The sequence below is a fragment of the Nycticebus coucang genome, chromosome 6, assembly GCF_027406575.1.
Source record: "Nycticebus coucang isolate mNycCou1 chromosome 6, mNycCou1.pri, whole genome shotgun sequence".
Taxonomy (NCBI): domain Eukaryota; kingdom Metazoa; phylum Chordata; class Mammalia; order Primates; family Lorisidae; genus Nycticebus; species Nycticebus coucang.
This window is the reverse complement of record NC_069785.1, coordinates 128,539,748-128,682,564: the sequence shown is the minus strand read 5'-3', so window position 1 is coordinate 128,682,564 and position 142,817 is coordinate 128,539,748. Positions and strand designations below refer to the sequence as shown.

The 142,817-nt window shown below is 41.2% G+C and overlaps 4 protein-coding genes and 2 non-coding genes across 14 annotated transcripts; 3 read left to right on the top strand and 3 right to left on the bottom strand.

The window, feature by feature from the left end:
• Positions 1-24,830: 24,830 nt before the first annotated feature.
• On the top strand, positions 24,831-47,339 carry EI24 (EI24 autophagy associated transmembrane protein). Of its 5 annotated transcripts, XM_053593147.1 has the most exons (12): positions 24,831-25,005; positions 29,751-29,863; positions 33,733-33,878; positions 34,290-34,350; positions 35,424-35,490; positions 35,995-36,119; positions 36,696-36,815; positions 37,719-37,830; positions 38,802-38,913; positions 39,641-39,715; positions 41,821-42,004; positions 45,736-47,323. In XM_053593147.1, exons 2-11 carry the CDS (start codon positions 29,822-29,824, stop codon positions 41,981-41,983), a joined length of 1,023 nt encoding a protein of 340 aa, XP_053449122.1. In that variant the 5' UTR covers positions 24,831-25,005; positions 29,751-29,821; the 3' UTR covers positions 41,984-42,004; positions 45,736-47,323. The 5 variants fall into 5 exon arrangements, with proteins under 5 accessions (XP_053449122.1, XP_053449121.1, XP_053449124.1 ...); XM_053593146.1 differs by having other exon boundaries at positions 41,821-47,334; XM_053593149.1 differs by lacking the exon at positions 41,821-42,004.
• Positions 32,151-32,255, bottom strand: LOC128589347 (U6 spliceosomal RNA). Its single transcript, XR_008380940.1, has one exon. It is a non-coding gene; the product is annotated as a U6 spliceosomal RNA (small nuclear RNA).
• A 286-nt stretch (positions 47,340-47,625) lies between the features above and the next one.
• STT3A (STT3 oligosaccharyltransferase complex catalytic subunit A) lies at positions 47,626-77,973 on the top strand. Of its 2 annotated transcripts, none has more exons than XM_053593142.1 (19): positions 47,626-47,690; positions 49,228-49,308; positions 50,682-50,808; positions 51,503-51,563; positions 56,104-56,225; positions 56,552-56,697; positions 58,328-58,418; positions 59,731-59,837; positions 60,345-60,509; positions 62,851-63,031; positions 64,101-64,256; positions 66,277-66,368; positions 67,605-67,760; positions 67,963-68,151; positions 69,879-69,995; positions 70,112-70,214; positions 75,712-75,900; positions 76,675-76,790; positions 77,411-77,973. In XM_053593142.1, exons 3-19 carry the CDS (start codon positions 50,721-50,723, stop codon positions 77,447-77,449), a joined length of 2,118 nt encoding a protein of 705 aa, XP_053449117.1. In that variant the 5' UTR covers positions 47,626-47,690; positions 49,228-49,308; positions 50,682-50,720; the 3' UTR covers positions 77,450-77,973. The 2 variants fall into 2 exon arrangements, with proteins under 2 accessions (XP_053449117.1, XP_053449118.1); XM_053593143.1 differs by lacking the exon at positions 47,626-47,690 and adding an exon at positions 48,200-48,219.
• Positions 65,979-66,085, bottom strand: LOC128589307 (U6 spliceosomal RNA). Its single transcript, XR_008380902.1, has one exon. It is a non-coding gene; the product is annotated as a U6 spliceosomal RNA (small nuclear RNA).
• Positions 77,974-84,064: 6,091 nt separating the features above from the next.
• Positions 84,065-105,709, top strand: CHEK1 (checkpoint kinase 1). Its single transcript, XM_053593144.1, has 12 exons — positions 84,065-84,673; positions 85,542-85,765; positions 87,135-87,199; positions 87,294-87,363; positions 93,383-93,571; positions 94,777-94,881; positions 96,527-96,622; positions 98,696-98,801; positions 98,982-99,159; positions 99,414-99,545; positions 103,089-103,190; positions 104,807-105,709. Exons 1-12 carry the CDS (start codon positions 84,540-84,542, stop codon positions 104,900-104,902), a joined length of 1,497 nt encoding a protein of 498 aa, XP_053449119.1. The 5' UTR covers positions 84,065-84,539; the 3' UTR covers positions 104,903-105,709.
• Positions 105,710-121,985: 16,276 nt separating this feature from the next.
• On the bottom strand, positions 121,986-127,554 carry ACRV1 (acrosomal vesicle protein 1). 4 transcript variants are annotated; one of them, XM_053593138.1, is made up of 7 exons: positions 127,503-127,554; positions 125,032-125,277; positions 124,906-124,950; positions 124,582-124,773; positions 124,513-124,539; positions 123,063-123,182; positions 121,986-122,110 (listed from the first exon to the last, which is right to left on the bottom strand). In XM_053593138.1, exons 1-7 carry the CDS (start codon positions 127,552-127,554, stop codon positions 121,986-121,988), a joined length of 807 nt encoding a protein of 268 aa, XP_053449113.1. The 4 variants fall into 4 exon arrangements, with proteins under 4 accessions (XP_053449113.1, XP_053449115.1, XP_053449116.1 ...); XM_053593140.1 differs by having other exon boundaries at positions 124,876-124,935; positions 125,209-125,277; XM_053593141.1 differs by lacking the exon at positions 124,906-124,950 and having other exon boundaries at positions 124,582-124,800; positions 125,209-125,277.
• Positions 127,555-142,817: the final 15,263 nt, after the last annotated feature.

Genomic DNA, 142,817 nt, shown 5'->3' with positions numbered 1-142,817 from the left:
ACCTCATATAAGTGGAATTATACGATATTCGTTCTTTGGTATCTGACTTATTTCAGATACTGGGGATAATGCATAGTGCCTTCAAGGTTTATCCCCATGGTGATAGCATCAGAATTTCCCTCCTTTTTAAGGTTGAATATTATTCCATTGTATGCATATAATACATTTTATTTATCTATTCACCTGTCAATGGACATTTGGATTGTTTTTACCTTTTGGCTATTGTGGGAAATGCTGTTATAAACGTTAATGTACAAATTCCGGCAAACATTGATTGCGTTCTATGACTAGTGCTAGAAGCTGGGGAGGTAAAAATGAAGGCATGTCTTCAAAAGGTACAGTGTTTCGTGTACTGAGTTCCAAACTCTGCTGCTCAGGGTAGTGGGTTGAATAGTATTACCCCAAAATTCATGTTCACTCAAAACCTCAGAATGGGCTTGGCGCCCATAGCTCAGTGGATAGGGCACCAACCATGTGCACCGAGGGTGGTAGGTTTGAACCTGGCCTGGGCCTGCTTAAAAAAATAGGGCGGTGCCTGGGGCTCAGTGGGTGGGGTGCCGGCCCCATGTACCTAGGGTGGTGGGTTCAGGCCTGACTCCCGCCGAACTGCAACAACAACAAAAAATTAGCCAGGCATTGTGGAGGGTGCCTGTAGTCCCAGCTACTAGGGAGGCTGAGGCAAGAGAATTGCTTGAGCCCAAGAGTTTGAGGTCGTGGTGCGCTGTGACACCATGGCACTCTACTGAGGTCAACAAAGTGAGACTCTGTCCCCGCCCCCCCCCCAAAAAAAAACCCCTTAGAATGTTACCTTTAGATGAAATTAGTTAAAACAAGGCCGTACTAGATTAGAGTAGGTCTGAATTCCACTACTGGTATCCTTATTAGAAAAGGAGAGGCGGCCTGGGCAACAGAGCAAGACCCTCTGTCTCTACAGAAAAGGGAACACTTAGCTGGGTGTGGTGGCATGTGCCTGTAGTCCTAGCTACTCGGGAAGCAAGGCAGGAGGATCACGTGGGTTGCCTATGAGTTGGAGTCTACAGTGAGCTATGATCACACCACAGCACTCCAGCTGGGGTGAAGAGTGAGAGCCTGACTCAATAAAAAGAAAGAGGAAAAGCATGAGGAGGAAGAACAAGAGGAGGAGATGGAGGGGAAGGAGGAGAAGGAGGGAAAGGAGAAGGGACACATAGCAAGAGAGGCACAGGGAAGAAGCCCATGTAACCAAGGAGGTAAAGATTGGAATGACCCAGGTATAAGGCAAAGGACACCAAGGATTGCTGAGAGCTACCGGAAGTTAGGAAGAGGCCAGAGAGAAGATTCTTCCCTAGAGTCTTCAGTAGGGAGCTGATGACATCTCAATTTTAGATTTCTAGCCTCCAGACACCATAAATTTCTGTTTTAAGGTCATTGGCTATGGCACATCTAGGCAACTGATACAAATTTGGGTATCAGAAAGTGGGGTGGTGGTGTGACAAATACCGTAGAACCTCCATAGTTGACCACCTCCCTACATTGACCACCTCCTTCAGTTGCTCTGATTTTCATAAACCAGACATGCACCTACGTACGTATCAGTACGGTAGGCCTAATTCCTATGTTGACCTCGTCTATATGTTGACCAAGTTGTTACAGTCCCTTGGGTGGCCAACTTACAGAGGTTCTACTGTACTTGAAAATGTGGAAGTGGCTTTGGAATTGGGTAATGGTTAGAAATGGAAAAATTTTGAGGCACATGGCAGAAAAAGCCTGGATTACCCTGAAAAGACTGTTGGTAGAAATATGGAAATTAAAGGCAGCCTCCTGGTGAAGGTGCAGAAAGAAGTGAGGAGACTGTAGAGATGTCTTCTGTCATCACGGAGGATATATTCATCATCATAACAGAATGTTGCTAGAAACATGAATGTTGGCTTGGTGCCCATAGCACAGTGGTTATGGTGCCAGCCACATACACCGAGGCTGGCGGGTTCGAACCCGGCCAGGGCCTGCTAAACAACAATGACAACTGCAACAAAAAACAGCCGGGCGGTGTGGCGGGCGCCTGTAGTCCCAGCTTCTTGGGAGTCTGAGGCAAGAGAATCGCTTAAGCCCAATAGTTGGAGGTTGCCGTGAGCTGTGATGTCACAGCACTCTACCCAGGGCAACATAGTGAGACTCTGTCTTAAAAAAAAAAAAAAAAAAGGGCGGCACCTGTGGCTCAAAGGGGTAGGGCACCAGCCCCATAAGCCGGAGGTGGCGGGTTCAAACCCAGCCCTGGCCAGAAACTGCAAAAAAAAAAAGAGGAAACATAAATGTTGAAGATGCTTCTGGGAAGGTCTCAGATGGGAATGAAAAACTTCTTGTTAGAAACAGAACAAAATATTAGGACTGGGAGGGAAGCAGGAGAAGAAATTGGGAGTGTGAGTGAGTGTGCATGAGTGTGCATGTGTCTGAGAGTCACCATTTGCTCCACCTGGACCTAACAAGGAGCAGATGAGTGATGTATTTTGCTCATGACGGCAGTGTACATATATTTTTTCCCTCTTCTGTATTTTCTGAACTTACACTAAAAAGTTTCATCAAATCATCTTGTTCAGATGGCTCAGGATTGTATTTCTTTTGCTTACCCTGTGCTCTTGGGTTCTATAGTATTTCTATAAGTATGTAACAAGAATAGTGTTGCACTGTAATCTATCATATAGAGCTATATGTATGGAAAATTTTGATCAGTTTTTTAAGAAATGTATCCTGTTTGCAAAGGCACAGTAAAGTTGCATCTTATAGACTATAGGCAATAAAGTTAACAATAAACCTTATTTAACACACACACACACACACAAAAGAAACTGAACAAAAGATCGGCTGGGTGCCCTGGCTCACCCCTGTGATCCTAGCACTCTCGGAGGCCAAAGTGGGTGGATTGCCTGAGCTCAGAAATTCAGCCTGAGCCAGAGCAATATCCTGTCTCTAAAAATAGCCAGCTGCTGTGGCAAGCACCTATAGTCTCAGCTAATCTGGAGACTGAGGCAAGAGAATCGCTTGAGCCCGAGAGTTTGAGGTTGCTGTGGGGTGTGATGCCATGGCACTATACTCAGGGCGACAAAGACTCTGCCCAGGGTGACAAAGTAAGACTCTACCCAGGGTGACAAAGTAAGACTCTGTCTTAAAGAAAAAGATACTGAAGGAAAGATGATCCTTGTTATGAATTGTAGAGAACTTGGCTGAATTGTGTTCTGTTGCATGGCAAGTAGAATTTGTAAGCCATAAACCTGTCTATTTAGCCAAGAAGATTTCCAAGTATAGAGTGGAAGGTTTGGCCTGGTTCTTCCTTGCTGCTTATAGTAAAATGTGATGACGAATGTTGATGTGAGCCTCCTACGTTCCTAAGTAGTGAGTTGCATAGGAGACCAACAATATTTCTGAGAAGTTTATACCAACAGAAAATTGGTATAAAATTTTTATTCCAGCCTAGACCAAAAAAGACAGAGATGGGATGAAAGAAAGTATGACTCTTAGACTTCTGAAATTCCACAGGCAGAAAATAGGCTGACATAAGTACCTGCTTGCAAACATGTTATAGAATGACTTGTAGAAAAAGAATGACTCTGAGGGTGGGGTCTGCTGCCTTGGATCCAGAGGATGGAGCATCAAGCCACGGAGTATTAGTCTCAGGCCTTAAAAACTTAATGAAACTTGTCATCCAGGTTTCGACCTCGCTCTAGACCAGTGATTTTCAACCAGTGTACCTCACCACACTGGTATGTCTTGAGAGGATCTTAGGTGTGCCATGAAATTTTTAAAAGATCACTAATTAAATTATTTTTGAAAGAATTTCAAAGCACAGTAAGTATATTCCTTTTTTTTTTTTTTACTCCTGTTTTTGATCAACATAATTTAAGTGTGCCTCGGAAGTTTAACTCTCGGTTCAAATGTGCAGTGAGATGAAAAAGGTTGAAAAACACTGCTTTAGATCAATGGCCCCTTTTTATCTTCCATTTTTTTCCCTTTTGAAAGGAGAATGTCTTTCCTATTTCTGTCCTACCATTGTATTTTGAAAGAGATAATTTGCTTTCTCATTTTTTTTGATTTTGGCCAGGGCTAGGTTTGAACCCACCACCTCTGGCATATGGGACCGGCGCCCTACTCCTTGAGCCACAGGCACCGCCCTGCTTTCTCATTTAACAAGTCCATAGTGAGTGGAGATTCTAGTTGTTTGGTCAGGAAAAGAAGAACAGAAAGCTTAGAGAAAAAGCAAATCTGAAAGAATATCCTTCCTTCCTTCCTTCCTTCCTTCCTTCCTTCCTTCCTCCCTTCCTCCCTTCCTCCCTTCCTCCCTCCCTCCCTTCCTTTCTTGTCTCACTCTGTTGCCCAGGCTAGGGTACCCTGGTGTCAGCCTACCTCCCAGCAACCTCAAACTCCTGGGTTCAAGCAATCCTCCTGCCTCAGCCTCCCGAGTAGCTGGAACTACAGATAGAGATGGGATCTTGGTGTCTTGCTCTTGATCAGGCTGGTCTCAAACTCCTGAGCTCAAGCAATCCTGCAGCTTGGCCTCCCAAAGTGCTAGGATTACAAGCATGAGCCACCACACCTGGCAAGAATGTTATTTTCAAATGGAGAGACTTGAGTTTATGAGCTGGTGTAGGGGAGGTAAATACAAAATGATGAAGAAGGGCAGCGCCTGTGGCTCAAAGGAGTAGGGTGCCAACCCCATATACTGGAGGTGGCGGGTTCAAACCCGGCCCCGGCCAAAAACTGAAAAAAAAAAAAAAAAAATGATGAAGGAGGCTTGGCACCCATAGTACAGTGGTTACACCGCCAGCCACATACACTGAGGCTGGTGGGTTGAACCCAGCCCAGGCCATCTAAACAGCAGTGGTGACAACCTCAACAAAAAATAGCTGTGTGTTGTGGCGAGTGCCTGTAGTCCCAGCTACTTGGGAGACTGAGGCAAGAGAATTGCTTAAGCCTAAGAGTTGGAGGTTGCTGTGAGCTGTGATGCCACGGCACTCTACCGAGGGTGACACAATAAGACTGTTTAAAAAAAAAAAGATGAAGGAATATCGGACAAAGCAAAGTCCCTAGGAATTCAAGAGAGTGGAATTGAATTTAGCATGGTTAAGAACTAAGCTTAGATAAAAAGAAAGTATGTTTTTTCCATAAGACAGATAGATGGACAATTTCTTTTTTTAAAAAAATTTTTGGTTTGAGCAGTGCCTGTAGCTTAAAGGAGTAGAGCGCCGGCCCCATATGCTGGAGGTGGTGGGTTCAGACCCAGCCCCGGGCCAAAATCTGCAAAAAAAAAAAAAAAAAAAAAATGTTTTTTTGTTTGTTTTTATTTCCTTGCTTATTTTTTATTTTTATATCTTTGCTTTTTGTGTGTGTGTGTGGTGGTGTTGTTGAGACGACACAGTCCCACCCCACGCCCCTGAGCAGAGTGCAATGGTGTCATAGCTCACTGCAACCTCAGACTCATCCCTCTGCCTGGCCCTCCAGAAGCTGCTGGGATTATAGGCGCGCGTCACAGTGCCTGGCTGGGTTTTTCCATTTTTTTTTCATGAGTTGGGGGGTCTCACTCTCCCTCAGGTGAGTCTTGAACTCCTGAGCTCAAGCAATTCTCCCTCCTCAGCCTCCCACTGTGCTGGGATTACAGGCATAAACCACTGTGCCTAGCAGATGGACAATTTCTTTCTTTTTTTTTTTTGTAGAGACAGAGTTTCACTTTATGGCCCTTGGTAGAGTGCCGTGGCATCATACAGCTCACAGCAACCTCCATCTCCTGGGCTTAAGCGATTCTCTTGCCTCAGCCTCCCAAGTAGCTGGGACAACAGGCTTCTGCCACAACGCCCGTCTATTTTTTGTTCAGCCGGGGCCGGGTTTGAACCCGCCACCCTCGGTATATGGGGCCGGCGCCTTACCGACTGAGCCACAGGTGCCGCCCTGGACAATTTCTTAAGAGTTGAAACCTGGCCATACACAGTGGCTCACACCTGTAATCCTAGCACTCTGGGAGGCCAACGTGGGTGGATTGCCTAATCTCACAGGTTTGAGACCAGCCTGAGACAGAGCAAGACCCCATCTCTAAAAATAGCTGGGCATTGTGGCGGGCACCTATAGTCCCAGCTACCTGGGAGACTAAGGCAAGAGAATCACTAAAGCGCAAGAGTTTGAGGTTGCTGCGAGCTGTGACACCTCTACCGGAGGCGACAAAGTGAGACTCTGTCTCAAAAAAAAGAAAAAATAGACAGTAGCATAAAAATTGACAATAAGTCAGCTTCAAGAACAATTGTAAGTTCCAGAATAGTTACCCTGTCACCCGAGAAAACCACAAAATACATGAACTAGTTGACAAATAGAGTAAAGAAATGAGATCCCTTAAAAGACTGGAAATTCCCCTAAGTGCAAATGTGTTGACAATTTCTTTTTGCCATCTGAGAAGACAATTAGATATTTCAAGAAAGGAGAACCACAAATTTTAATAGGAAAAAGAAATGAGTCCCATTGTGGCAAGCTTTTAGATCTACAATGGTCAGAAGAAAACCAAAAAGGGCATTTATCTTCAATTCTCCATGGCTACCAAGTGATTTCTTCACACAGATCAGCATATGTCCTGGGTGAAGGAGGGACCACGTAGGCTATTGTTGCCTCCTCCTCTCAACAGGAAACAGAGCCTATGTCAACAATGTCAGGGTGAAGGTCAACAGTGTCTTGGTGGGGGTCAACAGTGTCATGGTGAAGGTCAACAGTGTCATTGTGAAGGTCAACAGTGTCTTGGTAAGGATCAACAATGTCATGGTGAAGGTCAACATTGTCTTGGTAGGGGTAGGAGGAAGGAAAACTCAGGAGATGGTTCACCTCTGTGAGCTCCTTTTTAGGTTACATTTTGGTTCTTCTTGAGACTCTGAGATCAAGCAGGGACTTCATTTCTTTAAGCCCCTGAGGGCTGACTCCCACTCCCCTCAATCTCAGGCTATGCTCTATTTTCTGCTATCCCCCAAGATGCCCTGGTATTCAGAGATGTGATGATTCAGAAACAAACTTGAAGAAATGGAAATGCCAAAGAACATTAACATTTTCCTGCACCAGTCTAGCCATATAAAAATCACTTTGCAACCAGCAAGCCCCCAGAGCCCAGCATACCACACCAATGCTGCCCTAGGCCACTGCTGTCCTCCTTAAGGCCTCAAGTCTGACTCATGACAGCATTTTCAACCCTGAGAAAATGATGACCAAAGAACCTACATTTCTGTCAAAGTCTTATTTAGCTATGATTTACATAAGCCAGTCTCTTCTACTTGTCACATTCTACAAGGTCAGAGCTTAGCAACATTGAACACTAAGACCTGAGGAAGAGGTGTGCTGGGTTGGCAGTGAGCAAGGTTGCTCTGATAAAGACTCTGCTTGAGCAAACGTTAGGCTCCTGAACCTTCCCCTTGGCCCATCTGTGCACTTCCTTGTAAAATCCAGTTTTTAGCAAGGACTCCACCAAGTCAATTTAGTAAGAAACCACCCCCACCCCCCGCCATCAATATCTGATCATCCTCAATTATCTGATGGGGTACCTCATCTTCCACCATCCTCCAGGTCGTGTCTGAACATCCTGGCCCATCTTCAGCAAGAATCCTGTTAGGTTGGTTTAGCCAGAATCCCCCTTACCACTGATGTTTCCTCTCAGTAATTTTCCATTTTATGAACCCTTTCCATGCTCCCTCACTATAAACTTTCACTTGCTTATGCTGTGTCAAAGTTGAACACAATCTTTCTCCCTTACTGCAAAATCAGTGGTCCCTATCATAACCATCCTGAACAAACTCTGCCATACCACACTTTAACAAGTATCATTGAATAATTTTTTCTTTGACAGCTCCCTTAAAAATACGTAGAGCATGGGCGGCGCCTGTGGCTCAGTTGGTAAGGCGCTGGCCCCATATACCGAGGGTGGCGGGTTCAAACCCGGCCCCGGCCAAACTGCAACCAAAAAATAGCCGGGCGTTGTGGTGGGCACCTATGGTCCCAGCTGCTCGGGAGGCTGAGGCAAGAGAATCGCTTAAGCCCAGGAGTTGGAGGTTGCTGTGAGCTGTGTGAGGCCACGGCACTCTACAGAGGGCTATAAAGTGAGACTCTGTCTCTACAAAAAAAAAAATATATATATATATATATGTAGAGCAAATGATTTCCTACAAAATTCTTGATATGGCATGGCATTGTTTTTGGTTTTGCGTTTTTTTTCTCCCTTATTAGATCAGAACTGTGTACATTAATGCATTTAGGAGGTACAGTGTGCTGATTTGATATACAATGTGGTTTTCTGTTTTTGAGATAGGATCTCACTCAGTTACCCAGGCTAGAATTCCATGGCATGACAACAGCTTACTGGAACTTCAACCTCCTGGAGTAGCTTTTGTAGGGGTGAGGAGAAACTTCCCCTTTCCTCTGAAAGTTCCCTGAAAGATAAACTCACAATTAAAGCAGATTAATAAGAGAAGGGTTTATTTGCAATGAGCATGGGGAGAATAACATATCCCAGTGAAGTTCAGATATGTTCATACCTGTCCTTTTGGAAAGAAAGGGGAAATGAGGAGTATAGGTAATTCTGTTTAGGGGTCTTGCTAGGGAGGACAAATGGGTGGGGGAAACACATTGACTTATAAATGATTCTCTTAGCTAATTAAACTAATCTGAGAGACAGGTTTTATATTTAAGCGATTTGGGCCAAGCAGGTCTGGTTACATTCTTAATTACTTTTCCTGCGATATACAAAGATAACAAGGAGAAGAAGGGAAGTCAATTGCCCTTTTGATGTTTTATTTTTATTATTTTATTTATTTATTTATCCATTCATTTATTTTTCCTGAGGTGGAGTCTCACTGGGTTGCCCTGGGTAGAGTGCTGTGATGTCACAGCTCACATCAACCTCAAACTCCTGGGCTCGAGAGATCCTCCTGCCTCAGCCTCCCAAGTAGCTGGGACTACAGATAACAAGGAGAGGAAGGGAAGTCAATTGCCCTTTTGATGTTTTATTTTTATTACCTTATTACTTTATTAATTAATTAATTCATTCATTCATTTATTTTTTCTGAGGTAGAGAGTCTCATTCTGTTGCCCTGGGTAGAGTGCTGTGGCATCATAGCTCACATCAACCTCAAACTGCTGGGCTCAAGAAATCCTCCTGCCTCAGCCTCCTGAACCACAGGCACCCATCACAATGCCTGGGTACTTTTTCAGTTTTCAGTAGAGAGAGGGATCTTGCTCTTGCTCAGACTTGTCTTGAACTCCTGCTCAGGAGGAGCAATCCACCCTCCTCGGCCTCCCACCACACCTGAACCCCTTGATTTTTTATTTTATTTTTTTTAATTTTTATTATCATGATTATTATTTGCAGTTTTGGCCAGGGCAAGGTTTTAACCCACCACCTCCGGTATATGGGGCCAGCACCCTACTCCTTTGAGCCACAGCCCCCCACCCCCATCCCCTTGATTTTTTAAACAGTTATGTAGATAGAGGGAAAGTTTCTTCCAATGTTTTTTGATCTTGAAGGGCCTATAATTCAAAATATGCTTTCTACCAAGGAGTCACATTTTGGGGTGAAATTTGTTGAGCTCCTTTACTTTGAAACTGGGTGTTGGAGAGCTGTGAGAAGAAAATTTCATTGTTGAGTATTGAGCAGATCCCCGGGGCGTGTGGGAAGTCGATGCTGCTGAACACCGACTGCTCTCTTAGAAACACACAAAGCAGTCGGGTAGAGAATGAAAATAAAACCAGAAGCTTTGAGAGGCTGGCATCAGTGATCATTCAAAATTGTTGATTATGTAGATTTGCATATTCAAATAAATCTGGATTCTTTTCAGGGTAAGAATTTGATTGGGTGTAATCATTGAACATGAACAGTTTGACAATGTATAAATCAAAGAAAGCTCATTTATTACCTATTAGAGAAAAAAAGATTATCTCACAATCTGATAATGGCAACTTTCTTTACGGCTAATGGAAATGAATAAACCCTGGGATTCCCTCCTTCCAATCCAGGTCTCTGTACGCCATACCTCTTTTGTTGGTGACATGTTTAAAAAAATGAGTATCATAGAAGCACAGATTTAGGAGTCAGAGAGACTCTGGCCAAACTGCAACAAAAAAATAGCTGGGTGTTGTGGCGGGCACCTATAGTCCCAGCTACTCGGGAGGCTGAGGCAAGAGAATTGCCTAAGCCCTGAAGTTGGAGGTTGCTGTGAGCTATGACACCATAGCACTCTACCGAGGGTGATAAAGTGAGACTCTGTCTCTAAAAAATAAATAAATAAATAAATAAGAGTCAGAGAGACTTGAGTTAGTTTCTCTACTTTGCATATGAGGAGGAAATTAATTCTTTTTTTTCTTTTTTTTTTGTATTTTTTTGTGGGGGAGACAGAGTCTCAGTTTCTTGCCCCTGGTAGGGTGCCGTGCTGTCATGGCTCACAGCAATCTCAAACTCTCAGGCTATAACTATAGGCACCTGCCACAACGCCTGGCTATTTCTAGAGACAGGGTCTTGCTCTTGCTCAGCCTAGTCTCAAATTCATGAGCTCAAGCAATCCATTGGCCTTGGCCTCCCGGAGTACTGGGATTACAGGCGTGAGCCACTGTGCCCAGCCCAGAAATTTATTCTTAAGGATGTAAATTCACTCTTTCAAGCCACAACATGGAAGTAAGTGGGATTCAAATCCAGGTATGGACATAGAGTGTTCCACAATGGCCAACTAGAGGCGTCTTCCCACCAGCCTCTTCCAGGAAGTTGGAAAAATGTGACTAGATAGACCTACCGTTTGACCCTGCAACCCCAATACTAGGTATCTACTCCAAAGAATAAAACACATTTTACCAAAAGGACATTTGCTCTCGAATGTTTACAGCAGCACCATTCACGATTGCAAAGATGTGGAAACAACGCAGGTGCCCTTCTACACATGAATGGATCAGTAAAGAAGAGGGTCTGGCCTGTCACTGTCCAGTCAATATGCAAAAATGGGGATTAGGTCCAACAAGCTTTACTGACAGAAGGCCAGTGAACCTGGAGAACAGCGAGAATAGCCTCTCAAATCTCTTCTGCCTTAGTTACAAATTTAATAATTTTCACAATGAAATACAAGGAAACAAATCTAGAGAATGTTAACTTTATCTAAAACATCAAAGTAGTCTTCATTCTAACAACATAAGATGTTTAAACAACAGACAATAACTTTCATTCTAAAATTATACTAATAAAAGTAACCTTTACTCTAACAAAATAAAAGAATCGTCAAAGAAAACATAAAAGTCACTTTTGCTCCCCCAAAGTCTTCTGAGACAAACATCCTCACAATCATGGTGAAACCTTAACTAGATAATCACGGAAGGTACACAGGAAAGGTTGAACAGATGAGGTCAGCTGTACTGATTCAGCTCAGACTCCCTCTTGCTTTGAAGTAGAGGTCCTTTTTCTCTAATAGGTTTTTGAGTTTGGGGTTTTTTTTTTTTTTTTGCAGTTTTTGGCCAGGGCTGGGTTTGAACCCGCCACCTCCAGCATATGGGGCCAGCGCCCTACTTCTTTGAGCCACAGGCACCGCAAGGTTTTTGAGTTTTTTGTATGAAGAAAACTCTTCTTCTACCAACTAAATTCTTGGGGACGGGGGTAGCCTGCAAATTAACAGATAATAGATTAGCGGGAGAAAAGACAAGCGTTACCTCTTATGTGTGGGAGTATATAGTAAAAGTTAATTCCTGTACTAGTTTAACCAAAGAGGTGGTGGTCAAGGCTTCTGTGGGGAAGTATGTAAGGTTCTATTGGACTTTTTCACTCTGACCCTAATAGACAGTCTCCTTCCCGGTAGGAAGGTCCCTGCTGGAGCAGGATTTATGTCTGCTGATTTGTATCTCTGTGCTAAGAGTCAGTCTTCTCCCACACAGGGAGCTACCCTGGAGGGGCACATTATACTGACAGCTGTGTTTTGGGGAGTCTCTGCTGTAGTCAGATCAGGTTAAGTTCAGGTAAGATTTCTTTCTGCATCTGCTGTAGCTCACATGATTTCAGTTTAAAGTAATCTTCATATCTTTCTGGTGGGTTCTTGGTCCCTTTATTGGTTTGTTTTGCTTTTACTACATTCTCAACCTTACTGCAAAGATGTATTTCTTGCTTTTGGTGCTGCTTAGAAATTTCCTTGTCTCCAGATGTATTTAATAAACGTGCTTGGGCTCTGAGAGCCCCCCCCCAAAGCTCTGAGTGGTATTTTGCCTGCAATGAGATTTAACATCAGAATTTGCTCACGTGTTGTAAGGTCTTTTCCTTCATGTCTCCCAGCCCCTGCTCCTTTTCTGGTGTGGCTGAGCCACACTTTGGAACAGAAAAACATCAATAGGTATAGGTCTTCTGCCCAGTTTGGCTTATAGCCCTGTTCCAAGGTCCTCCTGAACTGGATTAGGGAGGACAGGTTGACCTCATCAGGGGCTTCTTGGTGCCAGCTTCTCCTTCCCTCCCTCCTGCCCCCCAGCTGGAAGGAAGGCTGCTTCGCCTTCCCCTCTTCCTCGGGACTACTTCTCACGCGCACCCCCCCCCCCGCCCCCCACTCTTCCTCGCTGCCTTTCTTATGGCTGCCAGGTTGCCATGCCAATAAGGTTCCCATGGTTACTAGGAAGAGCTGCTGCATTCCCACAGGCAGCGCCTACCTACAGAAAGAGAAGGGGAGACCATATTGCCCTGAGGGCAGAAAAGGGGGTCAAGGTAGACAAAAGTGATCTCAGCCCAGGAGATGTTGGAAGAGGGATCTTGCTTAGCTCTAAGGCCTCCAGGCTGGACCTTGGACCGAAGCCTCCTGCATTTACTCAAGTTCTCTCTCCCCTAAACCTAGGGAGAGAAGTGCCTGGCACAAGTTCAAGGCTATTGTTTTGCCTAGTGTGGGATCCAAATAGACACCACACTGTGAGGTTCATGTTAATATGTAAATATACTAATACATCTGTCTCCTTTGTCTAGCAGGGAAACTGGCAAAATGCAAAGCATGCTCTGCTGTCTCCTCAGTTGGGACATTGTCCTGGCATCTGCCTTTTCCTTGCTGTGTTCCTCCCTCAACAGACGCAGGGGTCCTCAAGCTGCGGCCCGCGGGCCACATGTGGCGGTGTGATTGTATTTGTTCCCGTTTTGTTTTTTTACTTCAAAATAAGATATGTGCAGTGTGCATAGGAATTTGTTCATAGTTTTTTTTTTAAACTATAGTCCGGGCCTCCAGTGGTCTGAGGGACAGGGAACTGGCCCCCTGTTTAAAAAGTTTGAGGACGCCTGATTTGGTCTGTGTGGTTTTTTTGAACAAAGTTTGTTTTTCTCAAATATAAAAACGAGAAAAAATTATTGATAGTTCCAAAGTCAAAATATTTATTTCTTCTTTTTAAAAATACATAGTTTAAAAAAAATAAAAAATAAAATAAAAATATATAGTTTTTAGGCAGGGTGTGGTGGCTCATGCCTGAAATCCTAGTGCTCTAGGAGGCTGAAGTGGGAGGATTGGTTCAGGGTAGGCATTCAAGACCAGCCTGAGCAAAGCAAGACCCTGTCTCTCCTAAAAATCGAAAAATTAGCCAGACATGGTGACATGCACCTGTAGTCCTAGCTACTAAAGAGGCTAAGGCAGGAGGATTGCTTGAGCCCAGGAGTTTAAGGTTGCTGTGAGCGAGGCTGAGGCCATGGCACTCTGATGGAGTGAACTTCAGTCTCTCTTTCTCTCTCTCTCTCTATATATATATATACATACATACATATATAGATATATAGTTTTTGTTGTCACTGGTTTATCTGACATAGTTGATAAATGTTATTTCTGAAACACAGTTTATTCAGAATTTTGGTACGTTGTATTTTCTCTCTGTTTTTAACAGCTATAAAAATGAAAAATGGCAATTCTATTGGGTGCACCAACTTGAGAATATAGTTTCAGCTACTCAGGAGGCTCACTTGAGGCTGGGAGTTTGTGACCAGCCTGGGTGATAGAGCCAAACATCCTTCACTTAAAAGAAAAAAAAAAAAAGAAAGAAATTCCTGGCTTGGCACCTGTAGCTCAGTGAGTAGGGCACCAGCCACATACACCAGGGCTGGTGGGTGGTGGGTTCAAACCTGGCCCAGGCCTGCTAAACAACAATGACAACTACAACCAAAAAGTAGCTGGGCATTGTGGCAGGCGCCTATAGTCCTAGCTACTCAGGAAGCTCAGGTAAGAGAATCACTTAAGCCCAAGAGTTTGAGGTTGCTGTGAGCTGTTATGCCTTGGCATTCTACTGAGGGCGACATAGTGAGACTCTGTCTCAGAAAGAAAGAAAAAAAAAGAAATTCCTCTGAAAACAGTTACTGTATAACCCAGCAATTCGCTCCTAGCTAAGCATTTACCCCCAAAAGTGAAAACATGTATCTACATAAATGTCAAAAGAAACTCAAAGCACAGTAGATACTCTTTTTCTTTCCATCAGCATAACTTAAGTGCATCCCAGAAGTTTAACTATAGGTTCAAGTGTGCCATGAGATAAAAAAAGATTGAAAAACACTGCTATAGAGAAAGAAGTGTTGGCGGCGCCTGTAGCTCAGTGGGTAGGGTGCAGGCCATGTACACCAAGGCTGGTGGGTTCGAACCTAGCCCAGGCCTGCTAAACAACAATGACAACTGCAACAAAAAAATAGCCAGGCATTGTGTCAGGCACCTGTAGTCCCAGCTACTTGGGAGGCTGAGGCAAGAGAGTCGCTTAAGCTCAAGAGTTAGAGGTTGCTGTGAGCTGTGACATCACAGCACTCTACCAAGGGCGACAAAGTAAGACTCTGTCTCACAAAAAAAAAAAGGGAAAGAAGTGTTCGCCTAAGGCTAAAGGAGTGAGGTAGGAATAGGATTGATGGCTAAAGGACACAATTTATTGGGGGGGGGGCAAGAAAATGATCTAAAATTAGAACAGGGCCGGGCACGATGACTCTGGGTTGTAATGCTAGCACTCTGGGAGGCCGAGGAGGATGTTGAGCTCAGATGTTGAAGAGTCTAAGCAAGAGTGAGACCCGTTTCTACTAAAATAGAAAAAGTAGCCAGGCATAGTGGCACATGCCTATAGTCCTAGCTCTTACAAAGCTGAGGCAAGAGGATTGCTCAAGCACAAGAGTTGGAGGTTGCTGTGAGCTATGATGCCACGGCAGTCTACCCAGGTGGACAGGATGACACTCTGTCTAAAATAAAATAAAATCATGGTGCTCGCTGCACAATCTCCAGCTTAGACGATTCTCTTGCCTCAGCCTCCCAAGTAGCTGGAACTACAGGTGCTTGCCACAATGCCCGGCTATTTTTTTGTTGCTATTTGGCTGGGGCAGGGTTTGAACCCACCACCCTCAGTATATGGGGCCAGTGCGCTACTCACTGAGCCACAGGAGCCGCCCACACAACTCTCTTAATAAAAACCATTGAATTATGCACTTTAAGTGGATGAAATATATTGTATGTATTGCTAGGTGCTAATAGCTCTGGTAACTTCATGGTAAAAATCAGATAAAGCCCATTGGCCTGAATCTCTAGTTAACTAAAGAGAAATTCTTTTCAGCCTTTTCTAATTTTTGGACTCAATAAATTCAGCCCAAAACCTTCATTTTTTAACTCCAGCATAAGCATACACTTCTTTAATTTCCTGGGTATTGTCAAGGTGAAGGTGGGGAAGAGAGACTGCTTTCCTAAACATCCATTGATGGGGATATCCCCCAGCATCATATTATGTTGCCCTGGGCAAGTTATTACTCTTTTGCATCAACTTTATCATATCTGGATGGGGATAATAATAAACATAATTCTTTTTTTTTTTGAGACAGAGCCTCAAGCTGTCACCCCGGGTAGAGTGCTGTGGCATCACAGCTCACAGCAACCTCCAAGAGAATTGCTTATTATTTTTTTTAATTTTCATTTATTTATTTTTTTTTAGAGACAGAGTTTCACTTTGTCCACCCACAGTAGAATGCTATGGCATCACAGCTCACAGCAACCTCCAGATTTTGAGCTTAGGCAATTCTCTTGCCTCAGCCTCCCAAGTAGCTGGGACTACAGGCATCTGCCACAATGCCTGGCTATTTTTTGTTGCAGTTTGGCTGGGGCTGGGTTCGAACCCGCCACCCTCTGTGTAGGGGGCTGGTGCCCTACTCACTGAGACACAGGCACCACCCAAGAGAATTGCTTAAGCTCAAGCATTTGAGGTTACTGTGAGCTGTGATGCCACGGCACTCTCCCCAGGGCGACAGCTTAAGACTCTGTCCCAAAAATAAAAAAAAAGAAAAGAAAGAAAGAATCCAGTCACAAAGGACCATATATTTTATAATTCCATTTATATGAACTAGAATAGGAAAATAGAACAGACAAATCTGTAGAGGCATAAAATGGATTGATTCTTGCCTAGAACCAATTGGTGGTAGGAGGGGTTTGGGGTAATGGGAGAGTGACTGCAAGTGGATAGGGGGTTTCTGTTTGGAATAATGAAAATGTTCTAAAAGGTAGTGTCATGATGGTTGCCCAACTCTGAATATATTGAAAACCACTGAATCGGGCGGCGCCTGTAGCTCAGTCGGTAAGGCACTGGACCCATATACCGAGGGTGATGGGTTCAAACCCGGCCCTGGCTGAATTGCAACCAAAAAAATAGCCAGGCATTGTGGCGGGCACCTGTAGTCCCAGCTACTCGGGAGGCTGAGGCAAGAGAATCACTTAAGCCCAGGAGTTGGAGGTTGCTGTGAGCTGTGTGATGCCACGGCACTCTACCCAGGGCCATAAAGTGAGACTCTGTCTCTACAAAAAAAAAAAAAAAAAGAAAGAAAGAAAACCACTGAATCGTATACTGTGTATGAGTGAATTGTATGGTATGTGAATTATATCTTAATAAAGTTATTTTTTTAATTTAAAAATTTTTTTCTTTCTTTTTTTTTAAAAAAAAAAACAACAGAGCCTTACTCTGTTACCCTGGGTAAAGTGCTGTGACATCCTAGCTCACAGCAACCTCAAACTCCTAGGCTCAAGATATCCTCCTGCCTCAGCCTCCTAATTAGCTGGGACTGCAGGTACATGCCACCATGCCTGGCTAATTTTTCTATTTTTAGTAGAGATGGGGTCTTGTTAGTCAGGCTGGCTGGAATTCTTGAGTTCAGGTGATCCACCTGCTTTGCCCTTCCAGAGTCCTAGGATTATATGTGTGAGCCATCAGGAAGGACACGAGAGGATCTTAGGTGTGCTGCAAAAAAATTTAAAGATAATTAATTTGGTTTGGTGCCTGTAGCACAGCAGTTATGGTGCTGGCCACATGCACTGAGGCTAGCAGGTTCGAACCCGGCCCAGGGCCAGCTAAACAACAATGACAACTGCAGCAACAACAACAAGAGAAAAAATAGCAGGCGTTGTGGCAGGTGCCTGTAGTCCTTATACAGGATTCCACTGCTCCGGGCTGGAAAGGGACCCCCGCCGCCCCCATACTCTAGGCCCAGAAATCAGACCCCCATTTCCAGGCACAAATAGGTTGCCTTTATCAGGACACACTGTCTGGGCTCTAATAAGTTCAAGAACAAAGCTGCGTGAGATGGTTTTTTGGGTGTCTACCTAGAGTAGGGAGCACACACCCTAATCCCTTCTAGGAGGCAAAAACTGTAAGGAGCTGCTAACCTTGCCCTAGTGGAGGAAGAACTACATTCATTCATTGTTAATGCACTCATTAATTTTGATTTTTTATTTTATTTTATTTTATTTTATTTTATTTATTTATTTATTTTGCAGTTTTTGGCCAAGGCTGGCTTCGAACCTGCCACCTCCGGCATATGGGGCCGGTGCCCTACTCCTTTGAGCCACAGGCGCCACCCTGCACTCATTAAATTTGAAAAGATGTTTTTCCACCTACCAAGTCCTGGCCAAGTGTAATTGGAAAAACATCTAATACCCCTCGATAAAGAGCCCACGTAGAGATTCCCCAGTTCGTTAGTTCTTTCCCCCTTCCAGGAGCTCTGGTGCTTTTTACTTCTTCTGTATTCCTTTCTGTCTAATAAAAATCCTATCTTACCACTGATCTGTACACCATAGGTTCATTCTTTGACTCCCCAAGACCAAGGACGTACTAAGGAAGAAATTCCTGTATCAGTCCCAGCTACTTGGGAAGCTGAGGCAAGAGAATCACTTAAGCCCAAGAGTTTGAGGTTGCTGTGAGCTGTGTCTACTAAGGGCTACCTAGGGAGATCCTGTTTCTTTTTCTTTCTTTTTTTTTTTTTTTGTGGTTTTTGGCCGGGGCTGGGTTTGAACCCACCACCTCTGGCATATGGGACCGGCGCCCTACTCCTTGAGCCACAGGCGCCGCCCTGAGATCCTGTTTCTAAAAAATAATAATAATAATAATTAATTAAATTATTTTCAAAAGAAGTTCAAACCACAGTTAGTCTATATGTTTTTGTTTTTGTTTTTCTACTTTTTTTTTTTTTGACCAACATTAAGTGTGCTGGAAGTTTAACTATAGATTCAAGTGTGACACAGATTAAAAAAGGTTGAAAAACATTGCCCTAAAGTATGGTGCTTTGGGATGCTGTGTACCTTTGAATTAAAAGAAATTACAAGACCTTAGTAGCTGTCTCAGGACCAAAGATTTTCTTTCTTTCTTTTTTTTGGAGACAGAGTCTCACTTTCTGGCCCTCAGTAGAGTGCAGTGGTGTCATAGCTCACAGCAACCTCTGTTGCTGTTTGGCAGGCCTGGGCTGGATTCGAACCCACTAGCTCTGATGTATGTGGCTGGCATCCTAGCCACTGAGCTACAGGCCCAGACCCAGGACCAACGACTTTCTTTCTTTCATTTTTTTTTTTTGTTTGTTTTTTAGAGACAGAGTCTCACTTTATTGCCCTTGGTAGAGTGCTGTATCATCACAGCTCACAGCAACCTCCAGCTCCTGGGCTTAAGCGATTTTCTTGCCTCAGCCTTCCAAGTAGCTGGGACTACAGGCGCCTGCCATAACGCCCTGCTATTTTTTTGTTGCAGTTTTGGCCGGAGCCAGGTTTGAACCCCCCACCCTCGGTATATGGGCCAGCGCCCTACTCACTGAGCCACAGGCACTGCCCGGACCAAAGACTTTCTAATTTTGTCCTGTTCCTCCAACCCCAAGTACCAAGAAGTTCGTTCTTGGAAATTTCCTTCTGTGGCAGAGGAAACTTATTTCTTTTCTTTTTTTTTTTTTGCAGTTTTTGGCCAGGGCTGGATTTGAACCCACCAACTTTGGTATATGGGGCCGGCGCCCTACTTTTGAGCCATAGGCGCTGCCCTAGGAAACTTATTTCTAAAAGAAATGCAATTATTTTAAGACACTCATCCTAGGATCTCATAAAATACCCAAGAAAGATTAACTGTTGGAAAAGAGAAGAGACTAAAAGCAAATACCATGCCCAGACAGACTTTGCCTCTATTCTTCAAGCTCCAAGAGGTTACCTAGGAGACTTTTGTCTGCGTAATAAGACAATCTTTGTTCATGGTACAATCCTGCTCCTCACCTTCTCAGAATTTCTCACCACCTCCCTGAGAATTCAGACAAACCTTGTGCTGGGCCATTATCTGTTATTTGGGCTCATTCAATTCCCTTGAAAATTATTTATTACCCCTCAAAATTGCCTACACTCCTTATTTCTTCTCTCCTGTAAAGAGGATATTTAAGCCTCAACATGTGGTCCTTCCCTGAGTCCCATTTTGTATGAATCCTATGCTTATGCCTGTTAATAAATTTGTACACCTTTTCTCCTGTGACAGTCACTTCATTTCAGCAGATTTGAACCTTCCTAGGGAGAAAAAAAAAAACAACCCTCACTCCTACAATTGTATTGTGATTCTTAATCCTAATCAAGTTCCCCATATTGAAAAAAAAGGTCTGAAATCAAACATATTCTCAATAATTTTTGATCTTACCTTCTTTTCTCAGAGAGCTGCCAAAGCTCTAATCAGCTGGTGGTCTCCTTTACCATGGTAAATGATGCTTTGTCAGCTTTGTCTCACCAATAGATTGGGCTGGTAAGGTTTTGAGAGTGTTTTTCTTTTTTTTAAAAACTATTGTAAGATATACACAATATCATACCATTTTAAATGTAGAGTTCAATGGCAATAAATACATTCACATTGTACAACCAGCACTACCATCCATCTCTAGATTTTTTTTTTTTCATCGTCTTTAACTGAAACTCTGTACCTATTAAACAGTAACACCATCCCATTACTCCCTCACTTCAGCCCCAAGGTTATCACCATTGTACCTTACTTTGTGTCTCTATGAATTTGACTGTTCTTGGGCTCAAGCAATTCTCTTGCCTCAGCCTCCCTAATAGCTGAGATGCACCTGCCTCCCTAATAGCTGGGATGCACCTGCCTCCCTAATAGCTGGGATGAACCCGCCGTAACACTTGGCTATTTTTTCATTTTTTTTTTTTTTTAAACCCACCAGCTCCAGTGCACGTGTCTGGCATCCTAACCACTGTGCTAAAGGCGCCCAGCCTACTTTTGTTTTTATTGAGACAGAATCTCACTTTCTTGCCCCAGGCTAGAGTGGTATGGTGTCACAGTTTATAGCAACCCAGGGGTGTCTCAAACAAACAAACAAGCAACAACAACAACACACAAAAACAAAACCCCAGAAAATTCACACTTTTGAGAAAATAGTTTGGAGAAAGAGCTGCTTTAAAAAAATTTTTTTTTTTAGTGTTAACATCTTTTGCCTGTTTGATTTAGGGCTGGACATTGAGTTACTTTATATATGTATTTAATTTTTGTTTATTTATTTATTGTTGTTTCAGATGAATGTGGGGGTATAGTTAGGTTACAGTGACAGGGCAGGAGTGGTCCATGGAGAATCGAAGTACTTGTGAAGGCTATCCACAAAAAAGCTCAAGCCTCGAACTGGAACTGGGGTGGTGAAGCCAAAAGTTGCTGCCAGCTGCAAAGATGAGCATGTGCCAGAGCAGTGGGTGGGGTAAAAACTTGGCAAAGCAACAGAGCTGTTTCTCGTAACAGATGGTGTCAATGTAGAAGTATTGCTGTTCATAGAAGTCATTCTGAAATCCAAAGGGCTCGAAACAGTGTCTCAGTGATACCGGAACTTCACTCTTCAGTAGGTCCCTGGTCTTGGGGATTTGAGGAATGAAACCCCCAAGGTCAGTGGCAAGACAGGACTTTTATCAGAAATTAGAAAGGAATACAGAAGAAGTAAAATGCACCAGAGCTTATGGGGGAGGGGAGAAAGAACTAACTGGGGAGTCTCTCCTGGGCTCTTTATCTTGGGGTCTTGAGAATTATACTTGGCCAGGACTTGGTAGGTGGAAAAACATCTTTCCAAAGTTAATGAGTGCATTAACAAATGAATGAATAGGCTGGTGCCTGTGGTTCAAGCTGCTAAGGCGCCAGCCACATACACCTGAGCTGGTGGGTTCAAATCCAGCCCGGGCTGCCAAACAACAATGACAGCTGCAACCAAAAAATAGCCGGGCATTGTGGCGGGCGCCCGTAGTCCCAGCTACTTGGGAGGCGGAGACAGGAGACTCGCTTGAGCCCAGGAGTTGGAGGTTGCTGCGAGCTGTGATGTTACAGCACTCTACCCAGGGCAACAGCTTGAGGCTCTGTCTCAAAAAAAAAAAGAATGAATGAATGAATGTAGTTCCTCCTGCACTAGGGCACGGTTATAAGGTTCTTTACAGTTTTTGTCTTTGAGAAGGGATTAGGGAGTGTGCTCCCTATTAAAGGTGAAAGCACCCAAAAAAACATCTCAGGCTGCTTTGTTCATGATCTTATTAGAGCCCAGAGGGTGTGTCCTAAAAAGGCAGCCTGTTTGTGCCTGGAAATGGGAGTCTGATTTCTGAGCTCCCCTGTGCCTAGAGAATGGGTGTGTGTGTGTGTGTGTGTGTGTGTGTTCCTGTCCAGCCCTGAGTGGTGGAATCCTGTATCACCAGGATTAGAGGATGCATTCATACTGGCTTTCAGGATGTCCCAAGGTATGGCACAGTTTGCATGGAAGACAGCACAGAACCTTGTGGTGTGGGCTGGAGAGCTCTGGCCAGCACTGCCACCAGCAGCACCATCAGGGGGATATAAGAACAGAAGATGTCCTGCCACGGTTTTAAGATGTGATAAGATGCTTGAGTGTCTGCTAAACATTTTAGCTCTGTTAGCGTAATCATGACTTTCCCTTAGGGGAGGACAAAACTATCATGGACAAAAATGAATCAAATCAGCTATTCTTCAGTCAGGGGGTCTCCACCTTTTGAAATTTCTTCCTTTTTTTTTTTTTTTTTTGCAGTTTTTGGCTGGGACTGGGTTTGAACCTGCCACCTCCAGTATGTGGGGCCGGTTCCCTACTCCTTTGAGCCACAGGCGCTGCCCTGCAATTAGTCTTGATTTGAAAAATTCCTGTGGGCCATCCAGGTGATGAGGTCTATAGTAGGCAGTTGGAAAAACAAACCCTCCTCCTCCTCTTCCCCCATCTCAGGGGGCTCAGCTCCTCCTTTTTCAGCGTGGGCGTCCTGCTCTGACCTACATACCGGACTCCAGCACTGGGAGTGGGAGCTCCTCCCGGCCTTGCCCTTCTGTCAAAAGAAAAAGAAAGACGGAGGTTTAAGTAGTATTTTTTTGTTGTTTTTTGACAGTCTCACTGTATTGACCCAGGCTAGAGTGCCATTCCTCAGCCTTGCTCACAGCAATCTTAAACTCCTGGATTCAAGCCAACCTCCTGCCTCAGCCTCCCAAGTGCCTGGGACTACAGGCACCTGTCACAATACCTGCAGAGTCTCACTTTGTTGCCCTTGGTAGAGTGCAGTGGCATCACAGCTCATAGCAACCTACGTTCTTGGGCTTAGGTGATCTCTTGCCTCAGCCTCTCCAGTAGCTGGGACCACTGGCACCCACCACAATGCCAGGGTATTATTTGTTGCAGTTTGGCCGGAGCTGGGTTTGAACCCACCACCCTCGGTATATGGGCCGGTTCCTTACTCATCGAGACACAGGCGCTGCCTTTTTCTTTTTCTTTTCTTTTCTTTTTTTTTAACCATAAGCCTACGACACCGGGTATTCCCAGGTGGTCTCCCATCCCAGGATTAACCACCCTACTTATCTTCCCAAACCAGACAAGATCAGGCACATTCAGGGTGGTATGGTGTTAGACTTAAGTCTTACAAGATTCTGAGCCTTAGCACTTGGATTCCTTAATTAAAATTAAATTTTGAAAGAAATAATTTTTTTTAATGTTCTTTATAACAAAAAAAGATTTACTCATTTTGGCGAAAGGAAAGTTTAGGAATGTCTGCTTTATGAGGACCTTACTGATGGAGTAAATGCATTTATGAAAATAGGAAATTTGTGAGAATACTCCTAGATCTGTTTTCGGTGAAGGTATTATTGCCCATGGCTGAAAGTCATGATTACACTAACAGAGCTAAAATGTTTAGCAGTCTCATTTTGTCACCCTCGGTAGAGTGCCAAGGCATCATAGCTCATACAACCTCAAACTCCTGGGCTTTTTTTTTTTTTTTTGGCCGGGGCTGAGGTTTGAACCCCCCACCTCTGGCATATGGGGCCAGAGCCCTACTCCTTTGAGCCATAGGCGCCACCCAAACTCCTGGGCTCAAGTGATTCTCTTGCCTCAGCCTCCCGAGTAGCTGGGACTACAGGCGCCTGCCACAACGCCCAGCTAATTTTTAGAGATGGGGTCTCGCAGTTGCTCAGGCTGTTCTCCAACATGTGAACCCAGGCAATCCACCTGCCTTCGCCTCCCAGAGTCCTAGGATTACTGGCGTGAGCCACCACGCCCGGCCTATCTTATCACATCTTAATTACCAATAGGAAATTTGTGAGAATACTCCTAGATCTCTTTTCACTGAAGATATTATTGCCCATCTCTGATAGGTGTTCTCCCTATAGAGTTTCCGTATATAAATCCTAGGTTGGATCAAGACTTCGTGGTTTCTACTCTTTTTGACTTCTGAATCCTTCATTCCCTTTCCACGTCTTGATAGTTTTAACTTCGCGTGTCTTCTGCCTTAGAAAGAAGGTAAAGTTTCAGCCTAAGGGTAGGGGACTATTTTATTTTATTCTATTTTATTTTATTTATTTATTTTTTTTGAGATTGAGTCTCCCTCTGTTACTCTGGGCAGCTTGCCCTTGTGTCATAGCTCACAGCAACTTCAAACTTTAGGGCTCAAGTGATCTTCTGGCCTCAGCCTTCCAAGTAGCTGGGACACCTGCTCAAGGACATCCAGGTGATTTTTCTGTTTTTAGTAGAGACCGGGTTTTGCTCTTGCTCAGGCTGGACTTGAACTTCTACGCTCAAGCAATCCGCCTTCCTTGGCCTCCCAGAGGATTATAGTTGTTAGCCACTGCGGCTGCTGGCTAGTTTATTGTAGAATGGGGCTGGAAGTTGCGCCAGGGAGTAGAGGCCAACACCTTCCCAGTACATAAAACTGGGAGAAATTCACGCGTCCTGAGTATTTGTTCTATCATGATCTGGACATTTGGGCCCCAAGTGAAGGTTGCACAAAGAGCTACTAGATGTAAGAATCTGATTCCGTAGGTGGCCCTAACAGTAGCAGGTCTAAACAAAGCCAAAGGGGGTGGAAAGGAGAGAAGAGATGGGGAGTGATAGGGGGTGGAACAGGGGAGAAAGACGAGCGACGCAGTTGAGTAAACCTGGATGGGCAAAGAAAGAACAGGACACGGGATCACTAGGTCAGGGAGGAGGTGAGGTGGTGGCGCCCGGCCGCCAGGCGGAGCCCGGAGTCTCCGATCCGACTACAATTCCCAGGCTGCGCCGCCCCGCGCCGCCTGCCCGCTCGGCCGCCGGGCCCCGCCCCCTCCGCCCCGGCGGCTCCTCCGCGCCGCCCGACTTCCCGGCGGCCCCGTGCGGCCCGGGCATGCCCAGTGCGGGCGCAGCGGCCCCGGCCCTGGGAGCGCCCGGGCGGAGCGGGCGGCCGGGCGCGGAGGAGCCGAGCGGCCCCGCGGAGCGCCAGGGGCCGGGCGGGCGCAGCGGCGGCGGAGCTGCCGGTGAGTGCGGGCTCGGCCGAGCCAGGTCCCCGCGTCGCCGCTCAGCCCATCCGGGCGGCAGGGGCCGGGAGGGCGTGCGGGGGACAGGCAGGGCAGGCCGGGCCGGATCGTGGGTTTGTGAGGCTCCCGGGGGCGGGGGCTGCGGGGCAGGGCCGGGGTGCGGGACACGGCCGGGGAGAGACGCCCCAGGTGCGGCGCGGCTATCTTTAGCTCTCCTTGTGACTGGGGGGAGAGTGGTCCGTCCGCATCTGGTGCACAGCTGTGCTTGGGGAGGCAGGCCAGTTTTCAGCCGAATTGTCTAGGAGTTATGGGGGAGACGGGACTGAGTGGGAAGCCTCGGATATGGTCCACGGAGCCCCCTGAGAAGTGAGGGTGTTTCCCTTCCCTGTACCTGGAGTGGGTTATGACAGCTTCCTGCTTTGTAGGGCTGGATTTAATGGCTCAGAAACGAAAGTGCGGGACTGTTTCTCAGCAGATGCTTAAGAGATTCTAATGACTGTTAGGGATTTAGTGGCCAGATGTATTTAAGGTTTAAGAGAGATTATTTGCCAATGAGATGCTCAGGTTAAACCAAAATCTTTGCTCAGCTTAAGTAAAAACTCTGGACCCAGGGGTAGAACACCGGGGTTCTGAAGTTTGCTGTAGCTGCCATTCACTCGCTGTAACTTTGGTCAAACTTGACTTTTGGGACTCAGTTTTCCCACCTGTTAAATGATATGAACCAGATGCATCTTAATTCAGTCCAGTTCTCTCGTAGGATTTCTCTGCTGTTCAGTCCGTGTGTGGATTCAGATTGTGGCAAGTTATTTTTGTTCATGCCTCAGCTATTTGTGAAACTGGATAATTCACCAAGTGTATTCTTGTAGGATCTCAGTATAGGAGTATATTGGAAGTTTCTTATCCTTCAAAGGCCACTGTTGGTCAGTGGATACTCTGCCACTCCGTACATGCAGAAGCCAGGTGTTAACTAAGGTTCAAGCACCACAGCTGTTCTGGCCTATGACAGACATATTTCAGGATCTCTGACAGTGCACTGTGAGAAATCCAGACTGTAATGGGCTTCCTTATATCTTAGTGGAATTAAGTTTATCTAGAATTTTAGTTTCTATTTTCATGTTGCGCTCTGTATTAAAAAAACCCCATGAATTAAACTCTTAATTTATAGATGAGAAAGTAGCTGCTTAAGAGGGTAGGTCTATGATAGTCTTTACAAGCATGTCATCACTGAGCATTTGCTGTTCACCAACCTAAGAGCCGTCCTTACCATAACCCTCAGAACAGTGTTGATACGGCTATATTTTTTTGTTTGTTTTTGAGATAGAGTCTCACCGTCATGCCCTCAGTAGAGTGCTGTGGCAACACAGCTCATAGCAACTTCAAACTCTTGGGCTTAAGCGATTGCCTGCCTCAGCCTCCCGAGTACCTGGGACTACAGGCACCCGCCACAATGCCCGGCTATTTTTTATTGCAGTTGTCATTGCTGTTTTAGCTGGCCAGGACCGGGTTCGAACCTGCTAGCCTAGGTGTACATGGCCAGCACCCTACCCACTGAACCACAGGCGCCGCCCCGATTATTTTCTTGTTGCAGTTGTCATTGTTGTTTAGCTGGCCCCGGCCGGGATTGAACCCACCAGACTCTGCATGTGGCTGGCGCCGTAACCACTGTACTACAGGTGCCGAACCGACATGGCTGTACTTACATGATTGGAACTCTGAAGTATTTGTTTTTAGGAGGGGAGAGTGGGAGTATTAACTTAAGTTTAATTAAGTTTCTTACCCTAGAAACTTCTTTATCTGAAGTGAGCCCATCTGTGTGGGATTTAACTTAAGGAGCAGATGGTATATGGTGTTTTGCAAGATGCCATCCTATTGCTGTATTCCCAGTTCCTCCAGCTCTGAGTGGCATTAGTCCATTTGGGTCAGTGAGGTGCTGTTTAAAGGTCAGGGGAAGTGTGCTTATGTTTTGAAATTTGAGATTTAGACAAGCTGCTTGTGTAATTCTGTTATTATAGTATGGTCATACATCTTAAATTGAGAATTCCAAAGCTTGGTTTGGGGGGTGGGTGGGGTTGGTAACTTTAGAATGTCAAGTTCTTAAAAAATTTCTGAAACTGGATTTTCTATTCATCTTTAAAAAAGTTAAATGAAAGAATAATATATATATTTCTTTTTTTTTTTTTTTTTTTTGGGGAGACAGTCTCTGTTGCCCCAGGCTAGAGAGTTGTGACATCCCAAGAGTGCTAGGATTACAGGTGTGAGCCACTGCACCCAGCTATAAGAATATTTTAAGAATATTTATACATATGAACTCTCAAGTTCTTAATTTTTTTTGAGAGACAGAATCTTACTCTGTTGCTCCAGGCTAGAGAGAACCATGACATCAGCCTAGTGTACAGCAACCTCATAACTCCTGGGTTCAGGCCATCCTCTTGTCTTATCCTCTCAGTAACTGGGAGCACAGGCACCCCAGCTCATTTTTCTATTTTTAGTAGAGACAGAATCTGGCTGTAGCTCAGGCTAGTCTTAAATTCCTGAGCGGAAGTGATCCTCCCACCTCAGCCTCTCAGAATGCTGGAAACAGAGGTGTGAGCCACTGTGCTGTCCTAGTTCTTAATTTTTTTTTTTTTTTAAATTTATTTACTTTTTTTTTTGTAGAGACAGAGTCTCACTTTATGGCCCTCGGTAGAGTGCCGTGGCCTCACACAGCTCACAGCAACCTCCAACTCCTGGGCTTAAGCGATTCTCTTGCCTCAGCCTCCCGAGTAACTGGGACTACAGGCGCCTGCCACAACGCCCGGCTATTTTTTGGTTGCAGTTTGGCTGGGGCCGGGTTTGAACCCGCCACCCTCGGTATATGGGGCTGGCGCCTTACCGACTGAGCCACAGGCGCCGCCCAGTTCTTAATTTTTTTTTTTTTTTTTTTGGCGGAGCCGGGTTTGAACCCACCACCTCTGGTAAATGGGGTCAGCGCCCTACTCCTCGAGCCACAGGCACCGCCCATAGTTCTTAATTTTTTAAACTAGATTTCCCATTCACCTAAGAAATAGTGAGAAAGCCTTACTTTTTTTATTATTATTATTATTTTATTTTCTTATTGTTAAATCATAGCTGTGTACATTAGTGCAATCAAGGGGTACAATGTGCTGGTTTCATATACAATCTGAAATATTCTCATCAAACTGTTCAACGTAGCCTTTATGCCATTTTCTTAGTTACTGTATGTAGGCATGTGTAGCCTTACTGTTTTAAGAGAGAGTGTGTGGGGGGTTTGCAGAAATTATCTAGCCATGTAACATGAAAAATAGTACTAACAATGACATGTATGTATCTATGAAGTTTGGGGATTCTACTTTATAATCCATTGTTAGTTGCATGTTTATTAAAGTTATGCATATATATTTGGAGGTCTTGGTACTTCCTTAAACTTTCCAGTGTGCTGGAAGGGTCTGTGTATGACAGAAATACATATTTAGTAATTACTTTTCTTTTTTTGAGGCAGAGTCTTACTAGGCCCTGGCTAGAGTGCCATGGCCTCATAGTTCACAGCAACCTCAAACTCCTGGGTTCAGGTGATTCTCCTGCTTCAGCCTCCCAAGTAGCTGGGACTACAGGCACCCACCACAAAGCCCAGCTAATTTTTTCTATTTTTTAGTAGAGATGAATTTTGTTCTTGCTCAGGCTAGTCTTGAACTCCTGAGCTCAGGCAATCCACCTGCCTTGGCCTCCCCAAGTACTAGGATTACAGGTGTGAGCCTCTAGGCCTGGCCTATATTTAATGACTTTTTTTTTTTGACAGAGTCTCACTCGCACCCATGGTAGAGTGCCTGGCTACTTTTTGTTGCAGTTGCCACTGCTGTTCTAGCTGGCTGGAGCTGGGTTTGAACCCACCACCCTTGGTATATGGGGCCAGCGCCCTACCCACCGAGCCACAGGTGCCTCCCTTATTTAATGACTTTTTAAAGAACTTTTTGGTTTTGTATTTTCATTCACATGTTTCAGTGTATACAGCAAGCATAAAAACTGCTTAACAGGCCCAGCTTGGTGGCTCGAGTGTAATCCTAGCACTCTCAGAGGCTGAGACAGAGGATCCCTTGAGGTCAGGTGTTTGAGACCAGCCTGAGCAATAAAAAGAGCAAGACCTTGTCTCTACTAAAAACAGACAGATCAGCCAGGTGTCATGGAGTGTGCCCATCGTCTCACTTATTCGGAGGCTGAGGCAGGAGGATTATTTGAGCCCAGGAGTTGGAGGTTGCTGAGCACCGGGTTTGACACCACTGCACTCTAACCCGGGCAACCCAGTGAGACTCTGTGTCTCAAACAAAGAAACTAAACCCCTAAAAATTAAACCTGCTTAATAGTCACACACCGATGGTTGGGGAGGAGTCGGTGACCTATGGGTCCCCTTGGGTTGTGACTATTTCAAGAGAATACTGAAATGTAATGGTCATCCAACTCTAATCCTTAAAAGTGCTTGGAATGTATGGGAGGGGCTAGTTAGAGACATGAAGCCTCAGAGAGCACTTTCCCCTGTGTAAAAGTGAAAGGGTAGTGAGTGATTAAAAAATAAAATTATGGAGTTTAGGTTTCCGCTATTGTAGTAATAGACTTGGTTAGTTCACTAATATCTGCTGAATTGCTAGAATCTACAGTTCTTCTGTTAGAGCTACAAGTATGTGAAGTCATCATGTAGAAATGTACATGAAGTAACTTTAAGATATTTCCCCCCCATTGTGCTCTGTTTCCAGGTCCTACATGATGAGAGATTTTGGGGTGCTTCTCTCTCCTCTGTGTAGTCGATAGTTGGGGTGGTGAAGAGATGGCTGACAGTGTCAAAACATTTCTCCAGGACCTGGCCAGGGTGAGTACATCTTGCACCTAGGAATTCATTCTCTCTCTCTCTCTTTTTTTTTTGGCTGAAGGAACTGATTAGAAAACCTTTAGCTGTTTGGAGGACAGCTATTATATTTGTTAGATCCTAGGCTACATTACTTAAGAGGTATTATCATGCATCTTGCAGGCACCTGGTAGACCTAACTGGTGAATATCTCTAGAATTAGATACCTGGTCAGCTGGGCTCGAGCTTTTTAGGAATATTTTTAGATTTACAGAAAAGTTGCAAGATAATACAGAGAATCCTTGGGTATCTTTCACTAGCTTCCCCTAAGGTTAACAAAGAACACCTTAGTGGCACCTTTGTCAAAACGAAAATGAGTATTAGTACAGTACTATTACATAAACTGCTTAATCTGGACTTAAATTACAGACCCTAACTTTTTGCGCCCCACTCTACAAGGTATGAGTGAGGAGGATGCTCCATAAAGATCTGCTCAGGATCTAGTCATTCAAAATACCAGTAGCACAAAACTTTACTACTCTGTGCGTGTCTGAAATTCTAATGTCCCCATTGTAACTCCACTTGCTTTATATCCAGGAGCAGAAGAGAGGCCAGTTCTTTGTTCGGTGGGAGAGTACAGAAAGGTTATTACCTCCCAGTAAAAGAGGGGAAATTGAAGGAGAGTCTTAGAAGGGCTCAAAAGACTTTATGTGATATGATCTACCTGTGATGCCTTTTACCTTCTTGTCTTGCCATTCTTGCGCTATGAAATTTCAACCCTGGATTGGTTCTACAGTGTGCTTTCTATACGTTGGCCCCATGACACTGTATGTGTCCTAGAGGGGGATTCCATCATCCTAGCACATACTAGACCCTTAGCCATTTGAACTTAACTGCCTCAGATTATTTGAAGTTTTCTTTATTAATTTTATTTTATTTTGAAGTTTTCTAATTAAAAGGAAAAATTGGGGTGGTACCTGTGGCTCAGTGGGTAGGGTGCCAGTCCCATATACCGAGGGTGGTAGGTTTGAACCTGGCCCCCGGCCAAACTGCAACAAACAAATAGCCGGGCGTTGTGGCGGGCGCCTGTAGTCCCAGCTACTCGGGAGGCTGAGGCAAGAGAATTGCCTAAGCCCAGGAGTTGGAGGTTGCTGTGAGCTGTGATGCCATGGCCCTCTACTGAGGGCGATAAAGTGAGCCTCTGTCTCAAAAAGAAAAAAAAAATCGGTGGAAGGTTTAGAAGATAAAAACAAAATTTAGACTAAAAATTACTCAGATAAAACAAGTCAGGGGCATACTGTGCTCATTTATGCTCCTATCAGAAGGTAGTACTTAAACTTGTCCATTTCCTCTGTATTCTTGCTATTATTTCTGAAATTTGTTTTGTCTAATGACAGAATGCCATCCATCCTTCAATCCTGTTTGGCCACTGCTCGCAGAATCCATTTTTCTGCCTTTGTAAAGAGTTGAATACCCCAGGGCTACCTACCACTCTGCTTTGGATATAAGCCTGTTGTGGCACTCATTAAACTATAATATAATTTCTGTTTACTTGTGTACCTTTGTGCTAAGTGAGCATTTCTATGTGACCAGTATATATAGCTCATAGAAGTTTCTCAATATGTGGTGGATGGATAAGTGAGTGCAGTTCCATAACAGTAACCATTCTGCTATCAGAGCTTTTCAAATATGGTTGGTAACTACCTCTGTTACTGGTTTTTATTTAAATTTATTTTTTATTTATACAGAGGGTGCCAAGAAAATATATACCTCTTATTTATTTATTTATTTTTTATTGTTGGGGATTCATTGAGGGTACAATAAGCTGGGTTATACTGATTGCAGTTGTTAGGTATAAAGTCCCTCTTGCAATCATGTCTTGCCCCCATAAAGTGTGACACACACCAAGGCCCCCAAAATATATACCTCTTAAGAAAGTAAAAAACTAGGGCTGGGTGCAGTGGCTGTGACTTTTAATCCTAGTACTCTGGGAAGCTGAGGTAGGTGGACTGCCTGAACTCACAGGTTGGGAGGGTGAGGCAGGAGGATCTCATGGGGACAGGAGCTGGAGGTTGCTGTGAGCTGTGATGCTAGGGTACTTTACTGAGGTTGACAAATGAAGCTCTGTCTCAAAAAAAAAAAAAAAAAAGAAAACTATACTAAATTTTTTTTAATTTCTCTATGCATTTATTATTAGCTATTATTAATGCAGAAAGGGGACAAAAAGCTCATAAACACTACACAATTTCACAAGACACATTGTGGAGTAAGGGGGAGTAACTGAGATGTATCAATAGTATCGGTATCCTAAAAAAATGTGGAACGCTTCACGAATTTGCATGTCATCCTTGCGCAGGGGCCATGCTAATCTTCTCTGTATCATTCCAATTTTAGTATACGTTTTGCCGAAGCGAGCACAACTGTACTAAATTTGTAATATTCAAGTCACGTTTGACTTCTGCAATTACAAGAGATGCTCATCATGACTTGTATTTGTCTTTTGTTATTGGTATATGTTGAACATAAAATTTTAATATATAGTTTCTCCTTGGTTTTTCTTTTTTTTTTTTGAGATAGTCTCACTTTGTCTCCCTGGGTAGAGTGCCATGGCATCATCGTAGCTCATAGCAACCTCAAACTGCTAGGCTCAAGTGATCCTCTTGCCTCAGCTCCAGAATAGCTGGGACTACTGGCACAACACCTGGCTAGTTTTTCTATTTTTAGTAGAGATGGGGTCTCGCTATTGCTCAGGCGGGTCTCAAACTTGCAAGCTCAAGTGATCCTCCCACCTCAGCCTCCCAGAGTGATTATAGGTGTGAGCCACGCTGCCTGGCCATTTTTTTCCCTCCTTAAATGTGTATAGTTTTTTGTCACCCTCTGTATATATTCATAGGATACAAGTACAGTTTTGCTACATTGATTTATTGCATTGTGATGAAGTCAGATACGTAAGGACATCCTTCTATCACTAGAGCAGCAAACTGTCCACTGTATAGACTCGACTTCCTCCTCTGTCTACACTCTTTAAGGACATTCTTGCCTCCAGCTGTGCTACCATTTTGCTTCTATTTTCTGTAAGTGCTTTTATCCTGGAGCTTTCCCACATTTTAATTATTTCTTTATGTGCCTCTCTCTTACCTTGGTTGTACTGTGGTCTACTCAGGAGGCTCTGGCAAGAGGATCACTTGAGCCCAAGAGTTTGAGGTTGCTGTGAGCTGTGATGCCACAGCACTCAACCCCAGGGTGATGGAGTGAGACACATTCTCAAAAAAAAAAATAATAATAATTGTTCTTTTGAAACATACATTGCATAATTAGAAATAAAGGGACATGATGTAGCAACTTGTTCTCAAATTATTTAGAAAAAAAGTGTATGCGTATATATGTATATATTAGTGATAAATATGGCAAAATATAAAACTAGCAAATAGGGAGAAAAGATATTTGGGAATTCTTCATTATTCTTGCAACTTTTCTATCAACTGGGGAATATTTAATGTATTTTTTTTTAGAAACAGTTTTATTTTGCCACCCTCGGTAGAGTGCCATGGCATCACAGCTCATAGCAACCTGCAGCTTTTGGGCTTAGGTGATTCTCTTGTCTCAGCCTCCCAAGTAGCTGGGACTACAGGCGCCTGCCACAACACCCAGCTATTTTTTGTTGCAGTTTGGCCGGGGCCAGGTTGGTATATGGGGACAGCACCCTACTCACTGAGCCACAGGTGCCGCCCAATTGGGGCGTATTTTAAAATTAAAAAACAAAAAAAACCAAAAACCCAAAAGGTACTTTAAGTCATATAGAAAAAGAAATACAGTGGCTTCCACTTTACTGTATGTACTTAAGTCTTCTCTGATCTATAATCTTCCTTTAAAAATAATATCCTTATCCATAGGGAATCAAAGACTCCATATGGGGTATTTGCACCATCTCAAAGTTAGATGCTCGAATCCAGCAAAAGAGAGAGGAGCAGCGCCGAAGAAGGGCAAGCAGTGTCCTGGCACAGAGGAGAGCCCAGAGCACGGAGCGGAAGCAAGAGAGGTGAGGAGTGCTGGCCACAAACTCCCAGGCAGAGAGGACCCTGCATACAGAGTGACTTGAAGTTCATTAATTAGTTTTGTGCTTTCTCCAAGAAAATGTTATACGTGGTTCCCCCCCTGGTATTTGACTTAAAATAGGATCTAGCAATAATCCTTGCTCAGATGGTGTTTAAGAAAACCCCCAACTTTCTCAATTTTCTTTAACCTGAGATTTTAGGGAAAAAAAAACAAAAACTGGCTCCCCAGAATATTTTTAGCTTTTTCTCACTGACTGATGTTAGACCAGTAGGAGAATGTTAGGTGCTGCGAAATAATATGGTACCAACAAAAGGTGTGAAATGGAGAGCTTCTGAATGACAGTTAGGAAACAACCTGTACGCTTTGTAACCTAAACACGTGTGGTCTTTTTCAGTGAGCCACGTATTGTTAGTAGAATTTTCCAGTGTTGTGCTTGGAATGGTGGAGTATTCTGGGTAAGTTCTTTGATTTTTTTCCCCACAAATTCCAGCTCCCTTATAAGCATCTTCAGATTGTTGCCAGATTGATATTTCTCAATGTTTAGGAATCTAACCCAGGATTCTGCATAGATAGCCCTGAATATACTTAATGTATATTCTGTTGTTTGGGCTACAGTGCACTGGAATCATCATAGCTCAAGGCAACTTCAGTTTCCTGGGCTCAAGTGATCCTTCTGCCTCAGCCTTCCAAGTAGCTGGGCTACAGGCTTATGCATCACCATGCCCACCTAATTTTTCTATTTTTGGCAGAGATAGGGTCTCACCATGTTGTTCAGGCTGGTCTCAAATCCCTGGCTTCAAGCAATCCTCCTGCCTTGACCTTCCAGAGTGCTTGGATTACAGGCATGAGCCACCATGTCTGGCCTATATACTTTTATTTATTTACTTACATGACTCACTCACAAGTTTTAGCATTGTTAGGTTTATAGGTAGCAATTTCTCTTGACACTGTCTGGACATTTTGAGGTAAGATCAACAATGGGGATCAAAAGGAAAGAAGGGATACGACTGGAGAAGAGCAAAGTTCGCACTGTTTCTGGTCGTAGTGATTGACTAGAATTGATTACTATTGAAACTCATAGCTGAAAAGTCTGCCTACCATTAACTGAGACGTAACACAGGCTTAAGTGAAATTTTGGTACACTGAAGAACAGGTATTTAATATTTCCTTTGACTTGGAATTCAGTGTAATTCAGCTCATCTTAATCTAAACATTTCACAGATGTTTTTGGCTGTCGGCTTTAGATTTAGTCAGTAAGCATTACTTTATACTTAGTATTCAGGCTAAAATACTGGCACATACTATTTGAAATTTTCTTCTGTATTCCCAGAAGTTTTACTGTTTCACGGCATCAGGTTTGTACCTTTCAACTGGAGTAACGGGAAATAGAAACAGGTCCAATTTTCAGTGCTTTTTCAGACCTTCTAATTTATAAAAGGTACTCACATGTATAAAATCATTACACTGAAACTTGCAATGCTTTTTTTAAAGAAAGTCTTTTGATGTTTACCTTGTTTCTTTTCTTTAGTGTAGTCTCCTCTTATTTTATCGAATGTTTATTCCTGGGCTTCAGTATGTAACAGCCCTAATTATCGGTAAGCATATTATTATATATCTTGTTCCTTGTCTGCTGGGTGGGAGGTGGAAGATGATAGTTCTAGTTTCCCTCAGTTTATGGAACATTTTCTATGTACTGGGAGCTTTAGATGTTTTTAACTTATTGATCACCTTTTGGGATGGGTACTATTCATTTTATGAATGAAGAAATGGAAGTTACCAAGGTTAAAACATTAGAAAGTGGCAGAGCTGGGATTTGAACCCAGGTGATTTCCTGCATATTGTATACTGAGAATCACTGGCATCTCAGTCACCACCCTGCAAGCAAGTTTGTTTTAAGGTAAGCAGCACATATCTATGGTTACTCTGAATTGGAGTTGTGGCCAGACTGTGCTGTGTCTGTTATGAATTAGACTCTTAGAGCTAGGTATAGTCATGTGCTGACAGGAAAGAACAGTCACAAAATAGAAGTTTCACATTTGGTCTTCTGGTGTTCCAGTTGTCCAGTTAAGCTAATAACTCGTTTCCCTTTTTTTTTTTAGGTGATCCATCACTGCATGGAGTTTTTTGGTCCTGGCTGGAATTCTTCCTCACGTCAATTTTCAGCGCTCTCTGGGTGCTCCCCCTGTTTGTGCTGAGCAAAGTCGTAAATGCCATTTGGTTTCAGGTAGGTCCAAGACAGAATAGAGTCTGGTACCTGCAGCATGATGGGTTGACAGCCTGTAAAGTTACTAGCCATATAGGGACTATTTTCAACCTTGACCTTTCTTGGCCAAGAAGCTAGTGGGTGATCTTTGTGTTCATCTCATTGCTAGATGTCTTGGGGCTTTTCTTACCCGGCAGTTCTTTCTTTCTTCTTTGTTTTTTTCTTTGAGACAGAGTCTCTTTTGCCCTGGGTAGAGTGCCCTGGTGTCAGCATAGCTCACAGCAACCTCAAACTCCTGGGGTCAAGTGACCCTTCTTGCCTCACCCTCCAGAGTAGCTGGGACTATAGTTGCTGGCATGACTCCTGGCTGGTTTTCTATTTTTAGTAGAGATAGGATCTCTCTTGCTCAGGCTGGTCTTGAACTCCTGAACTCAAGCAGTTCACCTGGCTCGGCCTCCCAGAGTGCTAGGATTATAGGCATAAGCCATGGCATGCGGCCCTTATCTGGCAGGTCTAGTGGCAGACCAGTGGCATTAGCTATGGAGGTGGATACCAAAGTCGTTTGGTTAATGTTTTGCTGTATATTCTCTGTTACAGGATATAGCTGACCTGGCATTTGAGGTATCAGGGAGGAGACCTCATCCATTCCCCAGTGTCAGTAAAATAATTGCTGACATGCTTTTCAACCTTTTGTTGCAGGCTCTTTTCCTTATCCAGGTGAGACTGGCCTTCTGGGCACAAGGGCAGATTTATTTATTTGTTTATTTATTTGTTTGTTTGCTTTTGAGGCAGGGCCTTAAACTGTTGCCCTGGGTAGAGTGCTGTGGTGTTCATAGCTCACAGCAACCTCCAATTCTTTTTTTTTTTTTTTTTGTAGAGACAGAGTCTCACTTTATCACCCTTGGTAGAGTGCTGTGGCATCACAGCTCGCAGCAACCTCCAACTCCTGGGCTTAGGCGATTCTCTTACTTCAGCTTCCCAGTAGCTGGGACTACAGGCGCCACCAAAGAACGCCTGGCTGTTCTTTTGTTACAGTTTGCCTGGGGCTGGGTTCGAACCCACCACCCTCGGTATATGTGGCCGGCGCTCTACCCACTGAGCCACAGGTGCTGCCTTGCAACCTCCAATTCTTGTGCTCAAGTGATCCTCTTGCCTTAGTTTTTCTGTGTTTAGTAGAGATGGGGGTCTCGCTTTTTGTTCAGGCTGGTCTCAAACCTGTGAGCTCAAGCAATCCACCCATCTCAGCCTTCCAGAGTGCTAGTATTACATACAGGCATGAGCCACCTTGCCCAGCCAAGGGCAGATTTATTTAAAAAAAAAAAAAAAGTTTCACTAGAAGGCGCTACACAAAGACAGGGTATGGTATATTTATATGGGGGTATATATGTTTTGTGGGAGGTATTGATTTTTAAATAATTTTTTCATGGAAATGAGAGAATTTAACAATTATGAAATTAATAAGAAACATGAATTTACCTGCTTTTCCCTGCCACTCTGCGTATTTTATTCAGAAACTTGAAGCATCTAGGAAGCTATCTTAGTGATTATTGGAGGGTGGTGGGTGAATGGTGTTAGGTCTCTGAAGCTTTGCAATTAAGATTTACCATATTTATTCTCCAGGGAATGTTCGTGAGCCTCTTCCCTATCCATCTTGTTGGTCAGCTGGTTAGTCTCCTTCATATGTCCCTTCTGTACTCACTATATTGCTTTGAATATCGTTGGTTCAATAAAGGTGAGTCCATCTAATGAAACCTGGAACATTGAGGCTTATTAGGAAATGCTATTGCTAAGCAGACTTTTTTTTTTTAAATCTCAGAATATCGTGGAGGTAAACACATTTTGGTTACCTGGTTTGCTTTTTTTTTTTTTAGACAGTGTCTCACTTGTGGTCTTATATCATTCCCTTTTTGCTACTTGATGTGATAAATCTTCTGATGGGGCTGTAAGATGACATAAATGAGCCCGAGGTCTAAATTGAGGAAATGAAACTGATGTCTGCACACCAATATTTTGGGATCTTTTCAAAAGACCTTAGTATGGGGGCGGTGCCTGTGGCTCAAGGAGTAGGGCACCGGCCCCATATGTCGGAGGTGGTGGGTTCAAACCCAGCCCCGGCCAATAAAAAAAAAAAAAAAAAAACAAAAGACCTTAGTATGTTTATCTGGGTATGTGTGGTTGAAAGATATTAACAGATTTGGGCTCAGCACTTACAGCTTAGCAACTAGGGTGCCAGCCACATACACCGGAGCTGGCAGGTTCGAATCCAGACCGGGCCTGCCAAACAACAATGACAGCTACATCCAAAAAATAGCCTGGTGTTGTGGTGGGCGCCTGTAGTCCCAGCTACTTGGGAGGCCAAGGCGAGAGAATTGCTTAAGCCCAAGAGTTAGAGGTTGCTGTGAGCTGTGACACCACGGCTCTCTACTGAGGGTGACAAAGTAAGATTCTGTCTCAAAAAAAAAAAAGTAAAGATATTAACAGATCTGTACAGAATAGCATCCTTTTTATTTAACTTACTGTTTTGTTCCAAATTAATCCTGACAAAGGAAGCTGGTGCTGAAATTTGCAATTCTATGCTTTAGCTGTGTTCTCAATGGTAGATCTGTACCTAAAATTCTAGTCTCAAATATTTTGTCTAGCATAGTTGTTTAGCTACTTGGTAAAAAAGAAACATATCTAATTGTATTTGCTTCATTCTTTTAGGAATTGAAATGCACCAACGGTTGTCAAACATAGAAAGGAACTGGCCTTACTACTTTGGCTTTGGTTTGCCGTTGGCTTTTCTCACTGCAATGCAGTCCTCATACATTATCAGGTAATTTGGCTGGGGAGATTCGAAGGAAACAAGTAAAAATAAAAGTTCATGTAGTAAGCAGCTATTATTTGCTTGGTTCTATGCTATACATTCTATATTCTTTTTTTTTTTTAATTAAAAATTATTTTATTTTTTATTTTTTTTGAGACAGAGCCTCAAGCTGTCACCCTAGGTAGAGTGCCCTGGCATCACAGTTCACAGCAATCTCCAACTCCTGGGCTCAAGCGATTCTCTTGCCTCTGCCTCCCAAGTAGCTGGAACCACAGGCGCCCACCACAACCCCCAGCTATTTTTTGGTTGCAGCTGTCATTGTTGTTTGGTGGGCCCACGCTGGATTCGAACCTGCCAGCTCAGGTGTACGTGGCTGGCGCCTTAGCCGCTTGAGCCACAGGAGCCGAGCCTATACATTCTATGTTCTTATTAGAACTTCAGGAGGCCTATAGGACTTTTCCCCATGGCAGAGTCGTACACATTTGTCAGTTAGCATTAAAATCTAGTCCATCTATCCTCATGTCCCTTGTTCTTCCTCCTGTGATTCCTCCTGGTACTGTGTTAAACATGCCCCATGTGACAAATCTTTTGTTCTTTCTGAAAGGTGTGTCTCTTCATATAAAGGTTTTATCAAACCATGATGTTTATACTGGAGGCAAAGGAATTTGGGGCTTCTAATATCATCAAACTTGTGGCTGTTATGAAGGTGACTAATTCTATTCTCTCTTTTTAATAGTGGCTGCCTTTTCTCCATCCTCTTTCCTTTATTCATTATCAGCGCCAATGAGGCAAAGACCCCTGGAAAAGCATAGTAAGTATTAACCAATCAGCAAAGACCCCTGTATTAGCCGATCAGTGAAATTTTTACTTTGTGAAGGATGGGGGTGATTGGGGTGGTAACTCAAGAATTAGATCAAGTGAGCCGTTTTTTTTCTTTTAAATAACTTGTTAACATTGCAGGAAAGCCTTACTATACAAGTTTAAAGAGAGAAGAACACTTCTAAGATACATCTCAAACTTTTTCCTATGATATGTACATTATTATATATTTCTTTTTTTTTTTTTTTGCAGTTTTTGGCCAGGGCTGGGTTTGAACCCGCCACCTCCGGCATATGGGGCCGGTGCCCTACCCCTCTGAGCCACAGGCGCCACCCTATTATATATTTCTTTCTTTCTTTTTTTTTTTTTTTTTGTAGAGATAGAGTTTCACTTTATTGCCCTTGGTAGAGTGCTATGGCATCACACAGCTCACAGCAACCTCCAACTCCTGGGCTTAGGCGATTCTCCTGCCTCAGCCTCCCGAGTAGCTGGGACTACAGGTGCCCACCACAATGCCCGGCTATTTTTTTGTTGCAGTTTGGCCAGGGCTGGGTTTGAACCCGCCACCCTCGGCATATGGGGCTGGCGCCCTGCTCACTGAGCCACAGGCGCCGTCCTATTATATATTTCTAAGAATTGATTCTGTTACATATATTTTTTTCTTTTTTCTTTTCTTTTCTTTTTTTTGAGATAGAATCTCATTTTGTTGCCCAGATTAGAATGCTGTGGTGTCATCACAGCTCATAGCAATGTCAAACTCTTGGGCTCAAGAGGTCCTCTTGCTTCAGCCTCCCAAGTAGCTGGGACTACAGGTACCTGATGCACCTGGCTGATTTTTTCTTTTTTTTTTTTGGTAGAGACAGAGTCTCACTTTATTGCCCTTGGTAGGATGCTGTGGCGTCACACTGCTCACAGCAACCTCCAACTTCTGGGCTTAGGCGATTCTGTTGCCTCAGCCTTCCGAGTAGCTGAGACTACAGGCGCCTGCTACAACGCTTGGCTATTTTTTTGTTGCAGTTTGGCCGGGGCTGGGTTTGAACCAGCCACCCTCAGTATATGAGGCCAGCACCCTGCCCACTAAGCCACAGGCACCACCCCTGGCTTAGTTTTTCTATTTTTGGTGGAGACAAGGTCTCACTCTTGCTCAAGTTGGTCTCAACACCTGAGCTCGTGATCCTCCTGCCTCAGCCTCCCAGAGTGCTAGAATTTCAGGTGTGAGCCACCATGCCTAGCATATATAGTCTTAATATTTAAAAACTCACTGAATATAAGGCATTTGGAAACATCCGTAGTTAGGCTCATTTTTGAGAGAATGGCCAGCTTTTCTAAAAAGTTGTGGGCTATATGATGTGGTTATATGTGAGTTTATTGATAATATAAAATATTTTAAAAGGAATTTTTAGCAATAATAACACCACTGTAAAATTTTTATCACTTCAAGGAACAGGTTAGGCATTTTTTTTTTGTTTTTTTGTAGTTTTTTGCCGGGGTCGGGATCGAACCTGCCACCTCTAGTATATGGGGAAGGCGCCCTACTCCTTGAGCCACAGGCGTCACATAGACATTTAATCTTTGAACAATTTTAGTTAAGTCAAGGAAGAATTTTGGGTATGTTTTGGGTTTTTGCATACTCTTGCTATCCAGCAGTGCTCACTGTGTTATCTTAGGAGGGATAATTGACTTTCTCTTGAAACTCTTTTTGAAACAAGAGATTGCATATGATATCTTCAGAAATAGCTTGAAGTTTATGCCCTAAAGCCGACCATAGAAAAGTACTTACTGAGTCAGAATTAATCTGAAATACAACTTTATTTCCTCCAAGAGTCCCAATATTTAAAAACTGGTGATTCCATTGCACTCATGGTAATAGCAGGACCCAGTAGGTTTTTTACCTTTTTTCGGTAGCCAAAATGCAAAGGCCCCAGTGCATTTTTTAGTTGCTTTTCCGGCCCCTTTGTGTAATATCCTTACTTCCTTGATCAATTTCAGTCTTTCCTGTGTAGTTTTTAATTTAGTGTAGTCAAATAAGCTGTTACATAACTGACATGATAATTTTGATCACTGGGAAGCCGAGAAGTTACGTCTCTTATCTTTTAGCCTCTTCCAGTTGCGACTCTTCTCCTTGGTGGTCTTCTTGAGTAACCGACTCTTCCACAAGACAGTGTACCTGCAGTCTGCCCTGAGCAGCTCAACCTCTGCAGAGACGTTCCCTTCGCCACATCCATCTCCTGCCAAACCGAAAGCTGCTGCAGGCCACTGAGCTCCCTGCCACCCAAAGGGGGTGGGTGGGAGGGGAGGGAGGCTGCCAAGGGCCTTCTGCATATTCACTTCTCTCTGAGGAATTGGAAGGTTTGTCTCTGGTGCACATGAGGCAGAATCTTCCTGACATTAATGTGTGGATTCTTAACACCACCTGAGTCTGAAAGGACCACAGGTTTTTCTGCAGCTATTTTCTAGCCTTTGCCATCCCCTGTGCTGTGCCTGGATTTCGTTTTGTCCCTGTGCTATTTACCCTCCTCCTTTCCTGCCTTCCACCACCCTTGGATGAATGGGTTTTGTAATTCTAGCTGTTGTATTTTGTGGATTTGTTATTTTTGTTGTTTTTCTGTGAAGCACATACATTGGATGTGGGAGGTAAAGGAGGATCTCAGTTGCTCCTGGTCACTCCTGTTTTAGCCATCACTGTCTTGTTTCTTGTAACTCAGGTTAGGATTTGGTCTCTCTTGCTCTACTGCAAAAAAAAAAAAAAAAAAAGAAAAAGAAAAAAAGAGCCTGAAGAGATGAAGAGATGAGTGGGACAGGAGGAAAGACCTCACAGCCCGACCCTCTAGGTTTTGGAGTGATTTTTTTTCTTCCCCATGAAGGGGAAAAAGCTTATTTCACTGGTACATTATAGCCCCTCAGTTTGGGGAGGTACCAATTTTGGCAAGTGCCACTGCAACACAATACTCAGAGACCTGAACTTTTAAACTCTGGGGGAACAGAAATTTATGGTTGGCCACTGCCGGGTCTGTCTGGTATTGCAGAGGAATATCGGGGGCTGCAAATAGGAACTGAAGGGGTAAACTTACTAAACCCATGGCATCCTGTGATTGGTTGGTATTCCTGTTATGAGAGACTAAATATGGGGCTAACGTCAAAATACTTGTACAATTTTAAAATTTCACAATTAAACGTGAGCTGGTTTCCCACAAAGCGTGTAGTGGTTGAATTTACAGATTATGACATTGAGAAATGTATTTGTGGAACACAAAACTTTCTGTCAGGTAATTTAGTTACAGTTTTCAGAGATTTTCCATGAAACACGTTCCTTGAGAAAGTTTGGATTCTATGATTATAAACATGTTTACATTTGTGAACGACTCTGGGATTGCTGAGTTTTTTGTTCTAGTCTATATGTCCATCTGTACCATGTATTCATGAGGGAGATGGACTCTTCTAGATTCCAGTGTATTCAACATTCCATTAGTCAAGGGGAGAGATCAAGCATTTGATTAAAAGAAACCTTTACTGGGTGGCACCCGTAGCTCAGAGGGTAGGGTACCAGCCAGATAGACCCAGGCTGGCCTGTTCAAACTCAGCCCGGGCCAGCTAAACAACACTGACAACTGCAACAAAAAAAATAGCTGAGCATTGTGGCAGGCGCCTGTAGTCCCAGGTACTTGGGAGGTTGAGGCAGGAGAATCACTTAAGCCCAAGAGTTTGAGGTTGATGTGAGCTGTGACGCCATGGCACTCTACCGAGGGTGACATAATGAGATTCTGTCTCAAAAACAGAAAACCCCAAAAACCTTTACTATGTGCGAGATGAAATGTGGGATTAAAAAAAAATTGGTGTTGGCAGTTACAAACCAAGTTTGAAGTGCTTATGCAATTGATGGAAGGAGGCTTTTAAAACAGTGGGCATCTGGCTCGGCACCTGTGGCTCAAGCGGCTCAGGTGCCAGCCACATACACTTGAGCTGGCGAGTTCGAATCCAGCCCTGGCCCGCCCAACAACAATGATGGCTGCAACCAAAAAATAGCCGGGCATTGTGGCGGGCGCCTGTAGTCCCAGCTACTTGGGAGACGGAGGCAGGAGAATCGCTTGAGCCCAGGACTTGGAAGTTGCTGTGAGCTGTGATGCTATGGCACTCTACCTAGGGCGACAGCTTGAGGCTCTGTCTCAAAAAAAAAAAAAAAAAAAGAAGAAAACCAGTGGGCATCTTTGAAGTGATCATGGTTTCTAGCTTGTGCACAAAAAATCGTAAGACTGGGCGATGCCTATGACTCAACAGACTAGGGCGCCGGCTGGAGGTGGCGAGTTCAAACCCTGCCCCAGCCAAAAACTGCCAAAAAAAAAAAAAAATCTTAAAGGCAATTTGAAATAGGATTTACTTTCAGTATTCCCCTATGGCATCTCTGGTCATTTGACAATAGTATTGCACAGAACTACTTCCAGGTTGCTTTGGGAGTGGTTTGAAGAAGACCTTAGTATTTCGTCAGTTTGTAACTGATCAGTAGTTTCCTTGTTTAAGCTTAGTTTTTGAAACTCAGGTTTAAAAATAACATTAGTTATTTAAGTAGCCACCTCTTTACTGCCTAAAATTTGTGTTTGAACATGTAGAAGCATTTCAGTTTAGAAGGGTGAGGGAGGTTGAGGGGATGAAGGAACATGATTTTATACTTGGCACTGTGCCTGGCTATTGAAACTACCTGAAGTTTAAGTGACTACTTGAGGAATCACCAATGTTTTATTAGTGTAATTAAGAGGCAAACCCTGTATAAAGTCTAAATTAGGTATATCTATATTAATAGATAAGATACATGGTAACACTCTGAAATGATCAGTGCACACAAAACAATTTTTTTTGCCTTTTACTAGGGTATGGGCACAGAGAACAGTGATTAGGAAATTGGTATTGAAGAGAGACTAGGTTCTGATTTTACTAAGTTCAGAATGGCAGTTTGAGGCAGACTAATAATTTGTAACCAGGCTTGGCGCCTGTAGCTCAGTGGCTAGAGTGGCAGCCATGTACACTGGAGCTGGTGGGTTTGAACCTAGCCCAGGCCTGCCAAATAATAATGACAACAAGAACCAAAAAATAGCCGGGCATTGTGGTGGTCACTTGTAGTCACAGCTACTTGGGAGGCTGAGGCAAGAGAATCGCTTAAGCCCAAGAGTTTGTGGTTCCTGTGAGCTGTGATGCCATGGCACTCTACCCAGGGTGACAGCTTGAGACTGTCTCAAAAAAAAAAAAATCCATTAAAAATGAAAAATAAATCCAAGAAATAGAAATATGTCTTATTAAAGCACTGGAATCTGTAAGTGCATTGCGGGGAAAGCCCAGTAATACAGCTTTGTAGCACACTTAGAGGTGGGTTCTACCAAAAATGAGTTCCAGGAAGAACATGCTCAGATACTGGTTAACTCTGGTACGCTACAGATGAGATGAAGACTTTTTTTTTATTTCTGGAGGCAGTCTTGGATAGAGTGCAGTGGCATAATCATAGCTCACTGCAACCTCAAACTTCTGGGCTCAACTGATTTTGCTGCCTCAGCCTTCCAGTACTGGGACTACAGCATGTACTACCCAGTCTGCTATTTTTTTCTATTTTTAGTAGAGACAGGGTCTTGATCTTGCTCAGAGTGGTCTCCAACTGCTGGCCTCAAGTAATCCAAAGTTCTAGCATTACAGGTGTGTGCCACCATACCCAGCCTCCATGTAGTTCTTTTGATCAAAGATACAGAAGAAAAGTAAATCAACAATTCAGGAAAGACAAAAAGCTCTACAAGAAAGTCATGATTCCTAGAAGGCATTCTTTTAAGTAACTGATAGAATAAGTAAAAAGAGTGATTTCTGAAACAATTGAGGTCAGAACTTATGGTCTGGCAAGTCAGGAGAGTGGAGGATTAACTGATACACTAAATTCATGTAAAATCTCTAGGTTTATTTGTAATAATTATAACAATACAGGTGGCCATAAGTTTATGTATTTCTGACATATTTTCCTTACTTTGATTTTATTTATAGATAAGCCTTTCTTCATAACTGGCATCAAAGACTCATCCTTGGCTGGGAGCAGTGACTTGTGCTTGTAATCCTCGCACTCTGGGAAGCCAAGGTGGGTGGATTGCTTCAGCTCACCAGCCTGAGCAAAAGTGAGACCCTGTCTCTACTAAAAATAGAAAAACTGAGGCAAGAGGATCGCTTGAGTCCAGGAGTTGGAGGTTACTGTGAGCTATGATGCCATAACACTCTACCCAGGGTGACAGCTTGAGACACTGTATAAAAAAAAGGACTCATCCTTAAATAGGCTTAGATTTTAGATTCTGTTCAACAGTATATTTTGATTTTTTAAAATTTCAGATTAATGTGAGGGTACAATTAGGTTACAATGTTTGCATTTGTTAGGTAGAGTTCCCCACCGAGTATATTTTGACTTCTGAGAAAGTTGACTTCATCACTTAGAACTTAACATATTCCCTTTAAGAAACGTTCAATAATTTAATTAACGAGAACCCCAACATCTTAACATTTTTCTGTAAATCTTTCTACCATGATTGCATTAATGTACACAGCTATGATTTAATAAAAAAATCTAATTTTAATACCCTCCCCTCTTTGTAAAGAGAAAACTCTTGCTTTGCAGAAGCATTTACTTAAAGTTCTGTATTGCCTTCCGGTTCAGCTTCAGTTGCCTTCTGTTAAAGTTACACTGAATATTTAAAGTCAAAATTTTATTGAATCATAATGTTCTGAGATGAGCCTGGTTATGTGAATTTTTTAAAAAACACCCATGATTTTAAAGCACTGATTTAAATAATGTGCTTTCATTAAGTGTAATCAGTTCACTTCACTGGACAGTACAAGGGAAGGTGAGTGGTGCTCGCACCATATTTGAACAGTTGCTGGATGTCCCATTCTCTTTTGCGTAGCCTTTGCTTACTGAGACAAGAATCAGAGACGACGGAATTGCTGCTCAAACATCCGTCCTCTTCCCTTCGCTCAGCAATGTTTTTCTTTTTTCCGTGGGGGAGGACAGGGGGCAGAGAGGCAAGTAGGGAGAGGAGGCAAGGGTAGGGAAAGCAGCTCTTTCTGGCAGGTATGGGTATGGCGGGGTTGCCTCCCGATACCCTCGATGAATCCCGTCTACCGCTAGGGAGGAGACCTTTGTCTCAGCTGGGCGGGGGCGATGCTTCCAGCTTCACCCCGCCAGTCCCTTCAGGCTTTTGCACGCTCTTTCACCACGCCAGGGGCTGAAGACAAGGAAGTGCCCGGTGAAATCTGTCAGGTTCCCAGATCTACGAGTTACCGGAGTACAGCAGCTAACAGTCATCTCCGGAGCCAAAGGTCACACACATCTGTACAAGAACGGAACCGTCTGGACCACGTAGCATTTGAGTTTTCTTTGAGAACAGGCGGTAAATTCTTCCGTCCTCTCCTTTCACCTTATATTCTATAATGATCAATTTCTACCTTACAAAAAAAAAAAATTCCTCAAAAACGAAGACGAACGACTTCACAGCAGATGTGAGGTATCTGCCTATTCCACTGCAGCGCGGTTTCCGCTTCCGGTCATGTGACCCGCCAACGGGTCCACACGTTCCCACCGCTCCGGCTGCTCAGTCCGTAGATCGACACGTAACTTCTCGGCCCTCAACCAAACTGCTCGCGGTGCGTTCTTTCCGCGCTCTCGACTCTCAGGAGCAGGCCTATGACAGCTCGGCGGGAGTGCACAGTCCCGCCTCCAGACTGCTAAGTGACGGCTGAGTTGACCAATTACAAAGTGGGAGCGCGGCGCGGTCCACGCCTCCGAGTCTGATAGACAGTCCCTCAATCCTATCGCTCTTCCAAAGTATCGTATTGGTCCGGAGCCAACCAATCGGAACCAGTCTGAGAGGTGAACCCGCTCCCTGCCAGGGTTGGGTGCGCTCCTGAACGGATGGCAGAAGAAGCCGAGCGGTTTGCTTAGGAACGCCGGCTAGGTGAGAAGGCCTTGGGATGGGACTTGAGAATTAGCGGCAGATGCAGCGGAGGCCGTTGGTGGGCCTGAACGGATTGCGGGAGGCAGGGCTTTCAGAGGGCGTGGAGAGTAGAGTTTAGGGCCTTGCAGAGGAGGGGGCGTGGGGTTTGATGTGAGACAGCCTGGAGGGAAGGATGTGAAGGTGTGCGGAGGGGACGTAGGATGGGGAGTGGGGATGGGGCATGCGCTTACGCCAGGAGGGCGTAGGAAAGAATCAGTCTTGGGACTATTCCCCCCGTGCCGAGGTGCTCGAGGTGGTGGGTTGACCCTCGGTGGGTGGTGTCCGAGGTGGTCAGTTTTATGAGGGTGGGAAAGAGGCGGAGGTGGAACCTGCAGGAGAGAGGAGGAGGGAGGGGCAGGGGAATAAAGGAGTCTGAGAGGGCGCGGAAACGTGGGTATGAAAACTGGGGTGGGGAAGTTGCAGTCTGGGAAACGAACAAGAATCGGACTTTCAGGACACAGTTGAGAACACGCTAAGTGCGTTAAGAAAAGTATGTTCACTCTTATTTACTTTGGTGACGCCCAAAGTGATTACGGAGCACAGGATGAAAACTCAACTCGCGGCCCTGCCTTAAGTTACCAGCTTCTTCACTCAATTTTTAGGCAGGGGGCCTAGCGTTCTCACTTCCTCTGCTTAGTCTTCTGGGCGTGTGAACCATATCAACTCAATGGTGTTAAGTTTGTTTCTGTTTCAGGCATTCCTGAAAACAGATTGTTGACTTCTCAGAGTTAGGTCTTTAATTTTAATTACAAGACAAGGTATTCCTTTGGGATTATAGTTAAACACACATCTAAAACTGTGTTTCTGGGACAGTTAATTATGGAAAAGATGCTTGACTTCTTAGTGTTAGGGCTAAAAATATATGATTCTTCATGCCTTATACTTAGTCCAGTGTTATCTTATTTTCCTTTCTTTCAGTTATAGTGTGGGAAAGAAATTGGGGTGGAGGTTGCCAAAGGTTGGTCAACAGATACACAAGTACAGCTCGATAGGAGGAATAAATCCTTGTGTTTTGTAGCACTGCAGGGTGGCAATAATTAAGAATTTATTGTATATAGCTAGAACAGTAGATTGGGAATGTTCTCAACACACAAAATAATGAATGTTTGAGGTGATGGATATGCTAATTACCCTGATTTGATTGTATACATACATGGAAACGTCACACTATAATACCCCAGAAATATGTACATTTACTATGTGTCAATTAAAAATAATAATTAAAGAAAAAAAAAAATTAAGAGGAATGCAAGTTCCGTTTTATCCCTGCATAGCTTTGTACAATTTTACCTATCTTTTGTTATTATATTATTTATCATTTAGCCCTTGATGAGCTTATAGTTTAGGAAGGTGGAACCATCGTATACAGACATGGCTAACCTCCTATGGTTAATACTATACAAGTAATTGTTGTCCATCAAGTGATTACCATTCTGAAGTATGTATGGACTGCTTCCCTCAACAGTTTATTTTACTATTCATTTATTTATTTTTTTAGAGACAAGTTTTGCTCTTTCACCGAGGCTGAAGTGCAGTGATGCAATTGTAGCTTGTTGCAGCCTTGAACTTCTGGGTTTAGGTAAGCGATCATCCTGCCTCAGCTTCCTGAGTAGCTGGGACTGTAGGAATATGCCACCATGCTAATTTTGTGTGTGTGTGTGTGTATTTATTATTATTATTATTATTTTAGTGATGGGGTCTCATTATGTTACCCAGGGTGTTCTCAAACTCTTGGGTTCAAGTGATCCTTCTATGTTGGCCCCCCAAAGTGCTGGGATTATAGGCATAAGATATTGTGTCTAGCCAACATCTTATTTAATTAATTTATTTTTGAGACAGAGTCTCACTCTATTCCCTTGGGCAGAGTGCCATGGCATCATAGCTCACAGCAACTTCAAACTCCTGGGCTTAAGCCATCCTCTTGCGTCACCCTCCTGTGTAACTGGGATTATAGGCACCTGCCACAAACCCTGGCTAGTTTTTCTATTTTTAGTAGAGACAGGGTCTTGCTCTTGGTCAGGCTAGTCTTGAACTCCTGATCTCAAGTGATCTACGTGCCTCAGCCTCCCAGAGTGCTGGGATTACAGGTGTGAGCTACCTCACCCAGTCCCAGTGTTTTATTTTAATCTGTTTTTTGCCTGACTTTAGTAGGACAAATTTATTTTCTTTTCCCTCTACTTTATTATCTGCTGCCATGAACTGTATTTCATGAAATTAGCTGCTTAAATCAGCAGTGTCACTTACAGAGCTTTGAGATAGATAATTGGAATAGATCTGAACAGTTGCTATAGTGTTATATATGGGATTGAAAGTACAGTGATCTGTATATGTGTATCTCTTCCCCTTCTGAGTGCATGATTATATCTGTATTAGTGATCAGTCATGCTCGTTAGTTGACTTGATAGTACTATGGACATTTGAAACAGGAAGAATCTTATAGCCAGTCAGTAGAAGCTTAAATTTAGGGCTGGGAAGTGTGCTGATTCAGTTGTGACTTCTATTTTTCCAATTTATACTTTGATTTCTATATTGAATATTTATTCCCTGCTTTTTTCCCTTACCTTCCTGCTTTTTCCTGAATGCTCTCTTTCTACGTTTTACTGTTGCTTTATCTTTCCAATCTTTTCTGTTTCTTTTTGCATCTTTTCCCTTTTGAACCATACTATTGTCAGTCATGTTATGTACTTACCAGCTCTGAGGAAGTGGGAATCTGAATTATGGGTGGTATATTCTGATTGTTCCATTTTAGTTTTGATGCATGAACCTGACTGCTTACTTCCTTGCCAGTAGATCATATTTTTGGCAAGGCTAGGGTATTAGTATTAGCCTTGACCCTGTCTGTTGTTATCACTAGTTCATATGTCCTTTATGGTCCTCTCCCACCATAAAGTATGAAAAGTTAAGTAAATTGAAGGTGCTAAATATCTTATGGTCTTGACTTTTCCATTTTAGCTATTTGAGTGTCGTCTGTTGCCAACCATTGATGTCAAGATGACTAAGCTTGGATTTTTGCGGCTGTCCTATGAGAAGCAGGACACACTTTTGAAGCTTCTCATTTTATCAATGGCTGCTGTGTTATGTGAGTGTGGACGTGGACCTCTCTTTCTTTGGGAAAGGAGAAAACCTTGATTAAAAAATTGCAAATGGCTTTCTTACAATGCCTTGTTTGTGATGTTTTTTCTTTCTCCTCAGTATAATTTTATAAAGGCAAAATAACAGAAATACAAGGAATTAAAAGTCCAGGCTGTGATCATCTGGGAAAGAATGGGAATTAGCATGCTGTGCTAATTCCATTTTCTCAAAGAGCTGAAGGAGATATTGGGAACCCTTGGATACTGAGTTTTCTTAAAGATTTAGATGCTTTGGTATTTTTGAAAGTCTCTTGAACTCACTCTGTTTTTTAGATTTTTGGCTCTTCATGAGTCACAAATAGTTTTGCTTGCCATACCTCTTAGTTTGCTCCAGGATTAAGGTTAGTTCTGTGTGTGTGGATGGGGGGTAGAGGAAGCTCAACATATGTAAAATAACCATGTAAGTTGAGTTAGGTATTTGTAGTTGAATATAATGTTATAGGCTTTGTAGTAGTTAACTGTGTCCTAAGTGGAAAATGTAGAAATATTTATGTGGGGAGAGATGACGACTATTCAGGGATTATTTCATATTTCATGTGATCTCTGTGCTGAATAACACTATTAGATAATACTACTACTATATCTGCTATTTTCTTTTTATGACATATTATAATTAAAATATTAATTCTCTGTTTTTTGCAGCTTTTTCTACTCGTCTCTTTGCTGTCCTGAGATTTGAAAGTGTTATCCATGAGTTTGATCCGTGAGTACCTTTACTTGACCTGGTGTTATTTCCTTTGGGAGGTGTTCAGGTTCATGGGTTTCAGATTCAAATTCCAGCTAGTTCTTAGGGACAGGGATGTGCTTTTAATACATTTAAGGGGGGAAAAACTCTTCTAAGTTTTCCAAGGGAGATAATTACCTCCTTTTGAATCATTTTTGTTGGAACTGACCAAGTAAGTCTCTCAAACTTAAAAAATGTGAACAAAGCTTGGCCCCTGTATCTCAGCAGCTAGGGTGCCAGCCACATATACCGGAGCTGGCAGGTTCAAATCCAGCCTGGGCCTGCCAAACAGCAATGACAACTGCAACCAAAAAATAGCTGGGCGTTGTGGTGGGCGCCTATAGTCCCAGTTTCTCGGGAGGCTAAGGCAAGAGAATTGCTTAAGCCCAAGAGGGTGAGGTTGCTATGAGCTGTTACGCCACAGTACTCTACCCAGGGTGACATTAAAAAAAAGTGTAAACGATGTTGGTCATCGTTTGTAATCCCAGCTATTAGAGAAGCTAAAGTGAGAGGATCACTTGAGCCTAGGAGTTTGAGATCAGCCTGGGCAAGCAACATACTGAGACCCTTATCTAAAAACTAAAAATAAAGAAAGAAAGAAAAGGAAGGCAGCCAAAGTAGGTGTGATAGCATATGCTTATAGTCCAAGCTACTTAGAAGCCTGATGCAGAAGGATTGCTTGAGCCCAGGACTTTGTGGCTATAGTGCACTATGATCATGCCTGTGAATAGCCACTGCGTTTACAACATAGCAGGACCCTAACTCTGAATAAATTAAATGTGAGCAGCGTTGTTGTCATATCTGCTTATCCTTAAGAGCCGGCTAGGCTGACAGAAGTGTAGGTTCTCTGTTTAGTCACAAGTAGTGACGTGCACTGAGGGAAGGGGTATGTATGTAGTGAAGGCTCAAATCATGAATTTGAGATCTGTGAGAATTGAGATCTGTGACTTTCTTTTTTCCTGTTTAACAATTTATATGATAGAAATTGAGCTTCTTAGTTAAATTGTAAGGAACTGAAGAAAATATAAAGCTATGAGTTTGAGTAGGGATTTTGTTCATTAGATGAAAAAGATATAGGTGAAAGCTTTCAGTATTATTAATAACTAACATTTATTAAGTATTCATTTTGTTTCAAGTGCTATTTTATACATAATCTCAATTCTTACAGCAACCCTCTGAAATGTAGATATTATCATCTTTTTTTACACGTGAACAGACTCAGGCTGGGAGAGGCCATCCAAGGTTACAGATTCACTAAGTGGAGGAACTAAAATTTATAGGTTTGTCTGGCTCTGGAGCCTGAAATCAGTATGTAATATAACTCAAAATTGTGACTTATAAAAAAATTTGGAGGGCCAGAGTCATAGGTTCTTAAAGTACCATTGTTATCTTACAAATAGCATATTTAAGCACGTGGAGCATTGATTCAAAAGTTTAATTCTTGTACCTGCTTGCAAATTTATCATTTTATTTTGTGTGGATATTTGAAAGTACTTTGGAGGTATTACAAATACTCTCTTTGGGGCCTCCCAAATGAATTTATGTTTTTCTCATAAATGAGGAAACATGTTTTTGTTTCTTGATCACAATCTGTTAGGGTTTCTTTCTCAGACCCTCTGGATGAGCAAATATTGGGATGGGCAGGGATAGTAAGACAGACTGCTGTGTTGTCAGGAGCTAAAAGGGACCATAAAGATTATGGGATTTGACGTTTTCTTTGCCAAGGAGGAAACTGAGGCCCCAGAGCATGAGCCCAGTCCAGCCCTATTCCCACTAAGTTACATTTCTCCATTTCACTCTGCCTCTCCTACTGGTGGATAAGGGACACAATGCTGTCCTCATCTCTTCTGTTTCTAACAGTTTCCAAAATAGCATTCGTTATTGACAAACAGAAAGAGATTTCTGCCATCTGCTGCTTCTATTTACTTAAGCTGTCAGAACTTGACTGACAAAGGCGGAAACAGGGTTAGAGAAGTGGGCAGGGGAGATGGTTAGTGATGTGATCATCTGTAGTAATTAAACTATCCCTCGTTGGAGACCTTTTTAAATTTTATGTTTTTTTAGAGACAGGGTCTTGCTTTTGTTCAGCCTCAGCCTAGAGTGCAGTGGCATGATCATAGCTCACTGTAACCTTGAACTCCTGGGTTTAAGCAATCTTCCTACCTCAGCCTCGTAAGTATCTAGGACTGCAGGTGTACACCATCATTCCTGGCTAATTTATTTTATTTTTAGAGATGGGGTCTCTTGCTGTGTTGCCCAGCCTGTTGAACTCTTGGCTTTAAGCAGTCTTCCTGCTTGGGTCTCCCAAAGTGCTGGAATTGTAGGTGTGAGCCACTGCACCTGGACTTTTTTTCTTAGTTCCTATTAATGAGAAATATAAGAGAAGCAAGAACTGTCTTTTCATATGTAGCTTCAAGTATTTTATGTCAAAAATTTTTTGTTTCTGGCTCTGTGCTCGTACCATAGTGGTTAAGGTGCCAGCCACATACACCAAAGTTGGTGGGTCTGAACCCGGCCTGAAATCCAGCCCAGGCCAGCTAACCAACAATGACGACTGTAACAAAAAATAGCCGGGCATTGTGTCGGGCGCCTGTAGTCCCAGCTACTTGGAAGACTGAGGCAAGAGAATCGCTTAAGCCCAAGAGTTTGAGGTTGCTGTGAGCTGTGACGCCACAGCACTCTACCGAGGGTGACATAGTGAGACATAGTCTGTCTCAAAAAAAAAAAAAAGAAATTTTTTTTGTTTCTGAGACAGATTGTCACTCTTTCTCAGGTTAGAGTGCCAAGACATCAGCTTAACTCACCGTAACCTCAAACTCCTAGGTTAAAGTGATTCTCTTGCCTCAGCCTCCCAAGTAGCTGCGGCTATAAGCAGCCTCCACAAATCCTAGTTAATTTTTCTATTTTTACTAGAAACTGGGTCTTGTTCTTGCTTAGGTTTTTCTCTAATTCCTGAGCTCAGGATCCTCCTGCCTTGGCCTCTCAGAGTGCTAGGATTATAAGAGTAAGCTCCTATGCCTGCCTGGCCCAGTGTCGAATATTTTTTATATATTATGTTTTAATGCTATTGTGTAGGTGTCATTAAGAAGTATTGTAAATAGGGCGGCGCCTGTGGCTCAGTGAGTAGGGCGCCGGCCCCATATGCCGAGGGTGGCGGGTTCAAACCCAGCCCCGGCCAAACTGCAACAACAACAACAACAAAAAAAATAGCCGGGCGTTGTGGCGGGCACCTGTAGTCCCAGCTGCTCGGGAGGCTGAGGCAAGAGAATCACATAAACCCAGGAGTTGGAGGTTGCTGTGAGCTGTGTGACGCCACGGCACTCTACCGAGGGCGGTACAGTGAGACTCTGTCTCTACAAAAAAAAAAAAAAAAAAAAAAGGAAGTATTATAAATAACATATGTAGACCTCCTTACAAGTTTAAACACTAAGAAGTTTGTGATTGAGCGAATTAAAGTTTTTTTATCCTGTGTATGGTGCTATATCAGCATCTTTGAAGATACCCAACACTTGAAGTTAGTTATGTGTTCTTGTGTGTGGTATAGAAATAGAATTTTTTTTTGTATATTCCTGTCACTTGAAAATATCCAAAATCTACTGGTGCCCACATTTAAGTGACTTTATCTTTAGGGTACTTTGAACTCTGATTGGTCCTAAAGCCTACCACCTGCCAGCCTGATGAAGTATCCTGCTTGATTGCTTTGTTAAAATGTTGGTCTCCAGTTTCATTTCTTTTTTTTTTTAGAGACAGAGTCTCATTTTATTGCCCTTGATAGAGTTCCGTGGCATCACACAGCTCACAGCAACCTCCAACTCCTGGGCTTCGGTGATTCTCTTGCCTCAGCCTCCCGAGTAGCTGGGACTGCAGGCACCCGCCACAACGCCCGGCTATTTTTCTGTTTTTTTTTTTTTTTTTTGAGACAGAGTCTCAAGCTGTCGCCCTGGGTAGAGTGCTGTGGAATCACAGCTCACAGCAACCTCCAACTCCTGGGCTCAAGAGATTCTCCTGCGTCTGCCTCCCAAGTAGCTGGGATTACAGGCGCCCATCACAACGCCTGGATATTTTTTGGTTGCAGCTGTCGTTGTTTAGTGGGCTGGGCTGGATTTGAACCCTCCAGCTCAGGTGTATTTGGCTGGCGCCTTAGCTGCTTGAGCCACAGGCACCGAGCCTCAGCTATTTTTTTGTTGCAGTTTGGCTGGTCTGGGTTTGAACCCACCACCCTTGGTATATGGGGCCGGCGCCTGACCCACTGCGCCACAGGCGCCACCCCAGTTTCATTTCTTTATGAGAGAAGCAGTGCTTTAGTTGACAAGCATGGAGCTAGAAATGAGGAGACTTACGGTAGCATAAAATGATTTTCATGGCATAAGTTTTGGTACATAAACTGTTCTTCAAGTAATGCTGTTTCTCAATGGTGTATCCTGAGATACACCAATTTTCCTGAGCAAAATTCACCAAAAAGTATACAAGTATTTGAATATGAAGAGGAAGAGACACAGATCTTTCTTTCTTGCTATAGGTACTTTAATTATCGGACTACCCGGTTCCTGGCTGAAGAGGGGTTTTATAAATTTCATAACTGGTTCGATGACCGGGCCTGGTACCCTTTGGGACGAATCATTGGCGGAACAATTTACCCAGGTGAGGAGAACAGGACTTTTTTTTTTTCATTTTGTGACATTTATATTTTCATATTAGTTACAGGTTCTTAAATAGGGATCTTACCTAGATAGGAGAATTTGTGGGGAGAATGGAGATGGGTAGTTTTTAAATATTTTCTAGATTTCTCATTGAATTATAGGAGAGATTTATTTATAGGCTTATTTCAGTCACTGTGTTCATATTTCTAGTGCTTTGTCAAGGTCTGTGTAGTCACCATAATTGGTATTTGAATTTGTCCTTTCTCTTTCCCTTAAGGTCTTTGTCTTAGCAAGACAACCTAATGGAGTTTCTTTTTCCTGTTACAGGCTTAATGATCACCTCTGCTGCAATCTACCATGTACTCCATTTTTTCCACATCACCATCGACATTCGGAATGTCTGTGTGTTCCTGGCCCCTCTCTTCTCCTCCTTCACTACCATCGTCACGTACCACCTTACCAAAGAGCTCAAGGTGAAGGATTTGTGGTGATAGGAGGCCTGGGAATGAATGCTGCTGAACTCTTCTGGTAGATGCTGGAGGGTGTGGCATTGAGAGCCTCAAATGAGCAGGGAATCAGAGGGTAAAGCCAGCTTTAGCTGAGGGGACTTAGTTGGGTTCTTTCCAGCTCCTCTGTAGGATATGTGGTTTCTTCTCATTAGCAACTTTGTCCTTATGAGTGAACATTTGATTAAGACTTAAGAAGAAACTAAAAAACGAATAAACATTTGAAAGAGATATAAATTGCTATATACAGAAAAATTTATTTAAGGGTGGTGCCCTTGGCTCTAAGGAGTAGGGTGCCAGCCCCATATGCTGGAGGTGGTGGGTTCAAACCCAGCCCAGGCCAAAAACTGCCAAAAAAAAAAGAAGAAAAAGAAAAATTTATTTAAAATGCAAAATGTGAAGTTTAGATTTTGAAGTCCATACAATGTAAAGGAGAGGAAAAATAAAAAAATATGACATTTTCCAAAGTGCTTAGTTCTTCCTACCAGAAACGCACTTAGCAGTCATTGTTGATTTTTTTTTAAAACACATTTATTTGGCTGTGTGTGGTGGCTCACAACTATAATCCCAGCACTCTAGGAGGCAGAGGCAAGTGGATTGCTTGAGCTCAGGAATTACTAAAAATAGAAAAACTAGCTGGGCATGGTGATGCATGCCTGTGTCCTAGCTACTTGGGAGGCTGAGGCAAGAGTATTTCTTGAGCTCAAGAGTTGGAAGTTGCTGTGAGCTATGACACCACAGCACTGTACCCGGAGTGACAGAGTGAGACTCTGTCAAAAAAAAAAAAAAAATAATAATATATTTTAAAATTCTTAAGCCATTTGGCTTCTGTAGTTTACTCCATATGCTGACTGTTTTTCTGGGTTTCAGCAATGCTGACCGTGGCTTGCTGCATGTTATTCTTAGTTGTGCTGGGGTGTCAGGGAGATACCTGAGAGGTGATAGACTAGTAGGAGTGCTTGGGAAGTCTTGAATTAAGTTTGGAACGCTTTCCATCCTTTTCCTTGCTGCCCTAGCCCCAAATTTAACTTCTATCAATAGATAAGGCTTTACTTTTTTGGAGAGTGAATTATATTTTGTTGCTACTTTCCCCTAAGCTCAAAGGTTGTCTGGTGATGTTCCAACTTGATTACCTAAGCTCCTGGCATCCTAAGTCCCGGTAGATCATTACTACCTTTGTTGGCTTTTTACCTCTAGGGATAATAATTTGTTTCTTTTGTCCTTGCATGGCTTTAAGAGGTGTGACTGGTGTTTCTGTGATGTGCAGGTATTATTAGGGGTAGGGACTGATAAGCTTGTGGGGTCTGGTAGCCAAACAGCTTATTCTGGGGCAGGGTCTGATGTTTGACATCTGACTTGATTTTGTCTATCCTTAGCTTATGTGTTTGTCTCTATTTCAGACTTGGTGTCACGAGCAATTGGTTGTGAAGTTTTTAGCTTTGTACTGTGAGCATTTCTAGCATTTTTAGCATCTCATATCTTCTTTGGAAGTTGTTGGATATTTTCTGGGCCCTTTATAAACAGAATGGATTAGTGGAGCCTCTCTTCCCTCTCACAGGTGTATCCGTATTAATGTATTACCCCCTTTTTCTTATAGGATGCAGGGGCTGGGCTCCTGGCTGCTGCCATGATTGCTGTCGTTCCTGGATATATCTCTCGATCTGTTGCTGGCTCCTATGATAATGAAGGTAAGCCTTTAAAAATGCTGAAGGGGATCTGTTCACCTCATTATCCAATAGAGCTTTACAAAATGCAATAGAATCTGGATTTAGATTTGTTGTTCAGCAATAATAAAAATGGTATTTGAGTGAGAATGACAAGATGGGATCATATTCTCTTCCGATCATCCCCCCTAGAAAGACAGCTTGTAACTTTTCTTTGTTTCATCTCTGGACTCATAGAGTTAACTATTGTTTTAACATTATAATCATTTGTGTTATTTTCCTGGATAAGGGAAATAGATGTTCTTAAACTTGAGTGTTATTGGGAAAACACAGTGTTAAGTATTACAAAGATAGAAAATGAGCATAATTATTTGGTGCATAATTAAGAAATTGAAGAGATAGATAATGAATAAGATTATGTTCTTATTGATAAGATAATGAATAAGATTATGTTCTACTAAGGAAGATTAAAATGGACCTATAAAAATAATTCTAATAATTCTAGGCAGTTAGTACAATGTGCCATGATAGAACTATGAGGAGACTAATTTGAGAATTTAGTGCAAAGGGAGATTAAAAGGAAGGCTTTTTGGAAGTGGTTGAGGTCAAGCTGGGTCTTAAAGTTGGGGCTTCATTAGTCAGATAGTAAGGAGGGGGCAGTAGGTGCATAAGGATCAGCTTGGGTTAAGATTTATTTATTTATTTTGAGACAGAGTTTCACTATGTCACCCTGGGTAGAGTACTGTGGCATCACAGCTCACAGCAACCTCAAACTCTTGGGCTTAAGTGATTCTCTTGCCTCAGCCTCCCAAGTAGCTGGAACTACAGGCACCTGCCACAACGCCCGATTATTTTTTTAGTTGCAGTTGTCATTGTCGTTTAGCAGGCTCAGGCCAGGCTTGAACGCGCCAGCCTCGGTGTATATGGCTGGCGCCCTACTCATTGAGCTACAGGCTCCGAGCCTTGGGTTAAGATTTAGAAGCAGGATGATGCATGATAGTTCAGGATGTCTTTAGGACTACTGTAGCAGGAATTTAGTGCCTGGAAAAAACAATAATAATAATGGCCAACATTTCCATGTACTGAATGTTTACTATATACTAGGTACTGTTCTAAATGCTTTCCATGTATCAGTTGTCCTCACAATCGTTTTATAATGTAGACACTATTTACGGACTCCTTTTTACAGGAATCTGAGACAAAGGGAGGTAAGTAAATTGCCAAAAGTTACACTATTACTAGGTAGTGGCCCTGAGTTAATGAATCCAGTCACAGTTTTGTTCAGCGCTATGCTAGGATGGCCTCTCACTGGATTTTTGGTGTGTCCTTTCTGCAGGGATTGCCATCTTTTGCATGTTACTCACCTACTACATGTGGATCAAGGCAGTGAAGACTGGTTCCATCTATTGGGCAGCCAAGTGTGCCCTTGCTTATTTTTACATGGTAACTTTCTCTACATGTTTCTAATTTTTAAAGTTCTCCAATTACTGTATTTTCTATGGTTACGTATATGTTGGCCGCTAACTTTGTTTTCTGTTATGTTTTCCTCAAGTTGTTTTTCCTGTGTATTTTTTCTGTTCAATCTTGTGTATGTACTTAGACTTCCTCCCTTAATTGCTTCTGCTTACTTACATATTCCTAAGTCCTCCATGTGACCTCATAGTACATTGCTTCTAGATTAACCCTGAGGTCTGGGTACCTCCTGTTATGTGATCATGATGTCAGCAGCCACAGGGGAGCAGGGGATTGAATTATAGTAATGGATTTGAATTTGATTTTCCTCTTTTAAAAAAGTAGTTATTTAAGTTCCTTAAGCCTTTTGGCATAAATTTATGTTTATATTTACTATAAAGAGATATTTTTTAAAAAGGTCATAGGTGATCTCCTAATGGGTGGTGGTGGTCTGAGGTGGAATGCTCAGAGGAACTATTCTTTTTTGTTCTATCATAGGTCTCTTCATGGGGAGGTTATGTGTTCCTGATCAACTTAATCCCTCTCCATGTCCTGGTACTGATGCTCACAGGCCGTTTCTCCCACCGGATCTATGTGGCCTATTGTACTGTTTACTGCCTGGGCACCATTCTATCTATGCAGATCTCCTTTGTGGGTTTTCAGGTGAGCCCTTGTTTTCAGTTTCTTCCTTTTTTTCTAAGTAGCCCCAATTAGATTGATTTATCTTGGATTCTGTTAAGATGAGTAAGTCTTAGTCACAGCTTTGATATTGGACTGCTTATATTAATTGAAGCATCAGAATCATTGGTCATTAAAGTTACCATCTAAGAGTGCGTTGATATTTGCTCCATGCAATTTGAATTTAATGGCTGATACTTTGGCTTATGTTTGTGGAAGGTGGAGGGGTATTTTGGTTGAGCTGAGTTGATTTGTGTTGTCAGAGTTAAAATTTTCTGGCCTTTTTAATGCAAATGATTCCATTTAATGGCGGTAAATCCTTATCTTCTTTTTTTTTTTTTTTTTTTGGTTTTTGGCCTGGGCTAGGTTTGAACCTGCCACCTCTGGCATATGGGACCCGGGCCCTACTCCTTGAGCCACAGGCGCCGCCCCTTATCTTTTTAATGGTACCTAAGTTTTAGTCCTTTTTGAAGTAAAGCACAAACTTTAACCACATTATTCCTTAGAGACAATTGTTAAATCAGAGATTGATGTGGTGTATTTGATTTCTCTTGTAAAATTCTCATGAAAGTGGCACCTTTGTCCAAACTGTGAGCTAGTATTTCTTTACTGATCATTTATTACAGATGATTTTCGAATTACAGCATGCAACTTAATGATATTTTCACCTTACAATATGTGAAAATGATATGCATTCAGTAGAAATTGTGTACTTCAAGTACCCATACAGGTATTCAGGTTTTCACTTTCAGTACAGTATTAAGTAAATTGCATGAGATATTCAACACTACTAAAACAGGCTTTATGTTACATGATTTTGTTCAGCTGTAGGCTAATATAAGGGTTCTGAGCACATTTAAGATAGGCTGGGCTAAGCTGGGATGTTTAGTAGGCTAGGGTGTATAAAATGTATTTTCTATTTACATTACTTATAGATTAAAATGGATTTATTGGGATATAACCCCATCATAAGTCAGGGAGCATTTGTATATGCAATCTGATAATCGTTGAGAAACATAAAAAGAATAAAACTACAGTCCTGGTCCTTAAGGATGTTTCAGTCTTGTTAGGGGGAGAGAAATACATGCAGTTGTCTATAGCTTGTAATATAGCTCTGGAAGTGTAATTCCTGGACCAGCAGCATCAGCCACTGGTAACTTTTTTTTTTTTTTTTGAGACAGGCTCATTATGTCACCCTCAGTAGAATGGGTAAAGTGCCATGGCGTCACAGCCCATAGCAACCTCAAACTCTTGGGTTTAAGCGATTCTCTTGCCTCAGCCTCCCAAGTAGCTGGGACTACAGGTGCCTGCCACGACACCTGGCTGTTTTTTTTATTGTAGTTGTCATTGTTGGGCAGGCCTAGGCCAGGTTAGAATCCACCAGCTCCAGTGTGTGTGGCTGGCACCCTAGCTGCTGAACTACAGGTGCCCAGCCAGCCTCTGGGAACTTACTAGAAATGCAAATTCTAGAGTACCATCTCAGATTGACTGAATGGGGATAGGGCTCAGCAATCTGTTTCCATCTCTAAACCCTCCGTGATTGTGATGCTTACTAAAGTTTTTTAATTTTTAATTAATTTTTTTGAGACAGAGTCTCACTATGTTGCCCTGGGTAGAGTGCTGTGGCGTTACAGCTCACAGCAACCTCCAATTCTTGCCTCAGCCTCCCAAGTAGCTGGGACAATAGGTGCCTGCCACAGTACCTGGCTATTTGTGGTGGCAGTTGTCATTGTTTAGCAGGCCCAGGCCGGGCTTGAACCCGCCACCCTTGGTGTCTGTGGCCAGCGCCCTTACTCATTGAGCTACGGGCACCAAGCCGATGCTTACTAAAGTTTGAGAGCCACTGGCGGCCTAGGCAAAGAATGATTACGTGCTAGAAGAGATCTAAAGTGCTGTGGAGGCAGGAGGCTCTCTTAAGCCCAGGAGTTCAAATCTAGTAATATAGCAAGATCCTGGATTTAAAGAGAAAATAAAGTGCTGTGGAATATAGAGGGGTGTGGTTGATTTTAGATTGGTAGATTATGAGGAAATGGTATTTGCAATGGGCCTTGAGTGATGAGAATTTCAGTGAGTGGGAATTTGGGGAAAATGACTGAGCAAAAGCCAGAGATGTGATAATAATAGTGTATGGTGTCCTTGGGGGAACCTCCCAGTGTTCTTTGGAAAATATGGCAGGTGAATTAAACCCTAACTTAGGTCGGAGGATTCCTTTGGGGACCTCAGAACTCATTTGACTTCTTGGTCTGAACTAGATCAGGATAATGGAGGTCTAGGCTGGATTCATTGGTCTGTCCCCTGACTATTAGACATATGCTTTCACCTACAGCCCGTTCTTTCATCAGAGCACATGGCAGCCTTTGGAGTCTTTGGTCTTTGCCAGATCCACGCCTTTGTGGATTACCTGCGTAGCAAGTTGAACCCTCAGCAATTTGAAGTTCTTTTCCGGAGTGTCATCTCCCTGGTGGGCTTTGTTCTTCTTACCGTGGGAGCTCTCCTCATGCTAACAGGTATGGAAAGCTCACAGATGTTGGTGTTAAATGCACATAAAAAGACAGGGTATTTCCTGACCTCAGAAGATTTTTTCCTTTTATTTATCTTTTCATTTCAAGCATATAAAGTCCACCGTTTTTATGTGCAATCCCCTTGTCAGTCCAGTGTTTGGATTCAGCATGGTAGAGAGTGCCGCCTTAGTGTAGCTCTTAATGACATCTGGTGAAGGATTGTATCTTATCTTCAAATCTTTCTCCTCTTTCTCTTTTTCTTTTTTTTTTGCCCCCCTAATGGTTGGATAGAAGAAATCTTTATATTTCCTGCCATACCCTACACCACAGCACTTATCTAATCCCATGGGAACAAAAACATAGGTGGCGCCTGTGGTTCAGTGAGTAGGGTACCAGGCCCATATACTAAGGGTGGCGGGTTCTAACCCGGCTCCAGCCAAACTGCAACAAAAAATAGCCGGGCGTTGTGGCAGGTACCTGTAGTCCCAGCTACTCAGGAGGTTGAGGCAAGAGAATCGTCTATGCCCAAGAGCTGGAGGTTGCTGTGAGCTGCGATGTCACAGCACTCTACCAAGGGCGACAAAGTGAGACTCTGTCTCAAAAAAAAAAAAAAACAGACATGTTTTGTTTAGTTGGCATGCCACATTCTCCTTCTCCATTTTCTCACTTTCATGTCCTTCTTAGAGGCTGGTTTGATAGTCCCTAAGTCTTTGCTAATTCAGAGCAGGTTTGGAGGATATAGTTAATGTAGTCTTGACAGTTGGCCTTGGTTTGACCCAGACGTGCCCTTAAACCCTTCTGGGAAGCCTGTCGTCCTCTTCTCTTCTGAGTTTATATACAGCCTGACTTTATTCTGCTGGCTGTGCTAACAGTACTCTCAAGTTATAAAAAAAAGGATTGAAACTCTTCACTTGATCTTAGCCAACAGGCTGAAAGTGATGAAACTTTCTTAAGTATTACTGGCATGTAAGCAAAAAAAGGCCATCTCTGTCTCTGAGAATCTTATTAAAATGGGAAATTGGGCCTCTTTGTTTCAGGGGTATTTGTGAAATATTTATTGCCTCTTTACTACCAGGAAAAATATCACCCTGGACGGGGCGTTTCTACTCACTGCTGGATCCTTCTTATGCTAAGAACAACATCCCCATCATAGCTTCTGTGTCTGAACATCAGCCCACGACCTGGTCCTCGTACTATTTTGACCTGCAGCTCCTCGTCTTCATGTTTCCAGGTCTGTCTGCTTTGTGTTCTCAAGTGGCCTTCCTAAGAGTCACCATTTGATTCCAGATATGTAAACTACTCTCATCCGTTTTTGTTGTTGTTTTTGTTTGCCTGTTTACCCTGTGTAGTACAGGATGGCTAAGCACATTTTTCTAATATTTGAAGCCAAGTAGAAGTCAGAAGTTGGAACAGTTACAGCAAGTTTAAGGCCTCATAGGTTTCTGTGCATTTATATTGTAAGTTGAAATTCAACTCTAATTTCTATTTAGGTTTTTTTTTGTTTGTTTGTTCTGAGTACTTGTAGTATACTCCCTCTCCTTTACCCCTGTTTTTTCTTTTGGCATACCGAAGTCCCATAATGGGCACTGCTCATTGTAAAGCCTGTTTAGTCAGAGTTATCTTCTGGCCATTCCACATGTGTTTTAGAGTTTACCAGTGTTAGTGGTCTTTTTCTTTGATAAAATAACTCTTATTTTCTTTTTTCTTATTCCGAAGGTAATGTGTGTATTATAAAAGAATATGAATAGATAAGCAAAAAAAGAAAAGGTAAAAATTGCAAGAGTTTTCACCATTCATCTCTAGCTATAGAAGAAATTCCTCAGGGCAGGCATGGTGGTTCATACCTATAGTCCTAGCACTCTGGGAAGCTGAGGCAGGTCGATCCCTTGAACTCATGAATTTGAGACCAGCCTAAGCAAGAGTGAGACCTGGTCTCTAGTAAAAATAGAAAAAATTATTATGGCGGGCACCTGTAATTCTAGCTACTTGGGAGGATAAGGCAGGAGGATCACTTTAACCCAGCAATTTGAGATTGCTGTGAGCTGGGCTGACACTGGGCCCTCTGCCCTGGGCAACAGAGTGAAACTGTCTCAAAAACAAAACAAAACAAAAAAACCAAAACGAATTGAATGGAGGGTTGATCCTTAAGGCTCATTGAATAGTGGAAGTAAGGTTGGGCTCGGTGGCTCATGCCAGTAATCCTAGCACTTTGGGAGGCTAAAGTGGGTGGATTGCTTGAGCTCAGGAATTCTCACTCAGAATTTGAGTGAGACCCTGTCTCTAGTAAAAATAGGCAAAAACTAGCTTAGCAGCATGGTGGGCATCTACATGTAGTCCTGGCTACTTGGGAAGCTGAGGCCTGAGGATCTCTTGAGCTCAAGAGTTTGAGGTTGTGAGCTCTGCACCATGGCACTCTACCAAGGGTGACAGCGTGAGACTCTGTCTCAAAAAAAATACTAGGGTTACAAAATTCCAATGTCACCCAGCTTTCTACCCATCTCAAAGGTATTTGATGTACTATAACGTTAAACATCAAATGTTAACATTTAGATGATATGTTCTAGTTATTTATTGAATAAGAAAGAGATCAGTAAGAAAGAGTTTTTCCCCCGATTTTGTTTTTTAATTCATGAAGAATCAATTTCTCTCTTATTTAGTATGATTTTATAGAAATATTTTAGGTATATTATTTTTTAGGTTTTTTTTTTAAGTGCAGAGATTTATAAAGATGTATAAGATGGCAAATAGTCCATTATTGCATGTAGCAATGTTTTAATTCATTATTCTATTTTATAAATATACTATAATGAACTAGATCCTTATTGTTGGACATTTAGGTTGTTTCTGATGTTTTGCTATTTTATTTTATTTATTTATTTATTTTTATTTTTTTTATTAAATCATAGCTGTGTACATTGATATGATCATGGGGCATCATTCACTAGCTTTACAGAAAAATATGGAACGCTTCACGAATTTGCGTGTCATCCTTGCGCAGGGGCCATGCTAATCTTCTCTGTATCGTTCCAATTTTAGTATATGTGCTGCCAAAGCGAGCACTGTTTTGCTATTTTAAAGAGTGCTGTAGTAAACATCTTTGCACATTTCTGTGATTGTTCAGGATAAATTCCTGGAAGTGGAATTGCGGGGTTAAATGTGTGGAATCATTCATTCATATAATGAAGATACTTTCCCTTATAGGTTTCTCCCTTTAGGACTCAGCTGCTTACTTCTCTTTCCTTCTTTTGCAGTTGGCCTCTATTACTGCTTTAGCAACCTGTCTGATGCCCGGATTTTTATCATCATGTATGGTGTGACCAGCATGTACTTTTCAGCTGTAATGGTGAGGAATGCCCTCAATCCTAACCAACTTTTTCGCTCCTAACTCAGGTGCTCTGTTTTTTTCTACTTGGCCGGATTCAGAAAGTACTGGTAATTGTGCAGATGCTTTCTTCTGAGGATTTGAGGGGCTGAATTGTAAAGCTGCTTATTGTTGATCCTTCCTAGGGATGTATGAGACACTTAAATGTTCTGATGGTAGAGTCCAACTTTCTTGGATTCATAACCTTTTGTAAGAGAGGCATTTTTATACTTTGTTGGAGAATATGAGCCTAGGTCATATTCTTTGTTGGAAAATAAGATACTAGGTCTTAAAAATGGAAATGATGGGCTGGGCATGGTCACTTGTATCTGCAATCCCAGTATTTTGGGTGGCCAAGGAAGGATTGCTTGAGCCCAGGAGTTTGAGGTTACAGTGGGTTCCCACCACTACACTCCGGCCTGGGTTACAAAGTCTATCCTTATCTCTTAAAAAGATAAAAAGTAGGGTGGCACCTGTGGCTCAATGGGGTAGGGCACTGGCCCCATATGCCAGAGGTGGCGGGTTCAAACCCAGCCCCTGCCAAAAACCGCAAAAAAAAAAAACAAAAAAAAAAGTAAAAAGGAGATTTTTGTTTTGTTTTTTTCTTGAAGGCTTGGGAGGATTATTAAAAGTGCTAGATTATTAAAAGAGAGGAGAGATGTTATATATTGTAATAAAACAGTATTTCTCACAGTTTTTGGATCCCAAACCACAGTTAAGTAGATTTTAGGCCAGGTGTGGTGGCTCACGCATATAATCCTAGCACTCCAGAAGGCTGAGGTGAGAGGATCACTTGAATTCAAGAGTTTGAGACTAGCCTGAGCAAGAGCAAGACCCTGTCTCTACCAGTTAGCCAGGTGTCCAAGGCAGGCACTTGTAGTTCTAACTACTCAGAGGGCTGAGGCAGGAGGATTACTTGAACCCAGGAATTTGAGGTTGCCGTGAGCTAGGCAATGCCCTGGCAGGCTAGCCTGGGCAACAGAGTGAAACACTGGCTCAAAAAAAACAAAAAAGTAAGATATATATTATTTCATATCATTATGTAATACACACATACATAAATTCATATATATAACTGAAACAAAGTTTAAGACATACACACTTATTACACACTTTCATGGAAGAGTCATGTTTGATAAAAATGTCTTGGTGTAATACATTGAAATTTATAATTTATAAAATACTGATTAGAGTGGTCATGCTTCCTGTCTCTGTTAGGTGCGTCTGATGCTGGTGTTGGCGCCTGTTATGTGCATTCTTTCCGGCATTGGAGTCTCCCAGGTGCTGTCCACCTATATGAAGAATCTGGACATAAGTCGTCCAGACAAGAAGAGCAAGAAACAACAGGATTCTACCTACCCTATTAAGAATGAAGTGAGAATTAACTCTAAGAAAAGACTTGGGGAACTGTGTATGTGGATATGTGCACCTGTGGGTGTGTGTTTGTGGTCAGAGTCAACTCATACAGCCCCTAGTTATTTTGATTCTTATCATCTGTGTTATTGACTATGTATAAGAAGCTGTGCTGTGATGTGTACATTTAGTTTGGTTTACTACACAATTCTTCCTTATTTAGGTGGCAAGCGGAATGATACTGGTCATGGCTTTCTTTCTCATCACCTATACCTTTCATTCAACCTGGGTGACCAGTGAAGCTTATTCTTCTCCTTCCATCGTGCTGTCTGCCCGAGGTGGGGACGGCAGTAGGATCATTTTTGATGACTTCAGAGAAGCATACTATTGGCTTCGTCACAATACACCAGAGGTAAAGATTTGAGAGGAGCGGGATTGTAGGGCAGGGGTGAAGGGGAAGGCATTTGATGTTACTGTGAATCATACAGCTTTTAGATGTATGGAAAGCTTAGTAATATTGGAACTTTGGAATCCTAGTCTTTTGAATGAGCCTAATAAGTCAACCTCCATTCAATTCAGGGATTTCTTTTACAGTGACACTGGTAATTATTCAGACTTTGCTTAGAAACTTTTATTGACATGGTGGTTTTAACATGACGTAGACCAACCAATTTTAAAAGAGGGAAAATGTCATACATGTTCACTGTAGAAAAACCAGAGGTTAAAAGCAAGAAAAAAAGCTACAACAATCTTATATAAAGTGATCACCTAATGGTAACTACTTTTACATTTTAGTTTGTACCTTTCGAGGATCTAAAGTTATTTTCTTGCATTTCTGAATCAAATTCATTTGAAGTCAAAACTTTCAAGAATTGGCTCGGTCCCTGTAGCTCAAGTGGCTAAGGCACTGGCCACATACACTAACTGGAGCTGGCGGGTTTGAATCCAGACTGGGCCTGCCAAACAGCAATGACAACTACAACCAAAAACTGGCTGGGTGTTGTGGCTGGCGCTATTATCCCAGCTACTCGGGAGGCTGAGGCAAGAGAATCGCTTAAGCCCAGGAGTTGGAGGTTGCTATGTGCTGTGATGTGGTGACAGCTTGAGGCTCTGTCTCAAAAAAAAAACTTTAAGAATCTGTTAATCATTGACTATCATATCCTTTGATTTGTGTTTCCACCTCATCTTTTTGAGACATAGTCTTAATTTTGTCATCCTTGGTAGAGTGCTGTTGTGTCATAGCTCACAGCAGCCTCAAACTCTTGGGCTCAAGTGATTCTCTTACCTTAGCCGCCTGAGTAGCGGGAGCTCAGGTGCCCTCCAGAACACCTGGTTTTTTTTTTTAGAGTTGAATCTTGTTCTGGCTCAGGCTGGTCTCGAACTCCTGAGCTCAGGCAGTCCACCTGCCTTGGCCTCCCAGAGTGCTGAGATTACAGGCATGAGCCACTGCGCCTAACCCTCATCTTTATTTTTATTTATTTATTTATTTATTTATTTATTTATTGAGACAGTTTTGCTCTGCCTCCTGGGCTAGAGTGCCTTGGCCTTAGTGTAGCTTACACCAATCTCAAATTCTTGGGCTCAAGCAGTCCTCCTGCATCAGCTTCATGAGTAGCTGGGACTACTAGGTGTGTGCCACTGCACCTGGCTAATTTTTCTAGTTTTAGTAGACACAGGGTTTTGGTCTTGTTCAGGCAAGTCTTGAACTCCTGATGTCAAATGATCTCCTGTCTCTGCCTCCCAGAGCGAAACCTCATCTTTATAATAACTAATTTTTGTGATAATATTAAAAGGTTATTTATTTAATAAAATCATTTAATGGTGCTAGGCAACTTGGTTATATTGCACAGTTTGTCACATCTTCTACCCCATTATGCTTGTTTTGTATAAATTGATCTGAGATTAAAGTGTGGAGAATGTTGGGGTATATGTAATTTGTGCTGAGATTTCATGATTGTATATGAATGCAGGACCAGGTGCCAATATATTTTCATGCAAGAAATTGCATGGACAAATTGATTAATTAGCCAGGCTTCACTTCCGTCAGACCAGAGATGCCCTTCCATTCTTCTTTCCTTCTTTTGCATTTGATTTTTAGACACAGTGAGAAGCTTTTATTTCAATTTCCCATTCTTTCAGGATGCAAAAGTCATGTCGTGGTGGGATTATGGCTACCAGATTACAGCTATGGCAAATCGGACAATTTTAGTGGATAATAACACATGGAATAATACCCATATTTCTCGAGTAGGGCAGGTAAGGTGAAGGGCCCTTTGAGTGGTGGTGTACAAGGTCTAGTGGGAAATATGTGTCTGTGAAGTGATCATATGACTTGTGATTTTGCTCTGAGAATTGTGCATTTGTTTTTCTAGGCAATGGCATCTACAGAGGAAAAAGCCTATGAGATCATGAGGGAGCTTGATGTCAGCTATGTGCTGGTCATTTTTGGAGGCCTCACTGGGTATTCCTCTGATGGTAATGTGTTTATTCTATTCCAGCTGCTGGGATAGATTCTAAGAAAACTAGATGAATCTGTAACTTTTCTGTCCTTTTATGAATATCTTACTAAGGTATTTTTCTTACATGAGAAGAAGTTCCTAAGTATTTACAAGTTGAGGTTTGGATGTTTTGATTTAAAACTTTTTTTTTTTTGCAACAAATAGGAAGCAAATGTAAATATTTTCATATGTGTATAGTATACTATAATTACCTAAAGACATAGGAATAGTTTATAACCAGCAAAACAAACAACATGAGGCTGAGGCTCACGAAAATGTTTTAAGAATTAGCATTTTTTTAGTGGGTTTAAGCCATATAATCACTGACCAGCTTAAAAACGTTTTTTTTTTTAACATACCTATATATAATGCACATATATGTCTAAAAAGTGTATATATATATATATATATATATATATAAAATGGTATGTTGCCATCCCTATAATCAGCAAAAAGATATCCTAAGAAGAAACGCAAATAGTTTTCTGCCTTAAAAATTAAAGTAATACTTATAAGTGTAAGTAGTTAAATAAAAACTGGTAGTCCCAGGTGGCAGCTGTGGCTCAGTGGGTAGGGCGCCGGCTCCATATACCAAGGGTGGCGGGTTCAAACCTGGCCCTGGGTGAACTGTAACAAAAAATAGCTGGGTGTTGTTTCGGGTGCCTGTAGTTCCAGCTACTCGGGAGGCTGAGGCAAGAGAATCGCCTAAGCCCAGGAGTTGGTGGTTGCTGTGAGCAGTGTGATGCCACGGCACTCTACTGAGAGCGATAAGGTGAGACTCTGTCTCCACCAAAAAATAAAAAATGGTAGTCCTCTGCCCCTAAACCTCGGCCTCCATAACATCAGTTCCTAGAGGCGATTATTCTTACAGCTATTTCTTCAAGTGCTTATGTAGCTAAGTAGCATGCATACAGTTGGCCCTTTGTATCCATGGGTTTTGAATCTGGGGATTCAACCAACTAGGGATCAAAAATACTTGAATTAAAAAAATCCAACAATAGGGCAGCACCTGTGGGTCAGAGGTGTAGGGCGCCGGCCCCATGTGCTGGAGATGGTGAGTTCAAACCCAGCCCCAGCTAAAAAAAAAAAAAAAAAAAAAAATCCAACAATAAAAAAATACAAATTTAAAAAAAAGGATACAGGGCGGCACCTGTGGCTCAAAGGAGTAGGGCACTGGCCCCATATACCAGAGGTAGCAGGTTCAAACCCAGCCCTGGCCAAAAAACTGCAAAAAGAAAAAAAATATGATATAACTGCTTACATTGCATTTATACTGTGTTAGGTATTTTATATAAAGGATTTGAGCATTCGTGAAATTTGGTACCCTGGGGGAGGGGTGGTCCTAGAACCCATCACCCATAGATACTGAGGAACAACTACATTCTGCTACTCAGTGACTGATAAGTTTTAGATACACTTTATTAATATCTTGTAATAGATAAGGGATTTAGATCTTTGTATTACATCCTCCTTTCCTTTTTATCTTCTCATTATAGTTAATTTACAATTTATGGTTAAATCCAGATAAGGTGTTTTCAAAATCATGCCTATGTAAAGTATGCACTATTGAGTAAAGTAGTACATTATGGTTATAGTCTTATGTGGAGTAACTTTTGTTTTCCTAGAGTTGATAATTACCTCATCTTTTCAGCTTAGTTTTATTTGACTATGTGGCTGCTTCTTAAAGATGGTCATAGTTTAGATTATATCTGGCTTCTGATAAGGGAGATTTGACAAGTCCACCCAATTAGTATATATAAGTGTAAGTATGGCTTACACTTTTCTCGTGTGTCTTGTACAAAGTAAAAATGATGATAGCAGGGACATGTGTCAGCAAATTTCAGCTTTCAACATAATTGTACCCACCCTATTTGGTGGTGTGTGGTAATAGGCTTTCCTTTCATAGTAATAAAAAAATACTGTAGAATTATGTTTGTATATGTGTATCTCTCTGTGTGTGTATGTGTATGGACGTATGTATATATGTATGCAGGCTTCTGTGTGGTAGAAAGGGACAGTCTTTTGAAGTCTGACCACTGTTAAGAGTCCATTGTTAACATCAATCTTTTGTTGCCTGCTGAGGTGAATTGGAGAATATTTTTATTTATTTATTTATTTATTTATTTATTTATTTATTTTTTGAGACAGAGCCTCAAGCTGTCGCCCTGGGTAGAATGCTGTGGCGTCACAGCTCACAGCAACCTCCAGCTCCTACCTCCCAAGTAGCTGGGACTACAGGCGCCTGCCACAATGCTCAGCTATTTTTTGGTTATAGTTGTCATTGCTGTTTGGCAGGCCTTGGCTGGGTTCGTACTCCCCAGCTCTGGTGTATGTGAGCTACAGGCGCCGAGCCTGCAGAATATTTTTAATGTTGGAATAAAAATGAATGTTATAAAGGAAGGGACAATCATGCGGGCAAAATAATTTTAAAAAAATGAATGTTATCTGGAATATAGTATAATTTTTTTGTAAAATTAAAGAAATTAACAATTAGCATATGAAACACCTGACAAAGTATCTTAACATGAAAGGAGATAGTGCTGGAGTCGAGAAGTGTTGGTTAGACAGATTTAGATTTTTTGTTTTGAGACAGAGCCTCAAGCTGTTGCCACAGCTCACAGCAACCTCCAACTCTTGGGCTTAAGCGATTCTCTTGCCTCAGCCTCCCAAGTAGCTGGGACTTCAGGCGCCTGCCACAAAGTCTGACTAATTTTTCTATTTTTTTTTTTTTTTTGCAGTTTTTGACCAGGGACAGATTTGAACCTATCACCCCCAATGTATGGGGCCAGCGCCCTACTCCTTGAGCCACAGGTGCCACCCGGTAATTTTTCTATTTTCAGTAGAGATGAGTTCTTGCTCTTGCTCAGGCTGGTTTTGAACTCCTGAGCTCAAGCAATCCACCTGCCTCAGCATCCTGGAGTGCTAGGATTACAGGTGTGAGCTACTGCTCCTGGCCTCCCTATGATTCCTAAATGTTCTTAATTAAAAGTGTTTCCAGGATTTTGCTTCAGACATACCTCCCAGAAAGCTATAATACCAGTGCTCTGTAATAGCCAAATTGATGTTCTAGGGTTTGAGTTTGTTTCTGGCTGTCAGATCTAGGCACACGTGTGTGCCTCAGTTTTTCTATTTGTAAGATGAAGGTAAGAATGCAGACACTGCATGAAGACAGTAATATCATTTGGATATTTACCGTGTGACAAATAATGTATAAGGTACTTTACATGCTTATACTCATAATGCCAAAACAGCAGCCCTATGTTGTAGATATTGTTTTTCTAATTGACAGGTGAGAAAACTGAAGCACAGAGAGGTCAAGTAACTTGCTCAAGGTTACACAGCTGTATTTGGCATTGCTGGAATTCACACTCAGGCAGTTTGGATCCAGAGTCTATTTTTAACCACTGTGGTATCCCTAGGAACTTTTTGCAGTAGTGCAGTAGGAATCTTATTTTCTATGGATCAGTACTAATGTTTAGACTAATCATTCAATGAAACACATAGGAACTGATTACCCTAAATCCTGTGGAAGCAGTACAGAGAATGACAAAATCTAAGAGGTAGCCCGAGTTGACGGTACGTCAGTATTTATGGACGCTTAGAGTGTGTTTGACATAGAAATGTTAATTTCTCGTATGTACACTTTGAAAGTCTGTAACTGCATTTGTTTGTTTTTGAGACAGAGTCTTTGTCACCTTAGAGTGCTTTGGCATCATAGCTCACAGCAACCTCCCAACTCCTAGGCTAAAGTGATTCTCTTGCCTCAGCCTCTCAAGTAGCTGGGACTACAGGCAGCTGCCACAAAATCTGGCTAATTTTTCTATTTTTAGTAGAGACTGGGTCTTGCTCTTGCTCAAGTTGGTCTCAAACTCCTGAGTTTAAGCAATCACCTGGCGTCTGGGCCTCCCAGAATGTTAGAATTATAGGTGTGAGCCTGCATGCCCAACTTAACTTTACATTTATAAGCCAAGAGGGAGCACACTTATGTCTTCTCTATGTTTTGGTAAAGTTTCTATTTTTTTTTTTGAGACAGAGCCTCAGGCTATCACCCTGGGTAGAGTGCCATGACATTACAGCTCATAGCAACCTCCAACTCCTGGGCTCAAGGGATTCTCCTGCCTTCACCTCCCAAGTAGCTGGGACTACAGGCACCCACCACAACGCCCGGCTATTTTTTGGTTGTAGCCATCATTGTTGTTTGGTGGGCCCGGGCTGGATTTGAACCCACTAGCTCAGGGGTATGTGGCTGGCGCCTTAGCCGCTTGAGCCACAGGCGCCAAGCCTAAAGTTTCTATTCTTTAGTTAGTGCTATCCACTGTCCAGTAGAAATACAATGGAAGCCATGTGTCATTTTATGCTCTCTTATTATTAGCTATTAAAATAATAAATATAGGCAGCACCCATAGCTCTGTGGGTAGGGCACCAGCCACATACACTGAGGCTGGCGAGTTCAAACCTAGCCCAGGCCAGCTAAAACAACAGAGACAACTGCAACAAAAAAATAGCCAGGTGTTGTGGTGAGCACCTGTAGTCCCAGCTACTTGGGAGGCTGAGGCAAGAGGATCGCTTGAGCCCAAGAGTTTGAGGTTGCTGTGAGCTGTGACACCATGGCACTCTACCCAGGACAACAGCTTGAGACTCTGCCTCAAAAATAAATAAATAAATAAATAAAAATAAATAAATAAATATAAAGAAACAGGTAAAATGCTAATAATTTTATTTAACTGAATATTCATATCAAAACATTGTTATTGAATTAAACATGTAACCAATATAAATATTTTATCCCCTTTGTGGTTTGGGTTTTTTGTTTTTTTAACTAGTAGAAATCGAATGTATTTTAAACTTCTAGCACATCTTAATTAGGACTAGCCACAATTTAAGTGCTTGGTGGCTATGTGGCTAGTGGCTACTACATTTGATAGTTCATAGGACCAATTTTAGTTGTGACTTCAGTGTGGTAAACTGAAGCCTAATAATTTCTAAGAAAAGTTGTACATTTGGAGGAGAAATGTTTTACTCACACACTGTTTTTCCTATTTTTACAAATTAGAATTAAATGGTATAATTCTCTGCTAGAAAAATATGTTGGGGAATTTTCTTAGAAATACTCACCTGGCTGGCTCTGGTGGCTTACTCCTCCCTGCACTTTGGGAGGCCAAAGCAGGAGGATTGCTTGAGGCCAGGCGTTTGAGACCAAAGTGGGCAACATAGCATGACCTCATCTCTACAAAAAATTAAAAAAAATTACTCAGGCATGGTGGTGCATGCCTGTAGTCCTAGCTATTCTGGAGGCTGAAGAGGAGGACTCCCTGAGCCTAGAAGTTTGAGGTGCTATGAGGTTATAAGGAGGTATGATCGTGCCACTGGAGTCTAGCCTGGGCAACCCTGTGTCTTAAAATAAAACAAAGCCAAGCAATTTGGGTTGATTTAAGCTTGTGATGCAGCAGCTTTTTCCTTTTTTCCCCCCTTAGATATCAACAAGTTTCTTTGGATGGTCCGTATAGGAGGGAGCACAGACACAGGAAAACATATCAAGGAAAATGACTATTACACTCCAACTGGGGAATTTCGTGTGGATCGTGAAGGTTCTCCAGTGTTGCTCAACTGTCTCATGTACAAGATGTGTTACTACCGCTTTGGACAGGTCTACACAGAAGCCAGTGAGTGATTCATAGTAATGTTAATAACAATAGTAATAATAATAGTGATAGCTAATACATAGTGTTTTTCCATATGTCTGCCTCTGCTGTAAATCTAATAACTCACTTAATCCCTGCCAAAACTCAAAATGTAGATAGTAGTATTATTTTTATTTTATATGTGAGAAAACTGAAGTGCAGATAGGTTACTTAGCAGCCACTGTTACATGCCTAGTAGCAGAGACAGGGTTCAAAGTGAGGCAGTCTGGCTCCAGATTGTTTCCTCATTGCTTTTATTGTGCCTCAGCAAGGAGCATTGCAGTGATAAAAGGAATGAAGGCGGGTAGAGTGAAACAAAGGACTTTTCGTTTCTTTAGATGATCAGTTTAAGTCTTCTGCTGTCAATTTCTTGGTTTTGCACTAGGAAGAATTTATGAAGTGAATGTAGGCCTTTGGCTTCTGATAGCTTCTCTTATCCATGCAATGTGTTACTAATGTTTCATAGAGGCCTCTGGATATTAATTTTACTAATCCTTAGTAACAGAGAGGCTGGGAAGTCAGCTTCCTGTTAGCAGAGATAAATCTCGTTGACTGTGAAGCATTATCTTGAACAGGACGGGTCGGGTAGCTCTTGATTTGTCCTTACTACCTAATGGCCCTTTTCTGCAGACTCCACCTCTAGCCAGCTGCAGGCTGAGAAATAACCATTCAATTATTAGATTACATGCCAAATCCATTTACTTTCTCTGAGGGGAATCACATTACAGATTTGTGTTCTTTTTGGTACCTTTCTAGAGCGTCCACCAGGTTTTGACCGTGTCCGAAATGCTGAGATTGGGAATAAAGACTTTGAACTTGATGTTCTGGAGGAAGCATATACCACAGAACATTGGTTGGTCAGGATATACAAGGTGAGCAGATGCTGTACAATCTTAGAAAGTGACTTTCATATTTGTAAATTGGTTCCAGTGTTTAAAAAGGTGTTTAAAGGCCACATATTTCTCAAATAGGGAAATTTCTAATGACACCTGTGTCTGAAAAGTAGCTTACAGCTCACTCAAACTTTTTATTATAAATTGTTCTTAAGAGAGTATATATCCCAGTCTGTTCAGCAGTTGTTGCAGTAATATTTTTCCAGTTGGGACTTGATTCAAATGTTTCCGTGATTTTCAGGGTTGGTGGGGGGAAAGAGGGAGAAAGTTCATGTTTATATTTCTGAGCTATATATTTTTTTCTACTACTGAAGAATGTGTGGTATATACAGTCACATAGAGTCACATGGTAGTATGTTATGTCTTTTACATAAGAAAAGATAGAGAACCCTTGATCTTTGTAGAGGGTAGATCCTCACAGAGGTATTCAACAAGGCTACCAGACAGTACCTGGCCTCTAACCAGTGTTTATTCACAGCCCCAAACCAGGTAGCAAAACCCAACATAATCTCTACTGCTCCGTGTGAATCCTTTTCAGTAGATAAGCTCTCTAAAGTTGATCTGATTGTAAATATTAAACTGACGTCTTTATGTTGCAGGTGAAGGACCTGGATAATCGAGGCTTGTCAAGGACATAAATATCACATCCAGCTCTGATATGCTTCGCACTGAGCACATCACATTTAGGATGTTGAAGACTTTTTAAAAAATACACAGTTTATAAGAACAGAGCCGGATGGGATTAGAATTGTCTGAAAGTTTTGTCCTGGGAACTATGGGCTGGGTCAAATGAAATGATTTTTATAATTCTGAGCAGGTTACCAAATGAAATGTCATGGCTTTACTTTGGTTAATTAAAGGGGGGAATTTTTAAAAAATGTGCCTTATTTGTTTTGACTTACAATGGATTTGAGGAAGACAAAAGTTTATGCTGGGCTGACAGCAGGACATATAGCAGACCTTATCTATGCTCTTAGCTCCTTAAGTGAGCTAAGGTAGGAACATCTTTCTCAAATCAAGAAAAACTATTAAAGGACTCGTTCAGATCCTACAGGTACAAACCATTTTGTCATACTTTCTTCATTGCAGCACTTAGTAAAATACCTCATACATGGTGTGGTTCAATAAATTTTTATCAAATGAATAAATGTTTGCGGGGCCAGCAGAATGCTACTTCGGAGCAGGAAAGACAGCTTTGTTGCTATTACGTCTCCTTTCTCAATGTCTCTTGTCCTTAGAGTCTCTTTGACTTTATAAGGAACAGAAGTTGGCTAGCCAGACCTCACCTCACCTCACCAGTACTGTTTGGGACTAGCCAGGGTTTGTTTTTGTTTGTTTATTTTAAGCAGGAATAAATCAAGTGTGACTAAATCAGCAGTTTTGAAGACTCAAAGAGTGAAATTGTTTTGTTAATGGAGAGAAACGTTACATATAGAGCTCAATGACCAGTCAATGGCTTTTGAATTAGCTTAAATATAATCATAAATATTTGAAATTTAGCTTTTTAGTACTCGTAACTTGCCCATAATATAGTAAATGGCTCTTTGCTCATTTCCTTTAGACTGCGTATTGTAATTCTTGTGGTTATTCAAGACTAAAACTAAGAAGGGAGAAAGACTAAGCTTCTTTTTCCCTTAGTCTTAGCCTTGCCAAATAAGCTACAAATTAGAAGAGAAAGTATTGCTAGTAGTAGGTACCCGTAGAGCATTGTCAACCTGACTGCAACAAAAAGAGAAAGAAACTTGTTAAAAATATTTAACTCAAAAACAGTGAGTTCCCACAGATGTTTTTCTTTTCTGTTTGAAACAGAGACTCACTTTGTCTCTCAGGCTGGAGTGCAGTGGCATCATCATAGCTCACTGCAGTTTTAAGCTCCTGGGCTCAAGCAGTCCTCCTGCCTCAGCTTCCCACATAGCTGGGACTTGCTCAGACTGGTTATCACCTCCAGCACTCAAGTGATCCTCCTGGTTTGTCCTCCCAAAGTGCTAGAATTAACAGGCATGAGCCACTTGCCAGGCTCCCCATGGATATTTCATGTCAGGACAAAGCTTTATTCATATCCAGCATAGTAGGACATTGTATGTATTTTACAACATATATCACTGATGTGTATAGACCTTATGTTATTAACAACAACAAAAAAAGGTAACTGTTTAGTGTTCCCCCTTTTTTTTTTTGAAGAAAATAGAAATTACATGACTTTTTTTTTTTTTTTTTTAAGAGAGTCTCACTTTGTTACTCTCAGTAGAGTGCTGTAGCGTCACAGCTCACAGCAACCTCTAGCTCTTGGAACTTAGGTGATTCTCTTGCCTCAGCCTCCCAAGTAGCTGGGACTACACAATACCCAGCTATCTTTTTGTTGTTGCAGTTTGGCTGGGGCCAGGTTTGAACCAGCCACCCTATGTATATGGAGGCCGGCGCCCTACTCACTGAGCCACAGGTGCCACCCAGGAATTACATGGCTTTTAGATAAGTTGAAATGGTTGTCCTAAAGGGTATGCTGGATATACTTGTATACCCAGGGAACTTAGCCTTCCAAACCAATTTATATACCATGTTCTACAAGTGTGGGTGAGATTTTGATTTGATATAAGATTTGATTTATAATATAAATAAATTACTGAATTTATACGCAGAATTCCTCCCTAGTGGAAGAGGTTATTCTTATTTATCAATATGATTAATACCAGTAAGAGATGATTAATGATCTTCCTCTATTAATGGTATAACCTTTTACATATCGCTGTAAGTGGTGCTCTTAGGATTTTAATTTTATTACTTTCTAAGCTACAGGAAGCTATCTTTTAAAAATATGTACTTTTTGGCCAGGTATGGTGGCTCACATCTCAAATCTTAGCATTCTGGAAGGCTGAGATAGGAAGATTGCTTGATGGCAGGGAATTTGAGACCAGCCTGAACACAAGTGGGACCTATCGCTACTGAAAATAGAAAAATCAGCCAGGTATGTGTGGTGGTATATGCCTTTAGTCCCAGTTACTTAGGAGGCTGAGGCAGGATTGCTTGAGCCCAGGAATCCAAGGTTCCTGAGAGCTAGGCTGAGGCCGTGGCATGCTTAGCTTAGATGGCAGAGTGAGACTTGTCTCAAAAAAAATTTTTTTTTAAAAGTGCTTTTCATATTTAGTGTTGTGTATTTAGTGTAAAAAATGCAAATAATTCTAAAAAGCACTGTCTTTCACTCCCCAGAGGCAACGACTTTCAACTCTTCAATCTCACATTTCTTACCTTTATATCATTCAATAATTTTGCTATGTTTCGGTTTTTCAGTTTTAGGCACCAAATTTGACTTTCTGGCATGGAAACTGAAGTTAGTTCATTTTCACTAGTCTTTTACTCCCAAAGATGCATGTTATTATATTCCATTAGGTTTTAATCATAGTTATTATAGTCTAGTATAGTTCTGTTGTAATAATTCTATTTGTCTATATTATTCTGTTTAGTTCTACTTAGTACTCTTTAGTTCTTTTGTAGTTAGAATTTTTCTTAGATCAGTAGTCTTTAACCTTATGGCTATTCACAACTAGGCCAGGTAGTAAGATGTTACTTCTCTTTTCCTGCCTTTTTAAAGGGAGTTTTTCATTGGTTCTTTGTACTTATTCCTAATGTCTCCCCTAATTCTTCATTTGTGCCAACTTCCTTTTTATGTGTTCAGAAACACGTTAGGTATTCATTCTTAGAGGTGTCTCGTGTTTGTGCTCCAGTTTGGACGGGTTTACTCTCTAGGTTTGCTGCACACCTCTTGGGTTGGTGTGTCCTTTCTCTGTTTTTGTGTTTGTGTATTTATCCCCTGACTTCATTCTCGATTTGTCACTTCTAAGTGCTTTCCTAAGAAAGTATGTGTGGGAGATACATTTCTTGAGAACCTTTCATGTCTCTTGTCACACTTGATAGGTTGGCTTAGTACAGAAGTCCAGGTTGGGAATAATTTTTCTTTAGGATTACAATGAAGGTAATGTCCCATTATGTTCTATCATTCCAATTTTTTTGTATGTATCTATTTCCTGTCACCCTCACCCCAGACCTGTTAGGATTTTGTCACTGTGATGTATGGAAATTTTCCCAATAATATGTCTTGAGTGGGTTATCCATTGTGCTGAGTACTTTAGACTTTTATGTATGGAAAGTCAAGTTCTCTCATTATGGGAACTATTCTCCTCTTTCTTTTTCAGAAAAATAGTTATTTGATGGACTGCCTGAATTAATCTCCTAGTATTTACTCTTCTATTTCTTATCATCTTTCTTCTTGATTTCTTCAACTTTATTTTCCAATCTATTAGTTTTTTTTTTTCCCTGCTGTTATATTGTTAATGTCCAAGAGCTTTCTTTCTTTTTTTATTTTAGATTGTTTGAATGTTCTTTTGGTCATCTTTTAATAACTTAAATTCTTGGTCATCTACACCTCTTCAAGAGCTGGACCCCCCAAAAGCTGATTGAAAGGTCTATTTGTGGGGGGTAGGTGGGACTTATTGATGTGGGTTTGAATCTACTGTCATCTGGCTAGGCTGTCACATCGCAAAATCTCTCATATTGGTATCTTTAGATTTTTTTTCTCTTACATAGGTAAGATTCCCTCAAGAAGGTATAAGCCAGGATATCAACTTTGTGAGAGTAGAATAAGAAAATAAGTTTTAGAGGTTCAAACTTAAGGGCATAATTTAAAATTAATCCACTGTTCTCAGTAAAGTACCTTTTTTTTTTTTTTTTTTTTGAGACAGTCTCACTATGTCGCCCTGGGTAGAGTGCCGTGGTGTCATTGCTCACAGCAATCTCCAACTCTTGGGCTTAAGCAATTCTCTTGGCTCAGCCTCCCAAGTAGCTGAGACTACAGGCACCCACCACAACGCCTGGCTACTTTATCCTTGTAGTTGTCGTTGTTTGGCAGGTGCGGGCCAGGTTCAAACCCCACAGCTCTGGTGTATGTGGCTGGCGCCCTAGCCGCTGAGCTACAGGCACTGAGCCTGTACATGAGCTTTTAACTGTGTCTAATGCTCTCCATTTCAGACACCATGCATTCCACTCTTGCATCTTGTACCAGCTTTAGGCAGCGGCAGTTATGTGGTTTGCTTCTTACTTTCAACCTACCTTCTTTTTAGGGCCACTTTCACCTCCAACTTCAGTTACTTGGTGTCATCAGTTCAACTTGAGGATTTGGGATTTCTGTGATGTGGATCAAGCTGCTTTTTCACTTTTCCATTCTTAGCTGTGGGATTTATCTTTATTTCAATTACCTTTCATTTAAAGGCTTTCCACTTTCCTAAATTTTGTCTCATACTCTATTCTAATGGGTTATCTTTTAAAAACTGGCATCCTAGCTTGGTGCCCATAGCAGTGGTTACAGTTACATATACTGAAGGTGGCAGGTTCAAACCCAGCCTGGACTAGCTAAACAACAATGGCAACTGCAACAACAATAAAGTAGTCAGGCGTTGTGGCAGGCGCCTGTAGTCCCAGCTACTGGGGAGGCTGAGGCAAGAGAATCATTTAAGCTCAGGAGTTCGAGGTTGCTGTGAGCTGTGACGCCATGGTACTCTACCAAGGGCAGCACAGTGAGACTCTGTCTCAAAAAAAAATTGGTATCCTTTGTAAGGCCTTCTGAATTTGATATTAACTAAAAAACAAAATCACAAACAAAAAAAATGTATCTTTTATTATTTTAGTAAGGTTACAGAAAGGAACAGAGGTTATTCTTACAGTTGCTATCTTCAACTGGTATTTTGCCTGAATCTGTAGACCTTTTTTGAGCTAAAAGTATATTAATTCCATTCAGGCACACAGGAACTGAGCAGGTCCTCTTACTCCTTTCTTTATAGTCTTGTTTTCAGCACACATTAAGGAAATTAGAGAAAATGACAAAAACTTACTGCACAAAGCCTAAATTGTGATGTAATGGTTCACAACTTAACACATAAGCCTTTGAACAGTTTTGGTCTTGATTTTTGTCCCCGATTTTGCTTCTTAAAAACAGATGTGTGCGTTTGGGGATTAATATATTTTACACCCATTTTACTATTACCAGTATCACAAGGGCTAGTTATACGGAGTATATATGGCCCAGTTTTAGGGACTGGAGAATTTAATAGAGACGATCCCGCCTATGCCTTGAGTTCCCAGTCTAGATTACTGTAAGAATACTGATTGTAGTTTTTCCCAATTTTGTCCTCATGTCCCTTTCCTCAGAATTTCCTTTCCTATTTAAATTACTCTGCCTTTCTACTTGCATTATGAAATTTATTTTGGCTTCTACCTGCCTGTTTCTTATGCATTAATTTAAAAGAATGAAAAAGCTCATAGAACTAAGGCAGAAGGGTCTTCCTTCACAATGGTTAGGCTGAACTAAAGCACTGTTTTGAAGCCTGTTTACAGACAAGGCAAAATTGGTTATCCTGACATTATCTCAAGCGCCCCAAACCCTGCTTTTTCCCCAACCTCTCCCATCACATAAGATGTGTGGCGGTCCTTGATACCTCTAGCTCCCACTTCAAAGTTTTTGTTACGCGTCACAGGCTCAATTCTCAGCAACTGTTGCTAATTTCTCGGCTCTAGTGTTACGGGTACCGTACTTTAAAATTTACAGAATGCTCTGCAGCACGTAGTGACTGATCCTCACAATCGTGTCCAGCAGCAGGGCCAGGTGCGCAGAGGTCACGGCCTGCTGGGTATACTTATGTATCGGAGCAGCCTTCCAGGGCCGCAGCGTCCAGGAGCTAAGCGCGCAGCACGGCCTTGGGGCACAGCGAAGGCGGCTTCGGCTCCACTGGGGGCGCCCGAGTCCCAGATGAACTCCCCACACCGGATGCTATTTCCCGTTTGGGCACAAACATCAGTTCGCAGCCCTTAAATCCCTTCAGCTGGGGTTTCCTCCTGCAACCCGTCGGCACCGGTGTTTCGGAGCTGCCAATCTGTAGAGCGTCTGGACCGGGGGACGCGCGCCGTCCTGCTTTACGGCGAGGGTGCGCGCGTTTGCGACACCATGACGCCAGGAGGTTTTGGCGGGAAAAGAGCTGCATTTGGATTCCTCTGGCGGCGGGCAAAGGACACCCTGGTGAGGAAAGGCGGCTAGTAGGGTGGGAAAAAGGATTTTGGAGGAGGAGTTTGGGGTCTAGATTAGTGAGGAAGGGCACTGTGGCAGGAAGGTAGCAGTGACGAGCGAAGGAGGGTGGGGAGACCCCCGCGGAGGGGCGGTTTCGGAGGGTGGAGGTATGTGGTGCCTGGAGGTCCTTGTAAAGGAAGGACGGGGAACGCTACGGTGCTGGCAGGGAATCCCAGAAGTTTGGGCGCCGTCCTGGTTCCCCAGCCCTGATTTCCGCAGATGGGGCAGTTTGGCCCCGCCCCGGCTCCTCCCGTCCCCTGGGGGTGGGGTGGAATTGGAACTGAGCGGGTAGCCTGGAGGTGCTGCTGCAGGCAGCATATTTTCGTCCCCTCCCCCCCAGCCTATACCTCCTTACTCTCTTCCCTACACCCTCACCCACCCCTGCCCCATTCTTCCCTAGAAACCATTTGTTCCCCAACTCCTCACCACGCTATTAAATTCCTTCCTGAGGGTAGAGTTTCAGTCTGCGGTGTGCGTGGGGATAGGGATTGTGATTTACTCGAGAAAATGGCTAAGTTGTGAATACTTGCTTTTGCTTTAAAGACCTGTATGGATGAGCTGGGCGGGGCTGTTATTTGTAGTAGGAGTCGCGCAAATGGCAGGGCTCAGTGGCTTTACAGATGATTTTGCACTCATCCTTCAGTTTTCCCGGATTCCTTCCTTTTACAGCCGCGGTGCGGGGAGGAGTCATGGCAGTGCCCTTTGTGGAGGACTGGGACTTGGTGCAAACCCTGGGAGAAGGTGCCTATGGAGAGTGAGTTTGAGTCACACTTGCTTTAGTTTTCTGTTTGTTGTCTGAGTACATTCATTGTTTTGGAGTTGTTTATTCTAATTGCGCGGTCCCTTAGAGAATAGATTTCTGTGTTTGAAATCCAAGACTGGCAACTGAAGTTATACAGTTTTTTCTAAGATTAATGTTTTTTTTTTAAAAAAAAATTAATTCCTTTCCTTTTAAAGCATTTTCTTTGTAAAGAGATGGAAGAGAGAGTGAAGTCATTGTCTGTCCTCTGACATACATGTCTGTCTTCTTAAGGGTTAAGTGTAGTGGTTCTAACACCCTAAAGGGTGCCTGCCTTGTTTCAGATCCTCACTCTATCACATATTGGCCATTGTTTTGTGATGGTTGACAAGTCCTAAAGTCGTTGTTTACCTCTGTTTCCTCATCAATAAGATGGCAACATTATTATCTGCGGGATAGGTGCTTAGACAGTTTCTACACACATAAATATACGAATGGAACATGTATGCAGGGACTGGGTGCCTGAAGCTTAGTGGTTAGAGCGCCAGCCCTACCTGGTGCAGGCCTGTTTAACAAACAAACAAAAAAACCTAGAAAATGTATGTTAAGTGATGTGGCCTAGAATTGATAATATCTCAATTAAGTTTATCAAGCCTTTGCTAAATGACTTATGTATATACAGCATAATGACTTCTTTGGAGTGTTAGAAAGGAGTAGTATCTGTTGAGCACATGGTAGAAACTATTTCCTTGGTTTCTCCTTGGTGGAGAAAGTAATAAAGGTAAAAATAGCTTTAGATGAGTCATGTTTAATCTTTTGAAATTCTGTAAGAAATGGAATTCACATGTTTGTAATGTCGTAACTCTTTTCTGTCCCTTTTTAGAGTTCAACTTGCTGTGAATAGAATAACTGAAGAAGCAGTTGCAGTGAAGATTGTAGATATGAAGCGTGCCATAGACTGTCCAGAAAATATTAAAAAAGAGATCTGTATCAATAAAATGCTAAATCATGAGAACGTGGTGAAATTCTATGGTCATAGGCGAGAAGGCAATATCCAGTATCTGTTTCTGGAGTACTGTAGTGGGGGAGAGCTTTTTGACAGAATAGGTATGGAAAAGATTCAAAATAATTATTCTGTTAACCAAGTTTCCGAACTTGTATTTTTAATCTTTGATATGCTTTTTGGTCATTGCTTTCAGAATTGCTTATGCGACAGTGAAATTGAAGTAAATTGTTTCTTTTTTTGCACTTTGTATTAACACATGAAAGCATACATAAAGTAACTGAAAGAAAACTTTTTCCACTTATAAATTATATAAGTGATTTGATGGGAATTGCTTTTTTATATAATTTAAGAATGAGAAGCTGTTGTTTTATGCAATATAGTGTACTTACACAGTTTTTTCATAGACATTCTAGTTAATGATTGTATACATTTATAGATCCAAAACAGTAGCATGTTTTATTTCCTTTTTATTTGTTTAAATAATTGAGAATTTTCTAGGATGGCTTTATACAGAATAGAACCTCTGTAAGTTGATCACCCAAGGAACTGTAATAAACTGGTTAACATATGGAGATGGTCAATATAAGGAACTAGGCTTCTGTACTGATAAGTATATGTGGTGTGTGTCCAGACTACAAAAATTAGGTCTACTTAAGGAGGTGGCCAAATATGGTGGTTCTGCTATATTAAGTAAATTCTGTGTTTGCTACTTAAAATGTTCTATAGAGATTCAAAGGATTGATATTACAGGACACTGGGAAGTAGGTAAAAATATTCTGTGGGTCTAAATTTATTATTTAAAGTTATTGTATTAACAGTTAAAAACTGATTACAGGTGCTAGAATTTCTAATATGAATATCAGGAGAGAGTTGGGGTAAAAAAAATCAAGAGGTAAAGACAGATAAAAATATAAAAAGATCACTTACGAAAGAACATTTCTTAGTAAAACTGTTTCCTGAAGGAGCTTCACAGGCATTTATGGCTTTATGGTGTGAAATTATGACGTTTTGTTAACTTTTTTTTCACTCTCCCCTTCAGTAGAATGAATGAAGTTTAAATTGATTAAATACTTAGTGAAATTGTCTTAGATTTGTGCAGAATTATTCTTGGGCAACTGTATTTCAGGAATGGGAAAAATATTGGTATAACTTAGAAGAAATGGGGGAGAAAGCAGATAAATCAGTGTTAGTAGAAGAGTAAACGGGCGTTTAAGGCATAGTATCATTCTTAATTTGAAAGATAGTTTGTTATTTCTCTATAATTTTCTGTGATGTTACTTTATTTTTGCAGAGGTGAATATGTGAGTTAATTTCTGTATGTGTCAGTGGACTCCTGAATCTTTTGTTGGTATTTGGTTCGGTTTGCTGAAGTATAGGCACAGATGTTTAAGCTTCAAATTAAGCAGTGCTGTGGTCAATGCCTGGCTTATATTTATCCAGTAAACTAACTTTTAAAATTAATTGTTATAGAACCAGACATAGGCATGCCTGAACAGGATGCTCAGAGATTCTTCCATCAACTCATGGCAGGGGTGGTAGGTACAGTTGTCTCTTTTTTTGTTACTTAAAATTAGTACAAATGAAATAAATTGCCAAATTCTGGTGTGTTTTCTTCTGTTTCACACTTAGGTTTATCTACATGGTATTGGAATAACTCACAGGGATATTAAACCAGAAAATCTCCTATTGGATGAGAGGGGTAAGTTTAGCATTTTGTCACTGTCACCTAAGTTATTTTAATACAGCTATACAAGGCAGGTTCAAGTCTTTTGCATTACTGAAATTTCTGCAACAAATTGAAAAGCCAAGGAAATTTGGGAGACTTAATATATTTAAACTTCACAAGTGTTTTGTGATACAGTTGTGGATGATGAAGAGAAGTCTGAGTTAGATGCAAGGCTAGCTCACTAGGTGAATATAATAATAGATGCAAACAGTTCTTTAATGGATCAATAAAGGGAAGTTTCTATTGGAATACCCTGCACGTTAGCCTTGTTCTGTTTATCCTTTTTCATTTATGACTTTGATAAAGATATAAGAAGTTGGCGGCGCCTGTGGCTCAGTGAGTAGGGCACCAGCCCCATATACCGAGGGTGGTGGGTTCGAACCTGGCCCCGGCCAAACCGCAACAACAATATAGCCAGGCATTGTGGCAAGCGCCTGTAGTTCTAGCTACTTGGGAGGCTGAGGCAAGAGAATCACCTAAGCCCAAGAGCTGGAGGTTGCTGTGAGCTGTGATGCCATAGCACTCTACCAAGGGCAACAAAGTGAGACTGTCTCAAAAAAAAAGTTATGTTACAAATTTCATTAAACTGACAGGAATGGATAGTGAAAGCTTTAGCTTATAGAGTCAGGATCAAGAATGATGACAGATGTCAGCTATATGAGGCAGTAGTTTTTATCTGTTTTGTTTAATGCTCTATTCCCAGTGTTAGTGCCTAACAGTAGGCTTTCAAGAATATTTGTTGAGTCAATGAATTTAGCATACCAAAAAGGTGGGTCAAATCTAACAAGTTGTTTCTAATAGGGAAAAATTTAAACTCCAGTGTTTGGATTGAGAAAACTAGCCAAGTGAAGTCTTGAAAGGCATGTTCTTGGCAGCAAATGGGTTATAAAAGACATTTAGTAGTCCGCAAACTTAGTATTAGTCACTTGTATGATTTACTCATAGAAAACTAAGGTGATACTATGCAGAATGAGGAAGGTAGTGGCCAGCACTAGGCTGATGCGGCTACACCACAAATACTGGGTTTCCTGGGTCCATATCACAAAAGACGTGTAGGCCACTAAAGTATCTTTGTAGGAGAATGACTAGAATAATGAAAAGGCTAGAAACTATGCAAAATAAGGAATAAGTGAAGGAACTAGGGGAAAATTGCTAATTTTCGAATATGCTTCTTCATGACATGTGGATGGAAACTACATTAAATCAATTTGGACTGGTTCAAGGATAACCCTAACTAATGGATCTGTCCAAAAATTGAATAGGGTTGTTTGGAATTTAGTGTGTTCATATCATTAATGTCAAACATCGGATTATATAATTATCAGGGATGTTATAAAGGGAATTTAAACATTGGTTGGCTAGTTTTACCCAAGTATTTACAAGATCTCATCTAATCCTTAGGTTTAGTTATTCAACCTTCTGCAAGTTTTTCGTAAGGGACATAACAAAATTTTAAATATTAAGAAATTTTGGTATATGAGGAGCCATAAAATGGTCTGTTGAGGAATCCTGAGAAATGAGAGTGCAGAGCAAACTCTTGAGGATTACTTTTGCTTTCCCTTTTCATGCTATACCCATTACTTTTTGAATGCTAATAGCTGTGGTGTTAAACTCAGTTCTTCCTCTTCCTCATCTACAAAGTAAGTCTCCTTTTTTTAATTAAATGCAGATTTCAAGCTACACAAGCCCTCTGGAGAAGGATTACATGTCTCTAAATGTGAAAGATAGCATAGCATATAGTGTTGGCTTTGGAGTCATTAGAACCTCAGTTTGATCTAGGCCACCACATACATGGTGCTTAACTTCTCTCTCACATTTTTGTCATCTGTTAAATGGGGATAATAAGAGAATCTACTTGGGTTGTGAGGATAAAGGATATACGCATATATATGTATTTTAAAGCATTTGTGGTATGTGTATTTTTGTCATAGTATGTACCTGGCACATAGAAAAAAGTACATATTACATACACATAGAAAATTTGTGCATGTGTGTATGTATATATGTTTTTGTCATAGTATGTATCTGGCATATAGGTGATACTAAAGAAATGGTAGCTATTTTTACTATATAAAATTTAATATAAATTAAATCACAGGAGGCTGGGTGCCTATTGCTCAGTGGTTAGGGTGCTGGCCACATGCTTTAGGGCTGGTGGGTTCGAACCTGGCTCAGGTCTGCTAAACAAAACAAAAAAAATAGGTGTGTGGCAGGCACCTGTAGTCCCAGCTAGTAGGGAGGCTAGAGAATCACTTGAGCCCAAAAGTTTGAGGTTACCATGAGCTATGACGCCATGGTGCTCTACTGAGGGTGACATGTGAGATTGTGTCTCAATAAAAAAAAATTATAGGATATATGCTTTTATGTGATGTGGATTTATCCTTTTAAGTTTGTTTATGTAGTATAAAAATCTTTTATTTGAAATTAAAAAATTCAGGTACACAAAATTTTTATGAAATATCTAATACTGTATGTTATAATAAAATATAAAAATCTCATTTGGTTTAAAATATAAAATTCATTTATAAGAACGCTCATAGTGGTGGTGATTAACATAGCGTGATTAAACAAATGTCTACCAACAGTAAAACAGATAAGTTATAGAATGGATGGTTTATATCTATAGCAAAAAGATGGCTAAATTTCAGGAATATAATGATGTAGAGTAAAAAGCAGACAGTTGAAAAATAATTTATATGGTCTGATTCTATATGAAGGGAGTATAGCTTGAATCCAGGAGTTTGATACCAGCCTGGGGAACTGAGTGAGAACCTGTCTCAATTAAAAAAAGCAAAATAGGCTCGGCGCCTGTAGCTCAAGAAGCTCAAGCGCCAGCCACGTACACCAGAACTGGTGGGTTCAAATCCAGCCCGGGCCCGCCAAACAACAATGACAACTACAACCAAAAAAATAGCTGGGCATTGTGGTGGGCCCCTGTGGTCCCAGCTGCTTGGGAGGCTGAGGCAAGAGAATCGCTTAAGCCCAGGAGTTGGAGGTTGCTGTGAGCTGTGACACCACAGCACTCTACCCAGGGTGACAGCTTGAGGCTCTGTCTCAAAAAATAATTAAATAAATAAATAAAAACCAAGGGCATATTAAGACAATTCAGAATGGTGGTTACCTCTGAGAAGGTGAGGGAGACAATGTATTCAATGAAGTATTTACAGGGGACTTTGAAGGAAATAGAACATTCTTCTTAAAATAAGTGGATGTTGAGTACAATGTTATATCTTATATATTAAATACTCTTTTGTTTCTATTCAATATTTAGTAATTGTCTTTTTTTTTTTTTGAGACCATTTTATTTTGTCACCCTTGGTAGAGTGCTGTGGTGTCCTAGCTCACAGTGACCTCAAACCCTTGAGCTCAAGTGATATTCTTACCTCAGCCTCCCAAGTAGCTGGGACGATAGCTGCCCACCACAACACCTGGCTGTTTTTAGAGACGGGGCCTCACTCTTGTTCAGGCTGCTCTGGAACTCTTGAACTCAGACAATCCACCGGCCTCAGCCTTGCATTATAGGGCTAGAATACAGGTGTGAGTCACTGTGCCTGGACCTAGTAATACTTTTTAAACAAAAGAAGTAAAACATTACCAATGTTTGAAGTCTTCCTATGTATTTCTCCACAAATGTATTTCCCCTTTCTTTTTCTCAGAGGTAACCATATTCTTAAATTTTGAATTTATTATGTGCAGTTCTCTAACTTGAGTATCATGTTGCAGATATGACAAAAGAACAAAATCCAAGGAGTGTTTTAGTTCTGGTTTAGTATTTTAAGTGATCATTATTTGTAAGTAACTTGGAATGCTTAGTCTCAATGATTTGTCCAAGTTGTGTCATATTTAGCTACTGACAAGATAATTACAGTAGCTACCTCCAAAGTCAATACTGGTAAACATCCTCGGTAGTTTACGTATCATACTATATGAATGTATTTGTGGTTTTTTTTTTTTTTTGTTAAATTTTGAGACAGAGTCTCACTTTGTCGCCCTCTGTAGTGCCATGACGTCACAGCTCACAGCAATCTCAAACTCTCGGGCTTAAGTGATTTTCTTGCCTCAGCTGCCCCACTAGCTGGGACTACAGGTGCCCACTACAATGCCAAGCTATTTTTTTGGTTGCAGTTGTCATTGTTGTTTAGCCAGCATGGGCTCGAACCCGCCAGCTTCCGTGTATGTGGCTGGCGCCCTACTCACTGAGCTATGGGTGCTGAGCCCATTGTTTATTTTTTTCTTCTTTTTTTTTTTTTTTGAGACAGAGCCTCAAGCTGTCGCCCTGGGTAGAGTGCTGTGGCATCACAGCTTACAGCAACCTCCAACTCCTGGGCTTAAGCGATTCTCTCGCCTCCGCCTCCCAAGCAGCTGGGACGACAGGCGCCCGCCACAATGCCTGGCTATTTTTCGGTTGTAGTTGTCATTGTTTGGCGGGCCCGGGCTGGATTTGAACCCACCAGCTCTGGTGTATGTGGCTGGCGCCTTAGCTGCTTGAGCTATAGGCACTAAGCTGAGACATTTTTTTCTAACTTAAAAAATTATAGAACAGTAGTGACTGTTCTATGAATTTGTGTGCAGGCCCAGTACAAGAATTGTTATGCCACTGGTCTTTCTCCCCCACTTAGACTCTATTCCATGTTACTGCATACTTACATATCCTCTTTTAAAATTTTTTTATTTATTTCTTTTGTTTTAATTTTTTTTTTAGAGATAGAGTCTCACTTTATCGCCCTCTGTAGAAAGCTGTGGCGTTACAGCTCACAGCAACCACCAGCTCCTGGGCTTAGGCGATTCTCTTGCCTCAGCCTCCTGAGCAGCTGGGACTACAGGCGCCTGCCACAATGCCCGGCTATTTTTTTGTTGCGGTTTGGCTGGGTCTGGGTCAAACCTGCCACCCTCAGTATATGAAGCTGGCGCCATACCCACTGAGCCACAGGCACTGCCCTATATTTTCTTAATAACTTCCATAGTTTTCATTGTATACATGCAGTATAAGATTTAATAACTTCCTTATTAGTGGACATTTATTTTCGAGTAATAGTGCACAAATATCCTTATTTGTGTGAATTTGTGGGACTATTTTTTGGATGTGGTCCTACAAGTGAGAATTGCTGGTTTCAAGATTGAATATTTTGAACTTAATATCTTTTGTCACATTGCCTTCTGAAAAGGTTTTCACCAGTTGACACCTCTGATAAAGGAGAGACTTGCCTATCTTCCAAGACTAGGTTAGATCCCTTTGCTCTAAAATCCTATAATGTTCTATATTTTCATAACCTCCACAACAATTTTCTGTTGTCAGTCATGTTCACTGATTTATCTACTACCTGCATTGACTGGCATAGTACCTGTCACTTGGTTACAGTAGACACCCAGGGTATAAGTTAAGTTCCAAGTCTTGTCTGCAGTTTGAGTGTGTTGAAGATCGTAAATTACGGTGAAAGTTTGTTCTTGCGATTTTTTTTGTACAGAGTTTCTTCTTGTTTTCCCAGCTTAGCCACACTGACGAGAAGTTCTTGTGATTTGTGGGTCTTTGGTTTGGTGTGTCTTCACATGTTTTTTGCTTCCCAACTGGGTTTGTTTGCTGCTGAGAAGGTTGTGCCCAGATATTAGGTCTCCTTCCTGCTATCTGCTTTCATCCAGAGTTTGGAGTGTTCTTTTCCAGAAAGGCAGCCCCTTTTGACTCCAGCATCTTTCTTTAATCTGTCTGGTCAACACTGTTTTGTGTGTTGAAGAAGCTATTTCTCTGAAGTTTTAATAATTGACGACACGAGACCTTTTTCTAGTTTTAGCATAAGATAATAATGTCCTATTCTTTATATTTTTTCAAAATTTCTTTTTTATTTTTGTCATTTTTGAGGTAGAAAGCTTTTATAAACCTTAAGTAACACCATTGATTTTTCCAATAAACTTAATTCCTTTAAGTTTATGTATTTGCAAAACATTTTTATTCAGTGTCATCCTTTTTATTTATTTATTTTTTTTCTCTTTGGTTTAGATAACCTCAAAATCTCTGACTTTGGGTTGGCAACAGTGTTTCGACATAATAATCGGGAACGTTTGTTGAACAAGATGTGTGGTACTTTACCTTATGTTGCTCCAGAACTTCTGAAGAGAAAAGAATTTCATGCAGAACCAGTTGATGTTTGGTCCTGTGGAATAGTGCTTACTGCAATGCTGGCTGGAGGTAAGAGCTAGTTAATCATGATAAAACTCCTGTCTTATGAAGAGTCTAATTTGCCATACCAAAATGAAATAAACCAAGGGAATCCATATAAATATAATAGAATTTTAATAGCATCTTCATCAGTTCCGGCTGCTATCACAAAGTAGATTAGATGGCTTGTGAGCAACAGAAATTTACTTCTCGTAGTTCTAGAGGCTGGAAGTCTGAGATTAGGGTGACAGCATGGTTGGGTTCTGGTGAGGACCCTATTCTTTTTTTTTTTTTTTTTTTTTTTGGGACAGTGGCTCATTTTATTGCCCTCAGTAGAGTGCTGTGGCATCACATCTCACAGCAACCTCCAATTCCTGGGCTTAGGCGATTCTCTTACCTCAGTCTCCTGAGTAGCTGGGACTACAGGTGCCCACCACAACGCACAGCTATTTTTTTGTTGCAGTTTGGCCGAGGCCAGGTTTGAACCCTCCACCATCAGTATATGGGGCCGGCACCCTACCCACTGAGCCACAGGCATCACCCAGAGCACCTATTCTTGATTCTCAGGTGGCTGTCTTGCTGTATCTTCTCAGAGAGCAGAAGCAAACTCTGTTATGTCTTTTTTTTTTTTTTGACTTTGGGCTCAATCCTCCCAGTCCACTTGTGCTTCCTGAGTAGCTAAGAGTATAGATGTCTGCCAGCATGCTTACCTAATTTTTGTTTAATAGAGATGAGATCCTCCTACCTTGGCCTCCTGAAGCACTGAGATTATAGACATTAGTCACCAAAGCCTGACCTATTATGTATTTTTATAAGGGCACTAATTTCATTTATGAAGGCTCTCACCCTCATGACCTTTTTACCTCTCCAAGGCCCTACCTCCAAATACCTAATAGGTTGGAATTTCAACTGTGACTTTTGGGAGGGACACAAACATTTAGGCCATCGTAAGGAGTAACATTGCTAAACAATTTGGAATTTTTCACCCTCCAGGTTTTTTAAAATGAGGTATGTATAGTTATTAAAAGAAAAATCACAACAGCCCTCTCTTTCAAGGTTTATGTGAACACTTCTAAAGAGAGTAGGGCTAGAAGTGGTTTATCTGTCTTTGAAGGGCTTCTGAAAATCCTGAGTTGGCATTATTAGATTGAAAACCATATTGAACAGCTTTTCATGGATTTATATTATTGTTTTTTAAATCTTTATAATGGTATAAGCACGTTTCTTATTTTTAGAATTGCCATGGGACCAGCCCAGTGATAGTTGTCAGGAATATTCTGATTGGAAAGAAAAAAAAACATACCTCAACCCTTGGAAAAAAATCGATTCTGCTCCTCTAGGTAACTGCACTGTCTTTATTGAAACTGTTGATTCCTTGAATAATTAAGTCTTGTGCTATTTTTTTCTTACAGTTTTTCTTTTTAACTTATAAGTGAACACATAAATAATTTATGATCCGTGTAAATAGATTAGAAAATATAAATAAAAATTGAGGGGAAATAACTCCATAATCCTAGAACTCAGAAATAGCTTTTTAAAAAATATTTTGAGGAATGCATTATATGTTTAGGACAACTTGAATCTATGTACATGGGTGGCTTTTTATTTAAGAAAAAAATAATTTTGATGTATACTTTTATACATTATTGTAAATATAGTCATATGTTACTTAATAACAGGGATCCAGCCTAAGAAATGCACCAGTAGGTAATTTTATTGCTGTGGGAACATCATAGAGTGTACTAACATAAACCTAGATGGCATAGCCTACTACACACTTAGGCTGTATGGTATAGCCTGTTACTCTCGGACTGCAAACCTGTACAGCATGTTACTATACTAAACACTAAGCAACGCTGTAGTAACAGTGGTTTAAGTGTTTATGCATCTGAACATAGAAACAGTAAAGAGATACGATTGTATTCCTACGCAACCATTGTTCTCTATGCGTGCTGCTGACTGAAACATTATGTATTATACAAAATGGGATTATACTTCCCAGCTATTTCATAACCTTTTTTCTTTTCTTTCTTTCTTTCTTTTTTTTTGTTTTTGGTTTTAGTGCTCTGTGATCATTTTTCCTTGACTACATCCTTGTTTTTAAAGACTGTGGTCTTTATATTCTGCTCTGTGGATATGCCTTAATATACGCATCCTATTCACTTGGTTGAAGATTTAGATTTTTTTTTTAAATTTTCACTGTTAGAAAAGAGAAATGATCAGCATCCACGTAACTTCATGTTTCCACATATACTTAAATTATTTACGTAAATCTCCAGAAAGAAAATTGAAGGTTTGAAGAAGTATGTAGTTTTTAGTCATTATGCTTATTTTGCCAAATTGTTTCCAGAAAGTCTATACTGTTTCATTGGTTTACATTAAAAAAAAAAAATTAACAGATAATCAAATCTATTATCTTGTCCTTTGTGGTGTCATGTTTTTCATTAGTGTTTTTATGGGTTTGAGGCTGTTCATTTTTACATTTAAATCTTTGGTTATTAGAAAATAATTCTGGCATTAGGAGATATATGAACTTTTTATTAAAATAATGAGGATACCTTAGGATGATGGGATGATGCTTGGTTATATTACCGTCTCTTAAAAAGCTGCTGGTAAGTAAATGTTCCTTGTAAAGCTATGTGAGTGAGGTAGTCACATGAGAGCATGACACATTACAGCAATGAAAGTTGGTACTAAAAATGGATAAGAGTTTTTGTTAATGTCACATGGGGAGAAACATTTTTATCTTGTTTTCCTTATTTACAAATAATTGAGAACCAGTTCTAGGAAGTATATTCTAAGATATAGCAGCAAGGAATAACTCCATAAAATTTGAGCAATAATTTAGTAGCCTTATTTTTTCTCTTTCCCAGAAATAATATGTAGAAACAAGGAGGCCAATAGACAATGTGTTCCCTATCACAAGCCATAGTCTTTCCCAATCTGCACCACTCTTTTGTAAATGTCTTAATGTTTTATTTTTAGCTCTGCTGCATAAAATCCTAGTTGAGAATCCATCAGCAAGAATTACCATCCCAGATATCAAAAAAGATAGATGGTACAATAAACCGCTCAAGAAAGGTAATATTCTTAAAATGCAAAAATTTCTTTTCTATGTGTACTTGCAAAGTCAGTATCACAAGTCAGCAACAGAAGAGAGCTGTGGTCTCTGTCCTCATGGAGATTATAATGTCTAGTAAGAAAAACAGAAATATAAATAATTTTGCTTATTAAGAATTATAAAGGGGTAAGTCCAGGTATGATAGCTAAGTATTTGACCAGATCTTACTAGATAGGGAAGACTTTTCTTCCTGAGGAATGATATTAAATCTAAGATTTGAAAATTAAAGGAGCTAGTCGGGCAGGTGAGTGCCAGATTTGATCTGAGTAGGAAGAAGCACTATTTGGAAAATCTTAGATTTCAGAAAGTCTGATACATTTGAGGAAACTGGGGCAGATGTCTTCCCTTGTCATTGTCACCCATCTTCCCATATTCCTCCTCCTACCAACTTCTAAACCCGAAATTAAAATTTCTGCCCTACTGTCACTGTCTCCAACATTACTTAGTATAATTTTTGTTAAGATTCTTGATGACAGTAGGGCGTGGACCATGTCCGTCTGGTTCATGTTGCGTCACCAGTGGTTAGCACAGTATACAGTACATCATAAGCTGGTCAGTAAATAATTGTTGAGTAAATGAGTGAACAGAGAAGAGGGAGAGGAAGAGGAGTTTGAGATGGGGCCACAGAGATAGCTAGCAGTTGGAGAGGGCGACCTTGTAAGCCATGTTAAGGATTTTAGGCTTTCACTTAAGGCAGTTGGGGAAACTTGAGAGATTTTAAGCAAGGAAGTCATAGGGTCATATGTTTGGTTTTGGGAGCTCTTACTTCATACCACACTTGAACCTGTGGTTAAACTTCTGTGGCACACTTAAATTATGTGGATTATCACAAAGTAAAAAAAAGGAATATACTCAGTGTACTTTGAACTTCTTTTGAAAATAATTAATGATCTTTAAAAATTTTCAAGGTGTACCTAGAAAAGATCCTCTCATGGCACACTGGTTGAAAATCATACTGGTCTAGGAGAAAGGGAATAATTGACAGCTTTAAGATTCCCAGGAACTTATGAGGGTATGAGCTCCATAGCACAGTTAGAGGGGTGAGCATTTGATAGGAGAATGGAAGGGAGGAAAGAATGGGTGTGAATAGATTTGGTAGTGACAGGTTGAGGAAATTTCTGTCTAATGGCCTCATTTTCTCTGTGAAATAGGAGATGTTATATACAAGTAATGAGGTGATGGAGGGTGGTCTTGGAATTTGAGAAAGTTGTAGAAATTTTGGAATAATCCTGGAGGAGAATGGGAGAGGAGGCTGACCAGAGAAACAAATAGGATAGTATGCCAATGTCAAGGGTGCAGCTGAGGATGGTAACCATGAATTTATAGTGGCATCATTTTTCTTTTTTTTTTTTTTTTTTTTTTTTTGTAGAGACAGAGTCTCACTGTACTGCCCTCGGGTAGAGTGCCGTGGCATCACACGGCTCACAGCAACCTCTAACTCTTGGGCTTACGCGATTCTCTTGCCTCAGCCTCCCAAGCAGCTGGGACTACAGGCGCCCGCCACAACACCCGGCTATTTTTTTGTTGCAGTTTGTCCAGGGCTGGGTTTGAACCCACCACCCTTGGCATATGGGGCCGGCGCCCTACTCACTGAGCCACAGGCGCCGCCCATCATTTTTCTTGATAAAGCTTTTCTAGAGGGGCAAAGAATGTTGGATAGAGCAGATTCATAATAATGTTTACTGTCATTACTTTTTAGTTTAAAAAATTATAAGTCCTTGAGCTAGGTCTGTCTGTCTTCATAGAACATTGGTAACTCATGAAAGATGCCGTGAAAATTGTGGCCTTAGCATACCCCACACGTGGAACATATTTACAGTTCACAAATTTGCGAAATGTCTAATTTGGCACATGAGTCTTAGTAAGTTTATAACTTGACCAGATTTCTTATAAAATCATATGAGTCACTATTTCTCTTATAAGTATTTGGGGTTAAATTAATGGATTTAGATACAATTTTTCTTCCAGTTGCAGGTGGGTTAATTAAAAAATATCTACATAGAAGTCGTGAAAGTGTTTGTTTTATTTTTTAGGGGCAAAGAGGCCCCGAGTCACTTCAGGTGGTGTGTCAGAGTCTCCCAGTGGATTCTCCAAGCACATTCAATCCAATTTGGACTTCTCTCCATCTAATAGTTCTAGGTAAGATTCATAAAGTAGTTGTTGAATGTAACATCCCACATAAAGGAATGATGCGTGTACATATTTTTTTCTTAATAATGAACATAATTTTGTCAGTATGAAAGAATGGTTGGTTGATGTAAGAAAGGCCTGATGGATTTTGTTTAGAGACGTATTTTCCTCTCTATCTTAATGCTTCAGTGAAGAAAATGTGAAGTACTCCAGTTCCCAGCCAGAACCACGGACAAGTCTGTCCTTATGGGATGCCAGTCCCTCATATATTGATAAACTAGTGCAAGGAATCAGTTTTTCCCAACCCACGTGTCCTGATCATATGCTTCTGAATAGTCAGTTACTTGGCACCCCAGGATCCTCACAGGTAAGGGAATTAAATTTTTCATGTAAATAGTGGCAGCTCTTTATTTTTTATTATCTTGAAGTCTTTTTTTAACGTGTGAATCTTAGATGTATAACTTTTAAATTGTGCATGTTTTTTGGACAAGGAAGAAAGAAAGGAGAGGCCTTCATGCAAAAGAATTCTAAGTCATAGAAAAGCACTTTCAGACAAAATAACTATGATATGACTGTTTTTAGTCATAATGGATTTATTCAGTTTTTTTGTTTGACATATAGAACCCCTGGCAGCGCCTGGTCAAAAGAATGACACGATTCTTTACCAAATTGGATGCAGACAGATCTTATCAGTGCTTGAAAGAGACTTGTGAGAAGTTGGGCTATCAATGGAAGAAGAGTTGTATGAATCAGGTATGTACCATTGATTTTCATTATATGTTTTCCTGAAGAAAAATTCACAATCCGTATATTTCAGAAATACAAAGTAATTGATTTAATTTGAAAAAGAAACAATTTAAACTTAAGGAATTTAAGTAAAATGTTCTTTACTTAAGAAATATTTATTAAAAGACCTTTCAAAGGTTACTAAAAATATTAAGCAACTGGAGTTACTATTTTCTTAAAAACTATATATATGCTTAAATTGTAGATAGTAACAATTGACTTACATATGAAAGAAGATATATTAGCAATCCCCTACTCCCATCTCCCTTAGTCTACTTACTGATTTTTGTTATTTATATTATTGTATCATAGTTATGTGCATAACATTGACATTCTAATCTGTCTTTAAGGTTTTTCAGGAAAAAATGTTAACACCCTGAAAGGCAAATGGGGGGGGCTATTCTGTTCTGAAGGAGATTTGAAGAGTCCTGATAACTAAATTTGATATATAATCTTTTAGATTATGGATATTAAGAAAAAATTAGGATATTGAGGCTTGGCACCTGTAGCTCAAGTGGCTAAGGTGCCAGCCACATACACCAGAGCTGGCAGGTTCGAATCCAGCCCGGGCCTGCCAGACAGCAATGACAACTGCAACTAAAAAATAGCCGGGCGTTGTGGCAGGCGCCTGTAGTTGCAGCTACTTGGGAGGCTGAAGCAAGAGCATTGCTTAAGCCCTCTAAGAGTTGGAGGTTGCTGTGAGCTGTGACGCTATAGCGCTCTACCCAGGAGGGCAGCTTGAGGCTCTGTCTCAAAAAAAAAAAAAAATTAGGATATTGGAACAATTGAGATTCGAATATGGGCTATATGTTAGATAATGTATCAATGTCAGATTTCTTGGATGTGATGATAATATTGTGGTTTGTAGGAGAATCTCCTTGTTTGTTGGAGAAAACATGTTGAAGTGTAGTAATATCTGTAACTTAGTTTACCGCAAGTCCATAGTTTAATTAGGGTTCACTCTTGGCGTTATATATTCTATGAGTTTAGACAAATTTTAATGACATTGTATCTTCCATTGTAGTGTCATGTAGAGTGGTTTCACTGCCCTGAAAATCCTCTGCTCTGTTTCTCTCTCCCTAGCCGCTAACACCTGACAACCCCTGGTCTGTTGTTTACTGTCTTCATTGTTTTGCCATTTTCAGATGTGATATAGTTGGAATCAGACAGGATGTACCTTTCACACTGGCTTCTTAGTCATATACAGTTTAATTTACTTTGTGTCTTCATGGCTTGGTAGGCCATTTCTTTTTAGTGCTGAATAATGTTCCATTGGATGTACCACAGTTTATTCATTTGTTTACTCAAGGGTATATTAGTTGCTTCCAAATTTAGTTTTTGAGAATGTCGAAAATAACTTTGTATTAATCCCAAATTTTGGCAATTATGAATAAAGCTGCTATAAACATCAGTGTGCAAGTTTTTGTGGACATCATTTTTCAATTCCTTTGAATCATATGGTAAGAGTATGTTTAATAAAAAAAATTTGCATTCCCATCAGCAGCGAGTTAGTTCCTATTGCTCCACACCATTTTTTTTTTTAAATTTATTTAATTGAACTTGGGAAATGTGTAGTCATTATTTCTTCAGATGTTCTTTCTGTGTCTAATTCTCCTCTCCCTGTTGGATTCCCGCTCATGTTGGCACACTTGGTGGTGTACCACAGGTCTCTTAGACTCTGTTCATTTTTCTTCTTTCTTTATGTCCCTCAGGGACAGTTTTGACTGGTTGCTTTTTTTCCTTCTGTATATAGATTATCCTTTCTTGTTTCTTTATATGCTTTGTAATTTTTTTGTTGAAAACTGGACATTCTGAATATTACAGGGGGATAGTTCTAGAAATGAGATTTTTTTTCTTGTTTTCTTGTAGTTGCTACTCGATGTGTTTTAGTGACTTAGGTAATTTTTTAAAACCTTGTCATACTCGGCCATGAATTTTTTCTAGTTTAGTGGGCAGCTGATGAGGATTAGAGAATTCCTTAAATTCCATGAACCAGAAATGTTTTCTCGTGTCTGCAGAGGGATTCTATGTGTGTGTAGGAGCACATGTGCAGTACTCAGCCAGGAAGTTTGTAACTTTCTCAGCCCTCTCCATCTGCTTGTGCAAAACCTCAAAGTTAGGTAGAGTGGGTTTTCTTGGACCTTTCCTGAGCATAGGCACCTGCATGTGCGTGTGGTCTTTCAGATTCCCAGGGATATGTAGGAGCTCGTCAAAGTCTTTATTTCTCTTAAATATTTTACTCTCTAGCCTTTCCTTCAGAGCTTTTTGGGTAGTTTGTTGTTTGCCCCAGTTGCTATCAATTGCTTCAGGCAACAGAGACTAAAGCATTTTTATGTAAATATTTTCAAAAAATGCCCCCATCCCCACCCCTGGGAGTGGCTTTAGCACCAGGTGAGTTTTAGTTTACAAAGAGGAAATAAAGACAAGCCTTTCCTGCAGACAGTTTGGAGATGAGGTTTACTCTGCACCCACCTAGATGATTGTTATTTCCAAGGCTGCTACTGAGTAATACAGGAGCCAGAGATGGCAACAGTGTAGGTGACAATGCGGGAAGGCTCACACACTGTTCCGAGTTGCACTCATGGTATTGAAAGAGTGTTCCTGTTGTGACAGGCTTTGGTTAGACTTGACAGTGTACTAAAAATTTTGATTTTGACAGTTTTTTGCCCGTTTTTCTTACTGTTTTTGTGGAATGATGGGCTTTTGGAGTTTCTTTCTCTGCCGTTTTCACTCCTTGCTTTATTCTGTCCAAATTCTTGAAGTATTTTCTTTGAAGTTTAAGAACTTAATTCAAATGTGTTTGAGTATCTTGTATTAATTTTCCTAGAACATAGTGTGTTGTTTCATTGTTAGACAATTGTGATACAGTTGTATGTTTTCATAGTTGTTTCTTAAAGTGAGAATTATTACAAACGATTTTATAATTTGGGCTGGGGCTTAGTGGGGCAAATCTTCTGCTGACCTGGCTTGGAGTCATTCATCTAACTCTAAGCATTTGATGTCTTTATATTGGCTGATGTCATCCTTACCCACATGGTTGGAGTTTTGGTACTAGTTACTGTCTGGGCCTTTTTCCCATATCACTCATCCAGCCTGCACTTTATATGTGATAGCAACAGTCTAAAAGATTTAAAGTGGAAATTGCAAGGCCTCTCAAGACCCTCACCATCTTCTGATTGCTGTTTTAGCTTTTTAGCCACTAATCTCTTTTTCCTTGTCATGTTTTAATAATCTTATTTTTCCCTTTCATGTTTTTATTCTCTTTGTTTCCTGTTTCAGTGGCATTTTGATAACATATAAAATTTCTCTTGTTAGGAGCTCACAAAGACTCTTGGTAATGGTGTAACAATGGTTTGGGTTGGGGACATTTACACCCATGGGAGGAAAGAGGAAGCATGCGATGAGTGAGACTTTCAACTTACCTAATACTACTCCTGTTATGGAAGTAACCTGAGAATTTTTAGAGTATTGTCTAATCACATAGGCTTAATCTTGCTTTTGTTGCCCTAGGTTACTGTATCAACAACTGATAGGAGAAACAATAAACTCATTTTCAAAGTGAATTTGGTAGAAATGGATGAGAAGATATTGGTTGACTTCCGGCTTTCTAAGGTCTTTTTGATAGATTTTATTATAGTATTCTTTCTATGGAAATATATGAAATTTTAAAAAATGGAGTATTTGTATATATGTGGCTTTTGTAAATACACAGTAACTTTCTTTTTTCAGTTAATATTACGAACATTTGTACTTGTCATTATCTATTGTATTTTTCTAAAACATGGCTTATTTATTTATTTATTTTGAGACAGCCTGGGTGTTATGTGGCCGGCGCCCTACCCACTAAGCCATGGGCGCTGCCCAACATTGCTTTTTTAAATCACATTTTGTTTTCTTTTTATTTTGTTAAGAAAGAGTCTCACTCTATCATCCTTGGTAGAGTGCTGTGGCTTCACAGTTCACAGCAACCTCAAACTCTTTGGCTTAAGCAATTCTGTTCCCTCAGCCTCCCAAGTAACTTGGGACTACAGGCGCCCGCCACGATACCTGGCTATTTTTTGGTTGTAGTTTGGCAGGCCCAGGCTGGATTCTAACCAACCAGTGGCTGGTGCCCTAGTCACTGAGCTACAGGCGCTGAGCCAGACATTTTCTTTATTATAAAAGTTTTTGATTTCTGTAGACAATGTGGATCAGTAAAAAATACAAAAATGACAACAAACTGAATTATTCTGTCCAGCAATAATCACCCTTAATATTTCGAAGCATTCTTATCTTTTTCTTAATTCATATATAATACCTTTTTAATAAAAATTATGATTTATAAAAAGTTTACACATTATAATTTAATAAACCTTTACCTGTAATTGTATAATTAATATTCTTTTTTTTTTTTTTTTTTTTTTTTTGGCCGGGGCTGGGTTTGAACCTGCCACCTCCGGCATATGGGACCGGCGCCCTACTCCTTGAGCCAGAGGCGCCGCCATAATTAATATTCTTATACATAGATTTTTAATTGTTTCTTTAGAAATTTTTGGTTTTGGGGTTGTAGTTTTAAAACTGTTGATATATGTAGTATAAGACTAAAATAGCATAGTTGTTTTCTGAGAGATTGTATTTGGCATTAAATAAGTTTGGAAGGGCAGTTTACATTTTTTTTTTTTTTTTTTTTTTGTGGTTTTTGGCCAGGGCTGGGTTTGAACCTGCCACCTCTGGCATATGGGACCGGCACCCTACTCCTTGAGCCACAGGTGCCGCCCATCAGTTTACATTTTTTATATTGGAGATTTGCTGCATTATTGTATTAAATTATTAAGACCCTAGTGTAATGAAGTTCTTCTTATAACTAAATCTTTTGGCTTTGTTGCCATAATATCAGGACAAGAATTCAGTGTAGTTGCATAGTTTATTTTTAGTTTCCAGACTTCCCCCTGCCTGTGGAAACAGTGACTTAGATCCAGAGATACCAGCATTTGAAACACAACGTGCCCCCACCCCCTTATTTTCCTCTTGAGGCTCAGCGTGGTAGGAAGAGTGATGGGCATGAAATAAAGTCAGAATTACTTTGTAGTCATTTCCTCTTCCAGGTTATATAGTTTTCATAAGACAAGGGAATTGAAGCTAGACATATTTTAAGGGTATTGGTCTATATTTACTGTTAAAAAGAGTTTGATTTTATGGCATGATTATTTTTTCTTTGACATTGTTTTTGGATATTATTCCTAATATAGGGTGATGGTTTGGAGTTCAAGAGACACTTCCTGAAGATTAAAGGGAAGCTGAGTGATGTGGTGAGCAGTCAGAAGGTCTGGCTTCCTGGCACATGATTAATCCATTAGGGGATTCCTGGTGAATATAGTGCTGCTATGTTGGCATTATTCTTCCTAGAGAAGATTATCTTATTCTGCAAACTGCAAACGATGGTTCCTGAAGAGTTCACGACCCTCTTTATCCAAACACCTTCTAATTCTTTTTGTATGTTCTACATACAAATAATACCTGTATTTTAATTGTAAGTAAAACTTTGGGGACAAGATGGATAGAATTCATTCAATAGTTCTTCGTCTGTGTTCGGTGACTGGATTTGAAACCCATCTGGTGGAAACAGAGTTTCAGGGGACTTTACCAGCTTGTATACCAATGTAATATCTCATTTTTTTAAATCCAGGAAGTACATATATCCTCCATGTTGATCTGATCATAAGGATGGATTAGTAAGGGCTTAACTTTGTGACTTTGGGGGATAGATTTATGAGTCTGTCAAGTGAGGCTAACTTCAAAGAATGCATCCCCAAGATTTGTACTTACATTTTCACAAGGGCCTGATCAGTTATACAAACCTGTTTTGAATGATAATGATTAATTGAAATTGCCAGTCTGTGTTTTTTCCAGTGTAGTTAGTAATATATAAAGTGCTGGTTTGTGTTTCAAGTAGAAGTTGAGCATAAACTCTAGTGCTTAACTAACTTTGAGAATTACTGTTGCACATTTTAAATATTTTTCTATATTTCTACTTTCACAGTCATATTTTAATTCTTTACTACTGAAATAAATTCTATTTTGAAAATGAATTATCTAACTTTGTGGACTTATTGGTGACTAAGCTTCTTCTAGATGATAAAAGATAAAACGAGAGGGAGGAAAAGGAAGCTATGGTGTAAATAGATCTGATTCCTGGTTCCTTTACTTATTAGACTTGCTAAAACTTTGTTTCTCTGAAAAAATTTATATTAACTTTTATGTATTAGGTTGAGATTTATCTTCTTTTTTTCTATATAAATTATACATTAATCAGTTATCTTAGTCTAAAACTAAGAACATACAAAATGTTATGATTATAGTTTATCACATATTAGGTGTATACTAGCAAATGGTGTTAACTGCAGTAAACTCAGAGGCAGAATAAATTTGAACTTGTTTTATTTTCATGAACCTAGCTAGGGGGCACCTAAGATTTGAACTGGTCAGTTGTCAAATATGGGAGAAATTTTGTTCTTAAGAATTATCTGTCAGTCTTTAGCATCTGTCAAGCAAATTCATTCCTTGACTTCAGCCTCTTCCCTAAGCTCCAGCCTTTTATAGCCACAACCTGCTTGACATTTCCACTTGGAAATCTGACATCTCATGACCAAAAACAGCTGTTAACTCCTGTGCTCCAGCCTGTTCCTCTTTTCCTTTCCCCCATCTTAAAACCATAGAAATCATTCTTGGTATTTTTTTCCATATTCTATATTCAATTCAGCAGTTACTGTTTAATTTAACAAATATATTCAAAATATGTTCTACTTCATACTTCTTCTACCACGGTTGTCTCTGTTTTTATATTACTTATGCCTTAGCAGTTTATTCTCCAGAAAAGCAGTCAGAGAATGATCCTTTTTTTTTTTTTTTTTTTGTAGAGACAGAGTCTCACTGTACCGCCCTCGGGTAGAGTGCCGTGGCGTCACGCGGCTCACAGCAACCTCTAACTCTTGGGCTTACGCGATTCTCCTGCCTCAGCCTCCCGAGCAGCTGGGACTACAGGCGCCCGCCACAACGCCCGGCTATTTTTTTGTTGCAGTTTGGCTGGGCTGGGTTTGAACCCGCCACCCTCGGCATATGGGGCCGGCGCCTTACCGACTGAGCCACAGGCGCCGCCCGATCCTTTTTAAATGTGAATCGACCCCACTCTTAGTTCTCCTGGCTTTTCATCACATTTAAAACAAAATTCAGCATTTTGTGTGTGAACTGTATGGCTTTATGTCATGTGTCCTGGGGCCCTCTCTTTGGCTTCACCTGCCACTTTCTTCCCTGTTCTCTGCTGTAGCCACGCTGGCTTTGCTGTTCTCAAAGGGAAGCACATTCCGTCCTTAGGGTCATTTCACTTGGTGTTACCTGTACCCAGAGGACACCAAATATTTGTGTGGCTTATGCTTCCCTGTAGGTCTCTGCTTAAATGTCACTTTTGCAAAGTCTTTCCCTGGCTTACTTAAATAATTCTCTCTTTTGTCACTTTCTTTCATTTTTATCATAATGCTTGTTTCCTGGCATTATAGAATACTATTATTTATCTACTAAATGTCTGTTTCTCCCATTATATTATTAGTTACTTGGTGTCAGGGACCCTATCCTATTTAGATCTGTATCTCCAGCACCCAGAATAGGGAGTGCTTGATAACATTATGGCATATAATAAATAGCTGTTTAACAAATCAGTACTCAACTATTATCAAAATAGATCTGGAAGCTATCCACATCTGCGCATTTCCTTTTATACCACCCTAATTCAAACTCTTTCATCTCCCCACTGGATTTCTGTAATAAAAACTAGTCTTGCACTTTCCACTTTTGCCGTTGCCTAACTCCCTTCCTCTCGTTTTCTTTATATAAACCCTAATTTTTTAAAAAATATAAATTGTACTGTGACCCTCCCTTGCTTAAAAACTTCCTGTGGATTCCTGTTGCCTCAAGACTAGAATCCACACTGTGGCCTGCCTGGCCTTGCATATGATTCATCCTCTGTCCTCAGGCAGGACTTCAGGGAAACTTGCCTTCTTTCTGTTCACCAAGGCCCGTCCCCCTTTCAGGGCCTTGTGCTTGTCAGTCCCTGGGCCTGGAATCCTTTACTATTTTGCATTGCTGACTCAGCTTTCAGATCTCAGCCCCACATATTTCTACTACTCCAGTTACTATCACCTTATTCTGCTTTCTTCATAGAACTGAATCATTACATGAAATTGTTTATTGTCTATTTCTCTCACCAAAATGTAAGCATAGGCTTTGCCATTCCTTTTTATCCTTCTATATTCTGGAATATAGTAGGTACTAAGTAAATATTTGTCAAATAAGTGAATGAATGTTGAATAAGTGAATTGACTATCAAATGAAGAAAAATACCACAAATTATGGTAAGAGAAAGGTGAATAGATGGATAGTAAAACTATCAGCTACTGGAATTTGCGTAGAATAATGGGGAAACTTCAAGTTCCAGATTTAGACTAGCTCTCAAGTTACATTAACACTGGCAATTGCTGAAGTAAAGAGGCTGATAATAAGTACTGTTCAGAGTTACTTTTAATCTTAAATGTGATAATGTATATGAAGAGGTTTTTTGTTTTTTTTTTTTGCAGTTTTGGCCGGGGCTGGGTTTGAACCCACCACCTCCGGCATATGGGGCTGGCACCTTACTCCTTTGAGCCACAGGGACCATCCAGTAAAGAGTATATTTCATTTTGCACAAAAAAGTATTCAGTAAATACAAGGTGCCATGATTTTTCTATAGTGTTCATCATACTTTTAAGGAAGGTATTTGCTCCTATTATTATTATTTTTTTTTTTTTTTTTGCAGTTTTTGGCCGGGTCTGGGTTTGAACCCACCACCTCCTGCATATGGGGCCGGTGCCCTACTCCTTTGAGCCACAGGCACCTATTATTAATAACAATAATGGAGAAAGAGAAATTTATTACCAGAAGATAACAGCTAAAAGTTTGATGGAAAAATCAAGCTGTGCTTCTGTGTGTGTGTGAATGTGGTTGTTTAGATAAATATTAATACAAAAAATGTGTCCAGTATAATATGCAGTTACAAAGTTAACATCATTTAATACCACAACTTAATTGAAGAAAGATCATTTACAGGCCCTTAGAAACTTCCTGTGTATCCCCTCAGGCTCACAGCCCATTTCCTTACTCCAGAAGTAATCACAAAATTGACTTTTGCGATAATCATTCCCTTGGTTTTCTTTAGAGTTTTCTAAGTTATTTATGGATCTTCAAATAATACAGATTTAATTAATGCATCTTTACTTAATACAGATTTTGTTTTTTAAGTTTATGTTAATGAAATTGTGCTGTAGTTTTCGTGCACTGAGTATTTTATTTGCTTTTGCCTATATTCATTGATTCTAATTATATATAGAATGCTCTTTATGAATATACCACAAATTATCCATTCTATTGCTAGTGAATATTTAGAATATTTATAGTTTGATGCTGTTATAAATAATTCTTCTAGGAATATTCTTGTACATGTTCCTGAGTTTCTTTTAGACTATAAGTGAAATTGCTGGTCTTAGAATGTGCCTATCTTCAATTTTATATACGATAATGACAAAATGTTTCCCCCCAAATGTACCAATTTATATTTTCGTATGAGAACAATGCACAATTGCTGGGAAAATGCTAAAGTATAAGAATGTTCATGGCAACAGAATGTGCATTTCTAATAGTCTAAATTTTCACATTTGGTATTGCCATTCTAATTTTTTTGTGATCAAACTTTTTTAATTAATTTTTAATTAAATTCATAACTGTATACATTTATGGGGTACAGTGTGATGATTTGATATACATTGTGGAATGCTTAAATCAAACCGATTAACATAACCATCACCTCACTTGTTTTTTGTGGTAAGGCATTTAAAATTTACTCTTATTTTGAAATATACCCTTGTGCACGTTAGGTGAGATCCCACCAAATGCCCTCTCTCCTCCCACCAATCACTCTCCCCCTTCCCCTCCCTTCTCCATCCTCTCTCCACCCCCTTGCTAGACTATATTTGTGTTTTATCATTCATGTGAGTGTATATTTATATATTGGTCTCATAATAGTATTGGGTACATTGGATACTTTTTTCCCTATTCTTGAGATACTTTACTACGAAGAATGTGTTCCAACTCCATCCAGGTAAACATAAAAGATGTAAAGTCTCCATCTTTTTTCATGGTATACCACAATTTGTTAATCCATTTGTGGGTTGATGGCTTTTGGGTTGTTGCTTCCACAACTCGGCAATTATGAACTGAGCTGCAATAAACATTCTGGTGCAAATGTCTTTGTGGTAAAATGATTTTTGTTCTTCTGGGTAGATAATGGGATTACGGGATCAAATGGAAGGTCAAGTTTTATTTCTTTGAGGATTCTCCATATTTCTTTCCAAAAAGGTTGTTTTAGTTTGTAACCCCGCCAGCAATGTAAAAGTGTTCTCTTCACATCCATGCCAGCATCTGCAGATTTGGGACTTTGTGATGTTGGCTAATCTTACTGGAGTTAGGTAATATCTCAGAATGGTTTGGATTTGCATTTCTCTGATTTAGGGATGATAGCATTTTTTCATGTGTTTCTTGGCCATTTGTCTGTTCTTTTCAGAGAAGTTTATTGATTAATTTGAGTTCTCTGTAGATTCCAGTTATCGGACCTTTGTTGGAAGCATAAAATGCAAAAATATTCTCCCATTCCAAAGGCTGTCTGTTTCCTTTGGTTGTAGTGCCCTTAGCTGTGCAGAAGCTTTTTAGCTTGATCAAATCACAGTTAATTTATTTTTGGTGTTGCTGCAATTGCCAGGGGTGTGGGGTGGGGGGGTGTCTTCCTCATAAAATATATATCCAAGCCAGTATCTTCAAGTGTTTTCCCCTCACTCTCTTCTAGTATTCTTTTTTTTTTTTTTTTGTAGAGACAGTCTCACTGTACCACCCTCGGGTAGAGTGCCGTGGCGTCACACGGCTCACAGCAACCTCTAACTCTTGGACTTACGCGATTCTCTTGCCTCAGCCTCCCAAGCAGCTGGGACTACAGGCGCCCGTCACAACGCCCGGCTATTTTTTTGTTCCAGTTTGGCCGGGGCTGGGTTTGAACCCGCCACCCTCAGCATATGGGGCCGGCGCCCTACTCACTGAGCCACAGGCACCGCCCTCTTCTAGTATTCTTACAGTTTCATTTTTTAAATTTAAATCTTTTATCCCGTGAGAATCAATGTTTGTTAGTGGTGAGAGATGTGGGTCCAGTTTCAGTGTTCTACAGATGGCTAACCAGTTCTCCCAGCACCATTTGTTAAGTAGGGATTCTTTTCCCCCTGCATGTTTTTGTTAGGCTTATGAAAGATCAAATGATGATAAGTACCTGGGTTCATCTCTAGATTCTCTATTTTATTGCATATATCTACATCTCTATTTTTGTGCCAATACTATGTTATTTTGATCACTATAGATTCATAGTATAACCTGAAGTTTGGTAATGTGATGCCTCCAAATTTGTTTTTATTTCTGAGAATTGTATTGGCTATTTGTTTTTGTTTTTTTTTTATTTCATATAAAACAGTACTATTTTTTCAAGTTCTTTAAAGTATGACCTTGGTGCTTTGATGGGGATTGCATTAAATCTGTAGATTGCTATGGGAAGTATGGACATTTTAACAATGTTGATTCTTCCCAACCACAAGCATGGTATGTTCTTCCACTTGTTATTATCTTCTGCTATTTCTTTTTTTTGGCCGGGGCTGGGTTTGAACCCGCAACCTCCGGCATATGGGACCGGCGCCCTACCTGCTGAGCCACAGGCACCGTCCATCTTCTGCTATTTCTTTTTTCAGGGTTTCATAGTTCTCTTTATGGAGATCTTTCACGTCCTTTGTTAGATCAACTCCCAGGTATTTTATCTTCTTTGGCACTACTGTAAAAGGAATAGAGTCTTTGATTATATTCTTGGCTTGACTATTGTTGGTATATAAAAGCTACTGATTTGTAGGTATTGATTTTTTATCCCGAGACTCTGCTGTTTTCCTTGATACAGGATCCTGGGCTGCAGGTTGTTTTGTTTTAGAATGTTGAAGGTCGATGACTATTTTTTTCTGGCTTGAAAAATTTCAGCTGAAAGTTCTACATTTATCCTGATATTTTTTCCCTTTATAGGTAATACTTTTCTTATGTCTGGCCGCATTCAGGATTTTCTCCTTCATAATCAACTTTGGCAAAGTTAATTCCAGTATGTCTAGGAGATGGTTTATTTTGTTGAGTTGTGCTGGCGTTCTGAAACTACTAGATGAATTTCTGTATCTCTTGCAATGCTTGGGAAATTCTCTACCATAATGTCTTAGAATCTAAAGCATCTGTGCCTTTAGGACCATCCTCTTCTTCAGGAATCCCTACAAGTCATTTGTTTGATCTTTTGGAATGATCCCGTAAGTCTCTCAGGGAATATTCTGTTCTTGTTTTCCTTTCTTCTCCCTCTTCGAGTGCATGGGATAATTCAAACGCCTTGTCTTCAGTGTCTGAGATCCTTTCTTCTCCGTGATCAACTCTATTACTGAGGGTCTCTACTGTATTTTGAAGCTCCTCAAATGCCTTTTTTAATTCCTTAAACTCTGCTATATCCTTTCTGATTATCTCCATATCCTTGGTGACTTTGTTTTTGATTTCATTAATTTCTTGAGACTACTTTTTGGAATTCTATTTTCATCTTTTCTTCCATTCTATTCATCCTTATATGCCATCCATATTCTGAATTCTATGTCTGACATTTCAGCAATTTCTCTATGGATGGTCTTTTCTGTTGTATCTCCTTTGTCATTCCTTGGGAGTTGACCTGCTCTGATTTTTCTTTTTGCCAGAGTTCTTCTTTTCAGGTTGCTGGTTCCTCTCCGTGAGTATTTTCCACTATTAGGTAATTAACATTGGCAGGGTGAGACTGGATGGGGTCCCAGGAACTTGAGCAAAGCACCCCTTAACCAGTGAGCGGGGGCTTGTGTCTTTTCATCTGGCCTTGCAAAGGACCCTTTCAGAGCTGCAGCCAGAGACTCCGAGAGCTGCCTTGGTGAGGTAATGAAGCTTCGTGATGTCAGCTTGCCTCTACCCGATCCTAATGAGTCATATTACAGCTGGAATCTCAGCTGGGAAAACATACAAACGCCTATGGCAGCCCTGCTCCCATGCCAGTGGTAGCTGGAGGAGGGAAATCTGCCCCTCTCTACTGCAGTATCACCACCACTCAACCCTGAGTGGACAGCCCAGTTCCAAAGTTCCAATCAATTTGTCCCAGGCAGTACAAACATTGCTCACCTGAAAGAGTTCAAAGAGTCACCCGGCAGCCAGAAAGCAGAAGTCCACAGGCAGCTCTGTCTGTGCAATCCTGAGGGCCTGGAGCAGGTTTCCCTCCAGTGGGAAGAGGAATCAGCAACCTTCATCTGCCAAATCAGAACTGGGATGTCACCACCTCAGTGCTGCCACTATTCCAGCCTAAGCCACTGACTCTGGGGGCCGCTGTTTCTGTGCAGTTCCAGTCTCCCTGCGCCCCCTGCTTCCACACACTCCACTAATTCTGGGCTGATGCTTGGCATCCCACACAATGCTTGGGCCTCTCACCCAATTTGCCAAATACTCTGGGCTCTGTAGTGGGCAGACCTTCAGGCAGCCAGGATAAGGGAAAAGGGCGAATTGTGTTTTCAGAATTGCGGAGAAAATACCTGTTCACTTTTGTGCTAAACATAATGACATAGGCTCAAAAGTGGGACCTCCCTGGAGTAGGAGGAGGGGGGTTTGGTGGCTCTCTCCTGTGGGGTAAATTGCGAGGTCCTTTGTTACCTGTTAATTGCAGAGAGCCCTCTGCAGACCTCCTGTGGGAGGGGAGGTCTTTGTCCTCTTTACAATGGGCTTCTTACCTGGTTTTGTTGTCTCTTCCTCTTTCTTGGACTCTCAGCTTGTCTCAGCAGAGAGGATGTGCACCTCTCCTGTCTGTGCTCAGCTTCCCATCTTTGGCGTCACTGAGTCCACTTCTATCCAATATCCCTCCCTCTGGACAACAGCCTCTGGCGAAAGCTGCTTCTAGTCACCATCTTGTCTCCTCTCCCTGCCATTCTAATTTGTGTCAAGTTATTGGTGTGTAATGATGTCTATGGTGTTGATTTGCTTATTCTTAAATTGAAACGAGGTTGAAGTGCCTGTTCATCTTTTGCTCCTTGCCCTTTTGTCTTTTTCCTAATAATTTCATTCCTTCACGTGTTAAGCATGCTCCTGTTTGTCAGTTTACATGTGTTACATACATAACTCTCTTACTGTGTGGCCTATTGTTCCATACTTTATGGGAATTTGTAGTTTTAATGTCCTATTTAGATTTTTCCACCGGCTAGTGTTTTTTTAATTTTCTATTAAAGGACTCTTCCCCTACTTCAGCATCAGGAAGGTTTTCTTGCATGCTATCTTCTAAAAGCTTTGCAGTTTTAGATTTTTTTTTTTTTTTTTTTTTGTAGAGACAGAGTTTCACTTTATTGCCCTCGGTAGAGTGCCGTGGCGTCACACAGCTCACAGCAACCTCCAACTCCTGGGCTTAGGCGATTCTCCTGCCTCAGCCTCCCGAGTAGCTGGGACTACAGGCGCCCGCCACAATGCCCGGCTATTTTTTTGTTGCAGTTTGTCCGGGGCTGGGTTTGAACCCGCCACCCTCAGTATATGGGGCCGGCGCCCTGCTCACTGAGCCACAGGTGCTGCCCGCAGTTTTAGATTTATTTATTATTATTATTTTTTGTTTTTTTTGAGACAGAGCCTCAAGCTCTCAAGCTGTCACCCTCGGTAGAGTGCTGTGGCATCACAGCTCACAGCAACCTCCAACTTGTGAGCTTAAGCGATTCTCTTGCCTCAGCCTCCCAAGTAGCTGGGACTATAGGTGCCAACCATAACACCTGGCTATTTTTTGGTTGTAGTTGTCCTTATTGTTTGGCAGGCTGGGACTGAATTTGAACCTGCCAGCTGTGGTGTATGTGGCTGGTGCCTTAGCCGCTTAAGCTACAGGCACCGAGCCACAGTTCTAGCTTTGTATTTTTTGACTCAGATCTATAGCTACACACTTTAGTATTGGTTATTGAAAAGATCATTTTCCTAACTCTTCATTGATAACCATTGTTCAAATGTTCCAATTCTTATTTTTTATACTTTATTTTGAATCAAGATCCACATAAAGTCCAAAAATAGCTACCAATTGATGTCTTTTAACTTGCTTTTCATCTATAAATTGCTTTTTCTTCCCCCTTTTTTTTTCCCTTTCAGTTTCTTGATTGAAGAATTCAGCAGGGTTTTTTCCTATAATTTTCCTTAGTCTAGCTTTGCAGATAGCATTGATGTGAAACAGTTTCATGTTTCCTCTGTCTTTATTTCCTGTAAATGTGTAACTACATTCAAGAGACTAGTCCTATGTCAATTACATGTGTTACATGTAACCATTTAAAGTTATAAATTTCTCCTAAGTACCATTTTCCTTCATGCCATAAACTTTCATGTGGAGTATTTTTGTTACCCATCTCACAATTTTTTTCTAATACCTTTGTGATTTGTTTTTCGATTTGTGGATTATTTAGAAGTGTCTGAATTTCTAAACCTTTTGGAATTGTTTCTGTTTAAAAATTGTTTTTATTCAGTTAGAATTCATGTACCATAAAATTTACCCTTTTAAGTGTACCCCGTTAAGTGTACTTCAGTGGTTTTTAGTATGCAGTTGTGCAGCCATCACCATGATCAAATTCCAAAACAGTTTCATTAATTCTGAAACAAACTCCATATTCATTAGTAGTTGCTTCCCATTTTCCTCTCCTCCATTCCCTAGAAAAACTAATCTACTTTCTGTCTCTATTATGGATCGCTCATTCTAAATACGATTATATGTGTCTGTCTTCTTTCACTTAATATTTTCAATCCATGTTGTAGCAGATGTCAGCACTCCTTACGGCTGATAATTTAACATTGTATGTACATGTCCCCCATTCTGTTTATTCATCATGTGATGGATGTTTGAAGTCTTTTTCCTTTTTGGCTGTAACAAGTAAGGCCGCTTGAATGAATAAGTGCACATTCTTGTACAAAGTTTTAATTCTCTTGGGTATTCTCTTCTCCCTAGGAGTAGGGAGAATTGCTGGGGAATGATATTTTAGGAACTTTTTTCATTACTGATTTTTAGCTTAATTATATTGTTACAAAACGTTGTATAGGTTCAGTCTTAAAGTATGTGGGGTCTCGCTTTGTGGTTTAGAATACACTGATTTTTTATTTTTTATTTATTTATTTTTTTTGTGGTTTTTGGCCGGAGCTGTGTTTGAACCTGCCACCTCCAGCATATGGGACCGTGGGACTGGCTCCCTACCCTTGAGCTGCAGGCACCACCCAATACATTGAATTTTTATAAATATTCCATCTATGCTTGAAAAGACTAGACTGGGTATACTTGTTGAATACAGATTTCTATATATACATCCTTGTAATCAACTGAGTTAATCATATTCAAATCTTCTATATCTTTGCTGCTTATCAACTGAGTTAATCATATTCAAATCTTCTATATCTTTGCTGCTTATTTGAATTACAAGGGAATTATGTAAAAATTCACTATGATTATAGATTTGTGTGTTTTTCCTTGTGGTTCTGTTACTTTTTTTTCTTTTTTTAAAGAGAAGAGATCTCTCCATGTTGCCAACGCTAGACTCTAACTCCTGGTTTCAAATGATCCTTCTGCCTCAGCCTGGTGAGTGATTGGAACTACACCAGGTATGCACTATTGTCCCTGGCTAGATGCCATTAATTTTGATTTATGTATTAGGACTATTTTCTTAGATTCTGTACAGGTGCAAACTTGTCATATCTTCTCATTGAATTAAACCATTTATTTATTTATAAGTGACATCTTTATATAATGCTTTTTGCCTTAAATACTTTATATCTAATAGTTACTTTTATTCATTTGTTCATGATTCCTCATGGAACCATTTTTATCATGACTTCTAAATCTTTTTTAGATAATTCCAGTATCTCTGTGATCTTAGTTTTGACATCTATTGATTGTCTTTTTTCATTTAGTTCAAGATCTTCCAGGTTGTTGATTTGAAGAGTGATCTTTGTTGTTGTTGTTGTTTGAAATTTGGACATATTATATTATGCTTTTGACTATAAGTCTTATTTAAAGCTTTTGTTTTAGAAGTGTCTGAATTTAAAGACTTTATTTTTGTTTTAAGTGTCTGAATTAGCTTTTTGTGATACCACTCCAGGAGGGGGAAGGGACCATCACATTATTTATGTGCCTTTTTGACATCCAATTTGGAGAAGACCCTTCATTAGTGCTATGTGGGGAGTGGGAGTTCCTTACACCTCCCCCCCCACCCGCCCCAGTCTACACTGGTATTGTAGTGGGGTTTGCCTTATTACTATTGGATAATGGTGAATGTCTGGACTCTCCACTACATTTACTTTCTACTGGCAGCAGGTAGCCTTTGTATTGCTAGGTGGAGGGGAAGTTCTGGTTTCCCACGTGGTCTCCACTGACACTATTTGGCAATGGCCTTGTTACTGACTGGCAGGATTAAAGTCCTAGCTGCCTATTTGGACTTCTGTGATACCACACAGGAGGCAGTGCTATTGGGGCACCTAATTGCAGCCTCTGAAAGGTAGAAGTGTAGTCTCCTTATTGTAGTATTTAACTGTAATGGAGTGATTATTGACTGAAAGTTTTCTGTTTTTCCAAGTTGCCTCTTTGTCTAGTCCTGTGTTTAAAGAGAGGAGGCTTTCACTGCCTTTCTTGTCTTTGCTCATTGGCCTTTCTGGGTTCTTGGATTTTTTAGCTTAATATCTGGGATATAGGAGGATTTAAAATAAAAAAAAAAGAAAAATGGGGTGGGGTAGCTCACCCCTGTCTTAGATTCTGGATCCCTAGCTGGTCTGCCTTTTTAAGTTTTTAATGTAATGTATGAAATATACTTTGCCTTTTAAGACATCATCATTATTCTATTCACATATTGTAGATTTTACTCGGTACTTTTGAGTACTACCACTTTGGAACCACTTTAAATAAATCAAATTCCACACCTGGAGTTTATTATACTTTTCAGGAGATGAGAATCTGGCCTTCAGTTCTGTGAGAGGTGGTTTACTTCTGGTTCAACCTTGGCCTGAGAGGGTCTTGCTCTGTTGCCCAGATTGAAGTGCAATGATGTGAACATAGTTCATTGCAACCTCTAACTCCTGGGCTCATGTGATCTTTCCTCCTGATTCTTCTGAGCAGCTCGGATTACAGACATAGGCCATCATGCCTAGTTAATTCTTAAATGTTTTTGTAGATATGAGATCCCATTCTGTTGCCCAGGCTGGTCTCAAATTCCTGGCCTCAAATGATCCACTGAAAGGGGCTGGGTTATAAGCATTAACCACCATTTCTGGCCATTTTTTAAAATAGTTTTAGCATCTGTGTTGAGATTTGTTGTCTGTTTATTCGTATGACACTGTTTTAAGTTCTTGTAACATATCTATAGCTGCTTATTATCTTTATTCATTAATTCCAACAGTTAGTTCATTTTGGTGTAAAGATCTATTGCTTTTTTTCCCCCTTGGCTATGGGTGAAGTTACCTGCTTCTTCTAATAATTTTTTGTTTGTTTGTTTTGTTTTGTTTGTTTGTTTGTTTTTGGTTTTTGGCCGGGGCTAGATTTGAATCCACCACCTCTGGCATATGGGACCGGCACCCTACTCCTTGAGCCACAGGCACCGCCCTTTTTTTTTTTTTTGTAGAGATAGGGTCTCAGTTTATCACCCTCAGTAGAGTGCCATGGCATCACATAGCTCACAGTAACCTCCAACTCCTGGGCTTAGGCGATTCTCTTGCTTCAGCCTCCCGAGTAGCTGGGACTACAGGTGCCCGCCACAGTACCCGGCTATTTTTTTGTTATAGTTTGGCCAGGGCTGGGTTTGAACCTGCCACCCTCGGTATATGGGGCCAGTACCCTACTCATTGAGCCACAGGCATCGCCCCTCTTCTAATAACTTTTTATCACATACTAGACATAGTAAATGGTGAATTATAGAGATTCTGGACTCTGTATGTTCCTTTTCCTATTAGGCAGTTATTTATGGGACTTGAATTCCCACCTCTGTCTACTTTTATATGGACAACAGCTAAAATCTCTGCTCAGGTTTTTCATTTTTTATATCCTATCATTGAGCCATCTGGAGTCAGTGGTCAGCCAAGAATTTGGTCAGTTTTTCCTTGAATTTGGATGCTGTACCCTCTGTGTCTCTTTTTTTTTCTAGGATTTCCCCCTAATCTTTTTTTTTTTTTTCGAGATGGAGTCTCAGTTTGTCACCCTCTGTAGAGTGCTGTGGCATCATAGTTCCTAGCAACCTCAAACTCCAGGGCCGAAGTGATCCTCTTGCCTTAGCCTCCCAAGTAGCTGTAGGCACCTGTAGGTGCCTGCCACAACACTCAGCTATTTTTAGAGATAGGGGTCTCACTCTTACTTAGGCTGGTCTCGAACTCCTGAGCTCAAGCCATCCATCTGCCTCGGCTTCCCAGAGTGGTAGTATTACAGGTGAGCACCCACCTTCCCCCTAATTTTACAGATGCTCTGTCAGCTGCACTCTGTTCTTTGAAATCTCAAACCAGTAAGACTGTGGCTTTTTGCCATCTTGTGATGGATGGATTGAGTAGTACCATCCTGAGGCACAAATTCACAAATCTCACCCAGTGCTGTTCTTGTCATTTTAGGGGTGATTTCAATTGCTTTAGGAACTTTGAAATAGTTGTTTCTTATTTTTTGTCCAAGTATATAATTGGAGGGTTGGTTCTACCAAACTATTCCACCATAAATGGAAGCCAGAACTCCCTACCTTCTGTTTGAATAACATATGTGAACTTGTATTTTTTCCTCAACACTTACAGCTAACGGATATCTCCCTCTACCACCCCCCCAAAAAAAATCAACAATGTTGGTAGGCTCTTATTTTTATTCTTGCTCCTGTATAAACTGTATCTCAAGTTGAGAATTCATTTGAGATTTTAATTTTAGGTTTTTGACCATTAATTTGGGATGCTATTTTACCTAGAGATAGGATCATATATTCAAAATAATTTTCACTCAGAAATGTGAAGATATTCTATTTTCTTCCATCCTACATTTATTGCCAATGAAAACCCTGTTACCAATATATTTGGGGGGAAGGAACCATAATGTGTATATATTAAAGTTTTAAATTTTGTATATAGTAAACATGTCTTTGTTTCTTGGAGTACTGTTCTCAAAGCTCTCACAAAGATACATTGGACTTTGTTAAAAATTAAAGGTTCGTGCTTTGTAAAATACATTAAGACCACCCAGCTGATCTCAGGAGTGCTTAAACAGAGGTATGTGGAAACAGTGGCTGAAAGGAGAAGGGCTTGTATAAGAGGAGAGGATTGATTTCGGTCTTGAAAGAACCATTCTGGGACAGCAGCTATGGCCCAGTTGAGTAGGGCGCCGGCCCCATATACTGAGGGTGGCGGGTTCAAACCCAGCCTCGGCCAGACTGCAACAAAAAAAATTATCTGGGCATTGTGGCAAGTGCCTGTAGTCCCAGCTTCTTGGGAGGCTGAGGCAAGAGAATTGTCTAAGCCCAGGAGTTGGAGACTCGCTGAGGGCGACAAAGTGAGACTCTGTCTCTTAAAAAAAAAAAAAAAAGAGAGAAGAAAGAACCATTCTGGCTAACATTCACAGTGTGGTTATTCTGGCTAACATTCATAGCGTAGAACAGCCCAGGTTGAGATTATTGAGATTTGGCTTTGGAATCTGGCCCTCACTCTTAGTAGTTGTGTAACTTAGGTAAGTTTGGAACAACAGGGAGTACTATATGAATAAGTAAAACATCTCTATGTCGTATTTCCATATTTATAAAACAAAAATCATGTTATCCCTCCTATATACCCTTCCAGGCACTTTTCTGAGGGCCAGATGAGATCCTGTGTGTCAGAACATAGTACAATATGAGAGACTGTTAGTATTTCCACTTGCTCTTCAATGCTGAGTAAATGATCCATTAATACTGTGTAGAAAAGCATTGTCAACTACATATTTATGTAGCAAATACATAAGGAATCATTTTATTGTGTTAGTTAATAGTAGGCTATGGAAAATGCCAAGGGCCAAAGCAGGAGGCTGGGCACCGTGGGTTACCCCTATTATCCCAGCACTCTGGAACACTGAGGTGAGTGGATCGCTTGAGCTCAGGAGTTTGAGACCAACGTGAGTAAGAGCAAGATCCCATCTCTAAAAATAGCCAGGTGTTGTGGTTGGGAGGCTGAGGCAAGAGGGTCGCTTCAGCCCAGAAGTTTGAGGTTGCTGTGAGGTATGATGCCACAGCACTCCACCGAGGGCAAAAGTGAGATTCTGTCTCAAAAAGAAAGAAAAAGAACTGAAGAAAGGTTGAGTTTTATATACCATAACAAATGGAAGGGTGTGGGGGAAGTAGGGATGGAAAGGCGAGGTCAGAGAGAAGTACCTGGAATACAGTTGGAGCCTCTAAAAGATACCTACTCCACATTTCTCTTTGTTGTCTCTTCCCTGAGAGACCCCTTCGCTTTCATAAATATGGAATATTTAAAGAATGCATTCACTTTTTTATTTCAAATTAATATGAGGGTACAAATTATTAGATTATATTGTTCTCACTTCCAAGGTAAAGTTTAAGTTGTAGTTGAGCCCTTCACCCAGGGGATGTGCTGAACACCCTCACTTTGTGCATATTAGGTGAAATCCTGCCTATTGCACTCCCTTGTCTGACCAATTATCCTCCTCCCTACCCCCTCTGCTCCCCTGCCCCCATGCTGTGCTATATTTGTGTAGGCATGTAATTGTTTATATATTGGTTTCATATTACTATTTAGTACGTTGGATTCTGCCCCACCCCCCATTCTTGAGATACTTTACTGAGAAGAATATGTTTCAACTCCAGGTAAACATAGAAGATGTAAAGTCTCCATCTTATGGCTGAATAGTACTCCATGGTGTACATATGCTACAGTTTGTTAATCCATTCATGGGTTTATAGGAGAATGCATTCACTTTAGTGTGGGGGAAAGAAAGCTTAGGCTGACCCTGCAAGTGAACTGATGGGAAAAGAAGTCTATCTTGAACCTGTGTTTTTTAACCATGTGGTATTTATTGAAGAATAAAACAGGAATATTGAGAGATGGAGTTGGAGCAGGGAAGACAGAAGACAGAGAATGAATAGGGCATGGATAGGAGAGGAAAAATATTTATTTGAATATTCTGTCTGATGCTCAGGCATATGTGATTAATTATTGACTGAGAAAGAAACTATAAATTGAGCCAAGTAGGGTGATGGAGTCTTCAGGCAGAACAAGAAGCAAGGACATGGGCTTCTAGATCTTGTTGCAGAAAGGTCGATTCCGACAGCATATAATTTGCATCCTGGTTCCATGAGAAAAGAGGTTCATCGATGGGCACATGTTCTCACACCCCTGAACCATGAATTGGAGTTTTCCACCTGAAAGGATCAGAGACAGACTGTCCTAAGTCTCCTTATTCCTCTTCCAACTTTTAGCCTTTACCCATGGTCTTCAATGTCCCCATGGAGGGATGGCCAAGACTTCCTCTTACATATTTTTTCTCTACCCTTCCCTTCTATTTATCTGCCCTGGGACCTTCCCCACCAGTTGCCCACTCCTGTCCTACATCTTCAGCCTCTTCTCTACTGGCTCCCTTTTTGTTTTACAAACATGCTGAAAATTCTCCCATATGAAGAAGTACTTTCTCTTGACCATTGCTATTCTACTCCTTTCTCTCCAGAGATCTGGCTGTCCTTATCATCTTTTAACTTCCTTCTCGTTCACATCTTGGCCCCTGGCACTCTGAATTATGACCCCACTGTGCTGAAACTTCCCTCTTACAGGTCCACAGGTCTACTCATCAAATCCCGCAGGCTTTCCTCCAGATTTTTGAACTTCAGCAAGTACATGATACTGTTGACTACACCTTCTTTTCTTGATACCCTCTTCTCCTGATAAGATCTTACCTACTGCTTACCTATTCCAGATCCAATTATGTCTGCATCTCCAACTAGCTGCATCACCTCCTTTCCAGGCTTTCCAGGCTCTAATCTTTCCTTCCCCTGAACTCCCTGCATTTTATGTGTGTCTTTCTTATGACACTGTTTTCTCTCTTGTGATATTTCTTACACCATATTCTCTTTGTACATATTTCATTTTTGATTCATCTTTTCATAGGGCTCATAGTGCCATTAATGTTTATTGAGGGATGAATAAATGGACACATGTAGAAATGTGGAGGAAACGGCACATCTAGCTAGGGCCCAAACTACAAGGGGAGTTATGCAGTGTGGTTCATGCAGTGGAAGCAGCCAAGATGCCTTAGTTTAGGGATGAGGAGGGAAAGTAAGGGTTCTATGGTAAAGATTGGCTCATAAAGTCCCCACATACCTTCAAAGATCTTCTTTAACATGCACTGCTGGGAATTCTGAGTGGTGCAGATTCCCTCTCCACGAAGACATTTTCCTTGATCATTCATATAAGCACATGTATGGCAATTTAATAAAACACCTGAAAATTTAAGATAAGCCTGATGAAATTTCCTTATAGACAAGTTGTGTAACCTGAGTCACACATCTTAGGAGTGATGATGGGCAACAAGTGGCTTGGATATAGCACATTCATTCATTTCTGAGTTCTTGTTGGAGATTGGAGGTCCCTGTCTCTGATAGAGATGTTTCAGAGGAAATTCCTTCATTCTTAATGCTTTATCTATGACCCCATCATTGCTGATGAATCCCAATTTATCACTCTACTACTTTTAAATCAGTCTGTATTTCCATTGGCTTCATGGACATTTATAATTAGATGCCCTTCTGTCATGTCTGATGCAATAGGAGTGAAGTATGTGATTGGCTCCCTTTTGTACTCTCCATCAGACTCTCGCCCACAAGGCATAAGCACTTGAACTCATATTTGATTAATAAGCTATGTTAGAATGCTCTAAGTGGGGTTGCAAATCCTGTAATGAGGCTGCATCATTCTCCATTTTCAAACTGACCACATCGAAGGTCACTAATGACATATTGTTACTTTTGCTATCTCTCTACTAATCCCCTAGTTCAGGAAGCATACAGAAGTGGAAAGTATGGGCTTTGGACAGACCAAAGTTTGAATCCAAGGTTTGCCAGTATTCTTGCCGTGATGTCAGGCATTATTACCTTAGCCTCACTTCTCTCATCTGAAAATTCAGAAGAATAATACTTAAGCAATGGGATAAAATAGGAAGTATTTATGTCTGGAAATAATTTGAGGCATGAAACTTTAGGTCTTGTTTTTCTTCCCTGAACAACACCTGGTAAAAGCCACAAAATTGCAGTTGTCTTGGAAGTGATAAATTGGGATTCATCTAGATCTAACAGACAAAAGCTTTACATTCCATGTTCAAACAAAGACCCACTAACTGCAGTGCCAGACACCTCCTTACAAGATTTTCAAAATCATAACATTCTAACACAGTTTAAGAGGTAGGTTTAGCATGAAGCTAATGAAGGTTAGTCTTTAGAACTCTGCACTTCCATGAGGCCCTTCCAGGGAAGCCGTATGCATTTTTATTCATAATTTCTTATGGAAAGAAGGATTGGTGGAGCTACTGGCATTTGTATCTGTGTTATTTTCCTTAGTGGGAGTCCTCCAGATTGTTTAGCCTTCAGGATCCCACTAAACCTGGATCATGCCTCTAGGTATTACTGTAAGAGCCCTAGAAAATCTCTGGAAGACCTGTTTGTGAAGTATTAATGATTGTTTCTTATGCCTTCCTTCCCTCAAATCGGGTTTTCTTGACGTATTGCCTACTCCTCACCTGAACTCAAGGACTGGCACCCATCCAAATGTTGCTCACCTGAAGATGTGCTTGAAATTGGTGCACCTGAAGGCTGTTCCACTCCAGCCTGTTCTCCAAGCTGTTCACCTGAAGCCTGTTCACCTGAAGGCTGTTCACCTGAAGGTTGTTCAACTGAAGCCTGTTCACCTGAAGTCTGTTCACCTGCATTGTGCTCACCTGAGGGCTGTTCACCTACATGCTCACCCGAGGGCTGTTCACCTGCATTGTGCTCACCCGAAGGCTGTTCACCTGTATTATGCTCACCCGAGGGCTGTTCACCTACATGCTCACCAGAGGGCTGTTCACCTGCATTATGCTCACCCGAGGGCTGTTCACCGGCATTGTGCTCACCCGAGGGCTGTTCACCGGCATTGTGTTCACCAGAGGGCTGTTCACCGGCATTATGCTCACCCGATGGCTGTTCACCTGTTGCATGTTCTCCTGAAGGCTGTTCACCTGAAGCGTGCTCACTGTGCTCACCTGAAGACTTTTCAGCTGAAGGCTGTTCTCCAGAAGGCTGCTCACTGGAGTGCTCACTCGCAGCATGCTCAACTGAAGTGTGCTCACCTGTAGAGTGTTCTCCAGAAGAGTGCTCGGCCACGGTGTGTTCATTTGAACCATGCTCACTGGAACCGTGCTCACTTAAAGTGTTGTCGTTTGAAGACTCGTATAAAGACTCAGCATCAGAAGGGTTTGCAAGTGGAAAGTACTCACCTGAAAGTTGTTGAACTGAAGCTTTATGATCCATGGAGCCAGGAAGCTCATCAGGCTGACCTGATGCTTCTGGAATGGAGAAGAAAAAGAAGAGAGATGGTAAAGGTGACAGAGAAAATGGGGTAGAAGACTACTTTCCTATGGAGTAAGGCTAACGTGGGACTCCTAAGTTTTCTGTGAGCCTTAGGACAGGCACCTGAAGATAGTATAGGTATTAAGGGAAGTCACCTAAGTGCCCTAAGAAATCACCGCTGGGATAGAGGGGAAGAATTTCAAGATCCAAAAACTGCACAGAGAGACCCACTTATATATGAACTAAAAGTGCCTGAAGGGAAATGACTATGTCTGCCTGACAAAGTCAGCCGCAGGCAATCAATGGACTGTCACCGGGGTCATTAGAAGTCCACCATTAACTCTCTCTCTCATTCTGTGGTGGGTAATGGGCAAAGAGAACAGAGATAGAGAGAAAGTAGTTCTTAATCTCTGAGTAATTCCAGCCTAAGTTTGGAGTGGAGGAGTTAAACCTTCAAGCAGGGTCAACTTTAGATGATGACAAATACCTAATGTGCTCACAAAAATTATCAGAAGGGATTAAGTCACCTTCATTTGGTAAGGTCAAATTCTCACACTCAATCCCCAATCCCATATGGGTTGGGGACTCCAAAAACAAAGTTGCTGTAAATAAGGTAAAAAAATTCTAAGCCTGTTTTATGTATCTGTGAATTGAGATTCCTTCCAGCATACCATTTGCACCCACTTCATGGAGTTGTCATCAGGATTTAATAAGATTAGGTGCCCAATTAGTTTTCTCTGCGTTACATTGGGAGTTACCAAACTTTTAGATGGTCATTCTCTCTGGACAGTCTCTTTACCTGTAACCAATCTTATTAATGACTGCCAGACAAATATTCCTTAAGTATAACTTTCATTTTAATTGAATGGATGTACTAAACAATTTGTTACTCTTTGATTAGACTGAGCTTCCTCGAGGATTATAACTGAGCTATTAATCGTAGCCAAAAGCTGAGAGGAATTACAGGATCTTTGAGGCTGAAGTAGTCTAAGGCCCTCGAATACTTAAGTTCTTGAAGAATCCTGCAATAGTTAGATATTCTGGGAGCACTGCAGTACTCATAATCAGTGACATTCTATAACACTAGGATTAGAATATGTTGATAAAGAAAGGCAAGATTTAGTAAGACTTTTAGGAAGTTTTTATTTTAAAAAATTTACTACAAAAATATTCTTGATTCTTCAGTAGTTAACAGAAGTTTCATTAAAGATGTCTTTCTGATATAAAAGGGAAGCTTGAAAAAGCACGCTAATTTTTATTAATTTTGCTTTTTTGAGGCAGTCTCACTTTGTAGCCCTCAGTAGAGTGCTGTGGCATCACAGCTCATAGCAAACTCAAACTCTTGGGCTCAAGAGATTCTCTTACCTCAGCCTCCTGAGTAGCTGGGACTATAAGCACCTGCCACCATGCTCGGCTATATTTAGAGAGCAAGTCTCACTCTGGCTCAGGCTGGTCTTGAACCTGTGAGCTCAGGCAATCCACCTGCCTCGGCCTCCCAGAGTGCTAGGATTACAGGCGTGAGCCACTGTATCCAGCTAATATTTAGTTCTTATTACAGTTTATTACTCATTACTTCATGTGGCTGGCACATACTACCATCTGGTGGCTATGTATCAACATTTCTGAGTCAACTTTTCAAAGTCCAACAAAGCTGATATTAAAGAAAATCTGTTGTCATTTCACTCACAGCTCAGACCTCATGGCCTCTCCCTTCTCCTGTAGGAGGCAGGAGGGAACATATCCCACCATGAATGGGAGGTTCTGAAAGAGGAGATACAGACACCTGGATGGATAAAACACAGCCATAAAAGAGAGGCTTGTAAGGTCTCGGGCCTTCTATCACTGCTGGGTTCTGAGATGGCTTTCTAGGTAAGTCCTATTCCCATGTCCTTCTATCTTTCCTTGGTAAATTAACTACGTAAGAATTCCTTACTCTGAATTGATGGGGACAAGCCTTCATTGGACTTGTACAGAATCTTTAGGCCTGTCCTCCCATCTCCCAGAACAACAGGTACAAATATTGAGTGGGACCCTAAGACTGTAAAACCGTAATTAGGGGAAATCACCTGGTTAGGAGTGCTCAGAGTTGGACTTGGTGAGCTACTCTTGATTCTGAGTCAGATTGGTTTGGCTAACTAAGAGACTGGTCTACCTTCAATGGCTGAAATACCTTCAAGAAGTCCTCTTGTGTTTCTCCCCAAAGCCCAGATAAAGGACTCACCTCTGGCATATCCAAGCAGGTAAAGGCTCATCAGTAAGAGAAACTTGTTCATCTGGATTTAGAGAAAGAGGCGACCCTCGTATGGGGCACCCAAGAGCAGCCAAGCAAACTGAGCTGAAGCTCCTAATGCTGAACTCTGGGAGTTCTAGAACCTCAGAAACAGCCCACATTTCCTCACAATGGGGTGTGCTCTGAGGTCCTCATGTAACCTTAGCAACCCATGGCATAGCCCACCAGTGAAGGCTGATGAAAATTTCCTGTGTGTAGGGTGGTGTGTTAAGGCTATCTGCCCTATCTTAAAAAAAAAAAAAAAAAAATATATATATATATATATAAAATAACACTCCTCATAATAAAGTTTAAATGATACCTATTCTCTTTTTAAGAGAGGGAGGTGATTGGCTGGTCCTTCTCTGTTTGGGTATCTGAATCCACCTTTGGTTGGAGGGGAGAAGAGAGGCAGAGAGAAAGATTTTATTTTTTTCATACTCCCTTTCCGTCACAGTTGACACTGACTCTTCACATGGCAGAGCGTCTGTTTGTTGTCCTCTTCCATGGCTCTAGCTCTCGTATTTCGTCCCCTGCCCCTTAAGCCTAGGGATGATAAACGGTTTCCTGCTGTGCTAATATCCCAACTTTCCTTATTTTTCCTTAACCATGCCCACTTTGATAAATTGTCTTTTCATCTAGACCTTTATCAATCATGGTTTTGCAGGAAACAAGTGGCAAACTCCAATGGATGAAGAGCAGCATAAAGGGGTCAACAAAGGATATTTGAAAGCTCTGTCTTGAGCTGTAATTTCTACCCAGGGGAACCGAGCTGAGAAGATGGATACAGTGAGGGCTCCACTGGGTATAAAGCTAGAACTCTTAGGGGATTGGGTGGCAGAGACCCTCTAGCCCCCATCTCTTCTTCTCTACCCAGCTCTCTTAGACTATTTTGTGACATGTACCACTGAATGCTGGATCTGGTATTTGCCACTATTATAATTGCTCGTTTTCTGTTCATTCCTTCATCGGACACAAAGCTCCTTGAAAAGCTAGGATTTCCATCTTTTATTTCAAATCTCAGAGATCCTGTCTTTCTTGATCACTGTTGTAACCCTAGTACCTAGCAACATGCTTGCCACATAGTAGGTATTTAATAAACTTTTCCTAATGAATGAACTGCCTTTTGGGGGTCTCTCTTTGCCTCATGAAGAATCTATAGAGAGTCGCTTGAGCAAGCTGGCTTAAGGTTCTGGGTCAGCGGAGGAAGGCTGGGTCATCAGGGGTCAAAAGTTACTTGGCTTGCCTTGGAGGAAAAAACGAGATTTCTGGGCCTCAGGCTGGCTGGCTTTCTTTGGAGTAGAGAAAGGCATGAAAGAGCATCCTGTCAATAGTTCCTTTCCCTTATGGGGGGTGAGTTTGAAGGAACAGTTATGAGATCACGTTGGGTCAGCCATTTCTTAATGAAAGTAATAGAAATTAGTGGAAAGGAAGAGGTGCTATCTATCCCATCTTTTAAAGATGTTCTTGACAGTGAGGTGATTGGCTGGTTCTTTTCTGTTTGGCTATCTAAATCAACCTTTGGTTGGAGGGGAGAAGACAGGTGGAAAGTTATTTTGGCACCATCCCTCTTTACAATTATCAGAACTTTCTGGAACATCCTTGCCTCTCTTCTTACCTCCCTTTCTTTTCCTCCCTCCCTCCTTCCCTCCCTCCCTTCCTTCCTTCTGCATCTGGACCAGAGGCTGGTCTGAGAGGCCCTCAGATGCAGGTTTTCATATTCCAAGTCTATAATGTTATAAGTGCCATCGTACGGGACTGTGAGAGTGGGGAGGCTTCTGTGAGACCAGGACTGGCAGCAGTGCTTGAGGAGGAAGGTCTACAAAGGTAGGTGGGCCCTGAGAAGTCTTGGAGGTGACCTTTGTCTGACATTAGATGGTGCTAGCTCTCTCAGGAGCCCTAGGGAAGGAGCAGAGGGATGGGAAATTTTTTTTTTTGAGACATTGTTTCACTATGTCACCCTGGGTAGAGTGCCGAAACATCACAGCTCACAACAACCTCAAACCCTTGGGCTTAAGTGATCCTCTTGCCTCAGCCTCCCAAGTAGCTTGGACTACAGGCGCCCACCACAACACCAAGCTGTTTTTTTGTTGCAGTTGTCATTGTTGTTTAGCTGGCCAGGCTGGGTTCAAACCCGCCATCCCGGGTGTATGTGACCGGTGTCGTCAGCATTGTGCTACGGGAGCCAAGCCGGGATGGGAAACTTTTTACCCTGTAAATTAGGAAAAGACTCCTGATGTTCTGGCTGGGCTGCCCCTGGTTCTGGGTCTGACGTGCAGAGACATACTTTGTTCACATTTTCAGCTCTTATCTTTCCTGGATTTTAAATACAGAAATAGGTTACAGGGAGTGTTTGTGTGTGTGTGCGTTTAATATAAATATTTATACATGGACATATATTAAAAACTGTAACCTGCTCTTGAAATAATGTATCATAGATACCTTCTCTACTATACATCTATATTACCATTTTACTGGTTCCATTATAATGTATTATATGAACTTCAAAATGTATTTATTGAGCTCTGTACAGTTATTTAGATTATTTTCAATTTTTAAAAATCTATATTAACCCATCATTGCATACAGTAAAACTTTTGCTTTTTAAGTATACAGTTTTCTGAGATTTAAGAAACCATGTACTGACTTATAACCACCCCAATCAAGATGCAGAATATTTGCATCACCACACACAGTTTCCTTGTTCCCCTTGGTAATACTTCTCACCTCACCCTCTGGCCCTAGCAACCACTGGCTTTTCCAGTGTTGTTGGATTTATACGGTACATAGCCTTTCGTGTTTAGCTTGTTGCGCTGGTTACATTCGTATATGTTGTTTTATGTATTGTCTATTTCTTTTTACTATTACTATTTCTTTATTACCTAGTAGATGGTACAGAATGTGGCCTGTGTTATTTAATTTGTAGCATATGAATATCTAATTGTTCTAGAACTATTTGTTAAACAGACAATCCTTTTTTTTTTTTTTTATTGTTGGGGATTCATTGAGGGTACAATAAGCCAGGTTACACTGATTGCAATTGTTAGGTAAAGTCCCTCTTGCAATCATGTCTTGCCCCCATAAAGTGTGACACACACCAAGGCCCCACCCACCTCCCTCCTTCCCTCTTTCTGTTTCCCCCCCATAACCATAATTGTCATTAATTGTCCTCATATCAAAATTGAGTACATAGGATTCATGCTTCTCCATTCTTGTGATGCTTTACTAAGAATAATGTCTTCCACATCCATCCAGGTTAATACGAAGGATGTAAAGTCTCCTTTTTTTTAATGGCTGAATAGTATTCCATGGTATACATATACCACAGCTTGTTAATCCATTCCTGGGTTGGTGGGCATTTAGGCTGTTTCCACATTTTGGCGATTGTAAATTGAGCTGCAATAAACAGTCTAGTACAAGTGTCCTTATGATAGAAGGATTTTTTTCCTTCTGGGTAGATGCCCAGTAATGGGATTGCAGGATCAAATGGGAGGTCTAGCTTGAGTGCTTTGAGGTTTCTCCATACTTCCTTCCAGAAAGGTTGTACTAGTTTGCAGTCCCACCAGCAGTGTAAAAGTGTTCCCTTCTCTCCACATCCACACCAGCATCTGCAGTTTTGAGATTTTGTGATGTGGGTCATTCTCACTGGGGTTAGATGATATCTCAGGGTTGTTTTGATTTGCATTTCTCTAATATATAGAGATGATGAACATTTTTTCATGTGTTTGTTAGCCATTCGTCTGTCGTCTTTAGAGAAAGTTCTAAAGATGGTCTCTTGCCCATTGATATAAGGGATTGTTGGCTTTTTTCATGTGGATTAATTTGAGTTCTCTATAGATCCTAGTTATCAAGCTTTTGTCTGATTGAAAATATGCAAATATCCTTTCCCATTGTGTAGGTTGTCTCTTTGCTTTGGTTATTGTCTCCTTAGCTGTACAGAAGCTTTTCAGTTTAATGAAGTCCCATTTGTTTATTTTTGTTGTTGTTGCAATTGCCATGGCAGTCTTCTTCATGATGTCTTTCCCCAGGCCAATATCTTCCAGTGTTTTTCCTATGTTTTCTTGGAGGATTTTTATTGTTTCATGCCTTAAATTTAAGTCTTTTATCCATCTTGAATCAATTTTTGTGAGTGGGGAAAGGTGTGGGTCCAGTTTCAGTCTTTTACATGTAGACATCCAGTTCTCCCAACACCATTTATTGAATAGGGAGTCTTTCCCCCAAGGTATGTTCTTGTTTGGTTTATCAAAGATTAGGTGGTTGTAAAATGTTAGTTTCATTTCTTGGTTTTCAATTCGATTCCAAGTGTCTATGTCTCAACAGACAATCCTTTTTTCTTTGATTTATCTTGGCAGCTTCGTCTATAATCAATTCTATACTTTTTCTTTAGTGACTCATGTATCTGTCTGCCAATACCACAGTTTGTCTTGATGATTGACCTTTTATGGTAAATCTTCATATCAGATAGGATGAGTCTTCTAACTTTGTTTTTGCTCAAATTAGTTTGGATTTCTAGATTTTTTTGTATTCCCATAAAATTTTTCAAAGCAGCCTATTGATTTCTAAGTAGAATGCTTGATGAGTTTTTTTATTGAGACAAATGCTACAAATTTCCCATAAGCACGATTTTATCTGTGTACAAATTCTGATACATTGTGTTTTCATTTCCATTCAATTCAAAAATATTTTCTGTTTTTTACCTTTGACTTCCTTTTTTTTTTCAGTTAGAAATATGTTTCATTTCCAAACATTTGGAGTGTTTGTTATCTTTCTGATATTATTAGATTTCATGATAGTCAGTAAACATACTTTATATGACTTAATTTATTTTAAATTTGTTGAAGTTTTTATTGCCCACAGTATGTTCTATCTTCATGAATGTTCCATGTTTATCTGAAAGGAATATGTATTCTATTACGAGTGTGCGTTCTCCAGGTATTAATTAAGACTAGTTTATCATTAGCGTATCCAGATCAACTCTGTAGTGGTTTTCTACTTCTCTAGATTACTGAAAGGGGAGTTTACAATCTGTAGTGATTATAATGAATTCATTTCTAGAAAGGGCTTGTGAGCCTTATGAGCCCCGTGAAAGGGAGGACTGTGGTCTGAATTGGGCTCTAAACTGGATTAGGGGCTTTCAAAAAAATAAAAGAAGGAAGGAGAGGAGGAGGAGGGAGAAGAGAAAAGACAGCAGAGTCTAAGTGCCCAGCCCAGCTCCTGGGACAAGAGACCCTGGGAATTGCCTGCAGAGGGAAGTCCCTCCTGGATTTTTCAGTGTCTGTTGGTGACTTGGAAGATGAGGGGTGGAGAGGATCAGGAGGGGCTCCATAAGGGCCATCTCCCATATCGTTTGTTCTGAGCCCGGTCTACACACCCAGCAGCAGGAGAAGGTGTTTGTTGGTCGGGTGCCTGCATTAATGCTGCCCAGAGGACAGAGTTATCCATCGTATACGTGCAAGAGCAGTGGGATAGGACACACCTTGAGTCTACATGGGGAACTTTACTCTTTCCTGAACCACCCTCCACATCACCATGGCATTTTTAAAATAAATTATTAGTTTTTCTTTTTTTGATCAATATAATTTAAGTGTGCCATGAAAGTTTAACTACTGGCTATGCACAGTGGCTCATGCCTATAATCCCAGCACTCTGGGAGGCCGAGGCAGGTGGATTGTCTGAGCTCACGGGCTCAAGACCAGCCTGAGCAAGAGCAAGACCCTGTCTCTAAAAATAGCCGGCCATTGTGGCGGGAGCCGGTAGTCCCAGCTACTTGGGAGACTGAGGCAAGAGGATCACTTGAGCCCAAAAGTTTGAAGTTGCTGCGAGCTATGATGTCACAGCACTCTTCTGAGGGCAACAAAGTGAAACCCTGTCTTGAAAAAAGAAAGTTTGACTGTAGTTTGACGTGAGCCAAGAGATAAAAAAGGTTGAATACTGCCTTAGAGTATAGCAAGTGTTTATATTTACCAAAAATGTGGCATTCATTTCCTTATATGTGGAGGAAGTGGTGAGGTGGGTGAGGAGGACGCTGTAACTTGGTTCTTCCCAGGCACAGTCATCCACTTTCTGCCAGAGACTCATTAAGGAACGGGCTTCTCTGTCAGGTCAGATTGCAGTGAAGAGCATCTCCCCAGGCCTGGGTCATATGGACTACAATTGGGGCCAGGATTCCTTGCTGATGCCTTTGAAATCTCCACCTCCTATCTTCCCCAACTTCTGAGGACAGTGAACCAAGTAACTGGGCATCGTCCCAGCTGGCCCATGTTGCTCCATAAAACTTCTCTACATCCTTGCTGTTCTGTGATATAGACACAGTATGGACTACGGTAATGTCACGAGACATTGAGTGTGCACTGTTTGCTCCTCCTTGTTGACAAGAAGGCTGCCTGCTCCCTGGCACAGTCCCAAGGAATGAGACAGGAACAGCTGTGACCCACCCAGTGAAGGAGCAGGCCTGGGCACCCCATCTCAGGGCGCATTCCGGGGCACCTCACCTTCGCACAAGATGCAGAACCCAGGATTCAAGGCGACGAGGACGCTCACAGAAAATTTTCCAAAGCCTTTAGGCAGTCACCAGTGGGGACCATAGATTGCATACACTGGACAAGACAATTAGTACAAATTATGTTTCATCCTTAGCTTTCCCCACTGCAGAATTCCTGGCCACTGGATTTAAAAACCAGTTATCAGTTATCAAGTCAATATGAGTTTCTCTGCAAGGGGGTTTGGAAGATTTCAGTGTCCTGAGGATGAGTTTGTCACTCACATTTTGCAGGTTCCCATAGTCCAGTTGTCTGCTGGAAAACATTAAGCACATGGGGAGAGAGAGCCCTATTATATTTTCAGATTACTGTAATGTAACTGACGATTTCAGGCTACCATCTGACGTCACTGAACGGGGAGTAGAGAAGGGATGTGCAGTAGAACACAGTTATGTAGTATTTCCACCTCACAGATACCTGAGAATTCAATAACCTTTAGATCACAGAAAACAGTAAAAGGTAGTAAGATTATAAGACGTGCTGGGATTTGAGTATTATTGTTTTTAATATAACTTATTTGTCAGTGTCTGTAAGTTAATTTTTTACAACAGCTATGGGTAGCAACCAGCTCATAAAATACCAGAAATATTTCCACTTGGCTCTCGCAGACCAGCACAAGCTGGCCCCCAGCACACCACTGCCTGGGCCACAATTATCTGAAGGTTTTCAAGTGAAAGGTGGGAATTGTTCTATCCCTTGACTCAAACAATTCTCAGTGACGTCACTCATCCGACCCCTGATTTATCAGGGAGATACAAATCTATGTAGACAGCCAAACAGAGTATTTTCCCATCTTTGAAGAGGGATTCACTTTTCAGAGTTTGGGAGCCATGACAACGGAGAAGGCATTGTCTCAAAGCACAGTACAGGAGTGTGTAGCCAGACATGTGTTTGCTGTACCATTAGCAGGGCTGTGAAGCCATGGAAGCTCAGCTGTAGATGCCCTGACCCTGTTGATGTTTATTTGGAGATTCTGCAAAAGACCCCGAAGAACTTTGTTGCCCAGGATCCTCACGTAGACTCACTGATTATGAAACTGGACACTCACTGATAAATACCCTAAATCTCCTACAGCGGAAGGGTGAAGTAAATCAGTCAGAGCAACCCAAGTGAGTTCCACTCTTGAGACTCACAGAATCACGGGTGTGAATCAATCCCTTGTCCTCTACTCTGAGAACCACTGTCAATAAATCCTCTATTCTCCACCATCCCACTCCTCTCTCTTGTGTTTATGTGATAACCTATACTTACAATCAATTTAGAGGTAATAAAAAATATTGTGTGAGGCTCCTGATGATTCTAGCTGCAAAAATATGTTTAAAAAATGCACTTGCAAATTTCCTTCAAAATAACCTAAGAGAGAGGTCGGAACAGTGCAGGGGAAAGATAAAGTAAGATTGATCATGAGTGCATGATGATAGCAGCTAGGTGGCAGGTATGTGAAGGCATTCCCTACTGTGGTATATGTTTGAAACTTTCTCAACTCAAAAGTTGGCAGATGGGGGCAGAAATCCCTATTTGGAAAGCCAGATGATTGATGCCTTATTTAAAATGGTTTCAGGGATAGCAGAGGAGACTTCTTTTCATTAGGTGTGTCCACTAAGGCATAGCTGGTGACTCAATTGCTCCCTGATTACATAGGTGTCAGGGACCCAGGGCTGATTTCCTGAGCTGTGACATGTGGCCCACACTCCAAAGGGCTCTTGGTTAGTGTTTTCTTTTCAATCTCTTAAAACTCCTAAGTTTTTAACAAAGATCCCACAAATGGTGTCCTCAGTCCACTTGGAGTTCATTCTGCAGTCTCCCAGAGTGATCTTGGAGCACAGACATTGACAGTGGAACCTCATGTTCTCTCTGCAGCTTCTTCTGCGAGGTGGATCCTTGTCCATCTGTGGTCTCTGTGTTCCTGGAAGTCATCACTCCTCTACTCTCTCAGCATCAGTCTACCTCCGATGCCTGTCTGCACTTAGCTTCCTGGAGGTGAGTTACACTCACTTGCTGCTCTGCCTCATTAAGTCTCAGCTCTTCCTTTTGGCATTCAAGACCCTTCCCAAATGGGTCCCTCCTTATACCCTGTGCTCCCAGTCTTCACTCCAGTAGCACCTCCACCCCTAACTTGTGACAACATGAAGTATCTGCAGACATTACTGAATGTCTCCTGGAGAGGAAAGTCATGTCCCTTGGTAACCTCTGTCACTGTCACAACCCAAATGACACTTTTTTTTTTTTTAAAGGCAGAGTTTCACTTTATCACCTTTGATAGAGTGCTGTGGCATCACAGCTTACAGCAACCTCCATGGGCTTAGGTGATTCTCTTGTCTCAGCTTCCCGAGTAGCTGGGACTCCAGGCGCCTGCCACAACGCCCGGCTATTTTTTTGTTACAGTTTGGCCAGGGCCAGGTTCGAACCCACCACGCTCAGTATATGGGGCTGGCGCTCTACCTATTGAGCCACAGGCACTGCTCCCCAAATGACACTTTCACTTTCACAGACATGCTCTTTTCTCCAGCCTTGTCACCTATAGTTGCTGTTTTCATTGTGATCTCCTTTGTGACACTGGAACACATTCAGGCTAACCATGGCCACTATTCTTTCAATACCTATTCAATGAATACCTATTCATTCAATAGGTATTCCCTCTTGTTCCCTCTTACAATGTCTTCCTGTCCTTTGGAGAACACAAGGTGTAATTGTATAAGAAAAAAACCAAACCGAGAACATACCTTAGGCTCTGAAGTCAGTAGGGTCTCAGAACTACTGCTTACTCACTGTTGGATCATTGAGAGGTGACTTAACCTTTCTTATCCTTCTTCATTTGTTCAAAGGGGATGAGATGTTAAAGTGAAGATTAAGAAATCAGAACATCATTTCTAGTACAGTTTTATACCTGGTAAAGATTGGAACCTGAGAACTTTTGGGCAGCTGAGCCCCCCATCTGCTTTGGCAAGATGTTGCTCACCCTCTGAGACCAGAGCCTATGAGGTAGGGCTCTATCTGCACAGGTCAGGTGGGGAGCAGTGAGCAGAGATCCGTGATTAGAAGCTGGCCTCAGGTATCTGAGGAGGCCACTAAGCTGGTAGACTCCTCTTCCCTCCCTGTCATTCTCCCTGGAGCGTGACCCTGGAATGTGCCCAACATGCATCATTCATTATCAGTCATGGGGAATTATGAGGCATGGGAAATATGGGGTGGGAAGTCAAGATAAACTAAATTAACAACATATGCAATTTCTCAGAACCGCCTCTTCTCTGTAGAATAGGGACAATATGAGCCTAGCATCAAGGTTGTAAAAGAAAATCAATAACTAAACATTTATTATAGTATCAAAAATCTGAAATCTTAAGGGGACAGAGAGCCAAAATACTCAATGGCCACCGTTTACAAATGTCTCCATGTGCCAGGCATAGTGCCAAGCATGCCCTCTTTCATCCCTTTATTTAATCTAGAAGCCTGAGACATTGGCACTGATATTATCTCTACTTTACAAACAGGGCCATGGATGGTCAGAAATAGTGAGTCTCTTTCCAAGGTCATGTGGCCAGACCTAGCAGAGGAGTATCAACCACAAGGCTGGGTGGCATCCTTTCCCCTGTGACACAGTGCTAGGAAAAGTCACAAGTCAGTGGCCTTCCATCATATGAAGAGTGAACACAAGAAACAGCTCATGCACTTTGATTTCTTTCTTTTACCTTTCTTGGTCTTTTCCCAAGTTGGCCCAAAATTAACAGGTCTCCTGGTGGCAATTTTGGTATCTTGGATCACCAGGATAAGATTGTGAGTGAAGAATGAACCTTGGGCCATATCCTGGAGACCACAGGAAGGGATTCCTGTTGACCAAGGAGAGGTGAATGAGGTGGAAGATCATCTATGAAGCTTGTCCAGATTTCTCAGAGCATCAGGGGATCAGGGAATACTTCCTTGTATATAGATTGTTGAGATAAGCAATCCTACCCCAAATCCCACCCTATACCCAACATCCACACTCACTCTCCTCACCACTCTCTGCTCATTCTCCTGGGATTCACCTCCATGTAACATCTAATTTTTTCACTATTTCTCTTTCCTCCATTGTAGACATTGCAGAAGTCACCTGTCGACTTCTTATGGGGATAGTTGGGGATTGACCTGTGTGTATTATCACCTTCCCTTCCCTCCCTGCACGCCACATAGCTAGTTCACACGCAGGCGAATTTGTTGCTTACTCTTCCCATCAGATATTTACTGAATATCTAATATATGCCAGACTCTGTGGATGAAATAATGAACACAGAAAACTTGTGCAGATAAGAAACACTCAAACTGATGTGGAACATATTTTCAGCTGGTGATATAAACAATGAAGAAAAGTAAACATGGGTAAGACAATAGATAGGGATGGGCTGCTCTGAGAAGTGATATTTGAGTAGAGAACGGGATGAAGGAAATGATTAGGGTGTGGGGCAGGCAGGTATCTTGTGTTGAAGAAACCGATGCTCATGACACCTGCTAAAGAATTTAAGGAAGACTAGATTCCGGCTGGGGGTGTGGGGGCCCATTACTTCCAGTATCTTAGTCCTGCAATGGGATCTCACAGTCAGTACAGACAGTGAGGTCTACTCCCTAATCTAGAAGGGCTGCACTCTGAACCTGCCACACAACAATCATATTGTGACATTCCTTTATGGACAAGATACGAATCTCTTTGTGATGTTATAATACAAAATATAGGTAATGTAATAATTATGATAATATAATATTATTTGTAATAGCATAATATAATTGTGATGATAATAGTAACCTGATCTTGTTCCTGGCACACAGCTTCTAATATCCCTGGAATTTACTGTCTTTTGTATGCTAATGAGATGACCACTTTTCAATCTCTACACACGATTTGTTTCACTGGGGCATGCCCCTCACATCAGTGATAGAGGTCAGGCAGTTTCCCAGAGCTAGGCTGTGGCACCCTTGAATGTTAGACATATGCTTCTGACCTGGGGCACTGGTCCATCTGCACAGAGTTCACTCCCAGAATAGAAAAACCAGTTCTGATCTCCTTGACAACCTGCCAACAGAAAAACAAAAATTGTGATGTTCATTTTTCAGCCTTGGAACTTCACATCCAAAAGTAGCTGTGTTTTTTATGATTCTGGAGCACTCTCTAGTGTCCTAGGAAGTTTTTGTTTGTTCTAACCCTCTATAAGAAACATACCCGGAGTCAAGGAAGAAAAAACACAAACGAGGAAGAACCAACAAAAAAATCACTGCCATCAAGAAGAATCAGATCAGATCTTCTGCCACAAGGGATGATAATGTAGCTATCTCAGATTAGAACTACAAAAAAAATTATGGAAGTGCAAAAACCATGAAGGGAATTAAAAGCAAAGAAGAAAATGATCAAATGAAATCCATAAATGTAATGAAAACAGGACAAACTCTCCAAGAACTTCCACACAATTATAAATGATATAAAGGAGCTAAGAGAATTGCAGAAGTCATTCAGGGACTTTCAAAATGTAATACCATGTTTCAGTAACAGATTGAAACAGGGAAAATAAAAAATCTCAGAGCATGAAGACAAGGCTCTTGAGCTGACCTATTCATTTAAAGAGGCAGAAAATAAGAGAGTAAAAGCAGAGCAATCTCTTAGAGAATTATGAGACTACATGAAGTGTACCAACAATTTATATATATCCCTGAAGGAGAATAGAGTTCCAATAGCATTAAAGCCTTAGTCAAGGAAGTTATAATTGAAAATTTCTCTAATATTGCTATAGATTCAGACATTGACCTGCTAGGTGGATATTGCAATCGAGGTTGACTCAATTCATACAAAGAGTCTCCTGCACACATACTGGCCAAAGTCAAAATGAAAGAGAAAGTTTTGCAAACAGCAAGGCAGAAGCAGAAACTCAGATGTCAGCTGTCTTCTCAGCAGAAACTCTACAATCCAGAAGAAAGTGAACTCCAATCTTCAATCTTCTCAAAAAACAAACACACACAAAAAAACATTGCCATCCTAGGATTCCATACCCTGCAAAACTAAGTTTTGTCTCCAATAGAGAAATAAAACTTTTCTATATGAACAAAACTTAAGAAAATTTTTTATTATGCTATAGACAGCCAACACAATGAACCACCAGCAAAGTAACAACACCCAGAAACTAAAGGATTAAGCCCATCTTCTACAATGACCCAAGTAATAAAACAAGGCACCGTGCTCCATGCAATAAGGTGATAATAGCTCCACACTACTTATCAATTCTCTTAATAAATGTAAATAGCTTGAATTCCCCACTGAAGATATACAGAATGGCTGATAAATGTATAAACCAAATATTATATTTGCTGTATTCTGGAAACACATCTGGTCCACAAGGACATATCAACACTGAGAGTGAAGAATTAGAAAGAATATTTTGGGCAAATGAAAACCAAAAGAAAGCTGGTGTCACAATTCTCACTGCCAATATAATTGCCTTTAACCACTGAACCTGCACCATTCTCCACTCACTAAAATTGATTGAAGATGGATGAAAGACCTAAATTTAAGGCATGAAATGATAAAAATCCTCAAAGAAAGTATAGGAAAAATACTTTCTTTGAAGATACCAGCCTGGGGAAAGACTTTATGAAGAAGACTTCCATGGCAATCGCAACAACAACAAAAATAAACAAATGGGACTTAATGAAACTGAAAAGCTTCTGTACAGCTATGGAGACAACAACAAAAGCAAATAGATAATCTACAAAATGGGAAAAGATATTTGAATATTTTGACTCAGACAAAAGCTTGATAACTAGGATCTACAGAGAACTCAAATTAATCAACATGAAAAAATCCAACAATCCCTTAGGTCAATGGGCAAGAGAGATGAATAGAACCTTCTCTAAAGAAGATAGGCAAATGGCTATAAACATATGAAAAAATGCTCATCCTCCCTAATATCAAAACCACCCTGAGATATCATCTAACTCCATTACTTGACCTTTACTTGACCCCAGCCCACAACATAAAAATCTCAAAACTGCAGATGCTGGCATGGATGTGGAGAGAAGGGAATACTTCTATACTGTTGGTGGGACGGCAAACTAATACAGCCTTTTTGGAAGGCAGTATGGAGAACCATCAAAGAACTCAAACTAGACCTTCCATTTGATCTTGCAATCCCACTACTGAGCATCTACCCAGAAGAAAAACATCCCTTTACCATAAGGACAATTGAACTAGACTGTTTATCACAGCTGAATTTATAATTGCCAAAATCTGGAAATAGCCTAAATGCCCACCACCCCAGGAATGGATTAACAAGCTGTGGTATATGTACACCATGGAATACTATTCAGCCATTAAAAAAGATGGAGACTTTACATCTTTCGTATTAACCTGGTTGGAAGTGGAAGACATTATTCTTAGTAAAGCATCACAAGAATAGAGAAGCCAGAATCTCATGTGCTCAATTCTGATATGAGGACAATTAGTGACCTAGTACATGGTAGGGGGTGGAGGAAGGAGAAACATACAGAGGGAAGGAGGGAGGGGTAGGGGGGTCACGGTATGTGACACACCTTTTTGGGGAGGGACACAATTATAACAGGGACTTTACTTAACAAATGCAATCAGTGTAACCTGGTTCTTTGTATCCTCAATGAATCCCCAACAATTAAAAAAAAAATAACTAAATTAAAGAAAGATAAAGACGGATGCCATGTATTGGTCAAAGGAACAATACAATATTGAACAATATTGTTCAATACACGTTGAACAATACAATAAGCAGAAGCTCAGGATGTCAACTTTCAATTCTAAACATAATAGGCATCTAATATAAATGCTACCAGATTTACAAAACAAACCCTGCTTGGTCTGAACAATATGATAACCGACAATGTAGACTGGGAGTTCAATACCCCGTTGACAGAACTGGAGATGAACAATATTAGTTCATTATGATACTAGAATTCCCACCCTCATTTTTTGTTCATAGAATGTATGTACTAGCATGATTCCTCACTGCGCTGTGTGCCTGGACTCCACGGCATGCATGTAATGATGCTCCCTCCCCTATGCATTATTCATTTTCACCTTCAGAAACCCCGCCCTGACCTTGTTGATTGGAGAGGTGGATTTGAGGCAATCTGTGCCTCCTCCTCCCAGTTGATGAGTCTTCTGAAATAAATTCTTTCCCGCTTGATAATTCTCATGGTTTCTGTAATTGGCTTTCTATGCTGCAAGCAACAAGAATCCCCCTCAGGTGTTCATTAACAAGAGCACATCACACCCCCCCCTTTGTCCTCCCCTCTCCCCACTCCCTTCTTCTCCCTCCATCCCCTTCCCCCTACTAGAATGTGGCTGTTTCTCTCTCTTGTGTGGGCGTGTAAGTGTTCATCTACTGGTTTCATATTAGTCTTGAGTACATTAAACACTTGATTTTCCATTGTTTTGACCCTTTACTTAGGAGGCTGTTCTTTAAATTCACCTACGTAAATACAAAATATGTAAAGTCTTCATCTTATTTTATGACTGAATAGTATTCCGTGATATACATATCCCATAGTTTATTTATCCATTTGTGAATTGATGGGCACTTGGGTTTTTGTCACATCTTGGTAATTGTGAATTAAGCTGTGATAGATGTTCTAGTACAAATGTCCTTATGATAAAATGGTTTTTTTTTTTCTTCTGGAGAGATATCTGGTAAGAGGATTGTGAGATCAAATGGAAGGCTTACTTTTAGTTCTCTGAGGA

Excerpts from the sequence above, each read along its gene's own strand:
- STT3A (XM_053593142.1), top strand. The coding sequence starts at position 50,721 with ATGACTAAGCTTGGATTTTTGCGGCTGTCCTATGAGAAGCAGGACACA. Across the intron at positions 63,032-64,100 it reads AGCTCTCCTCATGCTAACAG|GAAAAATATCACCCTGGACG; the intron begins GTATGGAAAGCT and ends CTTTACTACCAG. Across the intron at positions 69,996-70,111 it reads ATATTTCTCGAGTAGGGCAG|GCAATGGCATCTACAGAGGA; the intron begins GTAAGGTGAAGG and ends TTGTTTTTCTAG.
- ACRV1 (XM_053593138.1), bottom strand. The coding sequence starts at position 127,554 with ATGAACAAGTTTCTCTTACTGATGAGCCTTTACCTGCTTGGATATGCC. Across the intron at positions 124,774-124,905 it reads AACAGGTGAACAGCCATCGG|GTGAACAGCCCTCGGGTGAG; the intron begins GTGAGCATAATG and ends GTGAGCATGTAG. Across the intron at positions 122,111-123,062 it reads GTTAAAGAAGATCTTTGAAG|GTGGAAAACTCCAATTCATG; the intron begins GTATGTGGGGAC and ends TGATCCTTTCAG.
- EI24 (XM_053593150.1), top strand. The coding sequence starts at position 29,822 with ATGGCTGACAGTGTCAAAACATTTCTCCAGGACCTGGCCAGG. Across the intron at positions 29,864-33,732 it reads TTCTCCAGGACCTGGCCAGG|GGAATCAAAGACTCCATATG; the intron begins GTGAGTACATCT and ends CCTTATCCATAG. Across the intron at positions 34,351-35,423 it reads GGAATGGTGGAGTATTCTGG|TGTAGTCTCCTCTTATTTTA; the intron begins GTAAGTTCTTTG and ends TCTTTTCTTTAG.
- CHEK1 (XM_053593144.1), top strand. The coding sequence starts at position 84,540 with ATGATTTTGCACTCATCCTTCAGTTTTCCCGGATTCCTTCCTTTTACA. Across the intron at positions 87,200-87,293 it reads ATCAACTCATGGCAGGGGTG|GTTTATCTACATGGTATTGG; the intron begins GTAGGTACAGTT and ends TTTCACACTTAG. Across the intron at positions 99,160-99,413 it reads GCACCCCAGGATCCTCACAG|AACCCCTGGCAGCGCCTGGT; the intron begins GTAAGGGAATTA and ends TTTGACATATAG.